This window comes from Callospermophilus lateralis, chromosome 2, assembly GCF_048772815.1.
Source record: "Callospermophilus lateralis isolate mCalLat2 chromosome 2, mCalLat2.hap1, whole genome shotgun sequence".
In the NCBI taxonomy this organism is placed as follows: domain Eukaryota; kingdom Metazoa; phylum Chordata; class Mammalia; order Rodentia; family Sciuridae; genus Callospermophilus; species Callospermophilus lateralis.
The window spans coordinates 13787787-13909534 of record NC_135306.1 but is presented as its reverse complement, the minus strand read 5'-3'; the positions used below and the strand labels follow the sequence as shown (position 1 = coordinate 13909534).

Sequence of the window (121748 nt, the reverse complement as noted above, 5' to 3'; positions counted from 1 at the left end):
GAGGTCAGCAGAATTACTCCTTTTACAGGACTAAGAGCTACCTATTGACTTGCCCAAGATTCTAGAGCTGTGAGGCGTCATCTGGAAGATACATCTCTTTCCTTCAAAAGCAGATCCTCTTTGTGCTACAACCTATTATTTTATACAACCCAGAAAAAAAAGATTTTCTGTTGGCATTCCAATATTCACTGTAGGTCGCTGGGAAGCTCATAGCTATGTTAGGTGCTAACATAGCCTCTTTAATTTGAATTTTCTGGAATACTTCTATTTCCTCCTTGATATGCTTAAAGATTTAATGATCTCTCTCTCTCTCTCTCTCTCTCTCTCTCTCTCTCTCTCTGTCTCTCTCTCTGTCTCTATTTATTTATTTTGGTACTGGGGATTAAACCCCAAGGGCTCTTAACCACTGAGCCACATTCTCAGCCCTTCTTTTTAAAAAATATTTCGTTTAGAGATAGCATCTTGCCAAGTCACTTAGAGCCTCACTAAGTTGCTGAGGCTGGGTTTAAACTTTTGATCCTCCTGCCTCAGCCTCTGAGCTGCTGGGATTCCTGGCAGGCCCAACTGCTCCTGGAGATCTTTGTCTTTTAACACAAAAAAGTGAGATACAGGTTAAAAATAAATGAAGTTTTTTTTTTTTTTTTAATGATACTGGTGCTTTACCACTGAGTTACATTCCCAGCCCTTTTTATTTTTTATTTTGAGAAAGGGTCTTGCTATGTTACAGAGGCTAGCCTCAAACTTGCAATCCTCCTGCCTCAGCCTTCCAAGTCACTGGGACTACAGGCAGGCACCACTGTACCCGACTGTGAAGTTACTACCCAAGACAGTACCTGTCAACATTGCCATCTTTTCATTTTAGCACATGGAAATTCAAAATGCAACTGTTGTCAAACTCTGATTTTTTTTTTCCCCAGAGTTTGCAGACCTCTCTGTCTCAGACAATTCCTCTGGGGATTAATGGCCCATTGGAGTCTATACAATTTGCTTAATTACCACCAAATTATTATCTAAACTAAAACAGAATCTTAATAGACAATCTTTAATGTCTTTATCCTTGTCTGGAAGAACTTCATGTCTTGGCAAAAATAGCTTCTTAAAATGAGGCTGGATAATCCCTTAGCCATGGTGATTAAAGACAACAATGGCTCATTTAGAAAATGGGAGAATTAGAAAGCTGAGACATAGCCTGCTGGTTCTGCAAGCTACTGAAAATAAGGACAAGAAGGGGCAGGGCCAGAGCATCCACATATCAGAGGAGGTTTGCCTGTCCGCCAGGCCATGCCAAGGCCATGACATGTGAGTGCAATGCAGGCGGGGGCCAAGGGCTGCGCTCACTTGGTGGGAATGAGTTTCATCAGCACCATTCCAAGAAGGGAAGTAAACATCCCTGCTTGCAAGTGACATGGTGCTTCTTAAAAGTAACACTCTGGGAGCTGGGGGTGTGGCTCAGTGGTAGAGCACTTGCCTCACACATGCAAGGCCCTGGGTTTGATCCTCAGCACCACATAAAATAAATAAATGTATACACACACACACACACACACACACACACACATGTTTTTAAAAAGTAACACTCTATTTGGTTTGGGGCTTCATCTTGCACTCATTGACAACCTATGCACTGCAGTATACATGTACATTTTGCAATATGTACCAGTGATTCACTTATTCATTTACTGACATAATAGTGAGCTTTTTGTGGGAACCAGGGTCTGCGCTTGGCAATGGAAATACAAAGATGAAGACAGCACTGGTCCTCCAGTTGAACAGAAAATCTGAGAGCACAGATGAAAGAGAGGAATAACTGTGTCTGTCTACTCTCACACACTTCACTTCTGACACCAAATGTGTAGGTTTTCCAACGCTAAATGAGTCTCCAATTCTCTATGGACCCCAATGGGGTGTCCTACAATTTTATCCAATCCTGTCCACCTGGAGGTGGTGTCAGATCCCACAAGTACAGGACACACATCCCACAGGGCGGCCTCACTTCTGATGCCAATCTAAAGTCCAGGCCTCCCATGCTCTCGACTGGCTGTAAATTCAGGGTTCTCACGACTCAATCTTGTGGTCTGATAGTTTGCTAGAATGGATTACAGAACTCAGAAAAATAGTTCAATTATGCTTACCTGTTTATTGCAAAGAATATGACTCAGGAAGAGCCAAATGGAAGAGATGCATGGAGCAAGGTATGGGGGCGCAGAGCTTCCACACCCAGTTCTGATTTGCCAGCCTCCCAGAACCTGCATGAGTTCATCAGGCTGGAAACTCTCCAAACCCCTTCACTTAGAGTTTTGATGAAGGCCATTACATAGGCATGGGTGATTAAGTCACTGGCCACTGGTGATTAAACACAATATCCAGCCCTTCTCTCCCCAGAGGTTGGGAGGTGGGGTCAAAAATTCCAACCTCCTAATTGTGCATTTGGCTCCTTTGGCAAACAATATCCCCTTCTTCAGGAGTTTTCCAAAAGTCATCTATTAACTCAAGTGTGGCAGACATAGTAACAAAAGATGTTCCTTTCACCTTTATCACTCTGGAGCTATTTCAAGAGTCAGAGACAAAAACTAAAATTTAAAACAGAAGTTATCACATTGGAAATTTCAAGGGCTTTAAGATTCTCTGGTTAGGAACCAGATAAAGACAAAAATTTTATTTTTCTTGCATCACAATATCACAAGACAGTATCATCATCATCATCACCATCATCTTTATCCTGAATGAATGCTGGATTCTGTCCAATGCTTTCTCTGCATCTGTTGAGGTGACCATCATGTGCTTTTTCTTTTTGAGTCAGTGTAAATGGCATTGATTGATTTTCAAGTGTTAAACTCACTTATATATCGTTTTATTGAATTTGCTTATGTTTTCTTACACATATTTATGCCTATGTTCATGAGGGATATTGGTCTCTAGTTTTATATATGAAATATATAGTTTATATATATGCACATATATATATGCATACACACACACACACACACACACACACACACACACACATATATATATATATATATATTAGTCATAGGTGGACACAATACCTTTATTTTATTTATTCATCTTTATGCAGTGCTGAGGATCGAACCCAGTGCCTCACACATGCTAGGCGAGTGCTCTACCACTGAGCCCCAGCCCCAGCCCTGGTCTCTAGTTTTCTGGTGGTCTTTGTTAGTCTTATGCTAGCCTTACAGAACAAGTGGGGAAATATTGCTTCCTCTTTTTTTGAGAAAGTTTGTGTAGAATTGGTAAGAATTTTTCTTTAAATGTTTCTAGACTTCACCAGTAAAGCTTTCTGGACCTGGAATTTTCTTTATGGGAGGTTTTAAACTACAAGTTATTTCTGTAGTCCATATAGGACAATTTAGGATATCTGTTTCTTTTTGAGTGAGGATGGTAGACTGTATTTTTTAAAGAAGCTGTACCTTTCACCTAAGTCATCAAATTTATCACTTTTTAATGTCTGTAGAATCCACAGTAATTTCCCCTTTCCCCTCTCTTTTATGACATTGGGTTTTGTTGTTTTATTTGTGTATATGTGTGTGTGTGTGTGTGTTCGTGTTCTCTCCCTCTTCTTTTGATTTGCCTGATGATTTGGCTAGAAGTTTATCAATTTCGTTGAATTTTTCAAAGAACTAACTTTTAGCTCTATTGACTTTCTTGGTTTTGTTTTTATTTATTCTTCCTCTTTTTTTATTCCATACTTTTTGCTTCCTTTGAGTTTATTTTGTTCTTCCTCTTCTACTTTTTTAGGACAGAAACTTAGTTCATTGATTTGAGATCTTTCGTCTTTCCTAATATAGACATTTAATATTATGAATTTTCCTCTAAGTGCCTGTTAGCTGCATTCCACAAATTTGAAATGCTGTGGTTTTATTTTCATTCTGTTCAAACTACTTTATAAATTCTCTTCATTTCTTCTTTGACCTATGTGTCATTTAGAAGTTTAGTTTTCAAATATTTCAGAATTTTCCTGACACATTTGTTACTGATTTTAATTTAATTTTGATATGATCAGAGAACATATTTTCGATCAGTCAATATTTTTAAGTTTGTTGCATCTTATTTTATGACCTAGTATATGGTCTATCTTGGTAAATGTTCCATGTACAGTCAAAAAGAATGTACAGCCTGATATCATTGGTTGGAGCATTCTATATATATTAGATCAAGTTGGTGATAGTGTTGTTCAAATATCCTATATCCTTACAGGCTTTCTGTATATTTGTTCTATACATTAAGAGAGGTATTGTAATCTCTATAAATGTAGTTTTGTCTATTTTTCCTTTTAGTATTATCAGACTTTGTTTCATGTATTTTGAAGCTCTGTTATTAGGTGAATACACATATAGGATTGTTGTATCCTTTTGATGAATTTCTTTTTTTTTTTTTTTCTTTTTGGTACCAGGGATTGAATTCAGGGGCACTCAACCACTGAGCCACATCCCCAGCCCTTTTTTGTATTTTATTTAGAGTCAGTGTTTCACTGAGTTGCTTAGTGCCTTGCTTTTTCGCTGAGGCTGGCTTTGGATTCACAATCCTCCTGCCTCAGCCTCCAGAGCTACTAGGATTACAGGTGTATGCCACCGGGCCTGGCGAATTTATTTTTTTACCACTTTGAAATGCATGTTTTGTTTTGTTTCTTTGTTCTTTAACATAGATATCACCAAGTTATGCTGTTTCCTTCTAAATATTTTCTTTGTATATTTCTTCAACATATTGCATCCATGTGTACCTTATTAAAAAATTTCACTGTAAAACATTATATATATTCTAGTGTGTGCATACACATTATATGCAAATACTATTCCATTTTTATTAGACACTTGAACATCTGCAGATTTTGACATTTTCAGGGAGTTCTGGAAATAATCCTCCATGGATACCAATGGATGACTGTACAGTGAAAATCCATGTACCCACACACAGCTTAAGAAATAGAATATTTTCAAGACCTTCAAAGCCATCTGTGCATCCCCCACCCCTTCCAAAATTAAATTGACTTTTGTATCAATTAATTACTTGTTTTTATTTATAGTTTTCTTACGTATTTCTAAATAACATAGTATTCTATATCCCATTTTTGGTCCTTCTATACAAGAAATTATCTGTATATATTCACTGTGACTTGATTTTCTTGTTCAACATTGTGTTTTGGGGATTCATCCACATTGATTTTAAATATATCATTTATATATATAATATATATATATATAAATGTAATTCACACATTTTCCACTACTGCATAAAATTCTTTTCAAAGTATATGAATAGACCGCAGTCTAACTATTCTTCTATTGACAGACATCTGTGCTGTTTCCAATTATTTTACTCTGATAAATAATGCTGCAACCAAGATTTTTAAATATTGCTTTTGGTGTACTTACAAAAGAGTTTCTCTGAATTATACACCAGGAGTGAAACTTCATGCACATATTCAAATATCCCATTTTTCTTAACTTTCATTCTGTTTTTAATGATGCTTCCTAATATTTCTTAATAACTTTGCATTAGACTAAATCCCTATTGTCAAACATTTAGAATCTGCCTTCAGTTTTTGGAATTGTGTACATAATTCTGGAAAACAAAAATTTTGAGCAGAAGTCTCTGCTTTTTAGGTTATTTTCTTATGAAGTATTCCCAGGAGTGCAATTTTAGATCGAAACCAATTTTCCAATTGTACCAATTCACATTCAGTGGGAGGGTATTTTATTGCTGAAAAACATGAGGTAATCCCCATCCAAGTAATTGTTAATCCCTTGGGATCACAGATCCTTTGAGACTATGATTAAATGCACAGACCTTCTCTTAAAAACAAAACAAAAAACAAAAACTCACAATTACATTCATAAACAAAACAACATGGGGCTGGGGTTGTGGCTCAGTGGTAGTGTGCTTACCTAGCAAATGCAAGGCCCTGAGTTCGATCTTCAGCACCACATAGAAATAAATAAAATAAAGGTATTGTATCCAACTGCAACTAAAAAATAATTTAAAAATACAATTTCAAGGGTTTCTTAGATATTTTGAATAAATAAGAAATATCCTTCTCTCAGTTCATTTTGAGTTGCTCTTAACAAAATATATGAAGCTGGAATCTGTATAAGGAGTTTGCCAGGCTAATGACTCAGGAGGCTGAGGCAAGAGGATTTCAAATTAGAAGCTAGCCTGGGCAACTTAATAAGACCCTGTCTCAAAACAAAATTAAGGGTTGGGGGAGGCTGAGGATGTAGTTCAGTAGTAAAGCACTTGCTTAGCCCGCACAGGGCTGTGTGTTCAACTACAGTACCACACACACAGAAAAAAAAAAAAAAAAGAAGAGAAAAAAGAAAAAAAAGATACAGGGAGAGAAAGAGAGAGACAGAGATATTACTATTTGTCTCATGGTTCTGGAGATTAAAGAGCAAGATGCCAGCTCTGGTAAGGGCTGCATGGTAAATGGCATTCAAGAATGTCAAGCAGCATATGGAAGAAGGATTCAGGGAAGGTAAGGCTCACTTATAACAAATTGCTCTTGTGAGATTTCTTCTGAGATGAGAACATACTCCCATGAGAAAAGCATCAATCCATCCTCAGACCTAATCACCTCCCTCGAGGCCCCATCTCCGAAGGCTTCCACTACCTCAACACTGCCACACTGGGGACCAAGTCTCTAGCACATGACTCTGGGGGACAAACCACAGCAGTCCTACATGCTGCACATAAGATTTCTTATGATACTTCACCAAAATTTCACAAACGAACTCTTTATTTGGTACCTTATCTCGCAAACCACCATTGAGTGAGCATTTACAGTCCACAGCAATATTCCAGATGCCAGAGGCAGAAGAACAAATCCTCCTGGTTTCAAGGAATACAGAGTCTTCCAGGCAAGAGAGAAACCCAAAAGCATTGACAGTAAAATATATGCAGTTAGAAAGGTATTCATTAGCCAAAATGCAGGTACAATTAAGGATCAAAAAACTTTCCTTTATCAAAGCGTTGTAAAAAATGAATAAACACTCCCAAAGATGCTTTAAATAAAGGAAATAATACCATCCAAAAGATTTCATATAACCTGGCATATATGGGAAATTTATCATGAGTTTAATATGATTGGATTAAAATGGTAGTGAATGTGGGCAGAGCTGAGGCTCCTCCTTATGTGGGGCACAGATTGAAAAAATAGTATTGACACACAATTTTTGCAGTTGGTCTGACAACACAAAGGAAACCACAAAAGATTTCCTTCCAAACACTTCATTTATTACCCAGGCCAACTCTTATTACATACAAAGAAAATATTTTGCCTGTTTTTTCCTGCAACTGTCTAAAAAGCAGTGTTCAATTCGGAATAAAATGTTTCAAACCAACTTCTTATTAATATAATCTATAAACACGTTGTAAAATTAATATTGTATGATGGCTTTCATTTTTGTAAGCAGAAGTATTAGAAAGCCTTACAATAATTAATACAATTTCCTTATAAAATTGCCTTGAAAAACTTATAGGTAAAACTATGATTTTAATATTCACTTAAAATGCTGATTTTCAACCTATTGATTAATGCTTCTCATATATCATCTCATGAAAATATTTTGCTGTTTGTAATTTAGCTAAATTTTTGAAACATAACTAAGCACAATGGTTACTTTGATGTTACTGATTTAATTATAATGGAACAAATGAAATGTGTTTAAACATATGCATCTTGTATTCCTATGGAAAATGAATACAACTAATTTTGATAATACAGTCTAGTCAATGTCTTGATAGACTTTCATCAAAAGTATATTTAGATTCATATTTACTTTCTCTAGAAATTATCATTTGTTTAGAATTCTGCCATAGTTAATTCTGTTCCCTTAGGGTAGTTCCCAATTCAAGTGCATCACAGAACTACATGTACTAATATATAAAGTGTTATATAGTTACACAATCTGTTTTCTCATGTGACTAGAAAGGAAAAAACAAGTTTTAAAATATAAATACCAACTGAGGTACAGTAAATCAAGTTTATAAAGCTCTCAGCAAAAAGAAATGCTTGACTTATTTTTTTCTTCTGTTTCAAAGTACCCCTTAGAGCTGGCTGTAGTGGCACATATGTGTAATCTCAGCAACAGAGGAGGCCATGGCAGGAGGATTGCAAGTTTGAGGCTAACCTCAGAAATTTAGCAAAACCTTGTCTCAAAATGAAATAAAAAGATCTGGGGATGTGGCTCTGTGGTAAAGGTTCCTGGGCTTAATCTTCAGTAACACACACACACACACATGTACATTTGCCACAAAGCACCCTTAGATCTCTAGATGGCATGCCATTAAACATTGTTTAACTGTCAGAATAAAAGATCTTCAAGTGTACCTTAAAATAATAAAAAGGTGTAGTCTCATTATGATTAACTAATCATCACAAAGAACATGGTTTATGTTCAGATTTCTACTAAAAAAAAGGAAATTCCTCATAGATGTGAAAAAAAATCTGTATAAAAATTCCATAGAAATACCAATGAATTTAATAGGGGAAGAAAAGCACAAATACGAGTACATATTAATATGTATTTTCTTCTCAGGTGTTTGTTTATTTTAAGAAAGGGAATCTTCTTCATGTGGTATTTTTCTCCAAGTAGAAAACATTCTTTAAATATTCTTAACCACACAGACCTATATCAACTTTGACCACACAAAAGAGTAAAACAACAAATCTACAATAGGTACAAATTATATACATTTATTAATAATTTTAAATAACACTCTTGTATAAATTCTTTCATATATTCAAATCATACACAAATTTAGAAATGCATCATGAAGCCTAGTACAGCACATGAGTGAAACATGTTTTTAAAATTTGTGTTAGAATTGTAGTGACATAAATACAAGTTTAATGTTTCAGAAACATTCCCTAATTACTTGGGATGAAATTTAACTTGTTACAGAGTGCTTGTGCCTAGCATTAAAACTTGACTTAAATTCATTTTGCTTTTGGACTAATTTGAATCTGAGGTCCTGGGCTCACATTCTAGGCCTGCTGCTTTAGTTATTGCATATGCATAAGTAACAAGAAGGAGTCCCCATTGCTTTGGAAAAAGCATCATTCAACCACTGATGTTTTAATGATTCATAACCTTTATAGTCCATTTGATCCTGGTTTGACTTCTTCAGATGAATCAGTGTGTTCTTCCTGCTTTTCCCCTTGGAATAGTGACTGGCTCAGGATTGAAGAGAAATATATGTTAACCTTTCCTGACTCCCAGCACACATCAAACCCACTTTAGCTCCCAAACTCCTTACTCTCAAGATCAAAAGAAACCAAAGGTTCTTTGTGGATGAGGCCAGGAAGACTTTCTTAGCTCTAACTTCTCTGAATACTTTGCAAGAGAGCTTTCTTTGAGATGAGGAAATTCAACTCCTAACCACATAACCCAAAATAGGAGAACCAGTAGATACTAATTACAGGTGGTGTTATATTTACCAAAAAGTGTGAGACCAATGATGTAATAACCCAGTTCTAATTAAATCTTCCAAAAATAAGTACTGTTGCTTTAGCTCCTCATTTCCACAATAGCACAAGAAGGGCTAAATATCTTGAAGACAGTCAGCTGACCAAAATCAACTAGGAAGTCAATGAGTACTTCTCTGATGGTCAATTATCCTGGGAATATTAAAGTTGGAGAGTAGCCATATAATTCAAGGCTGATATAAACCCTGTTCAAAAATCTCTCTCTTCCCATTCCATATATCTGATTTGTTCTTATCTCTTAAAATCCAGATCTCACTGGGAAAAGTTAAACACTGGGTCCATGGGACCTCAGGATAAATATGAGTTTTAAAAAAAATTATCACTTTTTTCCTATAGTTGAAGAAATTCCATTAATAAGAGAGCCCTGGGAGGTAGAGTGGAGGGAGGGGGAAGTAAGGGAGGACGAAGACATACTTAACAATACTACCTAAAGTATCTAACTATCAGAAATGCATAAAGGCTTATTAAAATGAATTAATGAAGATAAAAGTATCACTTAATAGCCTCTGCCATTTCAACGTTGGTATTATCTTGTTGAAATAAAACAGCTCATTCCTAATCCCTAGAATTTTTATTCTTCTAAAGGACTGCTGGGATCCCATTGCTGGATGCCAGAGTTCGCAGGGATGCCTTCAGAGGAAGCAACAGTGTGCAGTGCTTCATTTCTTACCAACTTCCTAGTCTGACTTCAGTGGTAAAACAACTCATGATTGATTTGTATTTTGGAGCAAAATTATTTCCACAAGCAAAAATGCAGGGTCACTAAAGAAAATTATTTAAAACACATATTAAGGCCTTAATATTTTTCCTTTGTGAAAAACTAAGAACATGATCTAAGAGTTGTTAACAAGATAAACATTGTGATTCAATTTTTTGCAATATCTTTTAAGGTCTGTTTCAAGGAATCTATATGTGGCCAGAATCCTAACTGGTTAGTTTTGGCTCTTAGACTCCAACAGACACTCTTTCTTTCTTTATTGGATTAACTTCTGTTTAACACATTTATTTTTCACCAGCCTCAATCCTGACTTCTTTTGGCAGGAGGTGGGGTATATGAGAAAGGCAGGTATGTCACTTTATATAATTCCTTAGAATTTCAGGACACAACCTCTACATTAATGCAGCAACTTCTGAGGAAACCAAGCTTCCCCTCCCTGCTTGAAGGGAGTAGATCACCTAAATGAAGCAGAAATGGCAGTTTTGTTTTCTTATCACTAATGCTGGCTTCAGATAGTAATCTTCCTGTGTTCTTTCCAGAGTCCTTCCTAGATCTATGGCTCTGCATTGTACCTGGTAATGACAAAAAATTAGAAACATCGACAATGGGACTCTTCCTCCCAGCCTTCTTATGTGTGTGGCTAGGCAATTTTTGCATCGATGTATAGTTGAAAGAACATGTGCTTCAGAGTTGGAAGTCTTCATTCCAAGCCTAATAATGACACACATTGAGGATCCTTGAGTAAGACATTCAGCCCCCCTGTGCCCTCAGTCTCCTCATTTAAATATGGGTAGAATGATTACTTTCTCAGGGGCTATGGTAGGAACAAAGGGCACACACATGGAAAAGTGCTTTGTAAACTACAAAGATCAATAGAAATATGAAATAACTTTAATATAATATAATGTCTACTCTTGTGATCAATGGTCAAATATGCAGAATATCCTCAGGTTACCAGAAGCAGATTCTATGCCTACCTATCCTCTAGAACATCATTTCCAAACCCTGAGAACATTGTAGGGGTCTCCTATAAAAGGTAACAAATTCTAGGGTTTTATCTTAGAAAGTTAGTCAAAGGGGTCAACTTAGATTTCCTAGGTCTAAGAAGTCTTCATTTTTTTCTGTCCCATTGTTTGCTGTTCCTCCTGATAAATATCTGTATTTGACTTCTGGTCACCTTTCTTAGCTTGCTTAATCCACAATCTGTCAATATCATAATAAATGAGAGCAACAGTAGTTGGCCTCCAGGAGTTAAAAAAAAAATTCAACTACAGAGCTACCCTCTAACCAGACAATAAGATTATGGAAGAACTATAGCACTGCAAAGAGAGGCCAAATGAGTGATGGGCTATGTTCAATTATAAGAGTTTTTTTGTTTTGTTTTTTTTTGAGGGGAAGATATAAATAGTTCACAGGCATTAAAACCAGGGATCCCAAGTGAGATGATGGCTTTTCTTTTGAAAATCAAATATTTCTATCCTTTGGAAGACTAACTTTTACATTTAGGAAAAAATATTTCAATGAGAATGTTTTATATTAATATATGCAAAACATATAGAATGGCTAGTGTCTAATTAGGTGAGTGTTTTGGAGAATGTAGCCTGTGTCCCAGCTTAACAATTATTGACTTCAAAATCTATTGCTTGAATCTATAGTAGGTCAAAGAGCATATAACTCTACTTTTAGGTTGAGAAAGGAAAGAAAGATTAGAAACATTCAACCTCTTATAAATTTTAACAATGTCCAAAGAGGGACTAAAAATGACTAATGCTCACCAGAGTCCCAGCTCTAGCAATATTGCCATCTATTTTACAGTTTTTTAACCAATACCCATATTTTCTTTTTACAGGGCCATTAACTGCTGTACAAATAAATTCTAGATGATAAAATATGACATGATTTTTTTTTACAAATAGATACAAATACAATGTTGACCAGATATGCTACATTAACTATGTACACCTTATTTCTCTAGAGGCAGGAATATTCCTATTTTTAGACAATTTATCATTTACACAGAGCCCCTGAGGAGGACCATCAGCTTCCTGCTCCCCTAATGCTGCCTTCTGTTCTCTACCATTAGAAGCTCATCCTGTGCTTTAATCTCATCATTGAGTGAGAATCCTGGGAGGAAAAAAATCAAGCCCTTCTAAAGATCTTCTTGGGACTTTTCTGCCTTTATTCTAGAAACCATCAAGATTGGTTATTGTGATATAGCATAGACACCATCTTTTCCTCAATGATGTCTTTTAGGAGAGTAAAATCAAAATAATCCCTGGCCCTCCTTTTAAAAAAAAAATATGTTTCAGGAATGGAGATGAAGTCTTCTAGCAGTCCTTTCCTCCCTTCCCAACCATCATCCTGTTACTGTTGGCAAGGCGAACACTTCCCCAACAGTCTATTTGGAGGTCAAAGAGGATTTGGGCTGCACTATGGGGTTCAGCCTTTCCATACTCCCATGTGGTTTGGTACAAAAATATACTTTACTTCAGGTCCTTAATGACTGAATGCTTCAGATCTTCATGGCAATACTAAAAGCAATAGATAGGCTAAGCGCATTACAGATCTGTACCTGCAAATTTCAGATGCACTATTTGCCTTTGCTTTCTCAGCAAACTCTACCCAGGCTTTGTCTGGCTCAAGGGCTGATGCTGTTTTAGTAAGCACTGTAGTTTAACAATCCAGCTCCTTAGGCTTTGTAGTTATGCATGGGTGTCGTCAGGGTCAGCTGCCCATTGGGAGCCACTTCATTGCCATCATCTTCCAACAGTCCTGACACATCTGCATTGGGAATGCTGTCATGGTAGCTGCTAAAACTGATATTATCTTCTTTCAGCTCGATGGTCCAAAAGGGGGCATTGAGTTTCCGGTTTTGGTACTCACGGTACATATATACGGCCCCGACAAATCCCATTAGCAGCACCACCACAATGATGATGACTGTCAAAATGATGATGTTAAATTGGGTCCATGATACATCAGCTAAAGCTGAAGTGCTATTTTCAGAAGAGCTTACTGAAAAGATAGTCTGCAGGGTTGTGGGGGTAAATGTACTATTTATAACAGGGGTGGGCACTGATGTGGTCAAAGAGGCATTGGAAACCAAAATGGTAGAACCTTCAGGTGTTGGAACAATAACTTCTGAAAATAAAAAACAGAGAATGAAATGTAAAAGACAAAATTATCTAGTTTCAAGAAACAATAAAAGAATACACATGGGAGTGGAAGTGGATGTGGGATGTTGACATGGTACTTTGCTTTAAGATAATGCAAGTTAAAAATAATTTTTAAAGAAATACAGTGATAAGAATCAGAGTCTTGGAAGCTAACTTGTTACATTCCTGGCTATTCTCCAATATGCGTAATATCTCTATTAAAATCTTTGAGAAAACTCCTATGTTGGAGTTTTCTTTCTTTTTTTTTTCTTTAGTATTTATTTTTTAGAAGTAGTTGGACACAATACTTTAATTTTGTTTATTTATTTTTATGTGGTGCTGAGGATCGAACCCAGGGCCTCGCATGTGCTAGACAAGCGATTTACCTCTGAGTCACAATCCCAGCCCCAATGTTGGAGTTTTCTATCCTTCTTCACTTATGGATAGAATCCTATAAATTCCTGTAAAGGCAGTAAAGATGCCACTACTGAGTTCTAAATCACATGGTTAAAAGTGACAGAGATAGATGGCAATCATTTGACTTATAAGCCCAACATGTCTGATGGCATTTCATGAGGAAGGTAAAATTTCCTGAAACAAATATTTCCTTTAAATACACCTGAAAAACACAATTCAAGTGCTCAAATTTGATGTCCTCCAACAGAAAAAACAAGCTTCCTTTAATTCCAGGTGTGGTAATTCTTCCTTTGTGTAGCTTATAGCTATTTTATAATTAAGGTACTAGACTTTGTACTAGTGCAGCACAGCTTAGTGGAAGGATCCAAGGCTTTGGACTCAAACAAAATTATGTTGCTATAGATAAGTCAATTTTGTTTCTTTTCTTTTTCTTTCTTTCTCTCTCTCTCTTTTTTTTTTCTTTCTTTTTTTTTTTTTTTTTTTTTTTTTTTTTTTTTGTGATGCTGGGATTGAACCCAGGACCTCATACCTGCTAGGCCAGCCAGCATTCTACCCTTGAGCTACAACCAGCCTGATAGGACAATCTTTTTAAAACCTCGGTTTCTCACCTGTTAAACGAGAGTAATAATGTCACAATTCTTGGGCAGAATCAAATGAGATAATGCCCTATACAGCACTATCACAGTTAATGCTTACAGTACTTGGCACATACTTACTAAAATTATTATTGTTGGTGTTATTATTATTCATTACCATAAGTCAGCCAAATAAATTTATCTGAAAAGGGGCAAAGTTTATATTACTTAATAACTTAAAATAAAAACACAAAAAAACCAAAAAAACTCCTATCCACTAATTAGGTATTCCTTGGTATAGATAAAGTATGAGCAAGGTCTGCCTCCCAAATGGAAAAGAGAATTGAGTGACAAGGACTTCAGTGATAGGTTCAATCTGAGTCCTTCAGCCTTGATCACAAAAATATAAGGATATCAAGAAAATAGCAGAAAATTTGCACCTGCCACAGACCAAGTGCGTGTCAACCTAGTATTCAGCATTTGTTAGAATAGTAGATTGGATTGTAGAACATGCTCTAATCGCTCAGTGTCCTAATAATCTCCAAATATCCCTAGCTCATCATGAATTTATAATCATTAATTGTTTCTAAATCTTTACTGAAATTCCCTAGAAGAAATATTCTGCCATGTAAATAACTTTAAAAAAACCCTAAAGGAATATTAATACTATTTCTCCCATCACACATGGAATAACTTAAGCCCAAAATTTGGACAGATGTTGAAATAAACTCTATTCTCAGCTGGAATTTCTAACCAGATGATAGGACCCTACTTGAAAAGACCTTTGATGATCGCTGAAAGTGATGAGAATAAAGGAAGAAAAGGATAAAAGGAACGATAGGACTTTAAAATTATTAACATGAAAATAAAGGTAGATGAAGGGAAAACGTGAGAACACTTGGTCTCACTGTCGCAATGACTTTGTCTTGGTTCTCAAATTTCTGGAGTTGACTTTGGAACATCAGGAGAGAAGCAGGAAGGGAAGGAAACCTCTGTAGGCAAATATCTATCAAATTCTATTTCCAAAAATTCCTCTGGTGAGATTGGACGGTTTTAAAGCTAAAGGTAGCGGTTTTGAAATTTTCAGTGCTAGGCTTAGATATTAAAAATACAATCTTAGGTGAAGTTTTACCTTTCTTGATGCAATTTCTCTCGAGGTCTTGAACATAACCTTCTAGGCAGTTCTCACACCAGAATCCAGTAGTGTTGTGGAGGCAGTTGATGCATTCACCACTCTCGGGCTTGCAAATCTTTGGACTTTTATCTGGATCCACATGACCATGACACTGGCATGGTGTACAAATGCTGTCAGAATTGTAATAGCCATTTTCACATGTATTGCAGTTTGGGCCTGTATAACCATCTTTACACTGGACACATTTAGGTCCCAATTCATTCGATTCTAAAAGAGAACATCAAATTAATTTAATAAAATCTCAAGCTATAATTAAAAATACAAAATAACTTTTAGTCCTCAAATATATTTATAAAATCCTCCTTACTATTTCTTTTCAACATTAAGAGATATGCGGAATCAACTTAACAACCTAATTTATTTACTAGTTTTCCAGCTTAACATAGAAAAGATGGGACTCTCCTGAGAACCTATTCAGGTAGAATGAGAAGGTGAAAGAAAAATCCTTAAGTTGGGAGTCCAAATAATTGTGATGGTAGCTGTTCTGAAAAATGCCCAGTTTTTTTTTTTATTCCTTCTCTTTTTAGACATGAAAAATTGGAGAAATTATTGCTTTAATGAACATTTCCTCCATCTCTTCCCTACTTAAATTCTGGTATATTCCCATACCTCTATTTTTGGTCTTTTTCACTTGTCACCCTGTTCATTCTCCCAGGTGAGCGCATCCACTCACACGAATGACAATTCCAAAATGTGTATTTATAGTCCATTTCTCTGTCTAAAATTCCAAACAAAGTAACTTGTATGGCTGGATCCACAAACATTTCAAGCTTAATATAAATTATTGTCCTTGACGTCTTCCCTTCCTAAGTCCTATATTCTTCCAATGTTCGATGAATGGTAGCAATTTACATCATCTTTCCTCAGTCTTCCTCCCCAACTCCTACAAGCAGTTATAAATTCACATCAATCATGCCGCATTAAAATCTTTCCAATCTACTTATATCTCTCGCCATATCCACTAAGGGATCTTAGTTTAGGCCTTCATCGTTTCTCACCTAGATTACTGCCACTACTTACTAAGGTGTCTCTTTAACGATGGGCACTTTATATTCTCTATGCTCTTCCCCATAACACTGCATTGCATTTGTTTGTATGTTAGTTTCTCCACTAGAAATAGTGAGTTCTGAAAGCATGAAACTATCTGAATTGGTTGTCCTACCCTTAGTCCATAGTGTGAGTACAATATATGTTCTGGAACACATACATGCAGGTCAAATTGGACTGGTCAGGTCCCTATTCAGCTTTTTTCTTTGATTTCCCACTCAATTCTACATAAATACATTTCTAGATGTCCCAATCCTCATTCTTCAAGGCCCAGTTCAAATGTTACCTGGTTCATGAAGATTTTTCTAAAGTCCCAGTAGGAAGTTATCCTCTCCCCTCTAAACTCTTATTAAATTTATATCTGACTACTCTCTGTCTGAGGTATGGCTATGTCCCTTTATATTCACTCCACATGTATTATTAACATTAACCAAACATTAGGAATGAAGATAAAATGTTAAAAATATAGACATGATTTCTGTCTTTATGGACAGAAATCCTCTGTACCTGGAAAAGGCACAGAGGATTCCAAGCATATTGCTTTTGTAAGGCACCATCTTTCAAAAGAAAGTAAATTTAGTCAGCTATTCAATAATCATTTATAAAGCAACTATCATATGAGCCAAGGACCAATATAACTTTTTTTTTTAAAGAGAGAGAGAGAGAGAGAGAGAGAGAGAATTTCAATATTTATTTTTCAGTTTTCGGCGGACACAACATCTTTGTTTGTATGTGGTGCTGAGGATCGAACACGGGCCGCACGCATGCCAGGCGAGCGCGCTACTGCTTGAGCCACATCCCCAGCCCCGACCAATATAACTTAAATTCTTATTTATAATTCCTATAAAGTTCTAAAATCTTAAATTCTTGACACCTGTAACACATCAATATGCTTATAAAAATAAGAAAACCACCGTAGAATTCTGATATGATTGATGCAGGTTTAGGTGCTAATACATAATATTTTCATATTTCTAACTCTATAACAGTCCTAATTTATCCTAAATGGTTACTATATACTTACACAAATAATGATAATTAATAAGGTATGTTACCTAAATGTATAACCTTTTATAAAAAATTTCCTAATATTCATTCCCATGTTCAATGGAATACCCTTCCTTTTGTGTCCCATTATATTCTATAAATAAATTTGCTACTTTTCATGCTATATCTATGTGCCTTCCTCTCTACTAGACTGCCAAATCTTTTATAACAAGGTCCATAGTTCACTTTTTAGATCTTGGTATCCCTTGTCTAATATGATGTCAAGCATGTACCAGGTGCTCAATTACTATTTTTGGAATCAGTGAAAGTATCTATATGACCTTTCTATGAGAAGAGGAGTAAATGTGCCAGTTCCCATTACCAGGTATGGCAGCTAATTTTCAAAATGGAGCCTAATGCTCCTGCCTACAATTCACACTCTTGTGTAGTACCCTCCCACACTTGATAGGATAGACATATGAAACCAATCTCTGTTTCAGAGACTAAATTACAAAATGCATTGCAGCTTCCATCTTGTTCTCTTGGATCATTCACTCTTAGGGAAAGCCAGCTGTCATGCTGTAAAAACATTTAAGTAACTCTATAAAGAGGTCCACATGGTGAATAATAGGAGACTTTTGCCTCTGGCAAGCTACATGAGTAAGCCAACTTAAAAGCAGATACTATAGTCCCACTTAAGCGTTCAGATCACTGACTACAGCCCTGGATAACATCTTGATTATAACCGCATGAGAAATCTCAGGCCAACACAAACAATGACAGAAAAAGTTAAATAAATTGGGTTTTCTTGAAATTAAAAATTTTTGTGCTAAAAAGAATATCATGAAGAAAGCAAAAAAAAATTAAATCATAGGATAAAATAAAATATCTACAAATCATACATCTTTAAAAAAATTTTTTTTAGTTGTAGATGGACACAATACCTTTATTTTATTTATTTGTTTTATGTGGTGCTAAGAATCAAACCTAGTGCTTCACACGTGCTAGGTAAGCGCAATACCACCGAGAAAACCCAGTCCTCATACATCTTTCTTTTTTAACATTTTTTTTTCAGTGCTTATGTTTAAGCCCAGGGCCTTGGAATGCTAGGCAAGTGGTCTTCCCCATGCCATCCTCAGCCCCTATAAACCATATCTCATAAGGGACTTGTATCTAAAACTCTTTTAACTCAATAATAAAAAGATAAACAATCCAATTTCAACATGAACAAAAGATAAATAGATATTTCTCTAAGAAAAATATGCAAATGGTCAGTAGGCACACAGTTATAAGAAAAGTGCAAATTAAAGCCACAATACAATAACGTTTCCCATCCACTAGGATGGCTATAATTATAAAAAGACAATATTAAGTTTTAGTGAGGGTGTGGAGAACTTAGAACTCTCATAGAGTATTGGGGAAAATGAGAATGTAAAATGGTGTACTCACTTTGGAAAATAATCTGACAATTCCTCACAGAGTTAAACAAAGTTAAGCTACTATATGATCCAGCAATTCCACTCCTGGTTATATACAAAAGAGAAATGGAGATACTTGTACACACAAAAACAAATGTTCACAACAGTATTATTTGTAATGGACAGAAAACAGAAACAACCCACATGTCCATCAACTGATGAATGGATAAGCATGATGTGAATATCCATAGAATGGCATAATATTTGTCAAACAAAAGGAATGAAGTGCCAGTATATGTTGCAACATGAATGAACATTGAAAATACCCCATGTAAAAGAAGCCAAATACAAAAGGCCGCATATTGTAGATTCCATTTATATAAAACGTTCAGAACGGGCAAATCCACAGAGAAGGAAAATAGGTTAGTGGTTGCCTAAGGCTAGAGGAAATGAGAATGATTGCTAATGGTTATAGAATTGTTTGTTTTATTTTTTGAGATTTTTGATGGGAAGAGGTGATGACAGTGTTCCAAAACTGACTGTGATGATGGTTGCACAACATTGTGAATATACATTAAAAAACATTTAACTTTACATGTTGAATAAATTGTATGGAATGCAAATTATATCTCAATAAAGCTGCAATTTTAAAAGAAAGGCTGGGGAAGAAGAAAAGAAGGAAGAACCTAACCAGGATTATCCAGCTAAGCTGCTCTCAAACACATAACAGAAAATATGGGAAATAATGAATATTTATTGTTTTAAAGCACTAAATCTTAGGGTAATTGGTTATAAAGCAATTGATAATTAATACACCAGGAATATATGGCATTAACTGTATTTGTAAATAACTGTATAAACATAATCAGCCCACATTATTAAGCACCTTGGAAGAACTAATTAGTAATTATACCTTCAAATAGGTGAGCAAAAGTTGCTCAGTTCCTGTATTAACTAATTGTGACGGTTTTTAGATATTTTAAGTATCATTTCACATATATATTTGAGTTAGATTGTAAATTCCTAAAAAGGAAAATTTTGCTGCTTTTATAACTTCCTTCCACCTATACATCCAGAACTTGATTCATCGATGCAATTAATAATTATTAATAAAGAATTTGGGGGAGGATTTTTCTCTGAAATGAAGACTTACTTATAGTGCAAATGCCTGTAGATGTCACTGCTGAACAAGGACAACGAAGACATTTTTTAGTGGCATCAGGACTCTGATAAAATCCTTCTTTGCATTCTTCACAGTGAACCCCTTTGCTGTTTTCCTGGCAGTTTAAACAAGCACCTAAAAGAAACAAATTATTTTTTTAAGAGTTAAAGATTTACACTGAAAACATAACAACTTTCAAAAACCATGCCTGCAACAAAAAGACTGTAAGAATTAACCATGTTATTTCTATTCTAGCCATGTCTATGAGTTCAGTGTCCCCCAGGGGGAAAGAATGGGTACATGATTAGAGTCACAATATTCTCGTTGGTCAAATGAATGCATATTAAAAGGAGGCCAGCTATGTGCAAAGAAAAATAAAAACAATCTAAATATCAATTAACAGATAAAACTGTGGCATTTTCATAGTTTGGATACTATAGTTAAATAAGTGAACTACACCTAGATGCATGAACATGTAAATATCTTAAAAACAATACTGATTTTAAAAGAAAATTGTAGAATAATACATACAGAAGGAGAATACTTATTTAAAAAAAATTTTTAAACCGCACTAAGCAATAACTAAGCAAATGGCTAGATAATACTGTTAAGCCAGATTGATACATACAACATATATGGTAAAAATTTAAAAGGTATACAGAAGGAGGTAAAGAGAATGCAGAATTTTATGCTGTGTTTGTTTCTGCCAAGGGAGAGAGAAAAATGGGACAAAGGAGCAAAATAAAGAAGACCTCAACTTTATTTGAAATCTCCTATTTTGAATATATAATCATATATACATATATGTGTAAATATGAAACAAAATGCTAAAATGTTAATATTTATGAATTTTGGGTATGGGAACATTGGTGTTTGTCATATTATTTTTCATAGGTTTTATTTAAATTTAATTGTTTGGCAGTGCTGGGGATTGAAACCAGGGACTCACACATGTTAGGCAAATGCTCCATAAATGAATGAAGTTTTATAATACTGCTCCTTTGGTACTCTATTAGTAAGGTTGCTGTACAGACACTAAAGCAACATAGCAACTGAAAACAGGGACGAGAAAGTGCAGTATAATACACATTCCCTCCTTTGCAGGCCACATATATTCAAAAGAACACTTAGAACTACAACCTCAGAAATAAGTTAGTAAATTTTACAAAGAAATCTAGGAAGATGATGATGGCATTTTACAAGATGAGCTAAAACACTTCAATACTAATACTGTTCATAGTCTGATTTGTTTTCTTTTTCTTACTAGTGAAATATTTATTTTAAAAAGATAAGAGAATGAAGCTATGAAATAAAATGGCCTAATCACTGGAACAATATTTGAAAAGCCCCCAAAATGTTATTAGGATACATGTCAAATCTCAATTCTTAGGTGATTACAGAAGTCTCCCTAACTTCACCAACTTACTGGGAAAGAAATCTGTGATTTAAGTTTTACCTGTGATTTAAGTTGAACCTTGATGTAAATATTATCACTTTAAATCATATAATTTTTAAAGACCCATTAGTGTTAATGATATTTTTCACATATAGAATGAAACAGCATATAACTAATAAAGCAATAAGCACTGTAAGTATTAGTTTCCTTCCAGGCCTTTTTATGTCCTGATCCCTCTTTAGTCTTATACCTTGTGACAATTGAAAAAAAAAAATTAAAAAATACATTCTAGGAAAGTGTGGATTTGGCTCTATAAAATGAAAGAATCTGAAATGTCAAAGTGTTGTACAGATTACAAAAGCCAAAACCTGCATTTTATGCAAAATCTGACTACCTGATCTCCTTGTATTAAATATGTTCAATGAAAAGAAATTCTAAGAGAAAAAATCTTGACAAAGTGCTAAACTTTAAACTTTAATATAATATAAAAATACCTCAAAAGAGTTAAACAGTTCTATAACAAAATTTGGACACTTGGGGTAAAATATAATTCAATAATAAGCTCTTTTTGTATGAAAGAAAAGGCCATGTTGCTATTCTTATTTTATTTTATTTATTTATTTTTTATTAATTGTTCAAAACATTACAGAGCTCATGATATATCATCTTTCATACATTTGACTCGATTGGGTTATGAACTCCCATTTTTACCCCAAATACAAATTGCAGAATCACATCGGTTATACACTCACATTTTTACATAATGGCATATTAGTGACTGTTGTGTTCTGCTACCATTCCTATCCCCTACTATCCCCCCTCCCCTCCCCTCCCCTCCCATCTTTCCTCTCTACCTCCTCTGCTGTTGTTTAATTCTCTCCCTTTTTTCCCTCCTCCTTTCCCCTCACAACCTCTTATAATTTGGTGTAACATTGAAGGTCTCCTACCTTTTCCATATGCTTTCCCTTCTCTCTCCCTTTCTCTCCCCCCTCTCGTCTTTGTTTAATGTTAGTCTTTTCCTCACGAAACTTTCCACAAAGTTTCATACAGGAGCAGGGGATGCAGGGACGAAATGACACTATAGTGGGACCCACTTTCCTGGTGAAAAATGAGCCCCAGAACAAAGAAAGGGTCTGGGCTTATATAGGTTATTCTGAGAGATGGTCTAGTGAGATTATCAATTTTCTTTGGGCACCCAGGAATTTGGAGTTTGTTCTATGAATCAGTGAAGGGGTCAGTTTTAGTGCTTAGGAATTTGGGGTCTGTTTATGAGTCAAAATGAGAGGGAGTCTAGGGTCAGTGGTCGGTTTCTGGGATATATCGTATTGGACCTAATGGAGGGCCCTGGGTCAGTGGTTGGTATCTGGAAAGGATTTGTTTATATAAGGATTAATGCTTCAGCCTCTTCCCAGAGACTGCCTTTCCATGTTTGATGGACACCTCTTCCTCAAGGTCTGTTTTATCACCAGGAAAGAATATATTGGGAAAGGATCAATACTTTCAATGTATGGCTTTCTTTCTAACTCCCTTTTCCCAAGTCTCACTACTTTTGGGATTTGTCATTTTCCATACCTAATAAGCTCCTTTTCTACCTCCATTGTAGTATGTGTGTGTGTGTGTGTGTGTGTGTGTATATATCTATATCTATCTATATATATATATATATATATATATATATATATATATATATATATATTTTGTTGTTGTTGGACGCAATACCTTTATTTTTATTTATTTATTTTTATGTGATGCTGAGGATCAAACCCAGTGCCTTTGCAGGAGCTAGGCAAGCATTCTCTACTGCTAAGCCACAACCCCAGCCCCTCCACTGTAGCTTTCTAAAATAGCTTATAACTCCTCCAAGAGACAATATAGCATAAGAAATATAATATGAAATTTAAGGTAGATCTGAGTTCTAATCCCATCTGATCCTCTCACCAGCTATGTGATCTGAAACAAACAGCTTCTCTGAGTTTCATTCTTCTAATCTGTAAAATGGGATAACTCTTTGGCTAATGATTTAATGTAATCTTAATAATTCAAAGGTGAAAGACTATTCCATAGTATATAATGTTTTCTTTTTACATCTCACTTTCCTTATCTATTAATTAAGAAAGCTGAACTAGATGTGATCTAAGTTTCCTTTAAATCTAAATGTTGAAGATATTTCTTTTATGATAAATGACATAAAAATATGCTGAAGTTTAATGTTGTTCATTTTGCTCCACATAGAACCCACCCCTATATGTAATGATACTGCCTTAAAATGCACATTTTCATTGCTGAAAGATGGTCAAAGTTTGGTTGAAGAAGAAAGGGAGGAGGAGGGCCAAGAGGAGGAAAGAAGGGGAAGAAGGAAGAAGAGGATGAGGAGGAATCAGAGGTGGAGGAAGAAAAGGGGGAGGAGGAGGAAAATAAGAATGAGGAATAATAATGAATGTTTCCTAAAGTGATTTCACATTCCTTGGCTAAGCATCTCAAAAATTTGGTAGGGGTAACCAAGAAAATAATTAGTCAAAGAAAGGAATCTGGGCTCTTTTCCAACTAAATTTAAAGACAAAACTTTGAAAACATAAATTGTCACCTGTAAAAAGCCTTTTCCTTATTTCTTTTTTTTTTTATTTTACTATTTCATAGTTTATACATAAGCCTGTCAGAAATTCAGCAATGTATTTTGTTATGGCAGAAGGCAAACTTAAACCTGTCAAACCGAAAGAAGGCCAGAATGGCCTAATAAGTAAGAGAGTAACAGGAGATAAGGTTAGAAAGAGGATAAGGCTAAAAAATTATATTTTAAATCAAGTAGACCATGGAAAGAAGTTTGGATTTTATTCCAAGAGGGATGGCCATTAGAAGGCTTAAGCATGGGAATGTTATGATCTTATTTTACATTTTAAAAAGATCATTCTAATTGTTACATAGAGACTGGGTCATGGGCAATTAAGGGTGGGGGGACAGGAAAACAGACAGGAGGCAGAAAGGCTAGATATGAGAATGTCAATGTAGTTCAAAGATGATAGTGGCTTGGACAAGAGTGACAGAACAAAGGTCATGAACAGCAGAAGGACTTAGTGTATTCTGATGCTGACAAAACTCACTGATAAAATGGATTTTTGCAGTAAAAAAGACAGTAATCAAATATGACTCCTAGGTTTTGAAACTGAGCAATGGAGTAAATAACACCAGTTACTAAGATGCAGATCAGGCTTAGATTTCAGGAAAATTGAAACAGTTATTTTAGATGTGTTAGATTTATAATACCAATTAAAGCATTCAAGTGAAGTGGTCTGTTGGATATTTGAGTGTGGGTATCAAGGGAGAAACGTAAATCTATATATAAGAATTATATATCTAATTTAAATTGAATCCAGGGAACTGAATGAGATCAGTAGGGAGAAAGTATAAATACAGAAGGACAAATTTGTCAAGCTCTGAAGCATTATAGTGCTTAGAGAAGATCTAGCAAAGCTGATCGGAAAGGAAAAGCTAGTTACATCAGGAGAAAACCAGGAAAAGTATGATAGCCTGAAGTGAAGAACATCATGGAAGAGAAAGAGACAGTTGACTCGGTGAAGCTGCCCAGATCATTACTCACATGGAACGCTATGAATACATGGAGGCACTTTAAAAGAAGTATACTATGTAAACACAAAGTTCTAGGTAAAAAATTACATAGACCCTCTCCCACTTCCATTTTAAGGAAAATATGACAAATAAAGAAAAATCAGAAAAACACAGGAGTGGAAAAACAACCAACCAAAGAAATCTCTCATTCAGGTTTTAAATATTTTCTTTGAAATCTTTCTTTGTTTATAGAGATTTGTGGTTTGTTATTTAAATAGTCTAATTATATAGTACATGTCGTTTTATAACCTGCTTCTTTTACTTTCTCATGTTGCTACATATTATTCTTGACAATATTTTTAGGGGGTACCGGGGGTTCAACTTAGGGGCATTTGACCACTGAGACACATCCCCAAGTCTATTTTGTACTTTATTTAGAGACAGGTCTCACTGAGTTGCTTAGAGCTTTTTTTTTTTTTTTTTTTTTCAAGGCTGGCTTTGAACTCATGATCCTCTTGCCTCAGCCCCCCAAGCTGCTGAGATTACAGGCATGAGCCACAGCACCCAGATTCTTGACAATATTTTAATCATAACATAACAACAGTCACTGTTTACTGATTGCTTATGATAAACCTGGCATTCTATTAGGGCTGTACAAATGTATTGCATTTCATCTTCACAACAACCTATCAGGAAGATAATTCTCAAAATAGATTCCTGGAAGCAAAATTACTAGATCAAAGAAGTACTTTTTAAGATTTCTGATATCTACGTCAAATTGCTACCCATAATGTTCCCACTACATTTTACCACGAAAAGCACTTGGATAGTCACTTCAATCTGAAGTTGTAAGGGTGGAGTAGGATTAAGGACTGTGAAACATAGTAAGTGGCCACCAGAGGGCAGCTGTATCACAGTGCTGTTTTTTCAACAAATCCAATTTGAGGTAGAAAGAAAGACTCAATTTATACAAAGCTTGCAGTTTTAGATCAAGTATTTGCACTCTTTCATGTTGGATTCCTCTTTCATTATATTTCCAAAAAAGGAAACCATTTATTTCCTCTCATTACGAACTGCTTTTAGAAATCAACCATGAAAAGGATTTCTTTTGCCTTCAATTATTTTCAGAGCAAGCACAGGTTGGCATTTACTTAACAGTAAAGAAAGCTGCTTCATTGCTGCAAGGACAAATAAAAGCGAGAACCAGCAATGTACACTGCTTTCTGCTATTGTCAAATATCTACGGAGCAAGAAAAATTGATGAAGCACTCCTATTGCTACCCACTATTGAATCTCATCTCTTCTTGTGTAGGTTTTGCTACTTATTTGTTCACTTATTGAACAAACATTCAGTGAGTACTTAACTATGTCAAGACCCATGCTGGAGATTGCATGTAGAATGTGGAACAAAACTGATATTGTTCTTGCCCTCTTGGAATTTAAGAATGCAGTGAGCCATATGCAACTCACAACCACAAATAATAAATATATAATAAAAAATTGTGATAAGTGCTAAGAAAATAAAGAATAAGTATATATGAGAATATACAATAGGGAAGTTTTCATTTAGCAGAGAGCATCAGGAATTGCCTTCTAATAAAGTGACCTTTCATTGAAGACCTGAAGGAGGATTATGACTTAATAAGGAAAGGGGGCCCAGGTAGAGGCAGATCAGAACAATCATTCTAGTCAGAGGAAAGATCATGTATAAGAACCCTGGGACAAGGGAATACAGATTGTTTTAGAAATAAAAGCCAGTGTGCCTGCATCACAGAGAAAAGGAAAAGAACAGCACAAGACATTACTGGCAAGTAGACAGGGAACATCATATAAAAAGAAAAAAAATATAGCACAATTTCTTCTAAATCAATTTCCTTACATATGCTTCACTAGAAAGTACAGGATTAGAATTAAGAATGAGCTTTCAAACAGCTTTTTCCAGGGTATTTTCAATTTCAAACATTTTGCTACTCTGTTCTCATCAAAATAATTGTAGTACTTGTCAGATTAGTGTGCTCTGATTTTTTTGGTTGGTAGTAAAAATATTTTTAAGGAAGTGCTTCTAATTCTTACATCTAGGAAAATTGGAAATCAGAAGTTAATTGTCTTTAGTTTTTAACAGTGACTAAGTTTGCCTAAATGTGGTTTTCTTTGTTTTTATACTGTGTAGGGTTTGCTGAGTCTTCTGAATCTGTGGGCTGATGTCTTTCATTTGTTTGGAAAATTCTTGGTCATATTTTGAGATTCTGCTTTGATGCAACATCTTTCCTCCATTTCTGGGTCTCCCACTATTTTGTTAGACCTTTTGGCTGTGTCCCACATGTCTTTTCTGCTTTGTTCTTTTCATTGTATTTTCTCTAAATACCTCAGTTTGGGTATTTTTAATTGCACTGCATTTGGGCCTACAAACCTGTCTTCACTGTGTACAATCTGCATTTAAACACATGCAATGAGTGATTAATTTCAGATATTTTAATTTTCAGTTCTAGATTGTCCATTTGATTTTGCAGGGGGGATGATACTGGGGATTATATTGAGGGGCACTCAACCACTGAGCCACATCCCCAGCCCTATTTGAATTTTATTTAGAGACAGGGTCTCAGTGAGTTGCTTAGCACCTTGCCACTGCTCGGGCTGACTTTTAACTCAACTCACCATACTCCTGCCTCATCCTCCCGGGCTGCTGGGATTACAGGTATGTAACACCGCACCTGGCATTTGATTTTTTTTTTTTTAAACAGAGTGTAATACTGAATTGAAATTTTACTCCTTTACACCCATTTTTTCTAACGTATCTTCTATATTCATAAATATTAATTTTAGTTATTTTAAAGTTTTTGTATGCTAACTCTAAATCTGGATTATTTATGGTTCCTCTTCCATTATTTGTATTTTATCACATTTTCCTGTCTCTACATTCTCTAGTACTTTTTTATCAGATGCCAAATATGGTATAAAAGAACCAAAGGGTCCTTCTTTCCTCTGTTAGGCAAACATAAGGAAAGGATCACCATAATTCAATCAGAAATTAAAGTGGGTTGAAAATGAATGGAGTTTTAGCATGAGTCATTTCACCTCTGGTTCATCACTTTGTTTGTCCTGGCCCTTTTGACCGAGAACATAGCAGTCCTTCATCTCCTTAGCCCTAAAAGGTTTAGTACTGACCTTTGTTGGTTTGAGCCTAGGTCCCATGCATCTTCAATCTGGCAATGTTTTAAAAAAGAGATGGTCATATATTGTAGTTGCTATCCTCCTGCCTCAGTCTTCCAAGTAGCTAGGATTACAGGTATGCATCACCATGCCTATCTACTAAAAGGATTTTTGTCTCCTTAACACAAAACTGACATTACTAAAAGGATTTTGTCTCCTTAACACAAAACTGATATTACTTTCTATCTTATAGCCCACCCTTCTATCTCCTGCATAGTCAGCTAATGTTCTGTGGGAAAACTAGCCTTTTGTTTAGGGTCCCTCTAATTTCCAACCAGCATACAAGCCCCAAATGATTGCCTAATGTACTTCTTGTAACTTTCCTCAAGGAGAAAGACTTTACTTAGACCAAATCTATCTTTCTAGTCTATACCCAGAATCAGCAAGTGTTTCCTGGAAAGAAAATGCCTAGGGCTGGGGAGGTGGCTCAAGCGGTAGCACGCTCGCCTGGCATGCACAGGCGCTGGGTTCGATCCTCAGCACCACATAAAATAAAGATGTTGAGTCCACCGAAAACTGAAAAATAAATATTAAAAAATAAAATAAAATGGACAGGTTTCTTTGTTTTAAAAAAAAAAGAAAGAAAGAAAGAAAATGCCTAGTATAAGGATCCAGCTTGATCTGACTGCAGCCATCGTCAGTCATAACTGCCATGAGTGTTCCTGAGTAACCATAGCTTGTTTCCTTGCATGGTATCCTAGCACACTACAGATATACAAAGCCATTAGAGGAGTATGTGGAGTTTTACAACTGGATCCTGGCACCATCAACACAGGGAATGTGCCTGACATCTTTGATGCTAGCTTAAGATAAACCAGGTACATTCCAGCTTAGATGAAGTTAATTTCGTCCTGACTACTATGTTAGCTTCTACCCTCTGACCCAATTTTCAGTCTTGCTGCCACCCCGACTCTGCTTCTGTCAGTAAGTCTCCAATAAATTACACTCCGAAATCTTAGACTTGCCCACATCTTTCTTTGGTATCATGGCACCTTGTGGTCAATTCATTTACACTGGATTTTCACAGAGTATCTGGTGATCAGCTTACTTAGGAAGAGTTTCAAAGTGTTCTGTCATTTCTGGAATTTTAGTTCATGTAGCTTTCCTTGCTTCAACAGCTCTCCAATCAATATGATTTTTGAAATTAATATATTTTCTCCAAGACGTTATAAAAGAGTTTGGTTTGCTATGACCTATTATATCCTACTTAGAAAAGAAAAGACCTTTATTAACAATTTGAGAAGAATCAACATACACTGAAATATTTCAAAATTTAAAAAATGAAATAGTTATATGACAAAATTAAGGAAAATATGTACCTGTGAGAGAATCACAACTGGCAGATCGATTATTGCATTGACAGGGCAAGCAGCCATTCTTACTAAAGCCATAAAATCCATCTTGGCATTGGTTACATGTAGGGCCGGTGACACCCACTCTGCACTGGCAATTCCCAGAACTGCAAATAGAAGCAAAGACAATGACCAAAAGTAAAGTGGTTTGAAAGTTTTATCATCTAGTATCTCAATACAGATGATCTTTTTTTTTCTTTTAATACAGATGATCTTAATGTAGCAAAGAGTTTCAACTAGATTCTATTTGCTGTAAGAGTGATTTTTATTTTACATTGGAAATTGAAAAACTTCATGATTATATAATACAATATGTTACTAATAACTAATCATGTGTAACAATGAATCCTACCTACTTGGGTAGTTTTAAAAAATGATAAAGGATTCAATGGAAAAATTGAAGTTCTCCATGCTTACAAATCTTTGTTTAGTAAGTGCTAGGGACCAGAACTTATATGACTACTGTATTTCTTTTCTGGATTATCCCACAGTTTTATTAGCCTCCATCCCAATCTGGGGGAAAGAAGAAATGCCACCTAAACCTCACCATGCTTCTAGCTCAAAAATATTGAGACCAAGATCTTAGTGAATATGTCAACTAATATCCCTTTAGATACTACAAACTTGACATAATTCTCTATTTGGGGCATAGGATATATTTAAATAGTAGTTCTAGTAATTAAAGTGGAATTCACAATTAAGTAAATGTGACTAGAAGGGAGACTTCTATTGTTTTATTTAGTCTATATAAAAATTTTAGATTACCAATCAAAAAAAAGGACAAAGCACGTAAAGTAAGAAATATTTTATTTAGTATTCCATCTACTCCTACTTAAATATTTTCTTACATATCCATTATAACAAGAACACCATTTCTTTTCAATCATTAAAATCTAAATCTTTGGTGTCCTTTTCAATTCCTCTAATTCTATTCCATGCTCTTTATGATCATCCACTCATATCTAATATATCACCAATTTCAGTCAAATTTTCTTTCCAGCTGGGTGCACTGATGCACACCTGTAGTACCAGTAACTAAGGAGGTTGAAGCAGGAGAATCACAAGTTCAAAGCCAGTCTCAGTAGCTTAGAGAGTCCCTGAGCAACTTCACAAGATCCTGTCTCAAAATAAAATAAGTCAATAAGTAGAAAAGGCAAGGAATATATATGGCTCAGTGGTTAAGTTCCCTAGGTTCAATCCCAGTACCAAAAAAAAAAAATTCTTTCCAATATTTCTTAGTATTTTTATTTCTTTCACAATCATTCCTAATATAATATCTCTCTTCCTCTTTATCTCTAAAATTTTCTTGGCTTTCCATGAAACTTTTCTCTAACTGGTCCATAGGGATCTTTCAGCTTCCTGACTATATATTCTCCATGTCGGACATTTTGATCCTAATGTGATTTGCTCTATATTCTTACACTATGCTGTCTTATTTAGATTAGTTAGATTGTAAAAGCCATGAGGAAATGGGCATATTATGCAGTTTTCTTATCATTAAGACCTAGCTTAAGGGCTGGGTCTAGGGCTCAGTGGTAGAGTGCTTCCCACGCAAGTGTGAGGCACTAGGTTCAATACTCAGAACCACATAAAAATAAATAAAGATATTGTGTTCATCTCAAGTAAAAAATTTTAGAAAGACCTAGCATAAATATAGGGATCAAGTACTGTAACAAACTGTTATTACACCTTATTAAGTAAATTTCCTTAGTCCAAGGACCTTGTATGAGCCATCTTGGTACCCTCAGAAAGAATATAAAAGATAATGCCTGGTTTGTTGAGGCACTTAATAAATACAAATGTTCAATATTTATATTAACTAAATTTTAGAATTAAGCACTGTTAGGGGAAATAAAGATAAAGGGCAACACAAATTATTATAATATCAGAAAAATTACAGTACTTTCCTTTTTTTTCCAATAGTGACCTTTCTTTATATGCTCATTCTGGACTTCAAAATTTTAGATTTCATCTGATTATATTCTGGCACCAGCCATATTGAATAAGAGAAAATTCTTAAATTGAAACTGCTTTTAAAAATAATTTTTCTTAGAGCTGTAGCTCATAATAAAGAGATCCTATGGTATTGTTAATTTTAGTTCAGGAGCCCAAGTTAAAATTGTTAACACACAGATTTTATGCATCAGTTAAAGCAATCCCCTATCCCTACCCTCATATGCTTCTATTTCTGTACTAAAAATAGAAGTTCTAAATTTGAGAGTTTTTGTAACCTAGCATTGAATGGAAATAACACAACTTTAAAGCATATGTATTCTATTTGTAGTGTATAAACTTAAGGTTTATTATTATTATTAATTTAACTTAGGATGTGCTTCTGTATAGAAAAATAGAAAAAAAAACACCCAGTTCTTAGAGCTTTAATCAAATAAAATCAGTCCAAAAAAGAAAGAAAGCTAGGCTTATATAATAATACTTACCACATCTTAATGCCTTTTATCCTAAGGAATCACCTATTAAATTCTCTAGTCCTATTAAAAGTTGAGTAGTGTATTGGGTCATGTAATTTCTTGGCAAACAACTAATTTTACAGAAAATGTAAAATGGAGTCATGTAAAAGCAGAAGTAATATAATAATGATGATAATAATAATAATGTGTCCCCTTTATTGAGGGCTGTGTTGGTAAATACACATTCTCTCTAATCTTCAAGGTAATTCCCTACTATCAGGGTCATAATCCTCATTTTACTATTGAGAGAATTCAGAGATGATAAAGCTATTGTCTACAGTCAGTGAGTCAGGTTTATTTATAGCAAGCCAGACTTTTCACATTCTGTAGATCCCAAGCATCACCATTACCATCTATACAGGTGTTGACTTTAGTGATACTTTTTCTGTTTAGTCCAGAATAAACACCTGCCAGGTAAATTTACTTGCTGCCAAGTAAATTTCAGGTTTTCCCTAACAAGATCTGAGCAAGGTTACTGCTCGAAGAGCAACATCTGCCTAACAAAGTCAAAGGTTCTCAGAGACACAAACTCAAAATATTTTTACATTTAAGCTATATTAAAGCTTAATTAAGTTCGATCTTCAGCACCACATAAAAATAAAGATATTGTATCCAACTACAACTAAAAAATAAATATTTAAAAAATATTTTTAAAAAGCTTAATTAAACTTTGTACTGATCATATAGAAGATAAGCATTTGATTTTTTAAATGTAACAGAAATTTACCAAGCATGTCTATTAAGCAACTGCACAAAAGAAATCCTACACACATACATAATGCAGAGTCTCACACAAGTATGCTCCAAAGTACTAAAAGATCTGGCAAAGTAAATTTATATTCATCAAATATGAAGTACAAGAACATCTTATTACAACCCAATTGATAAATGGGCAAGAAGATATATAATCATAGAAAAAGAAATACAATCAATCAACAAACATATGAAAAAAATGTTCAAGATCTCTAGCAATTAGCGAAATGCAAATCAAAACTACACTGAGATTCCATCTCACTTCAGTCAGAATGGCAAACTTCAAGAATACAAGCAACAATAAATGTTGGCGAGGATGTGGAAGAAAAGGAACTGCAAATTGGTGCAACCACTAAGGAAAGAAGTATGGAGATTCCTAAGAAAACTGGGAATGAAACCACCATTTGACCCCATCATTCCCCTCCTAGGTTTATACCTAAAGGTCTTAAAAACAACATACTATAGTGATGCAGCCACATCAATATTTATAGCAGCTTGATTCACAATAGCTAAATTATGGAATCAACCTAGGTGCTCTTCAACAGATGAATGGATAAGGAAACTGGTATATATACACAATGGAATGTTACTTAGCCTTAAAGAAGAATGCAATTACGGCATTAGCCAGTAAATGGATGGAGATGGAGAATATTATGCTACGCAGAATAAGTCAATCCCAAAGAACATTTTCTCTTATATGCATATGCTAATTCACAATAAGAGGGGGAAAAGAATAGAGGTACTTTGGATAAGATAGAGGGGAGTGAAAGGAGAGGAGGGAGCATGAGGGTAAGAAAGACAGAAGAAAGAATAGGACATTACTACCCTATGTGTATATATGATTAACTGTGTAACTCTACATAGTTTACAATGAGACAAATGAGAAGTTTTACTCTATTTATGTATGATTTGTCAAAATGCATTCTCCTGTCATGTATAACTAATTAGAAAAAATAAAAAATATATTTTAAAAAAGAATATCTTATTACAAAATAAGAAAGAAACAGTTAATTTAAGTCCCTTTATGCTATAAAAAAATTACAAAGGATATCATATTGTTTCAAAGAATGGCTAAGAACATTTCATTAGCCCATTTCTAAGGCTTTTTAGATGTTAATCAAAACATGTTAGCTCCTCATTCCCTAAAAGATATTATTCAGTATACAAGAGGATAAACAGTTACTTCTAATGATGGTGTTTGCCTAATTCACCATCTGTAAGTAAAAGATATTACCTTGGAATACAGAATCACTTAGTAATATCTCATAGCCCTAACATAGTCAATGTTCCAAAGTAGTGTCTTGCCCTATCAGGGACTTTTCCTTAAAAAATCCGTTCTGGGCATTAAAAGGTCTGATGTAAGCAGGCATCTTTCTCCCTGGATAATGTGTTCCTTAGTTGTCTATTTGAGAAAAAAAAATCCAAGACTAACTTCATGAATCCAGATAAAGCTATTGTCTGAGTCTGGATACCATGCTTCAGTCTTTCCAGGGTAGATTTTAAAATAACAGGAAAGGAGGTGATTTCCTGTCTTTAAAAAAAAAAGCATAGTTGCACAGTGGCACATGCCTGTAATCCCAGTGGCTCGGAGGCTAAGGAATGAGGATCACGAGTTCAAACCCAGCCTCAGCAATGGCAAGGCACTAAGCAACTCAGTGAGACCCTGTTTCTAATAAAATATAAAATAGGGCTGGTGACATGGCTCAGTGGGTGAGTGCCTCTGAGTTCAACCCCCAATACTAAAAAAAAAAAAAAAAAGTATCTGTCTGTATCTATATATCTAATCTATATCTACACCTGTATCTATATATCTACATATATGTAGATATATGTATACATGTATGAATGACACAGAGTGGGAAAGTTTGGTTGTGGAGATGTTACTCATGTATAAGTTTCTGCATGTATAAGAATTAAATCACTCAGCAAACATAAAGCTTTGCCTGTGTGACTCCTTTTATAGAATAAAGCCTTTACAGCACCCCCTTTCATGATCTCCCTCTGTTAAAGACTGTTGAATTCTTTCTGAAGCAAAGGTCAATGATATATATGCAATGCAAAAACAAAATCAAAAAAAGGCCTGTTAACATATCACTTATGCTTAACCATAGATTCGAAATAAAAGAACCAAAGATTCACAGCTTCATATGTGGAAAATAAGGGTGCAGAACTGGATTTTGAATAAAAACCAGAAATCTATACTACTGAGATCAGCTAACAAAAATTTTAAGATATAATTTGCTCACCTGGTATCACTTCTTCAAAATGTGAGTTTATAGTAAAGTACTAACATAGTATATAGAATTATGTCACAAAGAAGAATATAGAATATTCATTAAAAAGCAAATGCAGGAGGGCTGGGGCTGAAGCTCAGTGACAGAGTACTTGCCTAGCACATGTGAGGCACTAGGTTCAATCCTCAGCACCACATAAAAATAAATAAAATAAAGCCATGCTGTCCATCTACAACTACAAAAAAAATTAAAGAAATAAAAAGCAAATGCAGGGCTGGGGTTGTGGCCTTGCATGTGTGAGGCACTGAGTTCAATCCTCAGCACCACATAAAAATAAATAAATAAAATAAAGGTACTGTGTCTATCTGCAACTTAAAAAAATATTTTTTAAAAAAGCAAATGCATATACCACACTAAGTATAAATAAACACATTCTACACATTTCTTAAATTATATCAAAACAGGATTCTCATATTTTCTTACCATGTCAATGTTATATAATTTATACACTCATGGGTATGAACAAATATTGCAAGGTCTTAGCAATTAAAAAAAATACTTCCTGAGGCTAAGGGTGTTGTTCCATGGTAGAATATATGCTTAGCATGTAGGAGGCCCTGGGTTGGGCTCAATCTCCAATATCAAAAGAAAAAAATTAATAAACAAAATTAAAGAAAAATCCCCAAACTTCATTCTCAAACATATATAAATAAATAGATATTAATTTCTCAAAAGGAACCTCAAAAGTGTATCATCTCAAGATATGGCACATATTTATGTAACAAAAATACTAGTCAAACTAATTTTTAAAGGTTCTGTTCTGTTTGGGTGGAGAATGTTCAGAATTTCCATTATTTTATAATCATATTGAATAGGTTGGAAGAGTGAAATGCAGAAAGGAAGGTATCAGGATTTAAGGGGGGAAAAATAGTCTAAAGAGACAGAGTTTGGTTCATAGTCTAGTCCGCTAGAATCTAGTTGACACAAGTACTTTTTTCTCTTAGCTTCAGTATTCTCATTTGTAAAATGAAGATAATTATTCCAAACTTTGTAGGGCTATTATGAGAATTAAAGACTGCAACCACAGGGAACTCAGCAGTGCACAGCTAAGTTCCCTGTGGATACAGTCTGAAATCAATACAAAATTGCTAATTATAAACTCTCAGACACATTCAAAATAAATTTTAAGAGGTAGCTAAGAAAAACTTTTCTCACTAGAAAATGTTTTTACATGGGAAGGTAAACAAAATGAAAAATTATTAACAATTCTAACTTCATGTTTGTGACCTGGTTTAGTGAAAGTAATGAAAAAAATAGCTTTCTTTTTTGTTATGAAAGAAACTCAATAATTGGACATTTTGGCAAAAGATCGTCTGTTTCTCTGTCTACAGTCATGGAAAAGACTATTATGCAACAAGCAAAGCTCCTTTTCTGAAAGAAAAAAGGATAGCTTTATTGTTGAAACATTGGGCTATTATGCTAAACATTCCTTGTATTTTTTAGGACAAATAGTCTAAAATATGTTTAGAGGAAATCCGTATTCAGACAGAAATTCTTAATACTCAGAAAAGAGTATTATCTAATTGCAAAAATATTTTCTGATAACTGATCTTACCAAAATCAAATTTATAAATTTTCTTGAAAAGCCAAAAGTAGAACTTAAAGGTAAAAGAATAAAAAATATCATATTTCCAGTGCCCAAACTTGGGAATTCTAACTTAATTCAACCAGAAAAGTTATTACTTAATTCTTTCAATTTTTTTTAACAGAAGAAACACAGCCAGAAGAATTCTCAAAACTACTCAATGATCCCATTATTTTTATAGAGATTTCTGAATTTCAAAAAGTCATTTTGAAAAGAAAATGTAGAGATTAACATGGGGACCAGGTATCATCTAGATAAGAAGCTGCTTCTCAAATATGTTGACGTTTGAATTTGTGACCAATATGAAAGTTTTACTTGATGAAAGTGTAATTATTAATACCCGGTTTGTGCATATACTCTGTTCCAACAATTTAACTTAAGGTGTAGAATTTAGAACTCATTTTCTCACAGAAATGACAGCATAAGCGGTGGCTTAATTTTCAGATTAGCAAACAACCTGCTTAACCTTAAATGTTGATATTGATAGTACTAAAGATCAAGCCCTTTTTTAATACCCAAATTCTGAACTGTATAGGGAGTAGAGTGCTCAGGAGGCACTAGTATGGATTATAAATAAAGTACACAGCATGATATTCACAAGTTATTTAATGTAATCTTTTCAATTTTTGTATGACTTTCATAAATCTCAGTTTTATTACTTTCTGGCTGATTTTTTTTTCAAATGTAGAAACAACAAGTTGTTTAAATGTGTAAGTCAACCTTAGGTTTTGGGGGACAACATAATGTCCACTTAACAAGTTATTTCTACATTTGAAAAAAAAGAGTAATAATCCTTGTTTCAAAAGGTTGTGAGGATTAAAATTAAATATTTAAGTGCCTTCCAAACAGTAGGAGCACTACATATAGTAAAATATAAATACTTTGAATATTCTCCATTGATAGAGCTTCAGGAACATAAATGGACTCAGTTTTCAAGATAACATAGTCAATGGTAGGCAGAATAAGAAACTGGGTATTTGTCTTCTAACAGTATTTTTTCTCTCTTCTTATTTATTGATTACTTCTATGAACTTAATAAAAGCAAGTCAGAAGAATTTAATGTGTTTAATTCATTTAATAAATTTGCAGTACCTCCAAAAGAAGGTATGTTAATCTTCTCAGTAGTCATTTAAATATTCTAATAAATGAGTTTTTATGTTAATCTTCTCAGTAGTCATTTAAATATTCTAATAAATGAGAGATTAAAAACATAATTGCCAAAGAAATGAGACATTGCTTCTGCTCTGTCTCAAAACAATTCCGACTTTATTTCTTGTTTATAATCTCTCTCCCCAACTAGAATGTCAGCTCTGTGGAATCAGGGTGTGTGTGTATGTGTGTGTGTTTCATCCCCTGCTGCATTCCCAGTGTGTGGCATAACACCTTGCATGTAATAGGCTTGCAAACTTTGTTTAATGACTGTATGATCTGGCTCCAAAAATCTACATATACTTTCTTCATAACTCATGATGACTTCTAAGTACAAAATTTGTTTTCATTTTAGCCCATTTAATATTTTCCATGCACTTAAACTTGATACTTTATGTCATGTTTAAATAGACCTCTCAGAATACTGGAAATGGGATATTCATTTTACATGAACAAAATGGACATTTAATGAGTGGTGCATGATGGGCAATAGATCTTAGAAGACACAGATCTATTGGGTTTGCTTTTTAAAGTAAGAAAAGCCCACATTTAAAAGTATCTTAAAAGAAAAAAAAATATTACCCCTCAAAGAAAAATCTATTTTGCTTAACCCCTATTAGTAGATTTGATTAATCTATGATGGCCCTGCCAAATGGGCCTTGTTAGCTTATATAATACTCATATAAGCGAAAAATAGAGGTTGGACTGCTCCATCAACCTCCTCTTTTTTCTTCTGATTTTCTTTCGTATGTAAGTCAACCTTAGGTTTTGGGGGACAACATAATGTCCACTAGATCAGTGGTTCTGACACATTAACATGCAACAGAATCTTCTGCAGGGCTTGTTGAAACACTCATTGCTGGGCCCTATTCTGAAGTTTTTGATTTAATAGTTCTGGATTGGGCTCAGGAATTTGCATTTCTAACCAGTTTCCAGGTTATGCTGATATTGTTGGTCTGGAGACCATAATGGGGAATTACTGTACTACATTAACTGGAAAAACAGCACTGTACTTATTTTACTCTATTTTTATATCCTTATACTTGACTGATAAAATTACTTAATTTCTACCTCCAGCTTTAGTGCTGAACCATTAATTTGGTATCAAGCCTGACCTAAGAAAAGGGTATTTAAGGCATTCAGCCCCAGTAGTGGATCATCAAGCCCCATTTGCTGCTAGTTCCTTTGACCTTAGACCTCTATGTTCTCTATGACTGAATTACAACTATTGTCCTAGTTTCTCAATGCCTGGCTTCTAGTCCCAGTTACCCTGCCTCCCACTTCCCACCCAAATACTAGGTCCATGACACATGCTTTCAGACCTCATATATGTCAAATGGCTATGATTTAAAGCCCAGCAAATCAAACATTCTGACACTTCAAACCATGAACTCATCTTTAATAATTATAATGTCCTAATTTCTACCTTTTCATTTCAAGTGATTCTCTATATATACTTTCATAACTTCACTTTACCTTCTATGAAACATTTATTTTCATTGTAGCTCAAACTGATTTCTAGGTTTAAATTTCCATGGGTTAGTACCTAAGTTGTTGATTCATGCTCACCCACACGGAGCCCTGCATTTCATATTGAGATGTGCATACTGCCATATCTAATTTTGCTCATTCTATTTCAGGGTGTAGTGGGAAGAGCCTCGGAGCCGGAGAGATCTAGGCTTGAATCTAAATTCTGCCATTTACTAGTTATGCCTTGTTGCTAAGTAACATAGCCTCTAAGAGAAAGATGAATGAGTTGTTTCAAGAAGAAAAGTTATATGTGTAAAGCTTTGAGCATGGAAGTTTAATGGTGTTCATTAATGTTAATTTCCTTCTGTTCCTCCGCTGCCTCTCCTGAATCATGCAGCTTCTTTAGACAAATAAGTCAGCCAATAAAGCTAATATTTCCTTCAAATATCTATAATATCTATTTTGGTGGACATTTTATTCAATTGCTGAACTATTTTTAATTTTTTAGTTGTTGATGGACCTTTATTTTTTTATTTATTTGTATGTGGTGCTGGGAACTGAACCCAGTGCCTCATGCATGCTAGGCAAGCATTCTAAAAGCGCTCTACCACTGAGTCACGACCCTTCAATTGCTGAACTTTTAAAATATCCACTTAAGACAAGCAAAAGTAAAAATTAATTAAATGGTCATAGTGTATGTGTTGGAAATTGGAAAAAGGGGGGGTATGTTACTGACAACATAAACTGTATTTTATTTTCTTTTTCGGGGGGATGGGAGTGGTACTAGGGATTGAACTCAGAGGCACTCAACCACTGAGCCACATCCTAAGCCCTATTTTGAATTTTATTTAGAGACAGGGTCTCATTGAGTTGCTTAGCACCTCGCTTTTGCTGAGGCTGGCTTTGAACTCGTGATCCTCCTGCCTCAGCCTCCTGAGCCACTGGGATTACACCTGCACCACTACACCCAGCTGTGTTTTCATCAACATGAAAAATATATCTATGTCCTCCCCATATACTTTTTAGAATAAAGCAAACTTGAAGGTATTGAAAATCTATCCAATGTAATAAAATGTCTCCATAGAAAAATGAACCATCAATACTTTTCCTGTGCCTCCCTGATCTATAGCACTGGGGAATATACTAACCCAGTTCTGAATGCCATGGGACTTTAACTTAGTAAAAGAATATGGAATATCATGTTAGAAGACTTTGAATTGACTCTCCTTATTCTGGTAGTTAATGGTCATTGAAGCCTGGGCTAATGATGTAATCTTGCTTTTATTATTATTTCTTATCTGTAATTTGGTAGATAATCATCCTTATCTACCTATTGTTAGAATCAAAATAAAAGAATACTATTAATTGAAAATTAATAGTTTTAATTACAGATACTAGTAATTTTTTATATATTTTTATTTTTTGTATAGTTATACACAATAACTTTTTTATTTAATTTTTGTGGTGCTGAGGATCGAACCCAGGGTCCTGCACATGCAAGGCGAGCACTCTACCAGTGAGCCATAACCCCAACCCCAACAGATACTAGTAATTTATATTCCCTGGAAACCAATTTAATTTATAAACACAACAGGAAGCTTGAAAAATCCACTGGAGGTAATCCAGGAAAACTGTTGGTAGGAATACAAATTAATATAGTCATTATGAAAAACAGTATGGTGGATCCTCAAAAAATTAAAAATAGAACCACCACATAATCCAGCAGCAATTCCTTTATTGGGTACATATCTTTTTTTTTTTTTTTTTTTTGTACCAAAGATTGAACCCAACGGCACTTATCCTTTTTATTTTTAATTTTGAGAAAGGATCTAACTAAGTTGCTCAGGGCCTCACTACATTGCTAAGGATGGCTTTGAACTTGTGATACTCCTGCCTCAGACTCCCAAGCCACTGGGATTATATATTCAGCATACAGCTGGGTATATATCTAAAGGAAATGAAATCAGTATATTGAAGAGACCTCTGTACTCCCATGTTTATTGCAACACTATTCACAATAACCAAGAAGTGCAAACAACCTAACTGTCCACACCAACTGATGAAGAAATACACACAAAAGATACTATTCAGTCATTAAAAATAATGAAATTTTGTTATCTGAAATAACATCGATGGAACTGGAGATCATTATGTTAAGTAAAATAAGCCAGGCAAAGAAAGTACTACATGATCTTACTCATATGTGGAAGATTAAAAAAAAAGTGATCTTATAGAAGTTGAGAGTAAAATGGTGGTTACCAGAGATTGGGAAATGTAGCAGAGAAGAAGGAACAGGAAAAGGTTGAGCAATGGTTACTAAATTATAGATAAGAGGAAGGAGTTCTGGTATGCCATTGGACAGTAGTATGACTATAGAGAAAAATTATGTACTGTATATTTCAAAAAGCTAGAAGAAAGGATTTTTAATATTTTTACCATAAAGAAATGCTAAATGTTTAAGGAGATAAATATGTTTAACCTGACTTAAACATTACACAATGTATATATGTACTGAAACATCACATGATACTCTATTAATATGTGTGATTTTATGCTTTTATATATGTTAAATTTTCAATTCAACTTTAAAAAACCAAATTGATGAAATACACAGAATGTGTGTTAAGAATTAATCTATGCAGAACCTTAAAAATGAAATTCATAATTTTGATTTAATCCTACATATTTTGTCATAATAATTAAAGCTGAAACACATGTGTCCCTTTTCACAGGAAATCTAGAAAAATTTCAAGTTCAAATCTCTCTCTGGGATTGAAAAATTTAGATATTTTGAGTGGAAATTTTATCCAGGGAGGGAAAAAAAGTTAAAAGTTCTGTATTTCTCTCTATACTCCAAAAAGCACATTTCTTCCTATGGAAAAAAAAAATACATGAGATGCAAAAGTCATGCTGATTTAATTCCCTTTCAGGGGACACAAGAAGACAAAGCCTTCTCTGTGGGAACAAGACTTCTTTTATTTAGACTAATGTTTCCTCCACATAAGTTCTAGAAGCTTTTCTTTTTAAACTTTAGAGAAAAAGGATATTAAATCAGGCTATGGGTTTGATTAGATTTCCTAACCATATTCTAATTATTTATCTATAATGGTAAGTCCTCATGCCAACAAAGTAAGTTTTTTTCCTTATCCTAATTTCTCTTCTGAACTTAAGGCTAAGAATTATCACTAGGACCAGTAACTTTGCCCTCATAATAAAATAGTAAAACTAGGCCTGGGGAAGTAGCTCAGTTTTAGAGCTTGCCTAGCATTCACAGGCCCTAACTTCAATTCCCAGTGCTAAAAGGAAAGTAGATAAATATAACCAATCTATATTTCCTTGGTTGCTCCAAATAATAATTCAATTAACATTCTATTTAAAAAGAATATTTTCCCATTAATGTCCTTCTTCTGTCCAAGGTTCCAATCTAGTATATCACTTACACTTACTCATCATGTTTCCTTAGCCTCTTCCAATCTGACAGTTTCTCAGTCTTTTTGGTCTGTTATGACCTTGCAGCTTTTGAAGAGTTGGTCAGGTGTTTTGTAAATGTCCCTCAACTTGGGTTCATTTGATGTCTTGTCACAGTTAGACTGAGGTTATGAATTCTGAGGAAGAATTTCACATAAGAAATGTACCCTTTCTCATCTCATCATATTAGGGGGTACATAATATCCACATGACTTATTACTGATGGTATATCATTTAATGTTATCACTCAAATGATATTTTTTTTTAAAAATTTTTTTAGCTGTTGAGAGACCTTTTTTTTATTTATTTATATGCAATGCTGAGAATAAAACCCAGTGCCTCACACATGCCAGGCAAGTGCATTACCACTGAGCCACAGCCACAGCCCCTCAAATGATAATTTTATAATGCTAGGAATTTACCTATGTGATAGTAAACTTAAAGGCAATTAACAAACATAAAAGGCAGAGGACAGGTGTGGTTTGAGCCTGTTTCTACAACTTACTAATAGTCTGTTTTGAGGCAAATTAAGTTTCAGTGTCTTCATCTGTAAAATTGGAACAATACACTTCAAATTAATTATTATTTTTTAAATTTTTTTAGTTGTAGATGGACACAATACCTTTATTTTGTTTATTTATTTTTATATGGTGCTGAGGATCAAACCCAGTGCCTCATAGATGTTAGGTGAGTATGCTCTACCACTAAGTCACAACCCCAGCCCTCAATTAATTATTATTTTATCCTTACAATTTAGTACATATAAAGCACTTAGCCTGGTACAAAGCCAACATTCAATAAATGTTAATGTTGGTCATTACAGAGTTGATGATGGTACAGGTTGAACATCCCTAATTTTGAACACAGGCATTATACTCAAAAAGCTTTGGATTTTGGCCAGGTGCATCAGTGCATGCCTGTAAGCCCAGCTGCTCAGGAGGCTGAGGCAGGAGGATTACAAGTTCAAGCCCAGCCTGGGTAAATTAGTGAGATCCTACCTCAAAATAAAAAAATAAAAAGGGGGCTGGGGATGTGGCTCAAGCCGTAACGCACTTGCCTAGCATGCGCAGGGCGCTGGGTTCGATCCTCAGCACCACATAAAAATAAAATAAAGATGCTGTGTCCACCAAAAACTGAAAAATAAATATTAAAAATCTCTCTCTCTCTCTCTCTCTCTCTCTCTCTCTCTCTCTCTCTCTCTCTCTCTCCTCTCCCTCTCCCCCTCTCCCTCTAAATAAATAAACAAAAATAAAATAAAAAGGGCTGGAGATGCAGCTCAGTGGTATAACACCTATGGGTTCAATACTCTGAAAAAAATGTTTTGGATTTTGAAGCATTTCAGACTTTGGATTTTTGGAGTAGAGATGCTCAACTGATAAAGACTATACAAATATCCTAAAATCTGAAAAGCTACAAAGTCTGAAATAATTCTGGTCCCAAGCATTTCAGATAAAGATTACATAGTCTACTGTAATAATGTTAGTATCATTTGCAAGTTTGTGGTATTTTTGACTCAGAATGAAGTCAAACTAGAGACCAAAAAAAACACTGTGTTATAAGACTTTAAAACTTTTTAAGTGTAGTGAAATGTCCTATTAGGAAGATGTTTAACTAGAGATTAAAAGTGTGGTTTCTTTCTTCTTTAGAAGAGAAGTTTACAATTGCTCTTTCATTTGGGCAGTAGAGAATAACTAAAGCAGATGCTCCTAAGTCAATTACTTTATAACTTTAAATATAAAGTTAAAACCCTTTGTATTTCAAATGGTTAAAGAATAGTGTCTCACCCTTGAAAAGAGAGGAGGACTTAGGGTTGATTGGTGGAAAGACTCTGCAAAATGTCTTCAACCTTTTGGGACTAACTTGCACACTGGATATGGTTGCATGTATAAACTGAAGAAGCTGATTATGCAGATCTACAACTTAGAAGCCCTAATTTAGAGTATTCTTGAAAGAACATGGCATTAAGGGAATAGTTTCATTCTCCCTCAAAAAAAAAAAAAAAAAAAAAAAATCACTCGGACTCTGCCAGGATCTGGACCAGTAAGAGTATCACTGCAGTAGGGAGCAAGCATTATCCACGAGGTTGTTCAGGATTAGACTTCTACTCACTATTCACATTGCAGTGAGAAACAGCAATATCAATAAACCAATCAGAATCATGTCCCTTTTATGACTACCATCACAGGACTGACCCACAGAGTTATTGAACAATTAGTAATTAACTATTGAAAAATGAGTTCTCTCTAAAGGACAGTATTGCACTTTATGTTACTGAGGTATAAGAGAATCAGAAAAATTGATAAGAAAAAATTGGAGGTATGTCTATATTTGAGTTTTGTTTGTGGAAAAGTTTGACACTTATATAAACTTTCAATTTCTACATATCTGCTACCCCCCAAAGGCCTCCCTATAAAGATTAACCATTTTAAAAACTCTTAAAAAGTAAAGGGCACTTCAACTTGTTTTTAGCAACCCAGAAAGAACATGAGTATGAGGACACTCAGCAGCACAGTTTATAGGGGACTAAAATCTCATGGAATACAGTGGGTGGTAGCAATTTAATTCCTGCAGCCTGCAACAAAGGAAGAATGGTAAGCATAGCGAGGGGTATGAACCTGAAAAGAACCCTAGACTAAGTATTTCCCCTAAATTCAATTGAGAAATACAAACTTAGATTGTACAATGTATTAATACAAGAAATGGAAAATTTCTAAAGAATTATGTACAAAAACACTGCTGTCATGGCACCATTCTCACCATCCTCCACTCTGTCAATATTCTCTCATTGTTATATATATAACTAAATTAGAAGCTCCTATGGAACGAAACCTATTGTCTTGTTTGTATTTTATCTCTCATAAAGTTTATGAAATTACTTGCATATAGTATAGTATTTGGTGTCAAGAAAATATTCAATTGTTTAATAAATGAATTTCTTGATACCAAATAAATAAATAAATAAATGTAAAGATATTGTATCCATCAAAAAGTAAAAAAATATTTTTTAAAAATTCCAAATTGACCTAAAGTGGCTTAACAAGGTGAAGCAAGTAGAGGAGTCTACAATAAGGCTTAAGGACAGTGACGTGTTTGATCAAAAGAAATATCTCTGTTTCATAAATTTTTGTTCAGATGTTAAAAAAAAATATCAACTCATGTGACATTCACAAAAGTCATCAGTAGCTGAGGAAAAAAGTTTTTTTATTCATTTGACTACAGTTGATATCTAATTAATAATTAGAAGACCAGGAAGGCAAATTATGCCCTGTATTAAATGGAAGTTTTAAGATAAAAGTGCACCAAAAAAACTTGGAGCTTTCCAGACTGAACTAGTTATACATCATTTACACCTAAAAATCTCAACATACTCAGTACCTTTTTCTGAAAAACCACTTTCTGACCATTTATTAATGTTCAGCTTTTAGAATAATTTGTTTTTCCATGATCTTAACATGAAACTTGGTGTGATATACTTAATATACCTTCTAAGATATAAAGTACTTGTTTATTTATGGAAACAATGAACCATAATAACAAGATAAAGGATAAGTTGAGGTACTTTTAACCAAGATGGATACCTTTAAAAAATTCCATTTTCAGGTAAAAATATTGAAGTATACAAAAAAATCTGATACTGGTATAATTACAGGAGTAACAATTGGTGTACAGAAAAATGTTATTTTAAAACAAGAGCTATGTCTTCTATTTTTCTATAAAATAACATAAGAATATACTAGCTTATAAGATTTTTTGAATTTGTTTCTAGCGATCAAATCTTTTCCTTACTCTTCCAGAATTACAAAGTACTAAATAAGAGTTTGCATAAACAGCTGTTTACTCCCAAGTATTATACAAGAGATGATTTTTAGAGCCCTAAATGAATGTGTATCTTGGAGGTGTTTTGGCATTTATTTGAAACTTATTTTGGTATTAGTTTACTTCATAAGTAAAATATGCCTGTAGCATATTCCCATCAGCAAAAATGCAAAGTAGTAAATAATTCAAAATATATTGTATAGCAGCAACCATAGATTTTATGGAAAGGATATTAGGTCATTTTAAAACTTCTTTATTATCTTACTAACACAATCTAAAATAATACATCTTGTCTACTAACCTATTGGGGATACTAAAAAAATTCTCTCATCAGTATATAATAGTCTACATATAAAGTCAGACCTGGCAGTATTTTTTTTTAAGGAGAGAGAGAGAGAGAGAGAGAGAGAGAGAGAGAGAGAGAGAGAGAGAGAGAGAATGAATATTTTAATATTTATTTTTTAGCTTTTGGCGGACACAACATCTTTGTTTGTATGTGGTGCATGCTAAGGATCGAACCCGGGCCGCACGCATGCGAGGCGAGTGCGCTACCGCTTGAGCCACATCCCCAGCCTCTGGCAGTATTTTTAAGAGCTACATGAAGAGATTTAGGTTTTGACTAGTAATACTGTGTTTTGACATCAAATACTATCCATTCATTTATTAAATCTATATCAAAATGTAAAACAGGAAAACATTAGAAATGTGTTCCCAAAGGAAAAATGAAAAGTTCATATATTATAGACCAACTCTTTTCAATTAAACAGGTTGGAACACCAATGGTGACATGAGGGGGTGGCCATCTGTCAGTACATAAAGGACTTTGTGTCTGCATACAAAGGCATTGCTCAACCCACATCTGGCTCCTGCAGCCAAAATCTACCCTCACTAGGGCAACTCCTGCTGAAATATAATGGCATAAAGAACAGGGAAATTAATTTTTTAAAAGTCAGTTGTTTGTTCCATAGTTTTTCAATGTGTGAGAGAACCAGGACAGAATTGAGTCTGCTTTTTTACTTTTATTTATTTTTGGAATGAGAACAGGGAGTCAAAACAGAAGAGAATTTGAGTAGGTGTTAGATAAGATTTCTCATCTCATTGTATAATCTTGGGAAATTCAACTGAACTATCTCTCCCCCTCTCTCTCTGATGGATATAATACCTTTATTTTATTTATTTTTATGTGGTGCTGAATGCCTCACACATGCTAGGCAAGTACTCTACCAATGAACTACAACCTCAGCCCTCAATTGAATTCTTATGTTTTACTCCATCTGGCAATCTTTTAATCTCTCTTTCTTCCTAATTTATAACTTATAAGGCAGACCTCAGTTTTGTGCTCCTCTAGAAATCCTTTCCTTATAATTTCAAATTACCCCTATTCTTTTTCTACTCTAAACAACTCTACTTACAAATTAAGCATATATTTATCAACTATTTTATATTGTATTCTAGTTGTTTGTGTCCTTTAGTCTTGCAAAGATTATAAGTGTCTTGACAAAAGCAATTGTAATATTGTTTTTATTCTAAAATGTTGCCTAATACAAAGAGAAGGCAATATAATACATATTGCAAATGACATTTGTTCATCAAAGGGATGATCCTCTCATGTTCTAAATTTCTATTAATCCAAAACTGGGATTAGCCCTTATCAAGCAGAGCTATTTACATAGCATGAGGTACATCACATGAGGGTTAAGGTCTAATTACCAAGGACAACTAGAAGCTATTCCTAGAAAATAACAAGTAGTCTAAGTCATAGCATCAGAGTTTCTTACAATAATTACTCTCTTGACCCAATACCTGAGATTTTGAGAAAGGTTATATCCACATAGTGGCTAGAAAAACATATTCTAGATCCATATTGCAAATGCTTCAATGTTACCTCTTTTGTTTACTGTTATCCCCTGGTAAATTAGGCAAATTACCTAACTTCCAGTTGTTTTCCTGTACAAATGAGAACAGCAATGACAGTGCCTATCTTATATTGTTGCCATGAAGATTAGATGAATAAATCACTGAAAAGGGCTTAAAATATTGCCTAATATGTATTTAATTAATTTCAGCCATTATTATTCTAAAATATAAATATTCAATTTTAAATGGTATAATAGGGTTTTATGAAAATGGAAGCAAACAAGTGAAAAATCTTTCCTTTATAATGAATAGTTTCTTTTTTAGCCTATTAATAAAAAACAAATACCTAAATTCTTTCTTATACTCAAGTCTGGTTGACCTAGTTCTGTTCTTTTAAGATACTGATTCAATTCCTCACTATTATAGTTTAGATCTGGAATGTCCCGCCCAAAATAAATATTATTCTGCATTAAACCATAGAAAAAGTGTTATTTTTTCTCTAAAATGTACATACCTATCCTTGCAGCCAAAGACAAATAAGAAATAGGGAAAGTAAAAGAATTAAAGATTGGAAAGAGGAAAAGTGACTGGAAGAGAAGTGAAGAAAGAGGCCAAAGTATTGTGAGGATTATCTAAAGATAAGGCAATCATCTGGAACTCTGACAGGAACATTGTCAAAGAGACAACAGTGAGTCATATGTATAAAATAAGGGGTGATGCTGGAGAGCAACAAGGATTTGGTTGGAACAGCATAGTCTGTTCCCATGAGCTTCATAGGTTTGTTTTTTTCCTAGGAGGAGAAAGGGAGAGGACTCAAGAGGTATGAAGAAGATATCTATTTCAACTCCAGGCCCGGAAGTAAGTAGTAACAGAGAAAAATAACTGCAGGGGAAGCAAGGTCTCTCCAGGTCTCTCCAGATTTCACTTAGAAGAAGCTGTATATGGTTTGAGAAATCAACATATGCAGATAATATAAATTAATGTTACTTCATTGTCAAAAGAAACCTACAGGATAACAAAACCTAGAAGTTACACATAGAAAATAGCCCATGCAGAGTAAGTAATAAAACAGGTATTTTCTACCTCCTTCTTAACTTTAGTCATTCATTACTGAAAATCAGATGTTCTATATGAAATACTAACAAAAAACCTATCGCTCAATATTTTGAATGAAAAAAAATACAATTCAAAATGACCAAAGCCAGAGTTATAGCTCAGTGGTAAAGCACATGCTTAGCACATGCAAGACCCTGGGGTTCAAAACTTAGTACCAAACCAACAAACCAAAAAAATAAAAAGTGTACTAAAATATAGTTAAGCACCCCAAAAAGGTAACAAACTCCCAGGTTAGGATGCAAAATGTTGAAAACATCACTTCTGGATCAAAACACATTTCTAAGGTTATCAACAGCTTATAAGGCATTAAATCATCTTTGTTGATATCTGGTAAACCTTTTAAATCATATAAATGTGATTCTGATTCTAACAATTATAACTAGAATTTAACACAGACTCCCACACATTATTTTGTTAAAGTTATGGCTTATTCACTTTTGGACAGAAATACAAATTTTTTTTCCCTAAACATCAGCCAAACACATTTAACATTAAGTAATTTGGGGACATTTGGGAGTCATAGAAAAAAAAATTAACTATGAAGTTATTCTACGGAGTCTTCATATTACATTTGTTCAATTGGACTGAATGGCTATTTTAGTGTAAAAATAGGGCAAATTAACAATCCCTACCAAACATCAGAATTTTCATATTCCAAGTAGAAAAATAGTAGCGATCTTCTCAAGAGAGTTTCTGTGAAGATTAAATTAATAAGTTAGCATAGTGCCCAAGTACATAGTACATGCTCAATAATTATTAGTTATTTATCTATTCCTATTATTTTTATTATCTGTCTAGCAATTGTAGCTTATAAATATTTATACATACAGAATATTGTTTGATCCTTAAGACATAACAACTGTATGCAAGAGAAAGGACATGGATTTCCATCTCAAAAATGATAAATGCTTAAAATAAGTGACTTGCGTAAAGTTACTTTGTCATCTAACAATACCCACCATGACTGGAGATAAGCCACCTATAAACCAACAGTTGCTAAACTTTTTCTTAAAAGACCATATGACTTGCAGGCTATATGGTCTCTGTTGCAACTATTAAACTTTGCCACTATAGCACAAAAGGAGCCATAAACAATGCTAAACAAATGGGTGGGGCTATGTTGCAATAAAGCTTTATTTATGAAAACAGGTTGTACACTAGATTTGGTTCAGGGACTATGGTTTGTTGATCCCTGCCCAAAACTTAGGTTACCAGTCCTATGTATTTTTCTAATACTTTATGGTCACTACCTATTTTTCTGGATAGTGATTTATCATTAAACTTCTAATAGCATTAACCATCAGGAACAATATAAATCAGAAATAATTTGTGAAAGAACTTGAAGACAGTAATATACACTACATAGATATTACTGCGACTGTTTTTTCCTCTTCTCCAGCTTTTAAAAATCTCTTTTGCCTCTTTCCTTATTTCTTTCTCCTTTAATAAGGCAGTTGGCTTTAAAGTAAATACTTTTCTATTTTCCTAAAAATATAGAGGCAAATATGTTTGCTGAATCTTATCTTAAAAGATATGGTGGACATTTGATGAGATATTAAAATAAACACACTTATCAATGTCTTGTCTTAAAATAGTAGAAATTTGAAACTTTGTAATATAACTTATATGGATATGGGTTTTGGGGGGGAAGGGAGAGGGTGAAGTAGAGGGAATAACAGTAAGCAGCTACTATATTCTCAATCTCAAAGAACAGAGTTATTATCAGTTTTCTCATTAAAGATGTTACACAGGGGGCTGGAGTTGTGGCTCAGTGGTAGCGCGCTTGCTTAGCATGCATAAGGCACTGGGTTCGATTCTCAGAATCACATACAAATAAATAAAATAAAGGTTCATCAACAACTTTAAAATATTAAAAAAAAAAAAAGATGTTACACAGTGTGGTAGTAAAGATACCAGACTTGGAAATGGAAGACCTAATTTAGAATTGTTTTTTTTTTTCCAATTACTATCTTTGTGACCTAGTAACCTACATATAAGGAACTGCTGTGAAGACTAAGACAAATAACTGTTATAACACCAAGCATCATAAACATTGATTATTGTTGCATTTGAAGTTATAAACTTCCTAATCAAGGACATTTCTATATGTGAATAAAAGTACAACATGATACAATACAGTGCAATAACATGATTTGTAAAGCGTCCAAAATATCTATTGCTAAGGATAAAGTACAAAAGCGCTTTTTGTTTGCCAAGAAGATGAGAAAGTTCTTTAAAAACATTCCCTTGTATAAGCCAGAAATATTCTTTGAAATTAAAACAAACCAGGATTTATTACGTGATGTATGCTGAACATTTTATATACATCAACTCATTTAACCTTTACAACAATCTTGAGACGAAACTGATCCAATAAAATGAAATGACTTGCCCACAGCACACAATGTCTTGGATTTATACCCTGGTTACACTGATTCTAAAGCTATATTCTTTTTATTACATAATATTCTTTTCATCTTTTTGACTTGGGATCCACATAAAGCTAAGTGCCTTATATAAGGCCAAAAGAATAATTAATTTTGGTGTAGTAGTAGATAAACTTTACATAACAAGGCATGGTTTCACCAGATTAAGTCTCTCCAAATCACAAACTTTTTCAGGGCTATTTAATCTGGTTTTGGCCTCAAAAATGTAATGGTAAATAGGATGAAACCAGTCTATTTACCACTATCTTTTTTAAAAATGGATATAATCAAGTGAAACCTTAGATGTTCAACCCTAGAATTTTGATAGGAGAAAAAAAACAAAAAACAAGTTTCCTTAAACTCCACTCATACATTAATAAGTAAAACAAAATATTTTCATTGGAGATATCTAAAAGTTAGCCCTTCCAGAAATCAGATTCCTTCCTTAATTTTTTTCTATGAAATTTACAGAAACTATCACAAAATAAAATTGGTGTTCCCGATGTTTTTGAAGAACTAAATCAGTAAATTAGAAGCTTTTGGGTTATGATATTACATGTAGCATACAAAGTGAGGGAATAAAAATATATAAAATATTTTATAAATTTATGATCATTCTTTCCCTTTATTTAAAAGAATCTTTATTTAAACCACCCTTTTTTCCCCTTGCTAAAATAAAATGAACTTTACCTCCATCCTCAATGCTTACCTGTTGCAGAGGACGCTGAGGGCCCCATGTAGACTACAGTGACATGGCAGACAGAGCCCAGAAGTGTGATTCAGGTAAAAGCCCTCCTTGCAGGCTTCACAGTGAAGTCCCTGATAACCTTTCTGACACTCACACTGCCCTGTTGTCAGGTTGCAGTATGTCACATCCAGGCTTCCAACCCTAGAGCAGTTACATACATACTCTGAAAAGGAAAGGAAAGAGACATATCAAACAAAGTTCAATAACCTCTTAATAAAATGAGCTCTATTTTATTTCTCATAATAAATATTTGTGACAAATTTGTAAGGCTTGATAAATTATTTTTATCTAGTACTAATTTACTTTCTATACTGTTAATTTACATTAGGAAAATGTAAACAGGGAACATAAAATTATGTATGGTTCATAATTATAAAGCTAACATCCTCAATTTCTCTTCCAGTACTCTTTATGTTATTAGCTTTTATGAATTGGAAGCCTCTAAAAGCAGGCTTATCTACATGGCACTGAGAATACATGCTAGAAATGAAATGTGAAATAATAAATAATCCCACTGAATAACAGCAAAGACCTAAAATACTGATGATTGAGTCCAATAACATATACAAGGTCATATAAGATTGTGTCACAGCCGTAATCATGAGCTAATATGTTCCACCTAGGAAGAAACTAATAGCGGATTGAAGATTTAAGGTAAGGAAATGATGAACAATGAATCCAGAATAAAAAGACTGCAGGTTCATCAAGATCAGTAGTAAAAACCAACCATAATGTGTCTTTCCCAAATTGAAAGATTTAGAAAACAAATATTTTCTTTAAGTATATTTCAAGCAGTTCTTTGGATGAAAATAATTAGAAGCCCTTGGTTTTATCCTTCTAATACAAAGACTTATTTGAAGGTTAGGATTTTTTTTTTGCTACTACATCTACTCATTTTATTAAAAGGAAATGATTTTTAACATAGTTTGACATATAATAAACATAGTATTTTGTAAGCACCTCCAAAAAGATGTAGCAGAAAAAACAAAACTTAGAATATATTCTAGGTATAAGTTTCAAAGCTTCAGTTCAAAATAGAGACTAAAAGAAGTCAGAGAAATCTATGGTACAAATTATACTCATGAATAGGTAAGACAGTAAATAAACTGGTAACATACTGATAAAAGTTTATTTCGGAAATACAATCCTTAAATGCTATTTTTTATTGTTTTTCTAAAAGTTCCTGAATAACTGCAAATGCAGCGACTTGAGAAAAGTTAAAAGGGACGTTCCTTTTTATCTAAAAAAAAAGAAATTAAACTTCAAAATTCTTTGTGTGATCACACATATCATATCCATGCAAGACAAAACAAAGGATTCCACGAAGAAATTCCCACTTGGCTAACTCTGTACCTCCTATGCATCTTCAGTTCCTAACCGTTGGTGTCAGTTAATAAACAGGCTCTTCACACTTCTTTTAATTTATACACATAGTGGATGATTTGTTTATTTTATGCATATCCCAAGCATGGATAGTGGATTAAAAATTCCAAAGGAAAGTTCAGATTTCTTTAGCCCCAAGTATAGGAAAGGAATCGGCTTGCCACCACAATCAATGTTCTTTGTTTTGGGACTGGTGATGTGGTTCAGTGGTAGAGTACTTGTCTCACATGTGCTAGGCCATGGGTTCAAGCCCTAGTACTAAAGAGAAAAAAAATAAAATCTTATTTTAACTAAGCTACATAAGCATGGTATTTCTTTGAAAGAGTTACATACTTTTACTTTATATTTACTTTCCAGGCCTGTGTGTGTGGTGGGTTTTGTATATAAGAAAGGCATGTTCAGTAGCTTTTAAAGCTGCCAACAACAACTTCATGGTAAGACCTTTGCTTCACCAAAAATAGACAGAATGCTTAAAATAACATTTTTCTTCTGGAATTTGGCAGAAATTCAACATATATCCAACTGTTCCTTCTGGACAAATTTCATCACAGGTTAAACTAACCAAATTATGCTGGTACAGAAAGAACTAGCTAAAGAAAAATAAAAAGATAAGAAGTTTCATAATAAAGACAGTAAATTTATTCTACTTTTAATATTAAAAGTATTTCCATCTGAATACTCAATCAGTATTCTCAATGAATCAGATATAATTAGCAGTATTTTCCAAAGAATGCAATTAATCTAAGAACTCAGAAATTAAAAACACAGTATTTTTTTCAGTAAAGATTTAATGGATAAACCTTCATTACTAACCAAGTTCATTGGCTATTTTTTTCTACTGAGTAAATTTAATTTCTTTATTACCTCCTGAACATACTCTTGTTAGTTCCATCTCTTAACTTTTCCTCATTCTGTGCACTTGAAATGTTTTCTGTTCTTCACATATTCAAACCTTCCTCCTATTTCAAGAAGCTGAAACTTAGTCCACCATAACTTCTAACTCTATTGCCCCTACTAACACCTACTACCTGGAACTCTCCTGAGAATGTGAAGAGACACTAAAGCAAAACAGTTCTGAATGCAGACCACAGAGGCAGACAGCTAAGGTTTACCATGATACTCTCTCACTAAATTTATAACCTTAGGCCAATTAGTTAACCTCTGTGTGCTTTCATTTTCTCATCAACAAACAGGGCCTAATAATACTACCTATAACACTCATCCCCAAAAGTGGGTTTTGGAAGTACTGCAAATAATTAACATAACAGCTGGGGAAAAGTGGGAAGTGATACTAGAAAAAATAACATAAATGTAATTCATTTGTTAGATTCATAGGCCACAGCTTTGTTATACCCCCTAGACAAGATCTGAGAGCCTAGGAATGGATTTATTACCATAGCATCTTTGGACAATGTCTAGAAAATGGAATTAGTGCCTTGTTATACAGAAATCCAAGTTGTGAGCCATCCAGGTAAAAAATAAGAGGATAGCTTGTAATACTAGGTTCCATGCATCACTAATATGTGTGCCTACAAACACAGTGATAAAACAGAAGAATTTAGGATGTGGTTTCAGAGAGGATGAAAAACAAATATTCATTAATTATATGCCATGGTACTAATCATCCTACCCATAGTAAGGTGAATGGAAAATATTTTAGCAAGAGAGACCACCCTAGTTGTGGGAAGGAGGCTGACATCAAGACAAAGATGTGCTATCGTGTTAATACTTTTCCCCAAAATAAGCAAAGAAAAGGAAGCAAGAACAAAGCACACCAAGTGTCCGAGAGCGTGTACATCTTTTCATTTGTAGCTCAGAATCTGAAGTTCCTTGATTAACCTCAAATGAAATGACCTAAGTGAAATGAAAACTAAAATCTCAGATCCTTCATGGTTCTGGACATTTGTGGGGAACCAGATAGGAGATAATGCAGAAATAATTCAATCCCTTAGTAGAATGCCAGCAATATGAAAAAGAGAAAAGGAAATTTCAGTGGTGGAAGCAATGGGAAGGACCTATAGCAAAGACAACAGGAAATGCTGACTTTTAATGAGGAGGAATCTCAGACACCAGAACTCAAAGGAGTCTCTGACATGATTAATGGTAGGTCATTAGTGTGAATGTTAATGAGAATGAAACAATATGAAGAGTACACCAAAAGCTAAACACAAATAGTATCAATGAAATGCCAAAAAGCTCATTCAGTTGCCTAAGTAAAAATATGGAATAAAAATTTGCCAAGTAGCAGGTTACCTTCCAATGCCTTATACTTCTTGGGAAAAGTATATTCAGAAATAATTATTCAGAAATAATTAAAGCAATGTAAATGTTCACAGAGAGAATATAATCTTTGTCAATTTTTTTTCTTTTTGTTGTTTGCAGTTTCTGGAGAACAATGAAACATAGCGATTTGAACCCTGAAGAAGAATAAGATAATAAAATCTGGTGCCAAGCTGCTTTAAGCATTTGAAAAGAGAAATTCAAAGGCCCAGGGGTTAGGGGTGTGGTTCAGTGGTAGAATGTTTACCTAGTATGTGCCAGGCCCTGGGTTTGCTCCCCAGAACTGGAAATAAAAGAGAGCAGGAGGAAGGGAGAGAGGGGGGGGAGAGAGAGAGAGAGAGAGAAGAAAACATATATAAAGGCCCAGAGAAAGAATAGTTCCCCAGAGGACTTCAACTTATGAAATAATTTTGATGTAAAAATATCCAAAGAAATCACTGCATACAAATCAAATGGTGCACTTTTTCAAACATTCCTTAGTAAGGACCAACCAAGAGAATAATTTTGCTTGTAAGAACCACAAGAACCTTTGTACACAAACACCTATCTTGATAAGCGAATCTGTTATCTGCAGCTATTTTGCACTAATGCTGGGAGTTTTTAAAAAAATATTAGTTGGGCTGGGGATGTGGCTCAAGTGGTAGCGAGCTTGCCTGGCATGCGTGTGGCCTGGGTTCGATCCTCAGCACCACATACAAACAAAGATGTTGTGTCCGCCGAAAACTAAAAAATAAAAATATTAAAAAATATTCTCTCTCTTTCTCTCTCTCCTTAAAAAAAAATATTAGTTGTGATAGTATGTCCTAGTGAATATGTCCCCACTCTCTGTGCTTCTGTTGTAATTAACTATGATGTCTGGAGGCACAAGCAATTTAATACAATAGTGTGATAGCTAGCTCTTTATAGGTTAAAAAAGAACTATAGCCAGTGACAGTGACATGTTCCTCTAATTCCAGTGGCTCAGGAGGCTGAGGCAGGAGGATCACAAGTTTGAGTCCAGCTTCAGCAACTTAGCAAGGCCCTACCTAAGCAACTTAGGAAGACCCTGTCTTAAAATAAAAAAATAAAAAGGGCTAAGGATGTAGATCAGTGGTAAAGCTCTTTTGGGTTCAATCCTTAGTAGCCCCCCCCCAAAAAAAAGGAATTATAAAAGCAATAAATGAAAAATTTGAAGATGTATGAAAAACTTGTTTCTTCAGTCAATTCATGATGCAAACCTCTTAAAACAAAGAAATGTTAAATTGATAACAGTATGTTGCTAAGCTAAAAGTGATTATAAACAAGAATTGCATTTAAACAGATATTGGATAAATAATTGAACTTTAACTAATACAGAGGAATCTAGTTCATGAGTACATCCTGAAATTCTACTATATAGCCACTTTAAAAGTTGAGTAAAAACCCTTGCAAAACACAATTTACAATCCCATATTCATTTAATAATAATTTTACTCATGCTTTTCAATATTTCAAATACTATTATATATGAAGAATACCAGGGACTGGGGTTGTGGCTGAGCGGTACAGTGCTTGCCTAGCACGTGCGAGACACTGGGTTCAATCCTCAGCACCACATAAAAATAAATAAATAAAATAAAGGTATTGTGTCCAACTACACTAAAAAAAAATTTAAAAAGAAAAAAAGAATGCCAAAAAAAAAACTGTTCTAGGCTTCTCCTAAACTTTTCACTCTTCCTTTATTCAGAAGACATATAAAATATACTGTATTGATATAATCTTTTATTCAATATCAAATAAGCAAAAACTAGAACAAATATATTCAAAATGCATTAAGATTCAGTACTTCCCTTGTAACTAAAAATTTAAAACATTTAAAAATTCAATAATAAATTTAAACTTATTTGGAAAATATTTCTTTTTTTTTTTTTTTTTTTTTAGAGAGAGAGGTAGAGAGAGAGAATTTTAATATTTATTTATTTTTTTTTAGTTATCGGCGGGCACAACATCTTTGTTTGTATGTGGTGCTGAGGATCGAACCCGGGCCGCACGCATGCCAGGCGAGCGCGCTACCGCTTGAGCCCATTTCTAAAACATTATTTTTATGAACTATAAGCAAAGTATTCTAAAATACACTTTTATAATTTAAATAATAATAAGGACTGGAGTATAGCTCAATGATACTATTTGTCTAGCACACACAAGGCCCTGGGTTCAATTGTCAGCACCACAGAAAATAGAAAAAGAAAAAAAATTATAAAAGGTGGTTTTTAAATGTACCACCAGATTTTAATTTTTCCAAATATTCCTTAAAAGAGAAGGATGTTCCTCCAAGGCTTCAATATATCTAGATTTCATTTCTCTGTTTGGACCTGCATACTTGATACTTTAGTATCATCACTCGAAAAACTTTACTTTTATAAGTCAATAGCTAGAGGTCATCTATAGTTATGAAGAAATTGACCATACTGAGTTTACATGAAACAAGTTGATTCCAGGATATGAAACATATGGGGAGTTTAAGAACAAAATTCAGATAACATGGTCACTTGTCATGCTGGAAGAATTTTTATTTCCCGCATTATATCTTAATATCAAAGAATCAACCATGCTTGCATCTTCTCAGAGAATAACCTCCTATGCCTCTGCCTTTTCTCACCCCTCCTTTTCCCCCTATTAATTGTGGCCCAATGTTTGAAAATAAAATGAGGCAAAGAGTACTAACATAAGATAGGTACCAAATAAAACATTATTATTTTTAATATGTGGATTTTATTATCTTTATCAGAAGAGTATTTTCATTTACTGAAAATATATTTAAGACTCTGATAAATATTTCTCAGAATAATGGCCACTCAAAGTTTAAGTGCAAAAGAGAGAATTCAAACCATAGCCTCAGCTGCAAAAGCAGATAAAAGTAGTTCTACTCTTTACATATACATCACAAACATTATAAGAACATACACTGAATGCAAGTCAAAGAGCAAACTAAACATTAGAATGCAAAGAGTGTATTCAGGATATAGCTGGGTTGTAGAGTGAGTGCTTAGTAAGCAGAAGGCCCTGGGCTCAATTCACAGCACCAAAAACAAACAAAACAACAAAAACAAAAAATGGCAATGATTAGCCATCTGTTAGAATGGCTAAACAAAGCAAACAAAAACCTCACAATACCAATTCTTGGCAAGGATGCAGAACAACTAGAACTTTAAAAAGTCACTTGTGTGAGTGCAAAACAATAAAGAAACTTTTGAAAATAGTTTGATCATCTCTTATAAAGTTAAATGATACACCTTTATCATATGACTCAGCAATTCCATTCCTAGGTGTTTATCCAAGACAAATGAAAATGTATTTTCACAAAAATACTTGAACACAAATGTTCATAGCATCGATATTCATAATCACCACAACTTGGAAAGCATCCAAATCTCCTTTAACTTGTGACTGGATGGACGATGGTACAGCCACAAAATAGTAATAAAAATAAATAAATAATCCACTGGCATGCAAGAGCATGAATAAATCTCAAATATGTTATGCAGAATAAAAGAAACTAAACTCAAAAAGCTATATAATATGATTCCATTTACCTGATATTCTAGAAAAGACAAAACTATAGGGGCAGAGAACAGACTAAGGCTTTGCCAGTAGTTACAGCTAGGAGGGAAAGGCTGACTACGAAGGAGACACACAGGGGAATTTTGAGTGGGGAAGGAAACTGTTTTGTATCTTGATTATACATTTATCAAAATCAATAGAACTGAATATTCAATGAGCAAACTTTATTAGATATAAATTTTTAAATAAGCAAAAATTATATTTAAAAAAAAGCAATAAGGTTTTATTAGATTGGATTTTTAAACTTTCTTGAAGGGATGCCTTGGTGTGCTACAAGCAACTACTTTAGCTGGACTGTGGTTTTAAAGTCAACCAGAAGATTCAACAATGGCTCAATCCTTTACTAAGTAAATGTTACAATTAAGATAGAAGGAGATAATTAATGTGTCGCCTGATTATTACATAAGGAGTTGTATAACATTCTAGGATTTAAAATGCTGTCTAAATAAAAGGAGTGGCAATTACTATGTGTATGGTATATTTCTTCTTTTCCTTTTGGCTCCAACTTAAATTTGGGGATGTAATTGCTCTTGTGTAAAATGAGGGAGAAGAGAGAAAAAAATGAACAATAAAAGATGTACAGGATTCCCATTCCTTTTTTCACTTACAATTGTTTATTTCCTTTAGATATTCCACATTAAAAATTTGCCTCTAATCAGGCACAATAGCACACACTTGCAATCCCACCTACTCAGGAGACTGAGACAGAAAGATCACAAGTTCAAAGTTAATCTCAGCAATTCAGGGAGGCCCTTAACAACTCAGTGAGACCATGTCTCAAAATAAAAAGTAAAAGGGCTGGGGATGGAGCTCAGTGATACAGTGCCTCTGGGTTCAATCCCCAGTACCCACCCACCCCCCACCAGCCCCTTAAGAAAAAACTTTGATTCTAAACTGTTTAAACAAAGACCAGGAAAACGCATATAAAGATAACAACTTTGAATCTATTCAATCTATCCAATTTAGAACTTCATCTTTTTCATAAACCCAGGATAGGATCTAGAAAAAAACAACATCTCTTCTGGTTTTCAAATTGAAAAGAAAAGGAAAAATGATTGACAAAAATCAAAGAATTCTTAATTCAAACCTCTATCTGTGTATCACAATTTAAAAGCCAATGAACTATATTATCTTTACTATGTGTACAGTATATTTCAAAATACACTTTTAATTAGGACCGTATTTCATCTTTGTAGGTTTGCAGAAAAGGAATCTCAGAAAAGGAATCTCATTTTAGGGAAAATAAGTTATCAACAGAGTTTTTATTTTTATAAAGGTTACTCTAGCATAATATTGATACTCACATTACATTTCACATGTATATTATGCCAAGGTAGGGTCACAAATCTTTGAAAAGCTGGGAAACTTAATATTAAAACTGTTGAGTTTCTTGAGTTAAGCCAGACCTTGTAGAAATGTGGAAAGTTTTAAGCCTCCACTTTCAAAGAAAAGCTTTTAAGATTTACCTCTTCAAATGAAAATGTAGCCATTAAATTTTCCAATCACAAGTTACTATAAGGAAACATTTATTCTACTTTATGGTGGACATATGAAAATAATGGGGCTATAATCCAGTTTTTGTATTGTTGTTTAGTGCTACTTGCCCCTGGCTCATTGCCAATTTTCCAAAATTCAAAGATAATTAATCTAATAATTGAGACAAAAAGACAAGTTCTGAAAATGTAACCGATAACTTTTCCTACTAAAAATGAAGACAACATTACCAGTTATTGAGCATGTACTATCTGTGTATCAGACATCACACTAGAAACTACACATATATGGTATCCTTCTGCCAGTCTTGCAATATAGGCAGTTTTAAATAGGAATCTGAGTCTCAGAGAGATGAAACAAATTATTCAATTAACCAGGACTGGAGAAAGGACAAGAACCCAAATGAATAACTCCTAAGTACATTCATTTCATCATAAGAAGCTTCTACCTTTGAAAATGAGTAAAAAAAAAAAAAAAAACAACCCACCAGACAGACCAAGAATACCTTAAATCAGACTTTGCAACTAATTAAATAGTTCTATGATCTTCAATGAGTCTACTTACTCTGAGTTGAGTGACTTAATCTATAAAATGTGAATAATTTTCATCTATCTTAAAAAAGATAAAATTATGTACTGTCACATTTGCTGCTTTTGGCTTATAAATACCCATTTTTAATTGAATAACTAGTGTATCTAGTAATCCTAATAAGTCAGAAAACACTTTTCTTTGAAAGTTTAAATGTATATATGCTATGTTTTCAGGGAAAATTCGTAAGTTTGAAATTGCTCATTAAGAGCAAATTTTCTCATCATTTCTCTAAATTTCTCATAAATGCTTAATACAGAAATGATCAATATGTAACTATTGAGTCGGGCATGGGGGCACATGCCTGTAATCCCAGCGGTTCTGAAGGTTGAAGCAGGAGGATTGCGAGTTCAAAGCAAGTCTCAGCAATAGCCAAGCCCTAAGCAATTCATTGAGACCCTGTCTCTAAATTTAAAAATAAAAAAATAGGGCTAGGGATATGGCTCCGTAGTTGAGTGTCCTGGAATTCAATACTTGGTACTCCAAAATAAATAAATAAATATTGATATCTACTCAAAACCTGATTTCATTTTATGAAATAAAATTAGAGCTGATCAATTTAAAAACCAAAGGTCAGGGCTGGGTTTGTGGCTTAGTGGTAGAGCACTTGCCTGGCATGTATGAAGCACTGGGTTCAATCCTCAGCACCACATAATAAGAAATAAATAAAATAAAGGTATTGTACCCATCTACAACTAAAAAATATTTTTTTTAAAAAAAAAGATCTTCACAATGAATTAAAACCCATAAAATCCAACACAGGATACAAAAGACACAAAACAACACACAGAGGCTGAAAGTAGCTGAATAAAAGAGATGAAGTAGGTAAATAAAGATAAAAGGAAAATTAATAGAGCTCTCAATATGAGGTAAGAATAGACTTTGGGAGGGAAAGCATTATTAGGGGCAAAGAGATCTTCTCACTACATAATGATAACATGTATAATTGATTAAAAAGACATAGAGTTCTAAATTTGTATGCATCTAAGATTGTAGCCTAGAAATATACAAAGTAAAATGGGAACAAATATGGTATTATCTGTGATGATGAAGAGGGATAAGGATGTACTTTCTATTTAAATAGGATATTCACTATTTTATCTCCAAGATGTGTCGATTTTCTGGAATTTTTGGAAATTATTCCCAGAAATTAGAATCAGAAATGAGACATGACAAGAAATACTCTAAAACAGGAGGTGGGTTTGGATACCAATAATTAGTACTGGTTAAACTATAGTTTTTGCTCATTTTCTAGCAGAGGAAACCTTCTTTTAACCTAGAATTTGAAGAATTATGCAAGTTTCATGAAATCATGAAAAGGTTGGAAGAGAAAAGCAATTTGACTATGCTAGAAAAATATTTACTCTAAAAGATCAATGTTTTAATACTTCTCTCATTAGATTCTGAGTCTCTTTTTTCCCCCTAAAAGTTCTTTGTACCTTCTGCTATCTATCCTCAATCATGTTCCTAGAGTATTCCTAGAAAAACATCACTCTATGAAGACCTGACCTGTTAAAGGTTCTACTCCATTAAGTCCCTAGAACTGCTCCAAGATCCTGGGACTTATCTTATAGCTTCTATACCCACTGCCTGCATAGGCTATTTCCAAAGTGCCCTTCCCTTTTAGTCTTCCATTCCACCCTATGAGCAAACCATTAGTTCATTTCCAACTTCATGGAAAGAAATCTTCTTTCTCTTCCTCTCTTCCTCCCTTTCTCTTTCACTCAAGTTTCCCTACAGTTTCAGGCTATCCACCTCCTTTAAGATCAAACGATCTCTCCAACTGTGCTCTTTATCATATCCTCTCCCAGCTCTTTACAGGAATCAGCCCTCCTCCCCCTTCAGCGTTTTTAGACTTTCACTTTTCCCAGAATCTTTCTTCAATATGCATTGAGTTCTTCATAATCTAAAGCATACTTTGTTTAATATCCTGCTCTGCTTAACTATAATTTATCTTCTAAATAAAATTTCTCACACCAAAAATACAGACTGCCTCTTTTTCTTCACCACATGTTCTCTTCTTAATGTTCTATAATCTTTTCCAAACTGTACTGAAAATTCTTTCTCAAAAGTTGTGACCCAAAACAATATCCTTATCGGGCCATATTATTCTTAACCTTTAGCTTTCTCCCCCACTTTTTTAAGGGGTGAAGTGTTGCTGAGAATTAAACCCAGGGCCTCAGACATGCTAACCACATGCTCTACCATTGAACCACATACCCTTCACACCCCTTCCTTTCTGAAACTCTTTCCTCCCTTGGTATATGTCATTAGACAAACAATCATGAGTATTGAGAATTTACCTGTCAAGTCTTGTGTTTGTATTACCACAGCCACAAAAAGAGAAACTTGTAATAATGGTTCCCATTGAATCCTGTCTCTGTATGTCCACGTCCCTTTGTATTGTGATATTGCTGCAATTTCCCATCAACCCACTGTGAGATGTCCTTATGAACGACGCATAATTGAGGTGAGAGTTCCAGAACCCAGGTCTCAGGGCACCTTGCATCTTTTGCCTTCATTAATTCAGTTGCCATGTAGAGAAGCAAAGGCTAAACCATTGAATGATAAGAAGACTCCATGGAGAGAAACTTCACAGTTACCCAGCCATCTCCATCAAAGCCCTAAACATATGAGTGAGGCCATCTTAAATCCTCTAGTTCTAACTTATCTACCAATGCAGCAACATGGCCTGGGAGAGATCACAGAAGAACTACCCATCACAAACACAAATAAATCATTGCTATTGCTTCAAGACACTGAGGTTTGTGGTGAACTTGTTACGAGATACACTGTCTCTAAATAAAAATACAAAATAGACTATTTCCAAAGTGCCTTCCCTTTTAGTCTTCCATTCCACCCTATGACCAAACCATTAGTTCATTTCCAACTTCATGGAAAGGAATATCGCTTGGGCTGGAGCTGGAGGTCTGTGGTTGAGTGTTTGCCCCATGCTTGAGGCCCTGCATTTGATTCCTAGCATTAGAATCAAATGCTTTTTGTTTCTCTGGTTGTAGACACCCAACTAGACTCCATCCATTACATAATAGTCAAGTTAATCTTCATCAAGTCAGACTCCCTTAGAAAGGTCAATGTTTCCTTGTTATACTTTCTTGGTTTTTTTTTTTTTTTTAAAGAGAGAGAGAGAGAGAATTTTAATATTTTATTTTTTTTAGTTATCGGCAGGCACAACATCTTTGTTGGTATGTGGTGCTGAGGATCAAACCCGGGCCGCACGCATGCCAGGCGAGCGTGCTACCACTTGAGCCACATCCCCAGCCCTCTTGGTTTGTTTTTAATATTTGCTTTCTCAAAAGACACCTTATTGGGATCTGTTAAATCAACTCTTTATTACAGTACATGGAGGAAACACAGACAAGGTGGTAATAATACTTAGTAACAATTTAAGATCAGTTCAAAGAGAAATCTGAATTGTTTTGGGAAACAATCAAGGCTAAACACTTACACAAACCTGATAACTATGTTAAGGGGGAAAAATATTACTAGAATTATAGACGTTTTTCTTTTTTAAATTTTTTTTGTTTTAATTAGTCATACATGACAGTACAATGTATTTATGCACTTTGATATATCATACATAGACAGGATATACTTTCTCATTTTTCTGAGTGTACATGTTGCATAATCGTATTGGTCATGTAGTCACATCTATATATACAGTAATAATGTCTGTTTCATTCTACTATATTTCCTATCCCCACATCCCCTCCTCTCCCCTCCCATCACTTCCCTCTACATAATTTAAGGTAATGCTATTCTTCCCTAGTGCCCCCCACCCCCTCCCCTTCCACCTTATTGTGAATTAGCTTCTGCATATTAGAGAAAATAGTCGGACATTTTTCTTAATCAATTATTTGCCTCTTGGTTCTTTGACAACCCTATTTTTTTCTTCAATTGTGCTAAAATGTATATAACATAAAATTTATCACTTCAATAATTTTATATATTCAATGGCATTAAGTACATTCACACTGTTGTACAATCATCATCATTATCTCTATCTACATCTTTATTACACTTTACTTACTATTTTCAATTTATTCGTTTGTCTATTTATTCATTTGCTTCTTTACTCCACCATCAGAACATACAAAGAAAACAGTTAAAAATAACTAAATACCCATGAGTTCATACTGATATAAATAAATAACAGAATACATAAATAAATGAGAAGAGTCAGCACTTCCTTACAGTAAAATTCCTATTACTTAAAGGTAGAAGAGATGATAAAAACAGAGCAAGATATGAAACATGGCATCTTCAAAAGGCTCAGAAGTGTGTGTGAGATGCCCATGGGCGACTGAGTCAGCACAGCTTAACCAGTTTGGGAACTCTTCCACTATTTATTATAGGACCTCAGGCAGATGCAGAAGCAAGACTTTGAATATAGCTTGTTTTTACAATACCAGTAAATGCAGTAAAGGAAAAACCAACGTTTAGCGAAGTTCACAAGTGAAATCAACAGGTACTTGAGTGCCTCCTCAAAGAACAACCAAAGAAGGGCAGGGACATATCAACCTCTATACTGTCTCTCCATTTGGGAAAATTGGCTCCAATGTTTGGAACAGGTGGCCATGTCACAGAGAATGCTCACACTAAAAACATGAAAGTGTCAAAGCACCAATATCTTCCTTTGCCCTAGGTTTAAATTCCCTGTGAAGTTAATACTTTGAAATATGCTTTCCCAGTTGAAAATAAAACAAAACAAAATAATAGGGACTGGTAGCACAGCTCAGTGGTAGAACATGTGTTTAGCATTCATGTGGCTCTGGGTTCGATCCCCAGAACCAAAAAGGGAAAAAAGAAGAAGAGAAGAAGAAGAAAAAGAAAGTAGAAAATTACCATTAGGCAAACACCACAGTAATAACTGTTGAGGAAAAGAATGTAAAAAAAATTACTGAGTGAGAGTATTTGAGAAATAGGATATTTTCATGGCCTCAAAGTATCTCTTAACCAGATGCTTTGTAAAAAACATAGAAAAAATAGTAACTTCTTACTGGAGAAAACTGGCAGACACTATTTAGTAGAATGATTAAAATTAAATCACTAGTAATAAGACATTTTCAACATGTTCCATCTGATATAATGCACTAAGAAGACTACAATGTCACTTTTATGGTATATTTATCAAAACTGCATAACCTTAATTAATCATGAGGAAAACATTAGGCAAACTCAAATTCAGGGAAATTTTTAAAAAATGATTGATCAGTGCTGTTCAAAAGTGTCAAGGTCATAAAAGATAAAGATTTTCCTAGATAGAACTAATTCTGATTAGATAGAGAAGTCTAAGGAAAGTTATCAACTAAATACAATGTGAGATCCTGTGCTGGAACTACAACCAAATAAAAGACATTGATGGAAAAAGTGATAAAATTTAAATAAGATCTGTAAATTAGTAAGTAGTATTGTTATCTGTGTTAACTCTTAGTCTTAATGATTTGATAATTATATAATGTGCTAACATCAAAAAAAGAACAGAATAAAGAATATATAGGAATTCTTTACTAATTTTTCAAAATTTTCTTATAAGTAGGATTATCTCAAAATAATATTTTTTAAAGTAAAGGAGAATTGGGTATGGTGGCACATGCTTGTAATCCCAGAGACTTGGGAGGCTGAGGCAGAAAGATTACAAATTCAAGGTTGGCCTCATCAAATTAGCAAGGCCCGGGCTGGGGATGTGGCTCAAGCGGTAGCGCGCTCGCCTGGCATGCGTGCGGCCCGGGTTCGAACCTCAGCACCACATACAAACAAAGATGTTGTGCCTGCCGATAACTAAAAAATAAATATTAAAATTCTCTCTCTCTCTCTCTCTCTCTCTCTCCCTCTCTCTCTCTTTAAAAAAAAAAAAAAAAATTAGCAAGGCCCTAAACAACTTAGGGAGATCCTGTCTCAAAATAAAAAATATAAAGGACTAGCAGTGTAGCTCAATGGCAAAGCACCTGTGTATTCAATACCCAGTACCAAATTAAAAAAAAAAAAAAACAAATAAATAAAATAACAACTATAACTTTAATAACTCAATATCAGAATAAATATGTTATAAAGTGCAATGCTCCTAGACTTACAATGGAGTTATATACTGGAAAACCACTGTAAATAGAACATATCTTGTCAAAAATGTATTTAAGACAGCTAAACTCCCAAACATCATGGCTTAACAAAATAGTACATTATAGAGTATCTACTGTTTATCCTTTGCTGTCACTGGCCTCAAATCACAAGTCTAATAGAACACCTACTGCTAACCCAGGAAAAGATCAAAATTCAAAATGTGAAGTACAGTTTCAACTGAATGCATAGTGCTTTTACACTGTCATAAAGTTGAAAAAAAGTCATTAAATTAGGGACCACTTATAATAGCAAAAGATCAAGACTAGAAACAGAATTCTTCTTAAAATCAGTGATCCTAAGCCAGATCCAGTAGCACATACCTGGCTACTTGGGAGAATCACTTGAGCCCAAGAATTTGGGACTAGCCTGGAAAACATAGATGGTTATAAAAATCATTCCTAGAACTAATAAATAACTTTAGAAAGGTTGCATAATACAAAATTAACATTAAAAAATCAATTGTATTATGCTAAGTGAAGCTAGCCAATCCCTAAAAAACAAATGCCAAATGTCTTCTTTGATATAAGGAGAGCAACTAAGAACACAGCAGGGAGAAAGAGCAGGAAGAAAAGATTAACATTAAACAGAGACATGAGGTGGGAGGGAAAGGGAGAGAAAAGGGAAATTGCATGGAAATGGAGGGAGACCCTCAATGTTATACAAAATTACATATAAGAGGTTGTGAGGGGAAGGGGAAAATAAACAAGGAGGGAAATGAATTACAGTAGATGGGGTAGAGAGAGAAGATGGGAGGGGAGGGGAGGGGAGGGGGGATAGTAGAGGATAGGAAAGGTAGCAGAATACAACAGTTACTAATAGGGCATTATGTAAAAATGTGGATGTGTAACCGATGTGATTCTGCAATCTGTATTTGGGGTAAAAATGGGAGTTCATAATCCACTTGAATCTAATGTATGAAATATGATATGTCAAGAGATTTGTAATATTTGAACAACCAATAAAAAAAAAATCAATTGTAGGGCTGGGGTTGTAGCTCAGTGGTAGAGCACTTGCCTTGTACACATGAGGCACTGGATTCGATCCCCGCCACCACATGAAAATAAATAAATAAAAATATTGTGTCCATCTACAACTAAAAAAATATTTTAAAAAATCAATTGTACTTCTACATATTATGATTTGAATACAATTTTTAAATGCCACTTAGAATAGCCCCCAAAATATGACATGTTTAGATATAAATTAACATAATGTATATTACCTTTATGTTAAAAACTACAAAATAATGAAGAAATCAAAAGATTTAAATAAGTGGAGAGGTATACCATAAATAATTAGATCTAAAATTCAAGGAATCCTAATCAAAATCCCAGGATTTTTTGCTGATATTCACAAGCTGGTTCTAAAATAAAAATGAAAAAGTAAGGCAAACTGAATAGCCAGAGAAGAAAAACGGAATACTTACAATAATTGATTTTAAGATTTACTATAAAGCTGTAGTAAGCAGACAATATGTTACTGATGAAAGAACAAACACTAATGGCCAAAGAAACAGAATACATTTCAGAAACAGACCCTCGCAAACATCAACTAATTTTTGATAAAGTAAAAAGACAACTCAATGGGGTCTGGGGTTGTGGCTCATGGGCAGAGCAATCGCCTAGCACGCATGGGGGAGTGGGTTCGATCCTCAGCACCACATAAAAATTAAAAAATAAAGGTACTGTGTTCACCTACAACTAAAAATAATATATATTAAAAAGAAAGACAACTCAGTGAAAAGGGGTTAGTTTTATGTTACTTTTCCAATAGTGTCAGAACAGTTGGATGTCCACAGGATGAAGACTAAAACTCGACTGAACCTTACTTTATACCAAAACTAAATCAAAATGGACTATCACCATAAATGCAAAATGTAAGACTATACCACTTAGAAGAAACAGGAGAAACTCTGAGTTAGGCAAATCTTTGGGTTAAGCAAGAGCTTTAACAACAACACCAAAAATAAAATCCATAAGAGAAAAAATGTGTAGACTTTCTTAAAACACATTGTTCTTCAAAAGACTACTATAAAATGAAAACATAAGCCACAGAATAGAAGAAAATATTTGCAAATTGCATTTCTGTCAGAGGACTTGAATCAAGAATATATAGAGTTCTAGGACTGGGGTTGTGGCTCAGCGGTAGAGCACTCGCCTGGAGTGTGCAAGGCCCTGGGTTTGATCCTCAGCACCACATAAAAATAAATAAATAAAAATAAAGGCATTGTGTACAACTAAAAGAAATAAATATCTTAAAAAAAGGAATATATAGAGTTCTAAAAACTCAACAATAAAAAAAAAAAAAGAAAGTACAATTATAAATTGGAAATGGCCAGGAACTATGAGGCTGGGGCAGGAGAATTCCAAGTTCAAGAACATCCTGGGCAACTTACTGAGAATATTTCTCACATTAAAATTTTTTTTTCAAACTAGTTTTTGGTTTTTTTTAATATTTATTTTTTAGTTATCGGCGGGCACAACATCTTTGTTTGTATGTGGTGCTGAGGATCGAACCCAGGACGCACGCATTCCAGGCGAGCACGCTACCGCTTGAGCCACATCCCCAGCCCCACATTAAAATTTTTAAAGGGTTAGGGATATAGCTCTGTGGTAGAGTGCTTGCCTAGCCACGTGTGAAGCCTTGGTTCAAGCCCCAACACTGAAAATTTTAAAATAGGGAAAATATCTGAACAGATACTTCACAAAAAAAGAAAAAAAAAAGATATGGCAAACAATCACTTGAAAAGATGTTCAATATCTTTCATTGGGAAAATATAACTAAAACCATAATGAGGGCTGGGGATGTGGCTCAAGTGGTAGCGCACTTGCCTAGCATGCATGGGGCACAGGCTTCGATTCTCAGCACCACATAAAAATGAAATAAAGATATTGTGTCCACCTAAAATAAATAAATAAATATTAAAAAAGAAACATAATGACATACTACTATATACTTAAGACAATGGCTAAGTTTTTAAAAATTAGCAATACCAAATGCTGATAAGGATGCTGAACAACTACAATTTTCATATGTTGTTGATAGGAATGCTTAGAAAATAACTTGTCAGTATCTTATAAAGTTAAATATATACCTTCTATATGATCCAATAATTCCACTATTGACATCTACCCAAGAGAAATAAAATCCTGAGCTTACAAATAAATATAACTGAATGTTTATAGCCACATTATTCATAATCAATAAATTGGAAATAACCCAAATGTCATTTAGCCAGTAAATGGTTAAACAAAATATGATCCTTTTATTATTTATTTATTTTTGCAGCACTAGGAATTGAACCCAGGGACATTCTACCCACTGAGTTATACCCAAAACCCTTTTACTTTTTATTATGACACAGTGTCTCACTAAATTGCTCAATCTGGTTTCAAACTTGCAATCCTCCTTCCTCAGTCTCCAGAGTCACTGAGATTGTAGGCATGCACTACACCTGGCAATCATATAGTAATATATTTTCATACATAAATATCTATTTCTGACATTAAATTGGTTTGACTATTCTTGTATCAATATACTAAAAAAGAAGTTCTAATAACTATAGTTTCATAATGTGTTCCACTATTGAGTTTATTCTTCTTTACAATTTCCTTTAGTTCTTCATAAATATTTGTTTCCATCAGAATTCTGTTGCCACATTCCTTCTAAAAAAGAAAGAGAATTCTATTGTAATTTTCCCCAAAATTTCACTTATCCTAAAAATTAATATATCAAAAACTGGCAGCTTTTATAATATTTAATTTGCCCATTTATGATCACTGGTATGCCTCTCCATTTATTTAGTCTTCTTTTATATAACTAAGTGAAAATTTATAATTAAAAATATGCATATCCGTTTCATATATACTTTGAGATTATTTCTACATCATAGGTGATAGTAGTGCTTAGAACTGTGATCTTTTTTTTTCATTATATCTTCTAACTAGCATTAGTTTGAAATAATTATTGACTTCTACTTTGGGTAATATACACAGTCATTTTGATGAACTCTTATTATTCTTAATAGTTTTTCCCCTTGATTCCCTCAAGACTTCTATTTTAAGTTATATGTTGTAAGGTCTTCTATTGAAGTCGTATTTTATCTGGTTAACAAAAGATTCTGGGTTTCTTCAATCACAACAAGTTATTGGTAAAACAGAACAAACTGTTTAATATGATTGTTTTTCTTAACCACTAATTAGCCTATTATTAATTATAATAAGAATAATTACCATTTTCTATTATCTACAATGTTCCATCCTTTGTTAGATATTTTACTTGCATGAACATTTAGCTTCACATAACCTTGTGAGGGAAGGAATTACAAATCTAAGTTTATCAACAGAAAAACTAAAACTCAGAGAAGCTAAGTCCTTGCCTAAGACCACGAAGTTCAGTAAGTTGGTGAGGTAATATTCATACCCAGGATTCTTTTACTCCAATTCCTTTTCTTATTTCACTTCACAATATAGTCTTCTTCCTTGAACAAAAAGAGGAGTGATGGGGATGCATCTCAGTGGTAGAATGCTTGCCTAGTATGTATGAGACCCTGGGTTTGATCGCTAGCACTGCAAAATATAAAGGAAAGTAGGAAATCTTTTTTACCTACTACTACTGTCCAATAGAATTTTTTCCAATCTGTTTTCTTTATAAACAAGTGACACCAAGTCAATTGATTACCAAATGGTGTGGTGGGAACAAACAGTCGCTCAAGCTTCAAAATTAATTCTCACTTGGTCACAAGAAACACCTTGCATTTATTTCTGCTAAAGAACCTAAATATATTGTTCATAGTCAAAGACACACACTCAGGTTTAATATTTGTTATCTCTTTATTTTATTTAAATGCATTCTCATAGCTAAAATAATTCCATTAATTAATATTTCAAGTATCTGTCTTTAAAGAGTGTACTAATTTAGGGCCAAAAGTTCTGGATACTGACTATGTTAAATTGCCAAACTGCTGTGTGAATCTAGATTAAACACTTATCTTTTGTACTACCATACTATTTTTCCATTTGAATACATTCTTCAAGGCTTTAAGAAAACTAATTTTGACATTTAATGAGTTAATTGTTTATTGTTGAAATTATATTTTATTGTCAAGTCATTATCAAATTTAGAATACACAAATGATTTAACTTAGTACTGCCTATAAGACTTGAAAGAGGTCTAGAGTTGTAGCTCAGTGGCAGAGCACTTACCTAGTATGTATGAGGCACTGGGTTGGATCTTCAGTATCACATAAAAATAAATAAATAAAATAAAGGTATTGTGTCCATCTACAACTGAGGGGGTGGGAGGGAGAGATGTTCCTTTAAAAAAAAAAAAAAGCAACTATCCTTAGTTACTATCTACAAAGTTGCTATTCTATCTTAGTAACTATTCTTGAATGTATATGGGCTTTTTCATTGACAACATGGTCATAGCAACACCAAGTTTAGGGGAAGCAGAAGGCAGGGGGAAAAAATAGGAAATAAATCCCAACAACTTGGGCTGGGGATGTGGCTCAAGCCGTAGCGTGCTCGCCTGGCATGCATGCAGCCCGGGTTCGATCCTCAGCACCACATGCAAACAAAGATGTTGTGTCCGCCAGAAACTAAAAAAATAAATAAATATTGGAAATTCTCTCTCCCTCCCTCTCTCTCTATCTCAAAAAAAAAAAAAAAATCCCAACAACTTGAAATCTGGCTCCATGCCCCACTAGAAAGAAATCAATCAAGGGTAAAGGGACTCAGGTTCAAATCTGAAACCACGGTTCATGTCTCTTTAATATCAAATTTTATGCCTTCTTTTGAAACTTGGATAATGATGCCTAACTTAAAAGAGTGTTTTAAAAACTGAAGGAAACAAGGCAAACAAAGAAACAAACAAACAAAGCCTAAGACTGCCAGGTATGGCAGTGTACACCTGTAATGCCAGTGGGTCCAGAGGTTGAGGCAGGTCCATAACAAGTTCAAAGCCAGCCTCAGCAATTTAACAGAGCCCCCAGCAATTCAGCAAGACCTTGTCTCAAAATAAAATTTAAAAAGCCTATGACAATGGCCTCTCCACCCTAGTTTAGCAATTTGTTTGGCAAAGCAGCAGGCATTATGATAGAGTGCAGGAATTAGAAACTAAAAGGGATCATCAGAAATGTCTGAATGTATTAAAAATATTCTGAATAATTTCATTAATGACTTAATCTTTTTCCTTTCCACCCTCCAACTCAATGTCTTAGTCTCATAGCCAACATAACAGAAAGCATAAGAAAAGGAACTCCAATTTCAAGCACTGTGGATTGCTTCTGAGGTTGAAACTAGATTTGCTTTAGTGTCTCTATTTACAGAAGTCAGCTGAGCAGCTTAAAGGCTAGAAATATTTGCTGTTATGGCTGGAAAATGTGTTCAGAAAAAAAGGAGTGCAAAGAGAGTAAAAAAGAAAGGTCAACTTTAAAAAAATATATTTATTTTTTAGTTGTAGTTGGACATAATACCTTTATTTCACTTATTTATTTTTATGCGGTGCTGAGGATCAAACTCAGGCTCACACATGCAAGGCGATTGCTCTATGGCTGAGCCACAACCCCAGCCAAGAAAGGTCAACTTTAAATGCCATCCTAAGGCACCCAATGATGTAACCCAGGAATTCTTTCTAATTTTCAGAAAAGGGAAGGTTGGTTTCATATACTCAACTAATTCTTAAATATATTATTAAATTGATAGCTTCTGGGTTATTAGGAATAAATATATATATATATTTGGTTTCAAAGTCAGACCATTCTAATCTGGAAAAATACATTGGGTGTATGGTGAGGGATACTCCTCATACTCAGAGAGAAAATCTGCTAAATATTGTTGCAGCAAAGACTAATCAGGAGGAATAAAAGGAGAAAATATATATTGGAAAAATAAATTGGGACCCTGAATTCTAATCTAGGAAATTTTCACTTGGTCCTATATGAGATGATTCTCCCTAGAGGATCCCAGTACCACTAGCTTCAAAATCACCTGGGGAGCAATGTAAAACACTAATTCCTGGGACCCAAAGGGGGCTATTTGGGAATATTTATTGTTACAAGCTTGAAAACTGATTCTCATGTACCCCAAAAATTTGTCATAAGTTAAAGGGAGAAATGGAAAAGCATTAATCAATCTCATCATGTGTTCAGAACTAAGAAATAAAAACAAATAAAACAAAAAATAGCAATAATACTGAAAAAGTAACTAACACTACTACTACTTATTGCTGTGTTTATTTATTTACTTAATTATTTATTACATGACAGACACTGTTTTTAGGCACTTTAAATGTACTAACATTAAAAATTTACAAGGAACTCAAAAGGCAGATACAGTCCTTATCATAGAGAAAATAAATAAATGGAAGCAAAGGGAAATTAAATAATTTTCCCATAAAGAGTCCAGCTGGGATTATGTTATTTTTAAGAGAAGAGTAAGAGAAGAATTAGAGAAGGGACAGTAGATGAAATAGATCTATTGATAAATTACTGCAGCAATCTAACAGGAGAAGTTTGGAGGAGTTTGGACAGTCACTAGTAAAGATTGTTTCTTCAAACATACAGGTTTGGCATGGTAAGTAGCATTTGTCTATTACACAATAAAATTTAGTCGGCTTGCTTGTTTTATGAATAATAATACCTCAAGGTGGGAAACCTACCTGCTTATAGTTGTCTATAGGGCTAGGAAGGAAAATAGCTGGGCCTTGAGTATTTCTAAAGAACATTTAAATAGAACTACATTTTGCATTTGGAACTGGAAGGGGGCTATCTTACTTTGTGTTCCCTACCTAATCCTCTTAATCTTCAAAACTTATTGAACAATTCTTCCCACTCCTGCCACCTTTCACTACTACCAAATACTTACTCGGTACAAACACTGTTCCACACTGCAAGCCATGAAGTATTTTGCTTTATCATCATGACTAAGCATTTGGGTAACACTTCACATGCAAAAAGAATAAACCTCTCTTCTAAGTGCACTGCTCACTCCTACTCTTCCACACATTAGTGGAACCCAGCCCACTCATATATACTTACACGCTTATGGGATCCTCAAAAGAAAACTGAGATGGTCAGAAGTTACAATACCAAGATAAAGAGTAGAAGACTTCTTTTTTATTTTTATTTTTATTTTTAATGAGAATTTGGAAGCACAAAGGTGTGGCTAGGAAAGAGAAAGAGAGAGAGAAAGGGACCAGAGATAAGATATAGTCCCCAAGGGCATGTTCCCAAGGACCTATTCCCTTCAACCACATCCTACCTCCCATAATTTCAACCATCTCCCAATGGTCATGCGAATTATGAATTCATCAATGGATTAATCAATTTATGAGGCTAGAGTGCACCTGATCTAAATCCTTTCCTAAAAGCTCCACCTCTGAATGTTGTTGCTTTGGGAACCAAGTCTTCAACACATGAGTCTTTGAGGGACATGCCACTCCTGAAGTAAGAACCCTGATAAAGTAGGTGGTATTAGCTAAAATACCTAAAGGAAACAGACTAAGTGAAGTTTGCCTATTAGCATTTGCCTATTCTTTCTTCTTTGGTTCTGATTTCATATATACCATTCACTACTTTCTGTATTACCACAGTCTTGGTGGCATTGTAAAATGGTGCAATACCATAGAAGATAGTATGATAGTTCCTCAAAAAATTAAGAGAACTACCATATGATCCAATAATTCCACTTCTAGGTATTATCCAAAAGAACTGAGAGCAGAGTCTCAAAAAGATATTTGCACAACCATGTTCATAGCAGCACTACTCAAGATAATCCAAAGGGTAGAGCAATCCAAATATCCATTGATGAATGAATGGATTTTAAAAATGAATCTCTCTCTCTCTCTCTCTCTCTCACACACACACACACACACACACACACACACACACACACACAAGAATATTTATTCAGCCTTAGAAAAGAAGGAAATCAATCAGGTGCAGTGGCACAAACCTGTAATCCCAGCTACTCGGGAAGCTAACGCAAGAGGATTTCAAGTTTGAGGACAGCCTCATTCCCAATAAAAAGGGTTGGGAATAATTCTCAGTGGTAGAGTGTCCCTGGGTTCAATTCTCAATCCCAGGATAAAAACAGAAGCAAAGGAAGTCTTGTCCCATGCTCCAACATGGATAAAACTTGAGGTCATTATATTCAGTGAAAAAAGACAGTATATGATTCTACTTACATGAGTTATCAAGAATAGTCAGATTCATAGAAACAGAAATTAGAATGGTGGTTACGAAGAGTCTAGAGGAGAGGGAGAAGGGGTCATTTCACAGGTGTAGAGTTTCAAATTTGCGGGATGTAAAAGTTCTAGAGATCTGTTTCACACTACTGAATTGTACATTTAAAAATGGTAAATATTGGCTGGGTGCAGTGGTGCACACCTGTAATCCCAGTGGCTCGGGAGGCTGAGGCAGGAAGATGGCAAGTTCAAAGCTAGCCTCAGCAATGTCGAGGTGCTAAGCAACTCAGTGAGACCCTGTCTCTGTATAAAATACAAAAGAGACCTGGGGATGTGGCTCCGTGGTTGAGTGTCTCAGAGTTCTATCCCATGTATCGCCCGCTCCAAAAGGTTAAAATTTGTAATTTTTAAATCACAGTTTTAAGGGAGGGACTATCATTATACAGTAAGTATGTATGTAATTCTAAACTTACCAAAGAAGCTAGCTAGGGAATCTTAAGTGCTGGAACTTAAGGATCTGATTATGTGCTCTACCACTACTTTCTTTTTATAGGTAATTGAAAGTTATAAGTGGTACACTAATTTCCCTAATAAACTTTGAAGCCAGGCAGACTAGAATCCAAACAATGGTTCTAATATTTAACTGTAAGCCTCAGTTTTCTGACCTGTACAAATGTGGAAATTAAATGAACAATGCAGTATGGGGCCTGGCACACAGTTCCCCTTCCGTTTCAGCTCTAATATGGCTCATCTAGCGTGTTAGAAGATTGTTAAATACTAAGGTAGGAAAGAAAACAGGAAAGGGAGATGAGCCAGTGGACAGGACTATATGCGTGTTGTGGGAGTATGTACAATGCCATTTTACATAGTACGTACAAAGGAGGCATGCGGTAAGCAACATTCTGTTAGATAATTAAATGAATGAACGTAAACAGAAGAAGAGAGGGAGAATAAGATCAAGAACATGAAAACAGAGCACCTTAATACCTCAAGAAGGTTGCAAGAGAAGTGAGTCTTGGCAAAGCATCTGATGCTTTTGACAAATCTGTATTGTACCAGAAATACTACAGATACAACAAATAAGGAAGCAGACATGGTTCATGCCTTCATACAACTTATAGAGAAATAAGTACAAAGCAGCGATATAGTATGATACTAAACAGAAAATATGCTCACAGTGTTAAAGGAAAATATAGTACATGTGTTTGCACATGAAGAAATACATAATCTAGATTTTTCAGAGGAAGGAACATATAACTTGGGACATAAAGAATGAGGGGAGGGGCTGGGTTTGTGGCTCAGCAGTAGAGTACTTGCCTAGCATGTGCAGGGCCTTGGGTTCGATCCTCAGCACCACATAAAAATAAATAAAGGTATTGTGTCCAACTACAACTAAAAATAAATAAATAAATAAATAAATAAATAAATAAATAAAAGAATAAGGAGGTATAACCAAGCTAAGAGTACAGGGGGGAAATATCCCAAAGGCAAGGGAACAGCATGTGTAATAATATGGAGACAGAGCATAGTACCCTAGAGAACTGGGAAAAGTTCACTGTGGCTCAAGCATAAAACAGGAAGCAGGAGTGATAACACATGAGAACTTTCCTAAGAGCAAATGAGTAGCCATGGAAGAATTTTATACAAGAGAGAATGATATGATCAGTTCTACATTTTAGAAACATAATTCTGGGGGCAGTGTGAAAACAGACTGAGAAAGAATAAGGCAAAGAGACATTTTAGCAGACAGCTAAAATAATCCAGTTGATAGATGAAGACAGCCAGAGAAAAAAATGCCAAGAATATGTGCATGCTATTATGGCCACAGGAAATTCATCATTACCTGCACAGGATGGTATGTTCATGTCCTAATTTTTCTACACTGTAGTTTTTAAAAAATCAAATGTGCCAATAAATTTCCTACGCAGAAGGTAGGAAATTGCATAAAATCAAAGACCCTAACAAAACAGATCCATAAAATGTTACCAGGATTGTGCAATAATCACCTAAAGTCATTATGCCCTTCCTAAGATAGCACCTTTCCTTGATTGTGTGAATATCTGAAAACAATTTTCATCTTTTCTCTTTCCAAAACAATTTTTCTACCCATTTTAACAACTTCTAAGATCTTAAGATTCATGCCCGGCTATGTAAGAGGCAAGTACTGCTTTTCAGCTGAATAAACAAAGACAGACAATGAGGGTAATGTGGCAAATGGGTCTTCCCACTCAGATATTTTCCAAAGTAGGAGTTCATGCTGGGCTCCCTCAGTTGGAAAGCCTAGGGGGGATGAACATTCCAGATATATAAGTGAACTAATATAAAAGTCATACTTCATCAGCACTATCATTTCCGCTAATTGTTAAGTGAACAGTATACAAAACTTTGGGGAAATTATGAGGTTCAGGGGTTTGAAAATTGAAGAAACTGTATAAAGAAGGTAGATATACTGGGTGGGGTATTTTGTTGGAAATCCAGACCTGATATACTAGAACAATTTTACTCACCCACAGAGTCAGGAAAGCAATAAACTTTCATCAGTTATCTCAAGAGTCACTGTATATATATATATATTAAAATATGTGTGGCTGCAATCAAAGATTAAACCACTCAAAATGAAAACGATTTGGGGCTGCAGATGTGGCTCAAGTGGTAGCAGGCTCGCCTGGCATCCGGGTTCGATCCTCAGCACCACATACAAATAAATATTGTGTCCGCCGAAAAACTAAAAAATAAATATTAAAATTCTCTCTCTCTCTCAAAAAAAATGGGAACTAAATCAATTTCTTTAAAAAAATGAAAATGATTTGTATTTTAGGATATACTTTGAAAGACTAATGTTTTGTAGCAACCAAATATCAGATGTTTGGCTTGGGTGATGCAATGTTTGAGGCAGCTTCTCTATCCTTTTTTCTTATTCAAAATGAACAGTACATTCCTAACCAGGTCTGTTCAGACACCCAGGGTGCTAGTGAATGGTAGTACAGACTCTTCAGTGACCAAGCAACCAATACCCTGGAATCTGAAAAGAACTTTATATAATGAAAAGTTCCCCCATCAATAGACCATTTGCCTGAGTTGTTTTCATAGTTGCAACTGACCTCTGCTGGAGACCAAAATTTCCTCTGTATTAGTCCTAAAGTCACTCTATTAGCTAAAATTAAGGTAGTGGAGGAAGAAGAACATACTTTAAATTCATAACAAAAGATAGAAGGAATTGGATGATCAAAGAATAAAAATAATGTGGACTATAAACATTTAAAAAAGAAATATAAATAGTTAAGTTTCTTGCATTTGATAAATATTTATAAAATAAACGTGGTTCAATGAAAAGTCTCTTCGCAAGTGGTTTGCAGCTTATATGACCATCGACAAATCATTTCTTTGAGTCACAGTTTTTCCACATGTAAAAACTATATAATAATCTGTGCCCTATTCTATAATAACAATTCATCCTCAGTTTTCATCCCCATCTGGGCCATACTATGAATTTAGCAATGTCAGAAACAACAACAACCAAAACAAACAACAACAACAACAAAACCCACCATTTTTCATTACTTCTCCCAAAACATAATCAATAAAGCATCTAGATTTAGCTTTAGCAAAGTAAATAGATAAGAGTATAGATTAAGGCAGGATTATCCATGAGAGGTCCAAGAGTATAGATAAGCCAGGATTGTCCATGAGAGGTCAAGTTGGATAATAGATAGGAGAAAGGTGATTGGTTTGCTCTGTTATATTAATATTTATGTATGCTCAAAACTTTCCATAACAAAAAGTTTGTAAAATAAGCATGGTGGCACACCACTGTAATACCAACTATTCAGAAGGCTAAGATGGGAGGATCACAAGTTTGAGAAATCAGCCTCAGCAACTTAGCCAGATCTTATCTCAAAATAAAATTTTTAAAAAGGGCTAGATGTAGCTCAGGTAGAGTACTTTCCTAGCATGTACAAGGCCCTGAGGTCAACCACTGCATAGCCAAAAAGAAGAAAAAGTTTTAATTGTCTTTAAATGCATATTTCCTTGGATTTTTGTTTATGATAGCAACGACACTGAACCCCTGAACAAGAAATCAGACTTCAAATATGCACACATGGCAAGAGCTCTTCACCAAGATTAATTTGAATAAGGTAGGATAGATTAAGTGCATTTTACCAAAATTTCCTCAATATTTAGAAAGTAGATGAGCTGCTATTTCAGGGATGATTCTGAAAACTAGTATTTATTGAATTCTTTTCCTGTATTCTCACTGTTTTAAGTGCTTTACCAACATAGTCTCATATAGTAATCAGTGCTCCAGGAACTGGGTTAACAGAGACTTAAGTGATAAAGCTGGCATTAGAATCTGGTCAATGTGACTTCAGAGCCTGTACCTTTAACCATGAAACTGTTTGGGGCAGTTTTGGAAAGAATTAAGAGAATAAAACTATTTCAGGCTCAAAAGTATATATGTACTGCCTTGTCATGGGCAGCAGTGTAATATTCTGGTGTGGTATGGGGGAGTGGGGAAAATTTAAATTAGGTTGATGGATTGAATATTAAATTGTAGCTATGTTCCATTCATTATTACATGACATTGACTAAGTTAAATAACTTAGTGGCTGGGAAATGAAAATGTTAGAGAAACTAATACATAGTATCCTAGGCCACTGTATTTGTGCATGAGTGTCTCCCAGACTGAGAATGCATAGGTCCACCACACTCTCCTCAGCTCCTGGCACAGTGCCTGGCACACAGGTGCTTGCGTTTGTTCAACATAACACCAGATCCATTAAGAGGTCCAGCACCAATTGCAAGTTTTGTCAAGACTCTAATTTTAGTCTTCTAAGACAACAAGCAAAATAGGCTTCAAATGTTTACTTAATAAGAGAGGATAGAAAACTAATTCATATCCCCCTCTATTATTACGCCATCTACCATGTAAACCCTTTAATCCAAATTAATGCTAGAAAAGATTTAAAGAGACAGTCATTGGTCTCTAATTATCTTTCCTAGGGACCAATTATACTTCTACAAGTACACCAGTTTTCAGACTTACCTTTGCAAAACACAAATCTTACCATGTCACTTCCTGGCTTGTATTATACTTCTTCATGGCTTTTGGAATAAATTTCTGTGTATGATATGGAAAGCACTTCATGATTTGATATTGCCAACTATTCCAGCCTCAAATCTCACAATTCCCAGTCTCATGGTTACATTTCCTCTCCTCTCTTTATCAAGCTACTCAGAACTTTAGCTCTTTAAATGGTCCATACATGTGCTCTTCTACCTTTTGCACTTGCTCACATGCTATTCCCTTTTCCTACAGTGTCCTCCTCTACCACCACCTATTTGTTCTCAAAACTCAGATCAGAGAAAACTTCCTTCAGAAAGCCTACATTTAATTGTCTGGGTAAGGAGTTCCTTCTTTGCTCCTTTTAGTGTCCTGTACACACCACTATGATGAACCTTCCCATTCTGTAGTCTAATTTTTTGTACCTTCCACTGTGTTCTCTAGAACAGAAATCCTATCTTAATTGTCTAGGTGACAGTAGGTATACAGTGGTTGATTAACAAAGACCACCTTATTTTGTTTGTAAGATCACTGGGAAAGCTAAGTGCAAACTTATTAGCAAAAGCAAAGTTTTTTCCCTATTATGTAAATAAAAATGAATGCAGGGCTGGGGCACAGCTTAGTGGTAGAGAATTTGCCTAGCATGCACGAGGCCCTGCATTTGAACCCCTGCACCATAAAAACATAAAATAATTTTTTTAATATATTGTACTTGGGCACAATACCTTTATTTATTTATTTTTATGTGATGCTGAGGATCGAACCCAGGGCCTCATGAGCCACAACCCTGGCCCTAAAATAAAATATTAAATTAAATTTTTTAAAAATGCAAAGTCAAGGTGAACCATCTTATGGAAGCATAACTGAAAACCAATTTGAGCATGAGGAAAATTAAATAAATCAGGAGAAAAGAGGATCTGAAATTTTGTATGGTTAAGAAAAAAAGGAAGAAGAAGAAAGGAAAGAGGAAGATACCATTGCAGATTGGTCAAGCAACAGAGAAATAGAAAGTAATAGCATCCTAACATTTGTGGCTTTAGTTCTTGAAGAAACTTAATCACTGATTTTAAATGTGTATTTCTAAATGAATACTCTATTACATGAGATTAGAAACTAAGTGGCATGCAAAGCGAAATGCTAACTTTTAACAAACTCTTAAAAGGCCTGTTGTTAACAGGAAAGAAAAACAAGTCTAGGAATTTTTCAAAAGTATTATATACAAGTTAAAAACGATTAATACACAAAAGTTGACAATACAGACAATAGCAACTCAATACTATTATTTGCTATTGTCTATTTATGACCAAATTGTGTTTCGTCTTTTATACCCGCTAAAATGGCCCTACCGTTTGAATGCATACTATTTGTATAAGTTTACCCATCTGACTCGTAACAGATACTCTAGTCTTCTCCTCTGCAAACAACCCACTGTACAGACCAGTTAACAACAAATAAAAATGAAAGCAAAATTAAAATGGACAAAGTAGCATGTGAGGATATGCTTTGTTCTTTCAGGTAAAGTGCACACTCTCTATTACAAGTTCAAAGAATCAAGAGGAAACTGGAGAAGATAGTAAACAGGTCTAAAGAAAAACAGAAAAGAGAAGCAAAGGAGGAAAAGAGGGATTTAAAATAACAAGAGGAGCTAGAACAATAAAGTACCATTAAATTCAATCTATTTATAACATGCTAGAAAGTATCTCAAAAAATAAAATATATCTAAGTTTGAATCCCAGCTAACTGGCACTTCCCAGCTAGATGACTTATTGGGCAAACAATGTCTCCTCTTAGACTCAGGCTCCCTACTGGTAAGATGGAATAACACTTTCTATCATCAGAATTCAAAGAATTAGATGTAGTGAAGAATTAAAAGGATGGGAGTAATAAGGGTAAATAGGTATTCAAAATATAATCATAAAAAGAACATCTAACTTTGAGGGACTGGGGTAGTGGCTCAGTGGTAGAGCACTTGCCTAGCACATGCAAGGCACTGGGTTTGATCCTCAGCACCATATAAAAATAAATTAATAAAATAAAGGTATTGTGTCAAACTACAACTAAAGAAATTAAAAAAAAAAACAGCTAACATTTAGAAAGCCAACTTATGCCAAGAATTCTGAATACTTTTACACATGCTATTATTTAATCCTTAAAATAACTCTGTGAGGTAGTCATCATAATTATATCCATTTTACAAAGGAAGACACTAAGACATGACCCAAGGTCACACAGTAAGTGGTAAAGAAAAGAATTCAAATCTAGGAAGTCTTGCTCCAGAAATGACAGCTATCATTAATGACAATAATTCTTAAGTTTGGCTTGAACAAAAGCTTTCTTTCAGCTTGGTTTAATTCTGCTTTTGTTCATGCCAAAACACCAACCTCTAAAGTTATAAAACTTTGGTCTACAGTATCTCTCTACCAGTCCACTACCCTTATACAAATCATGTTACCATTAGGGGCCTCCACTTCTTCAAAGAGAGATGCTACTGTCCTGGGTTATTACACTTTTCAAAATATACATACAAGATAGTTTGCCCAATAGCTTTTATTTTTCCCCAGAAGAGATACAATCTCAGGACAAAGCTAGTTTTTAAAAAGAGAACAAAAGGGCTGGGGTTATGGCTCAGTGGTAGAGCACTTGCCTAGCACAGGTGAGGCCCTGGATTCAATCCTCAGCACCACATAAAAAATAATAAATAAAAAAATAAATAAAGGTTAAACTCTTTTAAAAGAGAGAGAGAGAGAGAGAGAACAAAAAAAGGTTCATGTTGAACAGGTATTCTACTTCAGGCCATTTTTGTTGCTATTGACTATGGTGGTAGATCTGGGAAAAAATTCCAAATTGCACTTTTCTGGTTATGCTTCTGAATAGAAGGAAGAGTTAGTCAAAGACAAATATGGCAGTTTCTATCCTCTTACTGTTTGTGATCTAAGTGAAAAATATGATATGATACTTCAAAATTGTCATTCTCATTCAAAGATCTGACAGTATCATTTCTAGAGGTAAATAATTTACTATTTAGGAGTACTCTCTTCAATAAATAGTCACTGAGGACCTATCACATACTAAGAATTAATCTAGCTGCTAAACACACAGTGAGAGAGAGGAAGAGAGGGAGAGGGAGAGACAGAGAGACTGACAAAGACAAATATCCCTGCCTTTATGGAACTTTCATTCTAGTGGTGAAAGGAAAAAAAGATTTATGCTTTAGTGCAATTCAACCATTTATTGAGTATTTATCACATGCTGAACACTATCTTAGATGGTGTGAAAAGAGTGCAAACAACAATACGACATAGACTATAAGCTATTTGAAAACATGAATACAGATGAGTCAATTACATAAACAAGTAATACCTAAAACAAAAGGTCTTTAAAAAGCAAGAATTAAAAGTGTTAATAATATTAGAATGTATAGGGTACAACAGTACTATGAGGCTACAGGGATAATGTTTTTTGAGGACAAATAAGTTTGTCAGGTGGCCAAGAAAAGGGGTGTGACAGGCATCTGTCATTCTTTTGGCAGCTTAGTATCATATTATAATTTCCTACTATCTCAGAATCCCTTCCTATTTAGCCTTGATTCCCCACCACAGAGATTCATAATTTTGGATTCTTATTTTCCTAGCTTACCTTGCAGCCAGGGCATGAGCAAGTGACTAGGGCTCTAAAATCAGATGCATGCAATTAAAAACTAATGATTCAAGGAATGAGCATAGGGCTCTCTCTCTAGTTGCTAAGGAGGAAATGGATGCAGTATGACAATTAGATGTAGTACCTGCTATTGCATCCAGTACACAGGGTTAGCAGCATCAATGGTGCAAACTATAGAACCTATGCTCCATGGTGTCAATTGCACATTCATGGATGCAATTAGTTATTACTTTAGCTCCATGGCTTGATTTGGTTCCCCTGGAGATTCTGGGGGAATTCCTCAGTATCTTATTAATAAACTCACTTTCTGATTAAATCAACAGTCACTGATTTCTGTTGGTTACAATTAAGATCCCTAGTGATAAGTTTTAAAAAAGCTCTGAATCTAGACAGAGCTGAATTTGAGTTGATTCTACATTTTACTAGCTATGAAACCTTGCTCAGTGTATAAAAACTCTCAAAAACCTCAATCCTGGCTTAGTAGCATGGGGACAGCAATACATATTTCTTCATAGCTTCTTTTAAGAATTAAATGAGGTCATGGTGATTTATTTAAATCTCTTTGAATCTGACAAAGAGTAAGAACATCACAGATGATTGCTTCACCACTACTAATGATGATGGTATATGGAGGAAAATGTAAGTAATTTGATTCTGCTAAAGATTAAAGCATAAGGAAAGGGTATCGGAAATAAGAACAGAAAAGGGTAAAGTTTTAAGTCATATTAAGAAACATGAATTTATTGGTTTGGATCACTTAACTGTGTTTAACAGGAGAATCAAATATAAATATTATCTTAAATTATTAACTGGAAGAATGGTGGGATTAAGTTTTATATTATATATGTATTCTCAACATATATAGTTTGACCTGACTACAGTATTTGTGCACTTGCAGGATGTAATAATATTATTATTGCTGAGTGCTGATGTAATACCTACTGAAACTTCTAATAAACAAAACCATCAAATTTTTGAATATTATCTGTAAACATGTTTTGCAACTGGATCAGATGGGGCTGGATCTATAGTTGAAATAATACTGGCTCCTCTGTCTGATCTGAGAGACAACTAACCTTTGCATGAGGAGGGAAATTTATAAAAGGGAGAAAAGGAATGCACGCTGAGGTGACAGGCAGAAGTATGGATCATATTTGCAAATCTGATATTCTTCAATAACTTTAATATAATCAAATGTCACTTGCTATTTTTTACAACATATTGTTTTACATCAACATTTTGATCTCCAGTCCATATTAAGTTAAAGATTAAAGGTTTTATTGTTGAGTCAAGATCAATACTACCATTCACAGTGTATGGTTATTACTTGTCAAATGCTAGTAAGCATTACACACTCTCGTTAGCAACAACCCTTCTAGGACTGAAGAGACAATCTCATAGTTACCGTTCAGTCCTGCATTAGATTTACTATGCTCCTCTGTTTTCCACCATCATCTTTCTTCACACCTATATCTGTCTTTGAGAAATATTCACCCCTACTCCACACCTATATCTGTCTTTGAGAAACATTCTTTGATCTAATTTTAATATTTATAGTAACTACTGAAAGCAAACCTGGATCACTGTGTTCAACTTGGATCCAATGCTGACAGAGAAAAAGTATGATCTTGTTGGGAGAGGGTAGAAAAGGTGGCAAAAACAGAACCCAAAATGTGTTCTGTAACCATTGAATACTTTATGTCATTTTCTGCTACTCCCATCTGCTTTGGCAATGCTTACTCCAAGGAAGAGAAGTATATAGACTTTTGAGTCAGACAGAGCTGATTTTGAATTCTAGATCTAACACTCAAGAACCCTAATAAGTAAGTATTATTATACTCATGTTACAGAGCTCAGTATTGAAGCCTAAGAAGATTATGTGACCTGCACTTGTATATGCAAGTTATATTTGGCATGCTTTAAAAAAATGCCAATGTGCTAACAACATAGAATTGAACAGTAATGTCTTTCTATTGGCCCAATCTTATTTTCACTCTAATAGACCATATGTGGCTAGGGCCTGATGCCTATAAAAGATCCCCAAAGAGTACAACTGCCAAACTGGACAATGGCTATTTCAGGAATTCCCTGGAGTTTTATCTTTGCATTTACTTTTTGAAAATAGCTTGCATGACGTCCAGTTCTGAGCAATTCCAATACTGTTTGTGTCTAGTAACAGCACAGGATAATTCTCACTTGATCTGGTCCACTCTAGAAGGAAAAGTAGTAGCCATTGCCTCAAATATATTGGTCCTACCCTGCACTTAGAACTACCTATTATAGAAGGTTGATCTGTAGCAAAGTGCAAGTATTCCCAATTATCAATGTGTTACCAGACTACAGACTGTGTCAAAGAATCTGGTAGATGTGTTAATCTAGAATTCATAGACCAAAATTTTCCCTGCTGTTTTCCAAACATTGTGAATAGGTAATAAAACAGCATTAATAATAATAAAGGCTATTAATTTATGTGCTGATTATTAAGCACTGCTAAATTGACTTACATGCATTAATTAATTTAATCCCTTCTCAGTAATACTACAGCTCACTATTGGTTTGATTTCAAAGTTCAAAACTCAGAGAATAGACATCATTGTGTAAGATACCAGTTTCTGAAGGACAGAGCCTTCTTTGACCTATTCTTTGGCATACTGTCCAGCATAGCACCTAGGCCTTTTGGCAATGTCTGAGCCAGGCAGACAGATACCTTGACTTCTCCCACCACAGTATTGAAAATACCAAATACCTGGCCTGGTTCCAGACTGTTTTAGGATTTCAGGGGCAATCTGAACCCAAGAAAAAGCATGCTTGTTCTGGAGCTGACACAAGAAAAATAAGTCACTGGTATGGTTCTGCCAAGAAGCACCAAGTCTCAAGTAAAGTATCATTTTATTATCCAAAATAGATTTATGTTCTGTTTGTTGACATGATAAATAATTTAAATGTGGTAGATTTTTTTCCTATGTTTTTTTTTAAATATTTTTTAGTTGTAGTTGAACACAATACCTTTATTTTATTTATTTATTTTTATGTGGTACTGAGGATCAAACCCAGAATTCTTGCACATGCCAGGCGAGCACTCCACCATTGAGCCACAACCCTAGCCCTTTTTTCCTATGGTGATCTGTCATGTATTTGACTTCAGAAGAGAGCTAAATCCAACTCATACCTTTGCTTTGTAACAAATAAGTGATCTCATTCATTGCTGTGAAAAATGGAGCAATATATGCAATTAAAAAAATATTGCTGGGCATGATGGCACACACCAGTGGCTCAGGAGGCTGAGGCAGGAGAATCGTATATTCAAAACCAGCAGCAGCAACTTAGTGAGGCTCTAAGCAGCTTAAGGAGACCCTATCTCTAAATAAATATAATAAAGGGATGGGGATATGATTCAGTGGTTAAGGGCCCCTGAATTCAATACTCACTACTAAAAACAAAAAATTAAACTCAGATAAAACTTTATGGTATAGTTTTTTTTCTATTAATATCAGGAGGTACCTATATCATGGTAATCTGAACATAGTAAACACTCAAAATTTTCTAATTCAAATTATAATAATAGCCCCAACAGCATTATTTTCAACTTTATTTGAAAAATATCCCATTTCAAAACATTAAAATGTGCTAAATCAATTTCAAAGCAATACAGTCATACAGAATATCTCAGTGGCAGAAAGGAGGATAAAATACTGATTTAAAAAGTATTCTGTAGTTAACACTAAAATGTTTCCTTTTATTACTTCTGGGTTCATTTTTTATATTTTTATTCTTTGTATTTTGTAAAATGAACACTTTTTTTCAATCACAAAAAACTATTAAGTAGAATCCATTCTAAAAAGATCAACCAACAATATTAAAGATTTACAAAGCACAATTTATTTCTGTTGTGATTTAATATGAGATAAAGATTACATTAATTTCTCAAGGTAGTATGGGAAGAAAAATAACATTAAAGAATCCCAAGTCTGGGGCTGAGACTATAGCTCAATAATAAAGTGCTTGCCTCACATGTGTGAGGCACTGGGTTCTATCCTCAGCACCACATAAAAATAAAGATACTTCATCTACAACTAAATAAACATTTTAAAAAATCCCAAATCTTTGAAAAATACCAGTATATAATAGGTTATAAAAATATGTTAACTTGGGCTGGGGATGTGGCTCAAGTGGTAGCATGCTCGCCTGGCATGCGTGCGGCCCGGGTTCGATTCTCAGCACCACATACAAACAAAGATGTTGTGTCCGCCGATAACTAAAAAATAAATATTAAAAAATTCTCTCTCTCTCTCTCTCCTCCTCTCTCACTCTCTCTTTAAAAAAAAAATATGTTAACTACAAAACAGTATTAAAATATATAGAAAAAAGCCACATGTAAATGCATGTGTGCAGGGACTGGGGATGTGGTTCAAGCGGTAGCGCCCTCCCCTGGCATGCGTACGGCGCAGGTTCGATCCTCAGCACCACATACAAAGAAAGATGTTGTGACCGCCAAAAACTAAAAAATAAATATTAAAAAAATTTTCTCTCTCTCTCTCTCCTCTCTCACTTTCTCTTTAGAAAAAAAAATGCATGTGTGCATTTCTTTGTTGCCTTTGATCAAAACTGTTTTGTTCACATTACATTATAAACTAATATAAACCATGTAATCTGGAAAGAATACCAGAAAACAGCTTGAATTCTATAAAGCCTTTGTGTTGAAGAAAAAGTAATTTATATGTTACTTCTCAAAAAAACCTTGGAAGACTGGATATAATGTTTCATTTTATAGTTAGGGAAACTAAGTCACAGGACCATTAAAATAATGTGCTCAGTAATTCACAAAATGAATGAAAAGAAAGACTGGAATTTAGTTATTCTGATTGCCATTCCACAGCTGGATCATTCAGTCCTGCTTTGTAGACAAGTTGAAGCAACAAACTAACTTAAAAATTAAAACCAGTTTAACAGGATAGGTTTGCAGGCAATACACCAACAATTCAATATAATAATACTCAAGAGCTAAATTGCTTTGTATGTTTGGAACACTGTATAACTATTCATTAACCCACACAACATCAATGGAAGGTGGGGTTATACTGTTAATGCTGTATATATAGAACTGTAGGATTATAACTAGCATAATGTCAAATAAGACATCTCCAGGAGAAAAAGCCCAATGCTTTCCTCTAACCAAGCCTCCACATACAAATAAAACAGAATAAGTACGTTGAAATGATAAACATGTCTTCTTTTCCCCCATTATGTCCAGTAACCCTTCCCATACTACAATTACATTCCTATAAATGACTGATAAGAGAATGAAGAGAACCTAAAAAGCTATTCATCCAATCCCTTCATACTGAACAACATCTAATATTTCCTAGGATATTTTTAAAGAAATTTCACCTTTAAAAACCATTTCCAAAATTAAGGGAACTAGGGAATATCATATTCTCCTTAGAGATAACAGTGCTACTTTTAATCTCTCCTTTTAGCTCACATACATCAAGTAAAATCACTAGATTTTTTTAAAAAATTAATAATAAAAATATAAGAAGATCCATGAAAATATGCTAATTTCTAGGAAGCATGCAAGACTGAATTGAGTTTCCAAAGTCAATTTATCTAACATTTACTAAATACAAATTATTTAACATTCCCCATCCATTGAAAACATTCCTACTCTTTATCATTTTTTCTATGACTAAGCAGAATACATTCCTTTTTGCAAATGAATAAATTTCCCCTTCCCTGGGAGCTTAACTCTCTCCCTGGCAAGGCACCATATAGAACAGCTGTGATATTACCAGTATAAAAGCAATCCCATCTGATCTAATTGCAAAACATTTGGATAGACCAAAACCAAATTTTGGGGGTCTCTGTCTCTAAGGAAAGAAACAAACATCTTAAATTCAAATTTTGCACAATTTAAATAAGATCTATATCAATAGGTTACTTAAATCAATTTTTTAAATTTTTTTTATTGTTGTTGTTATTGTTTAGTAACTGGGGCACTTAACCACTAACCCATATTCCCAGCCCTTTTTATTTTTTTATTTTGAGACAGGGCCTCGCTAAGTTGCTGAGGGCCTCACTAAATTGCCAATGCTTGCCTTGAACTTACACTCCCGCCTCAGCCTCAGGAGCCACTGGGATTACAGGCAAGCTCCACCATCCCCAGTTAAAAGCATGATTTAAATTCCCTATACAGAATAAAATGGAGATAGAACCAATTCCCTGTTTTTAGCCTCTACTGAAAATCTCAGTTAACCTTTTTTAACAGTACAGAATCTTAGATACATCATCCCTACCCTGTTTAAGATTTTTCAGACCTCAGGAACATTCTCCTTTCTTGGGTAGTGTCTTCAGCAGTCTCCTTTCATCAGAATCTCTGTGAGACTAAGCAATTATCTCTAATGTAGATCACACTTGTTGAGTCAATGACAGAAATTGTATTTAAATAGCTCTATGAAATATCATCTGGATTGATCTTACATAAGTAAGGCCTTGCCAAGCTTATCACAACTTTTTATTCTTTTTTCATTTTATTTATTTATGAACATGAAATTAAAATTGGACATATTCATTCAAAAAAAAACTTTAAAAACTTCAAAAAACACAAAGAAGGAAATTAAAATTACTCATAATTCCAATATTCAGCCTTAACAAGTTACTATTTCCATATATTTATCTCCTCCTGTATATTACTCCTTAACATTAACATAATGTGAGGTTTTTTGGGTTGGTTGGTTGGTTGTTTTGTGGTGTTGAGATTGAACCCAGGACCTTATGCAAGTGCACTACAACTAAATGAGCTACATCTCCCAGTCCTAATTTTTTAATCATAAAATTTTAGACTAAGAGAATTCCTATTTCAAAAATCTTCACAGGAGGGCTTGGGATGTAGCTCAAGGGGTAGCGCGCTTGCCTGGCATGCATGCGGCCCAGGTTCCATCCTCAGCACCACATTCAAAGATGTTGTGTCCGCCGAAAACTAAAAAAAAATAAACATTAAAAAAATTCTCTCTCTTTCTCTCTCTCTCACTCTCTTTAAAAAAAAAGATTAAAAAAATCTTCACAGAAAGAATAAATCCAATATACAAACAAAAATGGGAAAAGAGCTAATCAAAGCATGGGTGGGGATATGGGGGTGAGAGGTGAGGGGTAGGAAGTGAGATAGTCCAAAAATAGAACCACTTGGCTCCTCTAGTACCTACTGACTCTCACACACATCTGAAGAACCCTAAGTCACAAAATGAAACAGGTTAAAACCACCAATCTAGTCTCTCATTTTACAAATGAAATAACCTGACCAAGATCATAGGACTAGTAAAAGAACTAGTAAGAACCTAGAGATGCACATTTTACAAAAGCTCAGCTTTTTTAACTTAGCTATACTTTCTATGAGTCATCAGATATTCATTTGTCTATTGCTCTTTCTTTAAGAAAAATAGAAGACACAGAGTTATATAACAGAAAAATGAATGATTAATGAAATATTTGAGATCTCAAAGAGCTCCACTTGCTCTAAGTAGGCTCTTATACTATTACCATGAACTAAGGGGAAAAAAATGGAGAAAAGTTCATTTCTAAATTAAAAGGCCAATTACATTATTTTCCTGTATGTCTAATGTAATTTCATTCATTCAAACATGAAATATTTATTGAGAATTTTCTTGGGCCAGACTGTGAAGATATAAATGTGAACAAACAAACAGAAGTCCCTGTCCTCATGGATAATGTACGCCTGATAGGCTTGGGCAAACTACTTAAGCTTTCTAAATCTCAGAATCTGCCATCCATAAGATAAAGCCAATAATATTTTACTATTTTATTATTTAAAAGCTAAATGATATGATGCATGTAAAAAAATCCTAATAGGTAGTCATGAAGCCAGATTTAAAATTAGGTAGTATAGTTAGGTAAATCGGGTCTAATATCGAGTGAAATCTAAAATGGAGGCCAGGTTGAGAATGAATTCCGGAAAAGTTGAGCAAATCTCGGAATGTTAATGAAGTCCAGGAAACAGCCCCCAAAAGATTTGAAGATAGCCCATCCCAAAGAAATGTTAATGAACAGCAAACTTAAAGATGCTGACTCGGAAGTGCCCAGATTACTTCTTTGGCCCACTTGTGTCCCACCCCTCGGGCCTTCCCACCTACATTCCACCACTGAAAACTATAAAATGGAGAGAACTGCACTTCCACTGATTTCACCTCTTGGGTCCCCTTCTTCCTCCGGGAGAAGTCTTTTCTGCTGTCCTTTAATAAACTTCTAATTTCTACTCTGACCTTGCCTCGGCGTGCCTCTCTGGTGTTATTCTTCAACACTGGGGAAGCAAGGACTCCTCACTGGTCAGAGTAGAAATTAGGTCAACAGCAGAACAGTCAGGTATATAATAATACATGCTCAGTTAACTTTAGTTACCATCCCTGCCTAAGTGTTAAATATCTGATTGAAAGAAGCAAGGAATATTTCAATCTGAAGAAATGAAATTTAGATGCCCTCCCAATCAAGTTCTCTAGTTCACCTTGTCATCTCTCTCACCATTTACTTTCAATTACTACTGAGGTATTTCTATAACATTCAGCCCCATAAAGTGCCTAGGAAAGAGAACGTACACTAAGAAAGCCTCATCTCCAAATACCATTTTTCCATATTTAAATATGGGCAACTAAACCAGCCAAAGATTTACATTCAGCAAAATAAACTTTGGTGAGGATAAAAGTCAGAATAGAAAATATCAAGTGTGAAACCCACCAAAAATTTGTAAAGGTTTGGTTAATGTTGACTAATAAAAGTATCAACAGGAGACAGAAACCAAGTCCTTTTTGTTTTTCATTCATGTAATACACAGAAATCAATAAAATGTGGATGGCAAAGATTGAGGATTTTAAGAGCGCTTTGTAAACCACATTTAACTGCACACTTGTTAATTATTAGAAGCACTCTGTTCACTATTAACTTTAATTACATTTCTACAGGGAAAATTCTGTCATTCAAAATATCAAACATTTATTTCTCAACCAAATTAAACTTTTATATTGATATGCATCCCAAATCTACCTATAAACAAAATAGTTCATATTATTCATAATCATAAAGAAAATCTCTAATTTCTCAAAATACTTGATTTTATTTAAAGGTAGATAACTTTTGTTACAACAGTCTTTTCTTTGTTGCTCCTGAGGGTGGAGGAAAGCTGAGCAATAAAGACCCCAAAGCAAAAAGAAAATCTTTTCTCTGTTTTTTTTCCAAAAAGATAATCAAAACCATATCCTGAATATGTATAAACAAAAATATGTATAAACTGTATAAACAATGACATTTCCTTGTCAGGTGGGCTTAGTAATCTAAATTAAGTAAGCTAAAAACAAGTCAATAGGAAAAAAGTCAAAGTCACAGAGAAAGACAAGATTTATTCTGAGTGCAAAGTGTTCCACCCTGTGCACCCTGACACCAGGACATCTTCAAGGACTTTTCATTCATCTAGAAAGACCTCTTGGAAGAATTAGGCTTTGAGGAGGCATTGAAGGAGGACAAAGTGGCAAATTGTTGGAGAGGGTAATTTGGCTCCTGAAATAACATGAAAAGAATTGGTAAAGCTAAGACTGAGACAAAAAAAAAAAGAATAAGAAGACATATAGAAGAGTTTACATTGAAAAAATAAGCAAAGAGAATGGAAGGGGTTTTTTTTCCCTAAAGAAGAAAAATGGAAAAATATTTGACAATAATAATCTGTGGACCAGTGGCATTATTAGAGATTGTTTTTGACACAAATTAATCACATGTACTTAAATACATCTAAAAGCATACTTATTTTGAGGGAGCCTTTACAATGATTCAAATGCATATGGATCTAGACATAATCTTTATCCTTTTCATCATGATTTTTAAAAATCTCCTTTTAAAGTTACTAGTACAGGTATAGTTGTTTCTAGTGAAAAAGAAATAAACTGAAATATATATTTTTAAAAAACACTAACTGATCATAGAAGAAGTGCCTGTAATACAAAGTCAAAATTAGCAACAAAGATTTTTATATTATACCTAAAGAAAACAAACAAAAATCAAGATCAAGGCAAAAAGCATAGATTAAGTCTATTTATAAATAAAAGTTTCCTCTAGTGTTTTCTTTCAGCTAAATGAGATCTTACATTTCTATTATCTTCTGATCTATTAAGTGCCCTAGAGCAGAACTCTCTCTACCCATAATTTATCCATCAATAAAACAGCACTATGATACTTTTCTTACATTCTTTTTATAAGGGTGCCAGGGCATCTGGAAGTTAATGTATACATGTTTAAAAATGCAGAGATGAAAAGTAATGCACAGTTTAATTTTATGGGTCTTTAGTAAAATCAAGATAAAAAGACCTAGTCAGATTATTTCAATGTGTAAATTTTCAGCTAGCCAGGAGGCTTCCTAGAAACATCATTCAAAAGCTTTGAAATTAATATTCTAGAGTGTATGGTGTTCCAGAAACTAATGAAACTAAGGAATTTCTATAGAAACTAGGGACTTGAGCCAGGAGTAAGATATAGTAAATTTAAGAAGTCCCGAGACCGCGGGAGCTCTTTCGCCATGGCTGCGGGCCGATATCCGAACGGAACCAGGATGCCACTGTGTACGTGGGGGGCCTAGATGAGAAGGTTAGTGAACCACTGCTCTGGGAACTCTTTCTCCAGGCAGGGCCAGTGGTCAACACCCACATGCCAAAGGATAGAGTCACTGGCCAGCACCAAGGTTATGGCTTTGTTGAATTCTTGAGTGAGGAAGATGCTGACTATGCCATTAAGATCATGAACATGATCAAACTCTATGGAAAGCCAATACGTGTAAACAAGGCATCTGCTCACAACAAAAACCTGGATGTAGGGGCCAACATTTTCATTGGGAACCTGGACCCAGAGATTGATGAGAAGCTGCTCTATGATACTTTTAGCGCCTTTGGGGTCATCTTACAAACACCTAAAATTATGCGGGACCCTGATACAGGCAATTCCAAAGGTTATGCCTTTATTAATTTTGCTTCGTTTGATGCTTCGGATGCAGCAATTGAGGCCATGAATGGGCAGTACCTCTGTAACCGCCCTATCACTGTATCTTATGCATTCAAGAAGGACTCTAAGGGCGAGCGTCATGGCTCAGCAGCTGAACGACTTCTAGCAGCCCAGAACCCTCTCTCCCAGGCTGACCGTCCTCATCAGCTGTTTGCAGATGCACCCCCTCCACCTTCCGCCTCCAACCCTGTGGTGTCATCACTGGGATCTGGGCTTCCTCCACCAGGCATGCCTCCTCCTGGCTCCTTCCCACCTCCAGTGCCGCCTCCTGGAGCCCTCCCACCTGGGATACCTCCTGCCATGCCCCCACCACCTATGCCGCCTGGGGCTGGAGGACATGGCCCTCCATCAGCAGGAACCCCAGGGGCTGGACATCCTGGTCATGGACATTCTCATCCTCACCCGTTCCCACCAGGTGGGATGCCCCATCCAGGAATGTCTCAGATGCAGCTGGCCCACCATGGCCCTCATGGCTTAGGACACCCACATGCTGGACCTCCAGGCTCTGGGGGGCAGCCACCACCTCGACCACCTCCTGGAATGCCTCATCCTGGACCTCCTCCGATGGGCATGCCCCCCCGAGGACCTCTGTTTGGCTCTCCCATGGGTCACCCAGGTCCTATGCCTCCACATGGTATGCATGGGCCTCCTCCACTGATGCCACCTCATGGATACACTGGTCCTCCACGACCCCCACCCTGTGGCTACCAACGGGGGCCCCTCCCCCCACCCAGACCCACGCCCCGGCCTCCAGTTCCCCCTCGTGGCCCACTTCGAGGCCCTCTCCCTCAGTAAATTCTCATTCTTCTTCCTTCTGCTCTGTCCTTCCGATATCTTTTCAATTCCTTGGACCAATCAGAGTTGCTATAGCTCCTTGGGGCTAGGGCGCAAATCCCTCTCAGTCCCCCACCAATGCAATTTTTTTTAAAGGAGGTTTTTCTTTTTTCTTTTTTACGTTGGTCCAGTGTTTTGCAAATGCCCAGAGAAAATAAAACTTTGATCCTTGTTTAAAAAAAAAAAAAAAAAAAATAAGAAGTCCCTGGGCCTACCCCTAAAAAAGAATTCAGACAAATTTATCCTTCATAGACCAGAATAAGAAAAATTTAATACTAAGTCATAAAACATTATAAAACAGAAAATTGTAGATTAATGAACAGTGCACAAAGGAGTAAATGCCAAAGAACACTGGTCTCTCTGGGCCTCAGTTACCCTTAAAACTATAAAATAAGGATGGGGTTGAGGAGATAGCTCAGTGGTAGGGTATGTGTTTAGCATGTACAAGTCCCTGGATTCCATTCCCAGCACCAAAAAATAAACAATGAAAATTAGTATGATGATAGCACCTAATTCAGTACCTAACTGCTCTGAGGATTAAGTGAATTGATACATTAAGACACTTAGAACAGTGCAGGAACATAGTAAGTGCGTTTGCAATTACTACTACAGTGGTCCTCATCCCTCAAACCTGATGCTAAGTATCAGAAGCTCCAAAACCAAAAATTTGGCATCAAAACCTCACCTAATCAGATGCAAGGCTACTTTTAGTCTTTATGTACCAATTCAGTGTGCATTTTGCTGCAGATATCTTAATGTGTTTGATTACTGAAGGCTATCCCAGCTTCACTGGTACGTATTTTCAGACTTTTCCTAAAATCTCAAAATTCTCAATTATATTCAGCTCCAAAGGTTCTGGATAAAGAATTGTGAGCCTAAGCTGGGCATGGTGGTGCATGCCTGCAAATCCAGTGGCTCAGGAGGCTGAGGCAGGAGGATCTGAGTTCAAAGCCAGCCTCAGCAAAAGCAAGGTGCTAAGCAACTTGAGAGACCCTGTCTCTCAAAAAAATACAAAAGAGACCTGGGGATGTGGCTCAGTGGTCCAGTGGCCCTGAGTGGAGGAGGGGGGGGGGGATTGTTAGCCTATATTATCTTGGGAACCTACACAGTTTCTATTTCCTTAAAACAAATGGTATCTTCTTAAATAGCTGAAGTAATAAAACCCTGAGCTATTAGTAGAAAATGTTAAGATAAAGAGAGCATTTCCCAGCATAGTGAGGAGGGCCCTAGATTCCCAGAATGTTCCTTTCAAATAGAATACATTTGTAAAATTTCATTTACATGCATAATAGTTAGGGGTTTTCAAACTCTAAATTCTAGGGCTTGCTTAAACAAAGTCTACTCTCATAACTTGGCTGACAAACAATTCAGGTTCTTTAGGGGCATCAATGTGCCTGCCTTGAATCATACGTATCAAATTATCACAGAATTTCAGAGTTGAAAAAGACCCTTGAGAACTAATTTAAACTGTTGTCTCTTTCCTTCCAAATTGTTTTATCATCCATAAATTTACTTTGTCATGTGAGGTAAGAATAATCTGCCCTAACTTGTCCTTAGAGTCTGTCTATAGGAACACCCTGCAGGTAATGTGAACAAACTGGGTGGAGTACACTGGCAAACTTAGGATCTAAAAGGATGACTCGAACCTAACACAATCAATCTTTATAAGTTTGGCAAATGTCTCAGGTTATATTTTATGGAATGACATGACTCATCCAGCACATTTTTTTTAAATAAAAGCTTTTGCTATCTCATTGGACTCTGAGCAAACAACATAATGTGGCGCCAAAAAAGCTACTATGATTAGGAACTAACCACATCACCATCAGTATCATATCCAGAAAAATAAAGTAACTAACTGCCCTCTCTACTATGAACTGGCTGGAGCACATCTGGAATATTAAATGAATCTCCGTTCCACATTTTGGAAGAGTCACAGAAAGACAAAAAAATCACAATCAAGGTGACTGCAACAGTAAAAGAATATGAAAACACTCACATAAAGACCAGTTGAAGGAGTTGAAGTTATTTAGTCCAGACTCAGAGGGAATACAATCACTATTCCCAAATCCTTGAAGAAGGGCCATGCATGGTGGGATTCTGCACCACAGGGCAGAATCCCACCAGTCAGTGTTAACTACAGGGAGAAATATTTCAACTAAATCTACATAAGTATTTCTTAAAATACCCAGGGCCATGTTAGAAAATAATGGCTTCTAAGGTTCTATCCAGCCCTAAAGATCCATTATTCAAAAAACAAACATTTGCCATTATCTCATTACTCTTGTTATTACTACTCTCTAGTATCACGGTATCTCCCTTCACTCTCTTAAAATGTCCTGTCCATCCAACCCATCAGCCCTATGTTCTGCCAGGTTTCTGGGGGAAGAGTTCCTACTTGTGGTGCAAGTAGTTTCAGTTTGTAGATAAGGGTCCCTGTAAACAAAAAGGGCCCTAAGTGAGGAGTAGGCAAGAGCTCTCAGAAAAATCTCCATGACGGAAATTTTTATTAATTCAAAAAGCACCTATAAGACTAGCCAACCAAATAGTAATGGCACTCAGTTCTTATAGGAATATTAAAATTAAAAAAAAAAAAGCCCTATACAACCATGCACAGCTTCCGCAGTCTGGCCGGGCTCAAATCACCGAGCCGCCACAAAAGCACTTGTATGTTCAAACAGGAAACTTTATTGCCCGAACTCCACCAGCACTCCTCACACACTCCCAGGAACTCTCTCAGCTCTCCACCCAGCTCTGCCCCAACTCTCTCGGACCCTCCAGAACTCCAGGGAACTCCAAAGTAGCAGGCCCCCAGGCAGCAAGAGCCACCCTATTGCCAGACAGTAAAGGTCTATATACAATTGAATACACAGCTTAACATAACCATCATCATCTCAATGGCTTGCTGGCTTCACCTCTCAACCACTCCCTTCTGGCAACATGCCATGCGTCATCCCGACCCCACTCGGCTGTGGCCCTCAACATACAGCCACAGAAATGAGAAATTTTGCTCCATTTGCCTACTACATGTCAAAATGCAGTCCAATGTAAAATTAATTAATTAATTAAAACAAAAACAAAAAAACCCTGTACAATCATCTTCCCAAATGCCAGGGAATCTAACTTTGCAAGTCAAACCAGCTCTCTCAAATTCAAATACAAATTTCCTCTGTTAAAGGGATATGTTTACTATTTGAAGCACACTAGAATCTATGCTTCTCCATGTTTTTTAAAGCAAAGTCCAGAAGCACTCTTAGTGTCTATAGATTGGTTAAATAAATTATAATACATTCTTACAGTGAAAAGCACAACTATTAAAAAGAATAAAGTAGGGCTGGAGGTGTAGTTTAGTAATAGAGCACTTGCCTATGCATGAGGCATTGTGTTCATTCCTCAGCACAGAAAATAATAATAGTGTTAATAATAATTACCATAATCATAATGTAGACCCTAGGTACTGGCATGAAGAAAAACAGTCCATGATGCATAATTAAGTAAATACAACTGTTAAATAATATATATAGAATTTTTTCATTTTAAAAACTATTTTAAAATATTCTGTGTGTACATTCATATATACCCAGAAAAACGTTTGAAAAAAGATCTAACAAACTGCTAGCAGTAGTAACCTCTAGGGACCAACTAGAACTAGAAGGTAATGAAGGAGTAATTTTCACTTTTTGCTGTGTAGACTTCTGGCTGTTTATATTTTTTCACTGTAAGGGTTACTTTTATGTTTTAAAAATAATAAAAGTAAAATAACATTAAGGAAAAAGATTTATTTATCAAAACTAACCAAAGCAATTGCTACCTAAATGCCACTTTCCTTGAAGACTTCAATCAGAAGGAATAAGAGTGTTATTTTCCCTGTGAACTCACATGAAAACTGGTATTTGTCAGCATCAGCAAAATTGAACATCCTAGTTTAAGGGGACAAAAATGGGTATCTCTCCTTAAACTATGGCTTTTATACAGAGAGATTGCTTGAAATTCCATAAAATCTAATTCATTCTTCTTCTATTCTGTTTTACTAAAACAAATAAAAAATCATCACAGTTCCCTACTAATTTTCTCAAATGCTTTTCTACCCATGAGAAGGGTGGGAGCAGGAAGTCTGGTTATAGGCAAAGCCAACATATAAGGGGTGCTTATTCAGCATTAGGAACTGTAAGCACTATAAATGTATTAACTTATTTAATCTTCACAGCAATCATACAAGGTAAGTACTATTATTACCTTCATTTCACAATTGAAGAAACTGAGGCCACAGAGATTAAGTTACCTAGCCAAGTTTATATATCCAATAAGGGGCAGAGCTGGAATTCAAACCTAAGAATGGTTAGTCCATATTTTCAACCATCATGCTTCCTGTGTTTTAAATAATATGCCAATCTCTCTGTATAAAAGCCAAAAGGCACCACAGGTAAAAACTCAGTTAAAATAGTCCTTGAAACTGAAAGAGATATAAATGGTTTTGGGGGTGAATAATCTAAGTTCTTCCTTTTGTCATTGCCAAGTTCCAACTCAAGATTCAAGATAATATTAAGGTTCATAACCATGTGGGGAAATTCTCTACAAATTAATTTACAGTCCAAGGTTCATACTTGACACCACAGTAAACCACTGAGCCTAAGAATTAGGTCAGTGATCAAGCTAGGCAAGTGCTTTAGACAAATCTCCACCCCCACTCAAAGTACAGAACTCAGAAAATCTTGTCCATCACCTTGACAAAGTAGATTTTATTTGTTTAGTTCCCATCCCAATTGAAGGGGGAAAGAACAGAAGCCATCTCTAACTTTCCTTGAAGACTTCATTCAGAAGGAAGAAGAGCCATATTTTCCCTGGGAACTCACATGAAAATTGGTATTTGTCAGCATCAGCAAAATTGAACATCCTAATTTAAGGGGCAAATCTGGGTATCCCTCCTTAAACTATATTTTTCCAAACATATTGACCTTGTAATTGAAAAAGAAAAAAAAAAGTGCAAGGAAGGGATTTAACCTAATTTTATAAACTGCTCAACCTAGATATACACCTGTCCCAGATGACCTACTGAATCTACTTATTTGCAGAGAAAACATGGATTTTTTTTATTTTTTATTTTTTGGTCTCAAGTGCTCTGTACTACTGTTTTGTAAACAAAATCCTCTTAATATCTCTTCCACCTGTCACACATAGATCGGATATTTACATAAACAAAAAGATATGAATAAGGAAACTGGGGCTTTGGGAGAAACCCCTTACAGTCAGCTTTGGCCTATGGGTTGATGGAGGTACTGTGTTGCCGTTCAAACTTCCCCAAATAACCGGGCGGGGTGACTCGTTGAGCCAACCAAATCCAAAACCCTGTTTGGAAAGATGCGATGCCTTCCACACAGCAGCCGGCCCCTCCCGAGAGAGCACAGCTCAGGGGGGACAAAAGACTTTCCAGATTTGGGGGTTGGGGGGCTAGGTGGAGCTTGGCTCTCCCTTTGGAAGCCGAAATCTGGGGATCCTTAGGACAAGAAACGATCAATTCCAGTGAAGCGGCCAACCCTAGATGCCCGGAGGCTGGGGAGGATGGGCAGCACTGGGGAGGACCCTACCCGAGTGGCCGCGCCCAGACTCACCTGGGGGAGAAGGGGCCTCGGTGGCAGGTGGGGTGGGCGGGACGCTGCTGCTGCCGCCGCTGCTGCTGCTGTTGCTGCTGCTGCTGCCGCCGCCGCCGCCGCCGCTGCTGTTGCTGCTGCCGCTGCTACTGGTAGGAAAGAGAAGGGTCGGGGTCCCGGGAGTGGTTGGTGCCAGAACGGTGGTCGCTACAGGGGTGGTCGGCGCCAGGACAGTGGTCGTCGAAAACGTGGTGGGCGCGGGTCTGGTCGGCACCCGAGGAGTGGTGGGAGTGCGCTCTACCTCCGGAGGGGTGGTCGGCGAGGGGCCGAGCGGCGCCTGAAAGGTGGTCGGAGCGGGTCCGGCCGTCGCCCGAAGAGGGGTGGTCTCCGGGGACTGGGCTGAAGAGGTCGCAGCCAAGGGTCGGCTGGCCGTAGTCCGCGGGGGGCCCGTCTTCGGGGTCTGAGTCCAGAGAGCCGTCGCCTTAGGGAAAGGGTGGCTGGGCTCGTCCCGCTGCCCCGGGCCAAGCGACGCGTCCACCTGCCCCTCGGCCCCGCCGCCACCGGTGACATTCCCCGCCGAGGCTGCTGAAGAGGCAGCGGCAGCGGCGGCGGCGGCGCAGCACAACAGGGCGAGGCCGCCCAGACTCGGCAGGCTCCTCATGGCGTGCTCGGCTCCGCCATTCATTCATTCAGCCAGTCGGTTGGTCAGTCATCTTCTCCTCTCTGCACTCCGACCGAGGAAGCCGCCGCAGCCGCCACCGCCACCCGGCGCACCATCGCCACCTCCCTCTGACAGGCGGCCGGCCCCGCGGGCGGGCCCCAGCGAGGAGAGAGCGACCGGGCCGAGCGCGGACAGCCCGCCCTCCTCGATTGGCAGCCGTCCCCAACCAATGGGAGGTCACGCTATCCCACGTGACCCACCCGCTTCCCGGCCTCTTTGTAACCTCGATGGCCAATCAGAGCACGCCGAAGGGAGGGGGCGGTACGTAAGGCGGGAGGAGGGTGGTGCGAGCCCCGCTCCAGCCTGCCGGGCTCGCTGCGGCCCCCGCTTTGTCTGCCCGAAGAGCGGGGCGCGGGCCTCGGGCACCCGGCGCCGCGGAGTAGACAAAGGACGCGCCCCGTGCGGCAGACGCCAGGCCAAGTCGTCTGCTCCACTGGGCTGTGAGCGCGACCCGGGGCGGGGAAGCCGTTCTTGGGAGCGTCCCCGCCCTCCTAACAATGGGGCGCCGGCGCCGCACCCGGGATCGGGCGGGGAGTGGGCAGAAACCCCGTTATAGGCGCGAGAGCCGCGAGGATGTAGAGCCTCAGAATTCCCTTTGCTACCCGGGAGAGTCTGGCATCAGTCCTGCAAAGTCTGCACTGCCGTTCCCATTTTAGAGATGGGGAAACTGAGGTCTTTGCTGAGCGCCTCATTGAACCCATGCTTCATGCCGTGACAAGGCACCTGCTGTGGTCCAGGCGCTGGGCCGGGCAGTTCTGGGAGGTCTGGAAACGGGTCAGGAGCAGAAGGTGCAAGCGTCTTGCGTAGGGGAGGCAGACACACTTATGCACTTTACCCTAATTCCCCGGAAGACTAGAATCGGGCTTCTTGTCTCTCTTGCCGAGTGGTTTTGTGGCCTGAGCCCAGTTTTCTCACCACTAAATGGAGATGATTGGACGCATCCTACCCCCTTCTCAGAGCTGTTGTGAGAATTAAGTAATGTTCCTACAGGGCTTAACCTAGTGCCTGGCCCACTGTTGTAAACCCTTATTAATGCTAACTACTCAGTGTGCCGTGTCTGGACAAGCTAGGTTAGAAAGCAGCCAGAGGTCTCAGCCCTGCTGTGTCCCCAGAGTCTCCTGCCTGTTGCAGGGATTGGGGTGGGGCTGATAGCGTAGCTTGACCCTGTATGACTTTAAACCCTGAACGAAGCTGGAAATGTGCATGCAGCCTCGCATCATTGGCCCAGGATTCAGAGCTAGGTCAGCTGCTGCTGCTTCCTCGGCTGAGCGGCTTCCAGGGGCAGCCAGGCAGGACGGGTTTGTCATCTGACGGGCTTAATCCCAGCCTTGTCACTAAACCAGTCCCGGCCTCCCCTACATGATGCTTGCCTTTGTGCATGGTTTCCCATTAGTCACTGGCCTCTAACCAGACCGGCAGGCTGAGATTTGCGTATGAACTTGTATATGTTAACGAAAATGTGCATTTATTTGCCTGCATGAGTAGTTGGAGAGGGAGGATATTTATGGCTTGTGTATGAAAGCATAAACATGTTTGTTAAGTCTTTATGTATGAATATTGCAAGTATCTGTGAGTCTATGGGAGCTAGTATCTATTTTTATATGTGTCTTAAGTGTGCTGACAGGCTTCATGGGATTTTGTGTTTTTGCATCATGATTACCTCTGAATGTGTCTTGATAGATCTGTCTATGTATGTAAGTGGGGACAAAATGAAATGGATTGTTCTGGTTTCAAGACCAATATTTAGCAAGCACTAACTGAGGTTCTATTTTTACTTCTCTTTAGGAAGAGAGTGAATGTGACATGCCCTGTGCCTGTTTTGCTGATTCCTCTTGGCTCCTAACCCTAACCAAACTGTCACATCCTCTAAGAGACTTTTTTGGATTTCTGAGAACTCATCTCTCCCTCCCCATTTTCCTACTGCCCTTTGTTTATTCATTGATTATAGCCCTGATCTACCAGTCTTCCTCTCCCCTGCCTCTTCCTAAAAGGATTAAGGATGGCTTTCAGAAATATATACAACAGGATAAATTGAACTGCCCACACAGCTTTATTACTCCTCGCAGGCATGCATCAGCCTTAATACTAGAACTTGTGACTGATGTGTCTGTCTGTCTGTTTTCAGTGCCTCATGGGGGCAATACAATGTGAATGCTAATACATGCTGATTAAATTGAAAAGATCCTGTGGTGCCCCTGGGAAGAGTTTGTGTCCTTAGAGTCAGACAGACCTGACTCATGACTCTACTGACTGTGTGTCCTTGGAGGAAAGTCTTCTCTTCTCTGAACCTCAGTTTTCTCATCTATAAAGTGGGGCTCATAAATCCTCTTTTACTTCGTTGAGGATGCAAAAGTACATTTATAGAGCCTAAGTCACAATGCTGTCTATGTAGGTTCATATTTCAATAATACCATTGCTAACTCTGAGCCTTGTTGTCTGAAAGACCAGACCAGAAACCTCTGAATCCATAACTTCCCCATCAGGTGACATGACCTGATAGTTGCCCCACAAGATATTTCCAAATGATATCTAAAAACTGCTGGGTTGGCCCAGAGCTATGCTGTATCAAAGGTTCTCTGGCATTAGGGGAGGAAAGCTGATGCAGCTTCTTTGCCAGGAGAATCACAGCAAAGGACTAGAAGACCTTGCTGAGGAATCCAGGCCAGTTCTGCCCAGGCAAGGACCACCCATGTTGGGCTGCTCAGAGGGGACAATTAGCCCTAATATATACAGAAACTGTTAAATTTTTCCAAAAGACAATTTAGGTCTACTAATGTGGGTTCATTCAACATTTAATTCTTAAATTAATTGTTCTGCCTTTAAACCACAAGATGATTTTCTTTTCATTTCTTTGGAATAACATTTTAGTTTATATTTAAAAATTGGAAACACTTTAAATAACCAAAATCAGAGAAAGGGATAATTATATCTATTCAATTTAATTATATAATGTCATTGTAAGGGTTGCTATCAAGACAATATGGTAAATATTAGTAATACATAATTATGCTTTCTATGTGCTAGACATGCTCCTAAGAGCTAAAGGTGAGTTACTTCCTTTAATCCTAAGAACCCCATGAAGTAAGTACCTTTATGTCTTAGTCTGTTTGGGCTGCTATAACCAAGTACCATAGATTGAGTGGCTTAAAAAGAACAGAAATTTATTTCTCCCAGTTTGGATGTCTAGGAAATCCAAGATTGAGGTACAGGGTGTCTGGTGAGGGCCCTTCTTTGTAGATGGCAGTCTTTTCACTGAGTCTTCACATGGTAGAAAAGGCAAGGGATAGGAAGGGCAGCAGAATAGACATTATGATTGATGTATGTACATTCCATGTATATATTATATGTCAAAATACATTCTGCTGTCATGTATGACTAAAAAAAATAAAAATAAAAATAAATCATATGGTAAAAAAAAAAAAAAAAAAGAAAGAAAGAAAAGGCAAGGGAGCTCCCTGGGGTCTCTTTTCTAGGGACACTCATCCTATAGGGCTGAGGATGTGGCTTGGTGATAGAGCACATGCCTGGCATGTGTAAGGCCCTGGGTTCAATCCCCAATACTGCCAAAATTAATAACAATAATAATAATGATGACACTAGTCCCATTCATAGGGGCTGTGCCCTCATGACCTGATCTTCTCCCAAAGACCTACAAATACCATCACATGTAGGAGGTTTAGGGTTTTAATGAATGAATTTTAGGGGAACACCAATAATCACTCTCTAGCATATTATTATCTGCATCTTACAGATAAGGAAACCAGGATACAGAGAAATTAAGTAATTGCCCAAGGTCACTTAACAAGTAATAGAGCCAGAAATTACACAGGGTGGCTGGCTTCAGCTGGCAAACTCAACTATAAAGGAAAAGGCTTATGGTATAATATTAGGAAGAAAAAAGAGAAGACAAAAATTATAGCTGTAATACTGTATCAGAATGTTGACTGACACTTTTTCGATTGTTACAGGACTGCAGCTAAGGTCTGGGGGTCTAAAGAGAGCTATTAGTTGGGTACAGTGGTGCACACCTTTTATCCCAGTGACTCAGGAGGCTGAGTCAGAATGATCACAAGTTCAAAGCCAGACTCAGTAATTTAGCAAGGTCCTCATCGACTTATTGAGACATTCTCTCAAAATAAAAAATAAAAAGGGCTGGGGATATAGCTCAGTGGTAAAGTGCCCCTGGGTTCAATCCTTAGTACCAAGGGCAGGGGCAGGGTGCAAGCTGTCAACCGACCTATGACAGCTGGAGCCATGGAGCTTAATGAAGATCCACAGGATGGCAGGCCCCTGGAGGCCTTATTGGCCTTGTCTATGAGCAGATTGACCTTTACCTTGAGGGAAACACAACACTGTAATGGACCCAGTGTGATTCCTCTTCGTACTTGGCACTAGCCCAGTGCTGAATGTAGAGAATGGGCTCAGGAATTGTTGGGCTAAAAGGAGCCTTATGATATTGACAGCCACTGTTCTAAGAGTTTTACATTCATAATACATTTATTCCTCCAAAATAGGGCTATCATTTATGCTTGAAAAAAGAGGAAACTGAGCCTTTGAGAAGTTTGTCCAACACCTGCCTAAGTCCAAAGCCCAGGTTCTTCTCTGTACTCTGCAGTCCATTAATGTGGCCTCTATGCATTGCACATGAGCACATACTGAAAGGCTGAACAGACACACATCAAATTTAACGCTCCCATTGAGCAACCTTTAAAAATGGGAAGTTCAGAGAGGAAGAAAATACAACAATATGCTAGATGTTGTTTATAAAAACAGCTTCTCCCAGATTACAATAAAACACAGAGACATTCACTTTCTGGTTCCATTGAAATAGCAATGCTGACATGGTCATCCTGCCAGAGCCTATCAGATGTGGCTAAAGGCAAAAGTTTGGAATCCTCTGCAGACAACTATAGGATTACTGGGGCCTCTATTAACCATGTCTGCCCAGCCAAGAACGCTGATAGACAAATCTTAGAAAGGGAAATACAAATGACTAAGAAACATGAAATTTTATTCAGCTAAAGTAATCAAAGAATTGAAAATCAAGACAATTAGTTGCTATTTTTTGAACCTATTGATTCTCATGAAATCAGAAGTTTTAAAAACTTGTAATACTGGGCTGGGGATGTGGCTCAAGCGGTAGCACGCTCGCCTGGAATGCGTGCGGCCCGGGTTCAATCCTCAGCACCACATACAAACAAAGATGTTGTGCCCGCCGATAACTAAAAAATACATATTAAAATTCTCTCTCTCTCTCTCTACCTTTTTCTACTTCTCTCTCTTTAAAAAAAAAAAAAAACAAACTTGTAGTACTTGCTACTGGCCAGGATTTGTCTCTCACTATTGATAGGAATTTAAATGTTGATAGAATATAACCTTTCCAGGAAGCCTTAAAATTGTTCATACTCCTCTCCCACCTCCAGTGCTGGAAATTGAACTCCAGAGCCTCACACATGCTCTACCACTGAGTCACATCCCCAGTCCCTTACTCCTCTTTGATTCATCATTTCTACTTTTAAGAATCTGTCCAAGGGAAATAATCAGATGTACATATTTATATACAAAAGATGTACATATTTATATATAAAAATGTTATATGCATATTGTCAGTGTTATAACAATAATAATTAGAAAAACCTAAACAATTTATAATAGGGGATTGGTTAAGTACTTTGTGCTTTGTGATGTTTTATGTTGGGATATTGCACATTTCTAAAGCATATTCATGAAGGAAATTCTGGCAATATGAAATTACTAAAACATAGTTTCTATGACTATTTATACAATGATCCTAATTATGTAAAATATGATGATATATAATAAAAAAAATACACCAAAACATTAAATTCTTTATTTCAGAGTGATTGCATTATGGGTATTTTATATTTTTCTCCTTCATATTTGCCCTCATTTTCCGAATTTTTTTTTACAATGAGTACACAGTACTCTCAGATGTAGTAATAACCAACAATAGGACTCATTTGAATCTCAGGATATGTCAGCCAACCACATCCTTGATCTACCCCCTGGCATCTCTTAAGATGAGAAGAAAGACCCAAGCTGCAAACACATTAATTGCAAGCACCATCTCCAAGTGAGAAAACTAAATATTGAAATCCTGCTTCAGAGTCTCCCTGATGCTAAAATAAGACCAGGAAAGCATTTGCTGCAGTTCTTGGAGATCTAATGGAGGACATCATTCACAGTGGGCACCAAGTCAAACCCTGGCCCTTCATCAGAGTTGGCTGTAGAGCAAAGAATGTGAACCATTTGGGGGAGGAATGAGGTTGAAGGTTCACAAATAACTCATTCTCTTAGGTTTCTATCATTGTAATAAAAGGGATTACTAACAGGTGCACAGCAAACAGAGCTCTTGAGCTTTGGAACAAGGTGGAGAAAAGGTAGTAGCAATAGCAGCAGTAATGATAGAAACAGTAACAACAAGCAATTAATAATGTATCAGGCATCAACTTGAAACACTTTACATACATGGTCTCCTCTAATGTTATACTGTGAAGTAGAAGAAGAAATTACCTCTAATTTATAAGCAAGTATATTATCACTCAAAGTAGTCAAATAACTTGCCCATAGTTACTAAGCTAATAAGTAGAACTTTAGACCTCAAGTGCTTTCCACAGCTGCTAACTGCACTTCCTCCATTTTAATTAATTTTTATCACCATTTTTAATTAGCAGAGACAATAATTTAGCAGTAAAGCATGCTGGGCTCAATCCTGATCATCCTAGTTGTATAACCTTGGACAAGTAACTTCAACTCTGTGTTTCAATTTCTTCCTCTGTAGAAATGGGGATCCTCATATTTACCTCACAGAGTACAAGGTCAAATAAAACAATGTATGTAAACCATTGAGCCAAAGTCTGCCCCACTGAAAACACTCAAGACACTGGTACATATCTGATTTTCCTACATGTATTTCCACATAATGGGTCAAGGCCAGGAGGGTACAGTGTCCTTGGGGTTCCATGCTCAGAACTTCTAGACTCTCAGAAGAGTCATACTCCCCTCCTTTCATACCCTCAGTGCCTCCCCACCCCCATCCCAAGAGCCTCCCTTGGAGCACATGCTTGTCAGAGGGCAGCAACAGGACTGAGAGAGTACTTGGCAGGAGTGAACACTTGATACCCCTTTCTACCCGAAGTGCCCTGAGAAGCAGGCCTTAGGGACTACTATGCCCTTTGGTGGAAATACGTTAAGGTAGCCATGTCAATTTCATACTGGCTTCTGAGGGCTAGATGGTAAGGAAACCAAATTTTAGGGGAGTATATTTCCCCAAAAAAGACCACACAAAGAGCAACTATAGGGATGGCATGGGGACACAGCATCAGCCCCTATAATTGCATTCAGAACCACAGAAGGAAAAGACCCTGACAAGATCTCACACTGAAAACTAGCAACAGAACCAGGATCAGACCCTAACCCTCTGAGTACAAGCCACCATCATAACCAGATCCTTCCTTATGTAAGAGGCAGCTAAGGGCCAGTGAGAGGTCTCCAGCCTACCAGCTGGACACCATGGGCCTTCCCACCCTCTGACTTCTGTTCCAGAACTTTCTTTATGTCACTGGGCATCCCCTCCAGGAACTTTCCTCCTAGAATCACAGAAATGGTACCCTGCTGCCAGCCTATTATCAATGGTGAAGGCAGTATTTTAAATAATGACAATAATCAAGGTCTGCTCTCAAGCAGCAGTGGGGACCTTGGGAATGACAAAATCTTCCAAATTAGGCCACATTCATGTAAGGAAACTAGAAATGTCTCTCTCATTCCATCAAGCCCAAATTAGAACAAATTCTAAAGAAGGTTGAGATCAAGCCTGTGGGTCTCATTTCCTTTCTTAAACAATCATCGCACTGTTCTTATGATCATTGGGTGTTTGTTGGGTGTGTGCAATGCCTCAAGTGCAGACTGGAATTTGGAACTGGATGTAATCCTTCGCCTCACGCTGGCAGCACTAACTCTTTAAGAAGCAGGAGCTTTGGAATCTTACCCGTCCAGTCCAACATTGGGGAACTAGTCTGTGAATCTACCAAGCTGGATTCCCAGCACAGAGTCCATCTCCTTTCTGTTCTTATGGGAAAAGTCCATGATCTTGTGGACCTAGCTGTACCGCGTCCAGCCTATGCTACCTATAGTAAGAATCGACCTCTCTAAACTCCAGTTTTGTCATCTGTAAAATCTGCATCTAATGCCTGCTCTACCTACTATGTTCAAGGAGGATTCATTCATTCATTCAGCAAAAAGGTATTAAGCTCTGACCAAGAGACGCTCTAGTAATCAAGACAACAAAGTAAGGGACTTGCACTTACAGTGCTTACAATATAGCAAGCGAGATAAACCAATTAATGAATAAATGGGTAAACAATCAAGCTATTTATGGATTATGATAAATACTACAAAGGAGACTAAAGGGGTATTATGATGCAGAATAATTGAAAGACATTCCCTCAGCATGGTCAGGGAAAGTCTCTTTGAGGATGTACTATTCCACCTGAAATCAAAAGAAAGGGCTGCAGATGTAGGTCAGAGGTAGAGCACTTACCTAGCATGCGTGAGACTCTGGCTTCAATCCCCAGAACTGCAAAATTTAAAAAAAAAAAAAAAAAAAAAAAAAAGAAGAAGAAGGAGGAGGAGGAGGAGGAGGAGAAAAAAAGGAGAAGGAAGAGGAGTCAACTCTGCAAAACAAGAAGGAACAGCAAGTGTGAGGTTTTGAGGAGGATAAAGAGATGAAATTGAGTGAAGCATGTGAAATGCAGGAGAGGGAGGTACCAGTAAGATACTGCAGGGCTCCACAGCTCCACAAGAAGACTAGATTCTATTCATAAGAATTGAAGGCAGAGTTTTAGGCAGGGGGATGAGAGAGGATAAGGGCAGCAGGGATGGAAACTCAGAAGCCACAGAGGCAGAGAGCGCCAGCAGTGAGAGGATGGTGGCATAGGCTGGCCTGGAGGCAGATTCAGGATCTGTTCTGGAAGTGGGATTGTCCAAACGTGCTATTGGATTGGGTGTGGGGTGAGAGAATGGCTAAGATTTGGGAATCAAAGGGATCACTCACTCACTCACTCACTCATTCATCCATTCAACAAATATCATTAAGCACAAACACCTGCCTGATCTTATGCTTGGCATTGGGGATAAAAATGGGGATGGTGATCACAGCTAAGTCAGGGAGACAGACCAGAAAATAGGCAAATATAATATATTTAAATAAGTACAATAAATGCTAAAGAACATCTAACTCCACTGAAGGGAAAGGGTCAAAGAAACCTTCCTAGGGCAGAGAAAGTTGAGCTGAGTCTTGAAGGAGGAAAAGGAATAAGAAGAGCTCTGAAATACAGTAGTAGTCTAACAGTAGGAGATGATATTCACTAAGCCCTGAGCATGTGCTTTCAGAGGCACAATTAGTCAACCCTCACATAAAAATCCTATGAGGCATACCATTATTATTACCCCCACTTTATGGATGAGGAAACTGAGGCACAGTTAGCCTCTGTTCCATCACTTGTACAAGATCACATAACTTGTGGCAGAGCCACACAGCCTGCCTGTGGGACAGGCACTGCACGTTTGGAGCTGACAGCAAGTATAGAAGATGTAGGGTGTGAGGCAGTGGGATTTGATGAGAGGTAAGAAAATCGACATGGAGGTACCTGAATGGATCTTGCAAATTAGAAAATACTGCCCCCAAGCAGATTATCATCATGATTTTAAATAGCTGTCCCCCTGCCCCGTGAGAAGGGATCATTGGCCTTGGAGGGCAGTAACTTGCTTGTAGCAGGATGGGGACTGCCCAACAGAGGGGATTCTAGGAGAGAATGGGTTGCTGTGATCCTGACCCAGAGCTGCAAAACAGCAGGTATGGGCTCCAGTCCTAGTTCCACCCCTAGCTTTCACATGGCCGTGGGTATGTCCTTCCCCAGCTTTGTCTTTAGCTTCCCCATCTCTAAGATGCGAGGACAGAAGACAGATGATTCCCAAGGCTTTTCCAACCTTCACATTTTGAACAACTGATGCTGGTGGCCTTCTGCTCCTCTAGACAGGGCAAGGATTGAAAAGGAATGTCTGTTTGGGGCTGTCTACCAAAGCCACCATGGTTGGAAGTGACACCTTCCAGAAAGCAAAATCCATGCTGGATGGGAAGCCTATGGCCTATGACCCTATGTCCACATGTTCTGAATCAAATGCTTCCATTCTTCCAGCTCCTACCTGGACTCTGGTGTCAAAACCCTCAAATCCAGTCCATTGCATCCCCTTCAACCTTTCCGGGAGAGTCTGAGTAGCGACAGCATTCTAGACACTGTACTTCCGAGGATGTAGTGGGAAAACTCAGATGTAGTTGATACCCTTGGGGGGTCCTGTTTTGAGTTTCCTATGAGCCAAAACCCTATGGTTTTCTCATGTGCTGCTCCAGGGTCTCCCTATGTCATAGTTTTTTGTTGTTTTTTTTTTTTTAAGTAGTTGATGGACTTTTATTTTATTCATTTATTTATATACAGTGCTGAGAATCAGACTCAGTGCCTCACACATGCAAGGCAAATGCTCTAATCTCTGAGCCACAACCCCAGCCCTTATACCATAGGTTTTGAATCCCCTGTCCCAGAATAAAAGGCATTTATATGGATGCAGCATTGATTTTTCTCATGTCTTGGAGTCTCCAGGTTCTCATGTCTTGCAGACTCAGGCCTGCAAGAGACCCCTTTTCATCAAAGTCACGCAACCAAAACCCTTCCTGCTGACACAGAACTCTGTAAACCATAAAGACTTCCATTCATTATTAATCCACAAATTATTCCTTCTGTTATTCATTAAAGTCCTAACCTAGTTTGAACAGGGATAGGGCTGCCAGATAAAAATGCAAGATGCCTAGTTAAACTTGAATTTCAGATAAATGATAAATAATTTTAGTATAAGTATGCCCCAAGTATTGCATGGAACATACTTATATTAAAATAGCATTCATCATTTATCTGAAGTTCAAATATAACTAGATATCCTATAATTTTATTCACTAAATTTGGCAACCTTAGACAGGATCAGTTTAACCCATTTTACAGAATTGAGACTCAAAGAGGTAAAATGATTTATCCAAAATCCTTGAGATTAGGGACTATGTCTGGTCCTTTTTTTTTTTTTTAAGTATTCAATTTTTTTAAAACATGAGAAATATATTCCTTTAAAGCCAGTATATCCATGCTGTTAACAGTGATCTAAAAGATATATGTGTCATGAAAAGTCTATTCCTCTAAGAATCTATACCCTGTTTGTGTTTGTGTGGGGGGAGGGAGAGAGGTACAAAGCATTAAAAAGTTAATAAGTTCAGTTTTAATCTCCACTTGCCAAGTTAGAGCGTTGGAGTTAGCTCAGAGAAGATGCTTGTGAAATGTTTCCTCAAGCACTGGGCATTTTGAGCCTCCCACCCCCACATACTGGGGATTGAACTCAGGGACATTTTACCACTGAGCTGCATCCCCACCCCTTTTTTATTTTTGAGACAGGGTCTCACTAAGTTGCTGAGGCTGGCCTCAAAGTTGCAATCCTCCTGCCTCAGTCTCCTGAACCACTGGATTACAGATGTGTACTATCACATTGGCTTGAGCCTTTCATTCCTACAGGAACCTACAAGGTGAAAGAAAAAGACCTGGTTCAGGTCAGAGATTGGTTGCAGAATACAGGGTTAGGCTTCTCTATTCTCCCTTCAGGTTGTGCCAAAGATAAATTAAGATGAGTTTCAGGGGAGAATAATAGACTGAAACATCATGAAATGACCATGCGGTATCATGAAAAGGCTCCTTGTCATCAATGCTGCCCAAGGATTCACTACCCTATCACCTAGATATGCAAAATCCCCCTCTTGCCCTCCATATTAAGAGACTGGTTCTGGGGAGCTGCTGGACACATCTCTTATGATGGACACCTTTGGACACAAGTGTGTGATCTGTCCACAGCTGTGTCATCTGCCCAGTCAGAGCTGTGAATAAACACTCAAACACTCTGAGAAGCCTTGAGCTACTGATGATGGAGGTCAGAGGTCTTGATTCTGTTCCAGGCTATCAACAAAGAAAGATGAGCTACTGAAGAATAGAACCTAGGCATGAGCCCTTGCGAAAGGCCTGATTTTTTTCATGTTTGAGGTTCACTGATAGAATCCTAGAAGTTTTAAAGTCAGAAGAGACAAAGCAACGAGGTCTAACCCAAATATTCTCAGTCTTCCAGAAGAGAAGGAAAGGATATATTTAAGCTCACACAATAACTTGGCAGCAGAACCAGGCCTGGAACTGCTATGAGCCACATTCCTGATGCAGATGATCAACTTTCTGTGCTAAGCAAACAGCAGGTGGGCGGATGTGGTCACCAACCAGTTCTCTGGTGTTTGGGTCCCCAAGCTTTAACCTTGGCATACCATTAACAGCTTAATCCAGTCCGTCACCCTTTTCTCCCTGGAGGCCCTGCAGTCCACAGAACATGGATTAAAAATGAATGGTTCTGAGCCAAACCCCTGACACAGGAGACAAAATGGCCCATAGAGACCATCTGGTCTAGTTCCCTCAGTGATGCAGAATCACCCGTATCTGTGTTGGAGCATCATTCCAGACCACTGACCTCCATGAGCTGGCTGATGGCAGGCAATGCAGAGGCAGAGAGTGGAGAATGGACCAGGGTCACAAAGTGGGGAGCCAGCACAGGAAAGTGGCAACATGACCATTCTGCCTCCTCTGGGCTCTACCCAAAAGTTCTTTTTATATTGAACTAAAGTCTGTCTCTATGAACTTCTTCCCAGTGGGCCCCGCTCAGCTCCTGGAGGCCCACAGACCAAGTCTGCTACTTCTGGAGATTTGGGTAGGAGGTGGTCCAAGTCACGCCATAAGCGAAGTTGCTAAGTTAGGCAAGAGTCCCCATCTGCACACAGCCCAGGCCCACCCTGCCTGGCTCTCAATCAGGAGAGATATATATGTCTCACTTAGGAGGAGAAAGCAAAGGGAAGAAGAGCGAGGGCAGCGCTGCCTGGAATTCTTGGATGAATTCCTCTGTCTGTAGGTGCTGGAACTGTTCTCCATTCTTCAGAGAGCAGAAAGCCTGTTGCTGTTCTCATGAATGTTATATTCTGGTTAGGGAGATGGACAATATATTATGTAAATGTCTGTAAAACAACAATTTCAAGAAAAGACAGAGCTAAGAAGCAAAGACAGGCTGATGATAATAGCATAGAAAACCCCACGGAGCAGCATGTCACTTTTATCAGAGTGGCTACTTTTACCAGAAGTTCTCTTGGAAAAGGTGCCCAGAATTGAGAAGCCTGTGAGGAGGAGACAGCCTTGGGAAGGTCAAGGAGAGGGAGCAGTGGAGGGGACGCCTCTAGGACAAAAACAAGCTAGGTATATCCTAGGTGGGAGAAAATAAAATGGGTAGAATCCCTCAAAAGAGAGGAAGCAGAAAAGGAGATAGAATCTGAGAGGAGGTCTTGATCTGAGCCACAACCTACTATACTGAACTGAGCTAAAGATTAAATCACGGTGATGCTTCCCCTTTCAGAGTCGCAGCAAAGCAGAAACCACAGCATCATTGTGATGATAACTGTGAAGTATCTGGTATCTGGCTGGGATGGGGTCTCTGGGGCAAATCTACTGGAATCTGCAGCTCAGTTCTCAAACCTAGCAGGAAATGTCCATCCTAAGTCTCTGTCTATACCAGACAATCAGGAGGGCTTGTCTATACCTCCCCACCAGGTGCACTGTCCTCCTAGACTAGAGAAGGTTTTAGGAGATTTTAAGAACTACAGAAGGCCAGGCTCAGAGCTTCACCCACTTGGTGGGCTCCTTCACTTGCTTTCCAGCGTCTTCATGATGCTTTGCATCTTCTACCCACACTAGGTCTATTCTCAGAGTCAGCTTTAGTAAAACACTTCACCTGGGATATAAATGGTACTGTGCCCTCTCCCAGAAGTCCCATATTTTATCAAGAGTCAAAGTTCCGAGTCAAAGGAATGCATCTAAAATTGCATAATGTCTCTGTCGTCCAGGTGGGGGAAGTACCTGTTGAGTCAGCAGGTTGAAGCAGAGCCTGCCTGGCTGGTGCAGAGCTTCCTCCAGCAGGCCATGCTGCCTAGTTCAGGTAAACATTTATTACACACACCGTGCCCCACCTCCCCAGCCCCATAACAGGCATTGGACTCTTGGGAATTCATTCGAGATTCTAGAACTTGCCCAGCTCTGGATTAACTGCAACTGCACAATTCCTGCAAAGGCAGCTGAGGCCGGGGTGGGGCAGCTCTGCATAAACAGACAATCAGAGGATTGGGATATCAGTGGAGAATATTCCCATAGAAAAAAAGTCCAGCCCCTTCCAGCAAATGTTGCCTGGCTCAGCAAAGAGCGCCTTGTCATCTCGCTGGCACTGTTTCTGTGTTCCTTTCCTATTTCAGACCAGAAGTGAATACATGGACAATCTCTGTGAGTTGGTTTTATCTTTTTTCAGGATGACTTAACCTTAAGTAACAGGAACAGGAAAACCTATTCCTGTCCTTCGGCTCCTGAGTCCACTTCTGGCAATTTGTCCTAAGGAAATATTTCCAAAGATTATTTTAAAACTGTGTTTAAAAAGGGTTAATAATATCTATAATAGCACAAAGTGGGAACTATCTAGGTTCCAAGTGACAGGTGGATGAATAAACTCTGGCCTATCTGTTTGAAGGAATAATATGACAAGCTTTAAAATGGCAAATATAAGCTGGGTATAGTGATGCATGCCTCTAATCCCAGCAAATAGGGAGGCTGAGACAGGAGGATTGCAAGTTTGAGGCCAGCCTCAGCAATTTAGCAAGGCTATAAGCAACTTACCAAGACCCTATCTCAAAATTAAAAAAAAAAAAAAAAGGAGTGGGGATGTGGCTCAGTAATTAAGCACCCATAGGTTCAATACCCAGTAGCAAACAATAAAAATAAATAAAATAAAATGGCAAATATGGGGCTCTCTGAGGTGTGGAAAAGCATATACAAAAGATATATGAGGAAAATGTTAGAAATCAAAACTGCACAAGCCAATCTATTTCTTTCCCAGAGGCCCACAGATGAAAACTGACAGAGTTCAACAAATAGTTCAATGAAATTTAAATAAAGCCATGTCTTTTTTTTTTCTTGGTAGGTATTTCTGTCTTAAATAATGTAAATAAAATAATCCTTATGAAAATGATAATTCATATATTGTTCAAAGTAAAATTATTATTCTTTTTCTTTTCTTCAAATAATAATCAATACTGTTAATAACTGCTAATTAATTGTTCAACTCATGGTAGGTGGTTGGGATACAGAAATAATTGTTTGCTGCCTGTGATCTAGGAAAAGTGGAGTCTCCTCTTAACCCAGCCTCTACCTTCCCAGTGTTAACGAGGAACAGCACATGCTCACATCAAAGGATAGAGACTACTACTTCAGTCAGGGTGTGTCCTAGACCAGGGGAAACTACCCATCGGGCCCAAGGACCTCTCCTTGTAGAAAACTGTTCTATTCCCCTAAATAATAGCTGCAAACAAAAATTTACTATAGTAACAAAAAAAATCTACTCTGGTAGTTTAATGATAACAATTATTATTGCCATTAGTGTTGTATGAAGGTACTGTGCTAGGCTCACTGGTAAGGATTTTTATAAGTATTATCTCCTTTTATCCATGACCTTGAAAAGGAGGCAACATCCCCTGTGAAGGATTAAGTAATTGAGGCTAAGAAAGTCTGAGGAACTTGTCCCAATGCCACAGATGTAGTCAGTGGGAGATAGGGTTTTCAAAGCAAGAGCTGACAACCAAGCTTGATGGCTCAACTACCTTGCTGCTGTTTCTATGACAGAGATCCTGCTGGAATCCAAAAAGCTGGCAATTGAGGCCTCTACTTCAAGGGTCCCTGCTGGCCTTAATATTTCAGAGAAATATCCAGAGAGCTGGTTAGAGTGGGTTGTTGACATTCTCCAGCACAGCCACAAAACTGGCTTTCCCAGCAGTCACACCAATGGGCAGCCAAGGCAGCTCGAAAGCAGACGTGCTCTTGGGGCCTCAGGAAACATCTGCAAGTCCTCCAGGAGGCACAACCTGCCCTTTATCACTACTCTAGGACAGATAGCAGGTCTGTTCCCTCTCCAGGGTAAGGACAAACACACTGCTTGTACTTTCCAGGCTGTGCCAGTGGAATGCCTCTTATTCTTATTAAACTTTTATGACTGGCCACTTGGAAGCAGGCCCCACACTGGGCAGTCAGGTGGCAGTCCTGAAGTCAGAGCCACCACCTGCCTCCTAGGGCTTACAGGGCAACAGTGAAGAAAGAGACAAGTAGCATTTGCAATTCGAAGTGATTGGTGCAAGAAAAGGATGTGGTGCAAGGGGAAAATATGAACTTTGGAGTCAGAAAGACCTGTTGCTTCATGTCCTAGTTGTATGACTCTGGGCAAGTTTCTTAACTTGTCCAGGTTCTTTCTTAATCTGGAAGAAGTGTAAGTAATTATACGTATACTTTTATTGCATAATTACCATGAGAATTTAAAGGAATAAGTACAGTTAAAAACAGTGATCAGTAGAGGAAGCTCACTAAATGATAACTACTTGTGTTAACATGACTAATATTATTTTAAAGGCTCCAGTCAGGCATCTATAAATGGTGTTGTTAAGGAGAAACAACAGAAGGGACATATGAGCTGGGTTTTGAGGACAACATAGGAGTTGGTTGAGTGGCTGGTAGACAGGGTCTTCTGTCAGAAAAAAACATCAAGGACAGCTTCATGAAGGAGAATGGAATGTTCAGGCCATAGGAGTGGACCACTTAAGGAACTACTGAAACCTTCCCATCAAGTTACAAGTGCCTGGCCTAGGACAAGAGGACTCTCTGAAGTCCACTTTATACTGTCCTCAAATAAAGGACCACAAATGACCTCTCAGTATAAATTCATAAGCCAGCATCTTTGTTAGCTGTGCTCCTGAAGAAAAGTAGTCTCCATGTCCCAGGCCTGACAGTCCACAGGTGCAAACACAGCTGGGAGCTAGATCCATGTGGCTCAAGCCTCAGACTCACCTCCTCTGGATAGGCCTGGGGTTGGTTCCTGTCTTGGCTGAGTAACCTTGATAAGTCACTAGTTTCTCTTATCTCTGTTTTATTATCTGAAAAATGGGAATAATAACAGATCATCTAGAAATCTGTGTGCATTCTCAGCACCTGGTCCATGACAGGTGCTCGCTAGTCTCAGAGGAAGTAGCCACTTTCCTGCCTGAACTCACTGCAGAGTGAGGGCAGGTCTGACCTATTCCTGGAAAAGCCCAGTCTCCACCACTAAAGGGAGGAAAAAACAAACA

At 36.4% G+C, this 121748-nt stretch overlaps 1 protein-coding gene and 1 pseudogene across 1 annotated transcript; one reads left to right on the top strand and one right to left on the bottom strand.

The window, feature by feature from the left end:
* Nucleotides 1-8689: 8689 nt before the first annotated feature.
* On the bottom strand, nucleotides 8690-104493 carry Megf9 (multiple EGF like domains 9). The gene is made up of 6 exons (XM_076845602.2): nucleotides 103705-104493; nucleotides 52810-53011; nucleotides 29666-29805; nucleotides 20168-20311; nucleotides 15500-15769; nucleotides 8690-13361 (listed from the first exon to the last, which is right to left on the bottom strand). The coding sequence occupies exons 1-6, from the start codon at nucleotides 104366-104368 to the stop codon at nucleotides 12910-12912; spliced, it is 1872 nt and encodes a 623-aa protein (XP_076701717.2). The 5' UTR covers nucleotides 104369-104493; the 3' UTR covers nucleotides 8690-12909.
* On the top strand, nucleotides 93330-98188 carry LOC143390736 (splicing factor 3B subunit 4 pseudogene; annotated as a pseudogene).
* Nucleotides 104494-121748: the final 17255 nt, after the last annotated feature.

What these genes read in the sequence shown, in the direction of transcription:
- Megf9 (XM_076845602.2), bottom strand. Translation starts at nt 104,368, where the DNA reads ATGAATGGCGGAGCCGAGCACGCCATGAGGAGCCTGCCGAGTCTGGGC. An exon ending in CAGTTGTGATTCTCTCACAG is followed by an intron (nt 20,312 to 29,665) that starts GTACATATTTTC and finishes TGTTTCTTTTAG; the next exon opens with GTGCTTGTTTAAACTGCCAG. An exon ending in GAGAAATTGCATCAAGAAAG is followed by an intron (nt 13,362 to 15,499) that starts GTAAAACTTCAC and finishes TTTTATTTTCAG; the next exon opens with AAGTTATTGTTCCAACACCT.